This window comes from Falco biarmicus, chromosome 2 (assembly GCF_023638135.1).
Source record: "Falco biarmicus isolate bFalBia1 chromosome 2, bFalBia1.pri, whole genome shotgun sequence".
Classification (NCBI taxonomy): Eukaryota; Metazoa; Chordata; class Aves; order Falconiformes; family Falconidae; genus Falco; species Falco biarmicus.
Genome location: NC_079289.1, coordinates 4559879 through 4675308, shown reverse-complemented (window position 1 = coordinate 4675308; position 115430 = coordinate 4559879). Strand labels below are relative to the sequence as shown.

Genomic DNA, 115430 nt, shown 5'->3' with positions numbered 1-115430 from the left:
CTTACAAAGGTGTTTTTTTGTATTTCGCCTTTAGGGCACTGCGTTGACAACTTCTTGCACGTGTAACAGCCGAGCTGTTACCATCCGATTCCTCTTTGGCATCCTCGGTGCAGTTCCCAGTGGACAGGGTTGACGGACATCTCTTATTATGAAGCTGTGTCCGGGCAGATAATTGATGAGTTGCGTGAGCTCATTACAGACTCCCCCCCCCGCCCCTTTCAATTTTACATTTCACCCCTATTTCTGCATTTTGTCATCCCGATAAAGACGTTCATGTCCATGGTGTCCCTACGCTCCCGGCCACGACTGCTGCTGTGATAGGCACAGCCCTGCCTGCCGCCCTTTTCGGCGCAGGGGCGGTAGCGACGGGCAGCACAGCCAAGCTTTTGTGCTCCTCCCAGGCCTGCAGATAACCCCCCCGGGGCCTGGCATGAGCCAGCTGTCTGGCATCAGCTCTGCCTTTCCTCAGCGCAGTTGGGCTGCTCTGAGTATTTGAGCATAACTTAGTATTTGAGTTGTGATTTATTGTTTGTTCCCAGGCCACAGATGACCAAACAGCTATTCTGTTCTGGCCATAATTCCCACCCCCACTTTCAGTATCAAAATATTGGCATCTTTCTTTGAGCGCTGCACTGGAACAAATTTATATTATTTTGCTCCCCTTGTGCTATGCTTGAGCTCCTTTATATGACATAGCAGGCAAAGATCACTTGCCACCAAGAATCAGACTTTGAAGGGCTACAGAAAAGTTCTTAATCTGTGATTTCAAGATGTCTAAAACCACTTGTAAATGTAAGACTGCTGTGAATGTTCCCAGTCTCCTAATGGAATTATTCCAATAGTTGGCTTTTCTTGATGTCATCCTGTAGTTTTTCCTCTGATTCCTAGTTTGAAGCAGTCTTGCAAACATAAAATCACAGAACAATGTGAGTTGGAAGGGACCTTCCAGACCACCCAGTCCCACCCCCTGCCCCGGGCAGGGCCCCCTCCCCCCCAGCCCAGGCTGCTCCCAGCCCCGTCCAGCCTGGCCTTGAGCCCTGCCAGGGATGGGGCACCCACAGCTGCTCTGGGCAGCCTGGGCCACTCTCGTGGTAAAGAATTTCTTCCTTAGGTCCAATCTAAACCCACTCTCTTTCCATTCAAAACAGTTGCCCCATGTCCTATCCCTACAGGCCCTAGTAAAACATCCCTTACAAATACGTTGTGTTGTAGCAGGTCTTTCTGTGCAGCACGCTACCACCCTGTTGCTGCTGCCCCTTCCCTTCTTACTCAGTAGGTTTGCTTTTGTTTTGTTATTTTTCGGTTGTGGTTTGTTGTTTTGGTTTTTTTTTTAAAGCTGCTTATGCCTTGATCTCCAGTGTATTTTAGCTTACTTTCTCTTTAAAAGATGCATTTTCACACCATGTTCCAACATATGGGAAATCTGAAAGGAAATTTGTGTAATCTATTTTTTTTCCATTTTTTAAAATCTAGATGTTGACTTTTCCATCCCATCCCCAGGTTTGAGGCATTTAGGCTTTTCTGCTCTCAAAAACACTGGAGTTCGTGCTCTGTGGAGCTCCAGGGCTTCGTGTCATCTCAGAATTGCCTCCACCCGCTCACCCGTTGTCCTTGAATTTTGGAGGATTGTTGGACTTCTGTACTGCAATAGCCTAAAAGATGATTGATCTCAGAATGAAAAGCAAAACAAAGGGCTGCACTCATGCACAAAGATAATTTGCATCTTTTAATTCTGCTGAAGAGGGAACAAGGCACTTCAGGTCACAATCGCCCAAGTATGGGGAGATCCTGTCCTCTCAACATTTCCAAGTGTAGGAACACGGTGCCAGTACAGAGCTGCAGCCACAGGGAGACTGAGTGATCTAGAAGCAAGGGCAAATAATCTCCTCAAAATGAGTAATGATCAAACACCCCTCACCTCTGCGTTTTACCTCCTAATTAGACGTAAGGGGAAGAGGGGCAAGAATCTGGCAGAGAAAAGGCTGAACTCGTGTGAAAGGGGTATAGCTAGTGGTTTGAAATGCGTTGTCCTGTTTACTGTTAATTGCAGATTTAATTACATACAGCATCTGGGGGTGGGGGGGAAGCCTAGCTCTGAATGCTTTTTAATAGGAAATTCATGATCAGATTGCTGAAGTCCATTGAAATTCATTAGGCAAATTCTTAGAACTTTGCAAACAAATAATGCAATTATCAAGTCAGAGAACTCTTAAAACAATGCATAAATGTATTTGGAACAAAGTTGAACCTTATGGGATACTAACTCAAACCCGGTGTGGCTTTCACATATCTTATTTTAAAAAGTATAGCAAAACGAAGCAGGCGGGCACACTCGCTGCAAAAAGTACAAAGTTCTTGGAAAGACGCAAGAATGGGGCACGCACTTAAATCAGGACCATACGCCATCGCCTTGGGTTCCAGCTGACAGAGATGGGTTTCCTCTGGATTCCTGCCTATGCTTGCCTGACTTCTCAAATCTTTTGACCAAGTCAGAGACGCAATCGCTATTTTCATCTTATTTCACTCGTATCTTCCCATTTATTCTTAGTAGCAGGCACCAGGAATGTGGGAGCAGGCTGTTATTTTTATTTTCCAGTTGGCTAAGACAATATTAGCGGGCCTTCAAAATAAAGTCTGAAGGCTGGTACGTGCTACGCTTTGCACAAACGCTGCCTGATGCCCCTTCAAAAATGCGGGTTGTGTTGCGCTCGGTGTGTCTGCGAGCCTTTTTACAGCCGTTTCTCCCGGCTGCCAGCTCGCGCATGCTGCTTCACAAAGATAAGGGCTGGGGACCGTCCCGCTCGGCAGCAGAGCAGCTGGGGTGGGATCTTCCTGGCACCCAGCCCAGCCGCAGCTCTGCTTTAATGAGAATGTCAGGGTGGGAGATCGTTTTCCTGGTGGGAGGCAGAGAAGTGGTATATGTGAGAAATCCTGCCCTGTAAAAGTGTGTTCCCACGATTTGGGCAAGGAGCCCATAATTTTAACGAATTATTTATGGCTCTAGCTGAAAGCGGCGATTTAATAAAGATACTGGTTTTGAGCTCTGGTTGCATTTTTTGATGAATCAGTCCCAGCTGTTTCCACCATGTAGCAAAGCAATTTCAGGCACCAAAGAGGAAATTGGGCTTTCAGGGACTGGAGCAGCCCAAGTAGAGCAGGCGCTTTTGTGGGAACCGACAAAGCTGACTCAGGAAGCTGTGACAAGAGCAGGAATAGAAGATACGGATGGAAAAGACTTGCAGCAGACAATCTCCTTGTCGATACTGAAATTTCACACCGACGGTGATGAAACATAGCAGTTTGCCTTTAAAAAGAGAAATCCGCTTTGCACACTGCAGCTCCCTCTTTTTGGAAGTGGAATCTTCTGCATCCTACCGGTTGCCAAATGAAAGGAACAACAATTAAGAGGCTGCAGCACAAAGCTGGGCAAGGCACACCTCTGAAAGTCACCTGGCAAAGCTACGCGGGCTGCGCTCCTCTCATGCTTTTCGGGAGGACACGCAGCACCAGCTACGTAGCCAGGCATTTTCCTCAAATGCCTGGGCTGAGCAGTTTTGTTGAATGTGGCTTCATCATTAAGGTACCACATTAATATGAAAATATTTTTTTAAAAAAGAAAAAAATGCGAGGTAAAAGATCAGGTGTTTCCTCAACTTCTCCTAACGGTAACGTGCATACTGCAGTGCTTAAAAAAACCTGGAGCTGTCGTCTCAGTAAAAGCCTTACAAAGTCTCTTCCTAAGGCCCCAAAGCTGATGAAATAACGCAAATGTATGACTGCGATCAGGAGAGTCAAACCACTTCCATTATAAGGTAACAACATTTAATGCAAAAAGTCGTCACACTCTGCAGATGAGTAGGAACTGGTTCTGCTGGCATCCCCTTGGGATGACTACAGCCTTCTGGGTCAGCACTTCACCTTCTACTTCACACCATGCAAGTTACTCAGATACATGTCACAGCAGTTGCGAGGCGCGTTACACCAGCTGCTGTGTCACAGAACCAGGGATGCAGCTGGAAAGGCGGTTCTTGCTTGTTTCTGTTGCCTCAAATACAGCCACGCTATTAGAAAATATTGCTGTAATTAGATTCAAGATAAAACTTCCAAGTACTCACTTTCCCTTTGCTTTCACACCACACTGTATTTTATCAGATAGAAAGTTTTAAATGATTCCTAGAGCAAATAAACAGAAATAGTATTTTGTAAAAGGTTATTCTTGGGTCTTGGGAAAATCATTGCATTCTCATACCAATCTAAGCCTCTCTGCTACTACTTGGATAGCTCTGAGTGCCTCAGGGCTTTTACAGCATCATCTTTGTATTTCATTAATACACACAGGCTTAATATGCACAGCTCAAGAATTAGTGAGCCTGGCAGGGGAAAAATAAATACATCTACAGTAGGTAACTTGTAACTGGTAATATTAATAGAAGCCCACAAAGAAGAGTAACTAAGAGATCTTTTAAACTTTCAGTGTAATGATACACTTGTTGGCACAATGTTTAAATCATCGGATAATGACCGGTAAGGATTCTCACATCCATCCCCAGCTTGCTATCAGCACCTTGCTAGCAGCAATTTAGACTGATTTCCTAAAGATCAACAATTTTATGTTGCAAACTCCGGTTTTGTGACAAATCTGATGATTTTCAGCACGTAGAAACTTTTGAATAGATGTGTATTGCACAAGTCGATCGGCATAATTCACAGGAAAGCTCTTTAAGGCCCAGATGTTGGGTTTACTCCCTGTAGGTTTTTTTTTCCTTTTTCCAGGTTCAATGTAAACTTTAAAAGTGCAAAATTACGTGTTCTTGGATTAGTCAATATGCTGACTGAAGCTGCCAGCAGGAGGCAAAGTTGTATGATCTGGGTTTGGCTTTTAATGTATTTTATTTTTAACTTATTTATTTATACAACAATGGTAAAGTGCTTCTTTACCCCCGCTTCGTATCTACCACTTGATTTTACTCATCAGCTACCTTATGGCTCCATTCCAACAGCCAATACTGTAATTTTGGGCCATTTCCTAATAAAGTATTTAAAACCTAGTATCTTAATATAGCCAACAGGTGAAAAGTTAAGTAACCAGAATACGTACAGTCTTCAAAGGAAGATTAAGTCAACCTGAAGAATGTATGGAAATGGTTCTATAATTAATTTCATTAACAGGCCCCTTTTGCGAGGACTCTGTTTGCTTAAACCCTGAACTAATAAACTGTCCTTGCATTTTAGATTGTCAGCGCGCAAATGCCTTGGCACGTAAGTCCCCACGCTGCCGACTGTAATTTGACTCAGTGGGGAGGAGTGTCTGATTTGGCAGCGGTGGAGGCAGGCGGAATGAGCTGTAGGGCTTCAGCAGGTTGAATGGAAGACTCCCCCCACTTTGACACCCTGAGCAGCCAGGGCATTGTACTCTTGCACAGCCTTCTCTGTTTGCAAGACCAACACGTCAATCCCATTTTTCTTCAGATAGTCCACAGTAGATGGTGGAACCTCAGAAGAGAAAAGGAAATGGGAAGAGCAAGTATTAGATTTTTTTCCCCTCACACTGGAAGGCTTGAGGAAAAACAGGTACTGATGCCGTTTGTTAGCAGATGCGCTTCAGTAACTGATAATATGCCCAGATATTTCTAAGATTGATTTAAATTTTTTCTCTTCCACAAAGCTAGTTTTATCTACACGCCTCCTAAATGCAGCCCTTTCTTACACAAATAAATAGAACTGGAGCTAAAGGGAATTAATCTAAGTAAGGTGTTACCTCATCAAAAAGCTAAATAATTGCTTCTCGTGAAGTAAAGCCCAGCGCTTCTGAGCCTTCTGTAGCTAGTTTATCTGCTGAAGTGACACCCTGCCAACATTAGTAACAAAAAAGCCTAATTATCAAAGTCTTTACAGCAGGCTAGAGAGCTAGTTCATAACCAATTCGGGGGGGGGGGGGGGGGGGGGGGGGGGGCGCGGGCAGGGGACTAATGACATTGTCAAAAATGCTCCGTGTTTAAATTGCTCCTGTAGCAGAACACAAACCTGTTTACTGCTTGACATTGACGCTAATACAAAGGGGCTCAAATGATGTTTCTTTCAGGAAGAGAGGGACTCCTGGCAGGAGCTCAGTCATGGTAATTCAGTGTCCTGAATTTTCTCCCTTTTAGTAAAGCATCGTAGATATTTTATTTTTTCTCCCTTAATCAGAGGGAGAGAGAAAACAAACAGCTCTGGTTTATGTTTCACGCAGAACAAAAAACCTACCTGCAAAGCCTCGCTCATGCCACGACCAATCACCACAGTTTTAACACCCTTCTTGACAACTTCTTCAAGGTCAGCTGGCTGCACTCCTGGAGAATGCTGAGTGTCAGGGGAGGAAAATAAAACAGTCTGTGTACTGACAGCATCAACCAGGAAAGCTTCATCTATATGTTCTGAAACTGTCCGCAGAGTAGCAAGGTAAATTAGCAGTACCAAAACATAACACAACCCTCTGTCCTGCACACACAGAGTAGATAACATTGGTAATTAAAACGAGGTATTTTGTATGCAGATGAAGGATGATAATCAATTGCTGGTAATATTATAATTCCTTATTAAACAGTTAAAAATAAAAAAGATGCATTACACATTTCTAAAACATTTATGTCTAACAACCAGCATTTCATAAATATTAGAAGTTAAAGTGAAATCAATAAATTGCAACATGCTGCTCTTCGGTTTCAAATGAACAAATTCTTTCTGTAATAAAGACTGTGGCAAGCCAAAGTTTACTCGCTTTAATTACAAAGAGCTCCTCAAATAATTAAAATGATTAAATTCTTGTTTACTTTGCAGATTTCATTTGCCAAAGAGGACTGAAACTTATCGGTTAGCTTCATTTCAGTTAACAGTTTCAATTTCTGCAGTATTATAAATCTTGAGAAAGAAATACTTGAAACCTAACTCCTCAAAGAAAAAAAAGAGCTTTAACAGCATCCTGATTATGAGTTTTTTAAAGTGCACCCATTTACTACTAATATGCTTTAAACATATGAGTCCATAAATACACCTGTAATGTTAATATGGAACATTATGTAAGACTAATTCTCCTTGTGGATTCAGTTTCTATTTATCTCTGTATAGCCAAGAACAAGGTACTGTACAACCTGTGGTTAGAATTTTGCCCCTCTCTGGTGAGCATTTTTTTTAAACCATAAATATTATCACACACACACACTCCTTTTTTGGTAAGACTCTCAAGTTCTTTTAGAGGACTAAGATGAGTTTCTCACATGAAGTGGGAATTGCCATGGCAGACTTCTGGAGTATGTTATATTTATGGTTTATCCCCTATACTTCCTGAAAATACTACATACTTTCAATGACTTAAGGTCAAAGCACCAGCTTAACAACTGGCTTCTGTTGTTCCATTAGTTAGTCAGCTTTTCTCTTTGATGTCCTTGGGTCCTCTGCTATTCTTTTTCCCCTGCCCAAGTCTTCAGCAGCTGATGCTGCAGCCTCACACATGGCACCAAGAGTTCTCTTCTCAGCCCTCGCCATGTTTCGGCTTGCAGAACAGAAGCAAGGCTTCTCAAGCTGAAACAAACACCTGAGTTCCTGAAGTTGCAGGTGATAAAAACCTTCCACAGCAGAGTGCAGCTTCCAACGACTGGATTAAACTTATTCCCCAAGCAAGGCCTTAGCCTGGCTGGTATCTGGAATTTCAGCAACAGAGACAGTTGACCTTTATGGTTCTCCAAGTTTATAGATCACAGAATCTCTCAAGTTGGAAGGGACCTATAGGGACCATCGAGGCCAACTCCCTGCTCCTCGCAGGACTACCTAAAAACTTAAACATATGACCGAGAGCATCATCGAGACGCTCCTCGAACTCGCACAGGCTTGGTGCTGTGACCACTTCCCTGAGGAGCCTGTTCCTGTGACCTCTCAGTGAAGAACCTTTCCATAATGTCCAGTGTGAACTTCCCCTGACTCAGCTTCACTCCATTGCCTCGCATCTTACTGCTGGTCACCAGAGAGAGATCATCACGTCCCCCTCCACTGCTCCTCTTAAGGTGTAGGCTGTGATGAGGTCCCCGCTCAGCCTTCTCTTCTCCAAGCTGAACAAACCAAGTGACCTCAGCCACTCCTCCTAAGTCTTGCCCTCAAGGCCTTTCACCGTCTTAGCCACCATCCTCTGGACACACTCCCATTATTTGACGTCCTTCTTGTATTGAGGTGCCCAAGACTGCACACAGTACTGGAGGTGGGGCCACACCAGCACTGTGCTGACTGGGACAATCACCTCCCTCCACCTCCACCGGCTGCCTGGGCTTGCTGTGCCCCAAGACACAGTTGCCCCTTTGGGCTGGCAGGGCTAGAAGCTGTGCTCCCCTTTTTCCATTTACACCTGATTCCACACCTAGAATGCAGAGGTCACTTCAATATGCAGACCTTTCTCAGACCAAATGATTGCAGGTACGTGCTTACGACTGAATAAATAATGATCTTCCTTTGAGGTTTTTTGAAGTAGACTCAGACAAAAAGAACAGTTACGTTTTACTGCAATTACAATAATCAGATCGGTGGGGAAGGTTTGCTGTCATGGTAAGACACTGAGACCTTGAAGCCATGGAACACAAGGATTTTCTTTGGTTACACCAAGACACACTGATGCCAGGGCTTCTATATGTTTTGTAGGAAACCAGTGCCATTAAAGGAAACATGTGACGTGACAGAACTGTACCGTTGCTGATTTGACAGCTGGAGGGAAAGAGGAAGGGCAGCAGGACTTCTTGCCTGTTGTGTTCCCTGGCCTTCATTTCAGGACTCCTTTTCTCCCATTAGCAGATGGCACTGAAATGCGGCCAGCCCGGGAGGCTGCCTTTCATCCCCAAGGGTTAAGGTCGTAAGAACTATTAGTGCTTAGTTACAGAACCTTGCAGAGCCAGTTATACAATTTTCCCGATGGAAGAATTACATACTAGACAGCAGTCTGATAGCAGAGAAGGAAAGGAAGCAATTATTTCCAACTGGAGTGTGGGGCACGGCCAGCACGGCTTGTTTCCCAAACTTTGGCTCCACCTATCCCCAGGAAAAACATGCTCAGAGAAAGTAGGCACACTATCTACCGCAAAGAAATGCGCAAAAAATGCACCTGGTGAATCCCACTATTTCCAGTGCTAACCGGATTAACATTTTTGCAGTTCTTCAAAGTTGGAGATGCAGTCTAGAAAAGCTTAGTTCAGTTCTCATATTTGTTGCTTGCTTTTCATTTTTAAACCACCTGACTCCTCATAGCTGCAAGGGTAGAACTGGCCTAAAGACGGAGCTTTAGAAGTGACTTCTATAAGGCAAAATCTAAATAGGCATTTTTTTACTTCCTGATTATATAAAAAGGATGCCAGAAAACCTACCTCTCCAAATAACCCAATTTTTCTGTTTTTTTCTCCTCCAATTTTAATTTAACATAGACTCATTCTTTCTTGTTTCATTCAGAGGACTCCTCTGAAGACTTTTATGGACTTAAAACTTGTGCCTCTCACCTGAAGATATCCCTTGTTATAAACTTTAAAAAGAAAGCGGTCTCTCCTAAGTGTTAGTAGGTTATAATTTGAAACCAAACTTTTCAAGTGGTCGGAATGAGTAACAAAATGTGATTGAGCTGGGAACTAGTTGGGAACTTTTCACCCACCATCTCTGTCCTGCTTCCCAGTCACATGTGCATATAAAACAGGAAAACAAGATTGTCAAACAAACAAAAAGCGACTGTCACCACACATCCCACCCCTCTGAACAGCCAGTGAAAAATGCACTTTTAATAATCAGACCATAAATGAAATATTACAAAGGTTATATGCACAGCTATCGTTCTCTCTGCAAGGTACAGAGATCTTTACCTGAAGGCACTTCCTTTCTCTTGGTGTTGTATACGTTGCATAAACCGAACTCTGAAAGGTTAAAAAAGTTCTGCTCCCCCAAAGGTTACAAATGAAGTTCCAAAACCAAAGGTTCTGCCCTTCAATTGCGTCAAAATTAATTCAACAGAGCTGTACCCTCTGCGTGGATACAGTGCAGGTGGTGCTGTGTCTAAGGCCGGATCAGTACATAGTTGCTTTGTGCTTTTAACTTTTGCTTCGAAAGCATGGAATTTTTTTTCCAGCTATCCTCACGCAAGCCCTAATATGGGGACAATTATCACCACCAAGTTCCTAATGCAACAGACATTGTACTGCTTCTAAATCTGGAATGTCAGTACTGTTCCATGCACATTTATATAATTCTGATAGCATTTACAGATAAAGTTTAGAAATTGTGAGGGCAAGCACTCAGTATATGGCTACCAAAAGAAGACACTGCATGGTTAGCCAGATTGTGAGTTTTTCACCAAAAAACTAGCGCATATGACACTGTATCTGCATATTTTTCCTCTGATATAAGTATAAGAGACCCCAAGGAAAAGGATATAAACTAAACCACATGCTTTGTTGTCTTCCAAACACATAAGGTTAGTCACTGTGGATTTTACTGCCCATAATTTCTTTTCCTATCTCACTCAAGACAACTTTTGTGTACACAACCTAAAAAGAGATTGTTACCAGTATGTTAAGACAATGGCACTCTTAATCAAATGCAGAATGCTGTTTGAGAGCTCCAACTGTGTGTGAGAGAAGTCTGGTCAGGGTATCTGCTGCATGTCTGCAGTCCCCTCTCCGCACACTCGGTACTGAAACATACACCGAATCCTTTCCCGGGAAAAGTAAAACGCCTCGATGAAAGCAAAAGGCAGCTCGCTGAATTTCTGGCTGGAACTTTAACCTGGACCATCCTCAGAGTCCCGTGTAAAATGCAGGATGGATAGTAAAGAGCAAACTTACGTTAGTCCCAGTTTCTCGCCAATCCCAGGTTCGGCTCCCTCCTGGCCATACTTTGCAGTCCTTATATGTTGTAGAGCAGCCTTTCACCTTCATCTGACCCCAAGAAAGGGAAGCAATTTCAGGGGAAGACATCACAAAGTTGAACCAAAGTCTGGAAAAAGGATATTTAATACATAACATCAGGCTAACATATGCAGCACATTAATAAAAACAGAAAATTCCATCCTTGCCCCAAGGAGCTGGGAAGGAAACTCTATTACAGATTTTATCCACGTGATTTTGTGACAACAGAAGTGAACTGAGGATCAGCAGATTTGTTGAATTACCAGTCCTCTTGGGGATCTTGTGCAGGATTTAGGGCAAATCATTTTACATGCTAAATCTAGACTAGTATTGGGTGCACAACTTTTAAAACCATCAACAGGGATCATCAGGTCCCAGAATATCCTCTCACATCTGGGTTTTAATTTTCTCCCCAAAACGTACAATGAAGATGATGATTATTTCCCAAAATGTCGGAGAGAAACATGGTTTCTTTGGCCACTTCATTAACGTGGTAAATGAGGTTAAAAAAAAATCCCAAACAAACCAACCCAGAAGAAAATCCATGAAGAAAACAATGGCAATGCCATTATTGCTATAGCAAACAAGACTTTCAGAGAGCTGAAGGTGTGAAGCCTTCTTTCCCTCATCACTCCTTACAGAGGCCAAGGCTCCCATCATGTCTCAGGACAGTTAAACACCCAAATAGTATCTTTTCTAATGTTTGACCCCAGTGTTCATTGTTTAGAATTAAACTCATTATTTCTAATCCTTTCTGTTGTGGACAAGGACAACAGCTTAATCTTTGCCTTTTCCACCATCTTTTGTTTTCCTGAGGACTTAAGTCCCAATCTTTTTTTCCTTTCTTTTTAGATCAAATATACTTCCCTTCAGTTATGCTTTCTGCATCTCTGCTTTTGTCCTTCCCCGCCCCCCCCCAGCAACCAACAATTAGTACACATCTTTCCTTGATGTCTACTGCCTAGAACTAGACAGAGCGCTCCAGCTGAGGCCTTATCAGCACTTTTTGGTACTAACTGCAGTAATTTTAGATCTGCTATCACAATCACAGCTGGGCATCAGCAGGGCAGGGACACTGCCTCACTACACAGTGAAAGCTTCCACCCTCTTCACAGTCCTCCACGTTACTGCAATCTGATTGCTGGTGTGGTACTGGCAGTAGACGACAAGAGAGCGAGGGGAATCGCAGGGCGATACCCTGGAAATGCATTAGGCTAGCGTGGCAGTCAACTGACACGTCTCAAGGGTAAAGCCACCTTTCTGCCCTTCCAGTTCAGGAGATGGTCTGAAATCTGCATTGCAAAGAAAACTGGTTGTTTCAGCCATAAGAAGAGCTCTGCTCCTGGATGTTCCGCAATACCTGAGTGGCAGATCCTTCCTGATATGTAGTTTCTCATCCTTTACTTTTTAACCATTCAAATTCATTCATTGGGGGGGGGGGGGAAATCAATCAATCATAGGAACCCTGGTGGCACAAATGAAAGAGCCCTCACAAAAGAGAAATCTTTGGACTACCAGGCTTCCAGTCCTGGAAGCCTCTCTCCCTGTCTTGCACGTGCTACAGCAAATCATGGTATGGCCAGACAGGGCATGCTCTCCTCAGATTGCCAGGAGGGGATCTCAGTATCCCGCTCCGAATGTCGCATTAAGTAAAAAGAGCGTTACTTTGGATTCAGCACAGGACTGAGTCTGCCAGGGGTGCTTCTTCCACTGAATAGCAGGGCGATTCTTTTCTTTCTTGTTCCTTTGTGAAGTTAGTGGCACATGTGCCCTGCCAAACAGGAAGCCAGGCAAGCAGCTACGGGGGAGTAAAACTTGCTTGGATTCATGTATTCTAGATTCTCTCATTACACATCTGCACTGCAATGGATTCAAACGAAGGCCTGTTAAGACTATTTTTCCAGAAATCTGCTTGAAGGGAGATTATAGCAGAAGCAATAACCAGCAGTAGTCCCAACAGAAAGAAATCACCCATCAACCAGAGAGTAAAGGCTGAATAAACCACCCAGAACCTGGCTCTGAAGAATGAAAATGATTTTTGCCTGTACTAGTTTTGAGAGTAATTGCAGAATTAGAACTGGAGGTTAGACAGAGGTGAACAAACAATAAAATGATAAGGAATATCAGCTTTCCCAATCAAATAGTATTACAAGGCTGGGACCGTACAATCAAACGGGCACAAACTGGAAATGGGAGAGCAAGTGTTCCATGTGATCTTTTCCAAGCAGCACAAAAATAAGTAAATAGCAGAAATGAAGAAACAAAACTTTAAAGCCATACATAAAAAATTCGTAATCTAAAACTATTACCTGCAATACTGCCAGAGAATATCAGTAAGGTCATTCGAATTAATAAGAGTATCTTATATTGGATTAAGAATGAACTTTTTAACAGGAACTTTGGACGTTCCTGATGCAGGGCATGGTCCGATCACTAATCGGCAAGGAGTAGGAAAGTAGTTTGCCAACAAATGAGTTGTTTAACTATTCACTATGACAGATGTACAGTACCAAAAATAGAGTACTGCTTAAGATCAAGAGACCATGAAATATAAAACTCAGAAGTATAACTGAAAATTTCTGTAAATCGCAGTAGTCCAAACACAAAGAGACGAGGAGGAGAAACGGTTCAAGAATCTATAAGCAGAGTTATGAGAGTTTAAAAATGTAGGAAATAAAGGAAGCAGAAAAGCTTAAAAGGTCGGAAAATACAAGTTTATGCAAGGAGACTATACTGAAAGAAAGAAATGAAGCTGTGGCCAAGGATGGCAGAAGAAAAAAACAGCTGAGAAGGAAACTGAAGATACTTGTGCAGTCAGGCAAGCATGTGGTTTTTAAAGCTGCCAGCACACTTGTCTTCTGTGAAGGTAAACGTTATTTCAGAGTAGCACCCACCAGCAACAGACAGAACAGTGCACCAAAGGGTATTTTATTGAGGGACTGCGAAAGGAAAGAAAGTTTCATAAAATCCAAGGACCAACCTGCGATCAAAGAGGATAAAGGTGAAAGTGTAAACGGGCATACGTCAAGTTGCAGGCAGAACAACTCCTGTAAGGCATCAAAGGATGAGGCTGCCCCCAGCACCACGCGGGAGCGGGGTCAGTGGGCGAAGGTGGGCGAGCTTCAGCAGTGGCACAGCTGCCAGGAGAGCAGGTCCCAGTTAAACCCGGGCAGCGGAAAGGCCAGCAGGAGGGCCTGGGCATGGTTAAACTGGGGGCAGGTGTCAAGCTGAAGTAGGAAAACCTTTTCCGGGCAGTCGGGAAGCTGATTTATTAAATTATTATTTAATAAATAATATCAATTAATTTTAACTAAATAATATTATATCAATTCTAATAATAATTAATAAGCTGATTATTAAATAGGGAGGGGGCAGGTGTCAAGTTGAAGTCGGAAAACCTTTTTCCGGGAAGTCGGGAAGCAGATTTTGCTGGGGAGCCTGCAGGGGAGTTACTGGGGGAGGGATGCCGGTAAAAGGGGGAGAGCAGCCCGTTGAAAACGAGGGGGTGGGGAGGGAGAGAAGCACAGAGACCCGAGACAAGCATGGGGGGACACACACGGCCAGGAGCCTGGGTGCTTGGGGCACAGCCCTTGAACCCCCTCCCCCCCCCGCCGAGGCCAGGCCTTACGTGAGGCGGCCCCACACCTCGCCACTGCCACCAGCCCTCCCCCCCCCCTTCCCGCCCCACCGGGCGGGCAGCGGCCCGTTCTGCGGAGCACCCCTCTGCCCGCAGGGCTCGGGCCAGGGTCCGAGCCGCCCCCCCCCCCCGCTGAGGTGATCCGTTACGGCCCATCCGTTACAGCCGTTACGCGCCCGCACTCACCGCCGAGCGCGCGACCCCTGCCCCGCCGGTCGCAATCTCCCCCAATCCCGCCGAGGGGAGGGGGGTGGAACGTCCCGCTGCCCGCTCATTGGCCAGAGATACCTGTCGGCCCCGCCCCCCGGCCCGTTCCGATTGGCCAGGCCAGCGGCCTGTCCCCGCCTCCACATAGATCGCCCCGCCCAGCCCAACCGCTGCTCCGCCTTGTTTTCATTCCCCTGGCCGCACGAGGCGGAGGGGAGTCGGCCTGCGCCGCTCTAGCTGCCGCCCCCTCCCCTCCTCTCCTCGTCCCGCCGTTGCATTGTGGGATAGTGGCGGCGCGGCTCGGCAGCGCCCCCTCCCTCCCCCCGCCCCCCTCCCCCCCTCCCCAGCTCCTTCTCCATCCTCAGGTCCAAGATGGCGGCGGCGGCGGCTCCTCCGGCTCCATCTCCGCCTCCCCCTCCTCCGGCAGGCCCGTGCTGCCCGGGGTCCTGGCCTAACTTCGCCGTCGTCTGCTCCTTCCTCGAGCGCTACGGGGCCTTGCTGGACCTGCCCGAGCTGCCCTTCCCCGAGCTGGAGCGCGTCCTGCAGCCGCCGCAGGAGCCCGGAGACCAGGGTGAGCGGCCCGGAGACCTCCCCCCACCCCTGCACTCCCCGTACGGCAGGCTGAGGGGGGCCGCGGTGCTGGGGGCGGAGGGGGGGCCGGGGCTATTCCCCCCCCCGCCTCCTCCCGGCCCCGGGGGTGGAGCGCGCTGAGGGAGAGGAGGGGCCTGGGATTCCCGGAGCGGCCCTCCGGGGGGAGGGGAGCCCTCTCCCCCCTCTGCAGGGCCCTTCTGGGGTTTTTTTTTTTTGGGGGGGGGGGGGAGCAGTTGTTTCGGGGTAGGGGGGAGCCGCCTCCCCCAGCGGCGGAGCATGGGGCGGAGGTGGGGGACCTCCTCCCTCCCCCCTCCCTGTGCCGGCTGTGACCCCCCTCCCTCCCCCCCCCCTCTGGTTTCTCTGGGTTTGTCCCCGGGCTCCGTGCGGGCGGGCCTCCCGCGGGAAGCAGGATAAGCTGAAATAACTATTATTGTTCAGCCTGGCGCTGGCAGCGGGTCTCTTTCATCTACTCCCTTCCCCTCGGCTTGGGGGTCGCCTCGCAGCCCTCCTTCCCGCCCCCCCCCCCCCCCCATGTATGTGTCCTTTTTTTATATCTCCCCTGAAACAAGAAGGACACGCACCAACACCCGGAGCAACGTCCTGATCTTCTTTCATACACGCACCCCCCTTTCCTCTCTGTCTGTGTGGGGGTGAGGAATTGGGGCGGGGGGGGGGGCACAGAGAAACCCTGAGCCCTCCCCACGGCTGCTGTTGTAGGCCATCTCCTCCCCCCACACACAGACAGCCATTGTGTGCCATCTCCATCCCTCTCTTCTCCTCCCCCTCGTCCCCTCTTGTAGTTGGGGGGGGGGGGGGGCGGGGGGATAAGCTCAGCTGCTTGAGCCTTCCCCACCGCCACCTGAGCTGTGCGAGGTGGAGGGATGGGTTATGCACTCCAGTTTGCTTTCAGGCTGCTCCTCCTCTCCTCCCCTCTCCTCTCTCCAGCAGCAGATTTGGTTGTCAGACTCTCTTAATTCCTGCTCCGCACAATGGATGCAGGAGGGCCCCGACCAGGAGAGCAGCCTGGGGAGGGCTGTGTGGAGGCGGCGGTAGGAATATAGAGAAGAAGGTGCTTGTTGCTCTTGGTCTCTTGTCTCTGTTACTGGTTTAGTTGTTGCCTCTGCACTCTTGCCACATAGGGAGACCGAGGAGCTCACGGCGCATGCTCGGCAAGGCCCCATAGAAACTTCCTGCTGCTGGAGAAGCCCAGCTCAGGGCTGCTTTTGGTCCAACAGCCCCTGCTTTTCCCCCAAAAGACACTCGCTCTCACCTCCTTCCCCACCAACCCCACCTTGTCTGTGCGGGCTGGTTTGATTAAATCGGCACTAGGTACTTTCTCATATAAAGGAAGTTGCTTTTTGCAAAGTGCAGGCGTCCTGTCTTGGCAGTTCGCAGCAGCCGCTGCTGAAATGAATAATGACATATGATGAATGTGTTGTGTCCTCATGTTGTCCGGTGCCTAATCAATGTGAAAAAGACAGGTGTGATCTGCTAACTTCTCAAAACAGGGTTACATTTCTGGAAAATAGGTCTTTATATCGAAATTCCCCAGCACTCCGGTACCTCTTACGTTATATAAAGGGCTCTGTAGAAGAAGCATTGTTTTTGTTAAACTGTTGCAAAACTTATTCATAAAAACCTCCAACACACTTAAAAGTGTGAATTTTTAATGAAAATACTCCTTTAAAAGTGGTGACTGTAAAGAAAACTAGTGCTTTTACAGTGTGACAGAACGTAAGTGGGTGTGTAAGAGTAATTTTCTTGTGTGAACTGCAGAATAAATTAAAAGGAAAGGAGGAGATAGCGACCTGTGTTTTAAGTATATGCATTTGATTAAAAAAAAAATAAATTCCTGATGGCTTATTTGCATGACCTAGTGGGGCAGGGGGTTGTTCAGTAGGACAATGATTAGTGTATAACCCTTTTCTAAAAAGCTTTCAAATTACTTGCATTGTGGAGTTTGTGGTGTTGGTTGATTTGATACTTGCCAAATTTTTAAACTTTTCTCTGTATTGGCCTTTCTGTTTGGCAGGGGACAGGTTATTCTCACTGTTTTAGAACAGTCCCCCCCAGATGGCAGTAGTTTTAGCTTCTGAAAATGTAATCTCTAAACTACTTGGGTTTTTTTGCTTGTGTCTGGTGTAGGTGATGTATTTGCTTGCATTTTCTAATCTGTAAGAAAAATGTGGAGGTGTGAAAAACACAAAGTTGGGTGATTCTTGATAATTTGTGTGACAGGGGTTTTCTTTTTCCTTTGATAAAACCTACTTGATAGGCTTGGTTTGTGGTGCCAGTAGCTGTTAGCTGGTATATTTTATGCTTTTGGAAAAAGGGTTGCAGTGACTAGATTTCTCTACATTATTTTTATTTCCATTAGTTCCCCAAAGTGGTGTTTTTAAGGGTACAAGTCATAAAGTTGGTAGACGTTGATTAAAAATGGAAGTGGGCTTTTTTTTTTCCTGAACATTTGTTATTTACCAACTGTAGGTAGTTTTCCTTGGACAGCAAAAGGGATTTTGATTTCAGTTATATGTGGTTAGTTTCACTTTTGATACCAGCCTTGCATGACAGTGGATTTGCATTGACAGTGATACATAACAAAATCTAAGCAAATAGCTACAAAACCTTGAAGTGTGTTTTTCTGAACTTCTTAGAATCTGGACCAACTTTCAAATGTCAACTGCCAAGTAACGGCTACTTGGAACTCTTCTCCATATTCGTTTTGCGGTCAAGGAAGGGAATCGGTAGTTTGGGGGTTTTGTTGATTACTTCTAACACTGTTTTGATGCTCAGCAGTTTCAAATGGTTTTGATTATTATTTTTTTTAAACATGGCCTATATTGTCTTGTCTGAAAGGTTAATCTAGGAAGATGCCAGTAGAAGTTATTTTCTTTATACGAGGAGCCTCAAGGAGAACTAGAAGCTCAAGTTTGAATGTTGTTCAGTAGTTGTATAACAGCCATATTTTCTTTCCTGTTAATAATTAGAACAAAGAGCTTGTTCATTATTAAGGAAACAAAGTATAACCTTCCCTTACAGGAAAGGATGCTGAGCAGATGTTGACAGCTAGGAAGCTATCAAATATTTCTTAGAGGGATTTTAGATTTTTGTTAAGGCTCAGACAACACTTGAACTTTGCCCTGTCACCTCTCTTACTTGAGAACTTCAAGAGAAATAGTAATGACAGCAGTAGTCACTAGTTTTCCATAGTAGTCTTGACTAGTTTAGATGTCAAGTTAACCTGTATTAGTAGTGGGTTAGATGTTTTAACTGTCTGTACACGGGTATGGTCTTGTCTTAAAGTGTGCAAACCAATTTAAATATGTTCTTTGGGATTTAGTGGGTAATGTAAATCATGCTTGAATAGGAAAATAAGAGTGTCTGCTGTTGATTTCACCTGTCACTATTGAGTGGTGGGATAAACAGGTAGCTGTGGAAATAATCACCTTCTTATGAAGGCTTTATAATAAAATAGCTTAACTTTTCTGGCCGGTGGCTCTTTTGAAAGTTGCAGCTATTCAAATAAAGTAATGAGATCTATAGTTATGTAGTGAAGATTTTATTTTATGAAGAATAATTATCTTTAAGAATGCTTATTTTTGTTTTACATACAATGTTGTGACTTGAGTTGCAATTATGACAATCTTGAACTTCTTTGAAAAGAATGAAGTCAAGTGTCTAATCAAGATGGTGACAGTGTTAACTCACAAAATTTGCTAGTTGATATGTCTCAAAAAGTAAATTGTTTCTTGTAGGATTTATTAAAAAACAAATGTGGTGTTTTAACCCCAGCTGGCAGCTAAACCCCACACAGCTGCTCGCTCGCCCCCCTCACAGCGGGATGGGGGAGGGAATCAACCCACAGGTTTTCTCACTTTTACTTTTTTGAGATAAAGACAGTTTAATAAGTGAAGCAAAAGCCATGTGCGCAAGCAAAGCAAACCAAAGGACTCATTCACTGCTTCCCATGGGCAGGCAGGTGCTCAGCCATCCCCAGGGCAGCCAGGCTCCATCATGCATAATAGTTACTTGGGAAGACAAATGTCATCACCCCAAACATCCCCCCTCCTTTCCTTTTTCCCCCACCTTCGTATGCTGAGCATGAAGCCCTATGGTATGGAACATCTGGTCAGTGGGGGTCAGCTGTGCCAGCTGTGTCCTGCATGCCCTCCCAAGTTCTTATGCCCCCCAGCCTACTCACTGGCAGGGTCGGGTGAGGAGCAGCAAAGGCTTTGGTTCTGTGTGAGCACTGCTCAGCAATAACTAAAATATCCCTGAATTACCAACGCTGTTTTCAGCACAAATCCAAACGGAGCCCCATACCAGCTATTGTGAAGAAAATTTACTCCACCCCAGTCAAAACTAGCACAGCAACCCAATATATGATTTAACTGGAACTTTTGAGGGCTGGGAGATGTCAGTACCCCGGTATTACTGTACTTTGAGATGCATAACTAAGTTAACAATACAGATCATACTACAGTGTGCTGCACTATAGTATCTCTTTTGCCTCTGCTTGCTTCTGAAGGCAAAACTGCAAACTGAAACAAATCATCACAGGAAGCCAGTACTTGTTCTCCTTGTTCTAACAAACATATGCTGTCTTTATTATTTTTTTTTACTAAGTTTTTACTTGCAACAGAGGAGCAGTTGCAAATTTAAATACTAAATATATGTGATAGAGGAGAGCAAGAACTATATCTGTATTTAGGGCTGTTTTTAAGGAACCATGGTATCAAATCACCACCTCCTTTGTAGCTTGAGAATTGGTATAAATGTTAATTAAGCACTTGGTCTCTTGTGAATGAAAATATTAGTAGAATGTTAGCTTGCACAACAGAGATCTAATTTTACACATGACTACGCAAAACACTCACTGGTTTGCCAGGTTCCCTAGTCTGTGAATGGGGGAACCTCTCCCGGGGGTGAATGGCATCTTCCAAAGTGTGTGTGGCTGTGTTAGCTCATGAATTTTTGCAGTTTTTTTCATAGCAGTATGGGGTTTGATTTATCCTTGATTGAAATGGTAACAAATATGCATGCTTTGAATATTCTTTCAGTAAAATAGCAAACTTATATGAAAATCTTGCCAGTAATGATCGTGCTGAAGGTGTTCTTGAAAACAGCAAGTGTGTTTTGGTGTGTGGATTTCCAGTCCGAGGCAATCCTGTATTCTCACTGGAGCTCAGACTTCTTCATCTCCTTCGACTCTTGACAATTACCCTGACAGATTGACCCAGCCTAGAAGTTTGTTGCTTAATTATGGCATCAATGTCTTGTGTTTGGTTGGAGCTTGATAATAAAAACACTCTTCACGTGTTGGCTCGGGTTTAAGTGGTGTAAGAAAAGACATGATGAGATGCAGATGCCTGGTAGCAGGTCCATTTTTTTAAATCTTTTCTCCCCTTCCCCTTTTCTGTCTTTATAATGAGAACTGAGGTTTAACGGCAGGTGCTTGTGGAAAATCTGTGCAAGCCATTTATGGTTTCTTTAATGTTTTTCAATAGGGAATACCCGATACTACGTTGTAGAACTGAAATATATATATACATATATATATATCTCTATATCTCTATCTATATATATATAGTCTTTGGAGCTACCATGCTTCAAAGCAGTAATTTATGTTTTACAAGCTGCTGTAATTTTTCTAAAGCTTCTAGACACCTAACGTCTTTTCTCTTTTCAAATTAATTTGGATGCTGAAGTAATTTGTTTCGGTGGGTTATGTCAGGCATTTTATTGTCATTCCAATACTTCTAGAAAGCTTTACAGTGGTAAGCTTAAGGATCCTTGCCATTTTCTGAAGAAGTGAACAATTAATATTGACTTAAACTGCTGTTGAATATGGGAGAAACTTACCTGAAGCTTTGTAGCTGTTTCATATAGGAAGCCAAAGCCAACCCTATCTAATGACAAGGAGTTTGACAGACTTTCAAGCTCAAGATTAGGTATGATCCTAATGAAAAGGCAGTGAAGCAGAGTGTTCTGGTAATGTCATTGATTTTTCTTGTATTTGATGTTTGATATCAAGCATGTTTGTGTACTATTGATCAGAAGTTATGGGGTTTGATGTGACTCTTAAGTCATGATACATTGCAGAAATATGTAATATCTGCAGTAGATTGGTTAGTATTAAAAGTAGGCAATAAGTGTGTTATGGAAGTACTGACTGTCATGCTATTTTGCTTAAATTTTAATCATTGATACTGTACTTGAGATTTATTAACTAGTTCAGTGCAGAAAGATTAATTCATGTGGTGTCCTCTTACGTAAATGAGCAAGTTCTGACATCTAACGTTGGTAGCACCTGTAATGCTGGGTGGTTGAGTTTATTCGCACACTACGTATTGCTGAATCTTCATTAAACATATTGTGTGGCTCTATCACTATTACAAGCTTGCTTCTGCCATAAAGCTGTATCAGCTAGTCAGAGGTAACGCTTTTCATCTGCGCTGCAGGTCTGAGTGTTCTTATCTTTTCACACTTTTTCCTTTATGAGTAAGAAATTTAACTGCTGTTCTGAATCAGTCAAGTAGTTATCATGTGAATGCAGGCTGAACTTAGTGTGTATACGTGGAATATAAGTAATCGTCGCGTTCCTGCTGCACTCGAGGACTGAACCAAAACATTTATGTCAAAGCCATTAATCTACCACCTGTTAGTAAAATGCAGTATTCTTAACTTAGCAACAAACTATTGGAAAATAAAAGCATGTCTAGTAAACTGTAGAACATAGTGTATTACTTCTGTGCTTGTTTCAGTTTTGAGCATGATGGAAGTGCTACAGCTCTAAGGTTTCTAGCCATCAAATGTAACTAATTTGTTGAAAGTAGCCTCCAGTGGCTGGGAGGTGAAATTCTCAAACAGCTTAAGAGGGTTAAATTCTGAGAAAGTAAGTAGCTGGGGTAGGCATTCTTTTACTGACTTCATGGCAAATAAGTGTCTAATGCAGAATAAACTCTTCTTGCCTACACTTCAGATTAATACGACTTTAAGGTCAGCACGCCTTACCCACATGTACTTTTCAGTTACTTGTTTTAAGTGAATTAAGTTTACCTTGGAATTAGTTAGCTTGTAATAGAGCATGGATGCATATCTTCTTTAACTGTTCCTATTTTCTTAGTTCTTCTGTGGCCAGACTTCATATCTTTATGCACATTGAGCTGGCATGTCAGCTCACCTGAGTGTGCTCTTGTGTTTCGGTCGGCAATTCTGGTTTGAGCTAGACTCCACATCATCTTACAATCCTATATAGAAGACAGGAAAACACTGTACTTCTGGGGAGACAAGCAGTTCGTTCTCTTTCCAGCAGCACTGCCTGTCTGAAAGAGATGACAGAATGCCGTGTGGAATAGAAAAAAGGAACTCGGGATGCTGCTCTCCAGGCACAGATGAGCCGTGGCAGGACATCGGAAGACCCCAGCCAAAGCTCAGCCCTCCCAAGGATTATGCAGGTTCTGTGGGACCACGTGCCTCCATTGAGGAAGGCTGTATGCTTTTGGTAGGCAGCTTTGTTGAATTCCAGCCCGATTTGGATGGTACAGAACTGGAGGGAAAAATTTTGATATTACTCCCAAGTCACAGTCCTAAGGCTTATTTCAGGACAAGTGTATAAGGAGTGGGAATGCTGATGGAAATTATTCTGGCCAGCACGAGATGACATTTACTGAAAGCAGCTCCATGGGCTGTATTGTGGTACATTTGTGTTGGAGAACATTATAAATATCAAATTGAGTTCTGTGTGACGCTATCATGGCATGTAAGCTGGTAGTTATTTTTTGTCAGTGCTGTGCCTTGTCTTTGGCCAACTTGAGAGGTCTGCAGAAGCTGTAAGAGCTTCTCAGAGTACTCTCCCTGCATCCATGTTTGTAGCTCAGGGGCTTCCTGAGTTTTCTACACCTACGATGAAAGCAGTTTTTTTTTTTCTCTTGCTTGTGATTACTTCAAGCTAGTCTGAGAGCAGGTAGCAGCTATGTGTTTGCAATTATTAGTGCCCATTGCCTGGCACACACATGTTCGAGTCCATGCCAAAGCTGACATTTAGATTAGCTTGTTTATGACCTGTACTAAACTGGGAAGGTCACGAGAACTTAGGGAAAACTCATAGTATAGAAACAGAATAACTGTTTGTGATGTTTTCTGTGCTCTTTAGTATCTGATAAACTGCATGCTTCAGGCAGAAACCTGATAGATTTGGGAGGAGGGAAGAGAATCTACTTAGTGACTTGGTAATATTATCCTACTGGAGGCAGAAGACAATGACAGAAAGACTTTGTGTGGGGTGAGGAAGAGGGCAGGAGCTGCTTACTGATGGACTGAACTGGCAAGAAGGGGCAGGTGATGGGAAGATGATGAATAAATATCCTGCTGAAGAACATTGTGGGTATGTGCTCACTGCTGCCTCAAAGGCAGCTGTCTTGCAGTTCTTTGAAAGTATCCATTTTAACATCAAGATCTATCTGGGCCGTACAGCACTTCTTAGTGGTACAGCTGCGCTCCTCCAGGTTTATGGCAGCTGGAGTTCATTGAGGTATCCAGAATTTCATGTGTATCTGCCATAGTTGGGACAAATGTCTTCTGATTCTCACAAGACAATCTCTGTTGTGCTCCTCTGGGAGGAAATGCAGGTGTATGACTGGCGAGAGAGTTGAATTTGCCTTCCAAGAGTATCTTCTGATGCAGACAGACTGGTCTGTGTGCTGCAGAGATCACCCCTCCTGCGGTGCAGAGGCAGCTAGGCTGCCTGCCCGGGCTGCAGCGGTGTGGAGCACCCTCCCCTTGCACTGCAGGCTCTCTTCATCACTCCCTACTTGGACACTAGTGCAGGGGCAGAATAATGCGTTGGTGGCTTTGGCTGTGGAGTTCAATAAAGTCATCTGGTTAGTTCCAAATGTTAAAACCATAGAGAAATAATAAAACTCATATGAAGGTGTGTTAGTTGGGGTTTTGTTTGGGTTTTTTTCCTCCAACCTTGCAGCCAGAGAGAGCATGGGTTATGCCAGTTGTGGAATAGCAAGGTCCTGTGGCTGTTTGTAACACTAAGATGATCTTTCCACCCTATTTCATTACCCTTTCTCCTCTCCCCACTTCTCCCCAAATGAATGAACCCTCCTGTGCTTCAGTTGTTCTACAAACCTCAACAAACCATTTTAACATTAACAAGTATTTCTTAATGGCTTTAGCATTTGTCAGTCTCTCATATATGCAGTTTGCTATCGGCCTGATCCAGTTATTTCTCTTCCCCAAGAGCAAAACAAAGCTCTTAAAGCTTGAGCAGCAGAGAATTTCTCAGAACTACAGCAGAAATTGTGACCTTGTTGATGTCTGTAATGGTCTGGGGAAAACAAACAATTTCTCAAAGTGAGGGAGGGCCTATTTCTAAAGACTTCTGTGTTTCTGCAGCTGTGCTTTAGTATTTGGTTTCTTTCCATTATGATCGTTTAGATATTGTAGTACCTTGGAGAAAAGCTCTGCTTACCCTTGAACTTGCAGGCTTGATTGATACTTGACGAATGGATAGCAAGCAAGTTATACCTCGCCAGTTCCAGCCTTGAAAATCTTTTTCAAGAAAACTGTGGTTCTCAGCATAGAGCTCTGACTTTTTCGGTTGCCTTAGGCTATACCATTTTTCTATTCTATTCTATCAGTTCTGGTTGCCAAAGTCCTGAACCGGTAGCATGCTGAATGAAGTTGGTTGTTTAAGTTTGTGTGAAGTAATCACTTGATTTCCTACTCCACTGAGTGTCCCCCTGGTCCTGCCCTGGCTATTTTCCAGCTCATCTACAGCTATCTAGTAGCACAAGTGCCAGGGCGTGTTCATTGTCTTTTAGTATTAATGACTATCAGGATTATAGTAGTTTCCTCCTGAGAGCAAAATACAGTGGTTCACAGAAGCTGTATTAATTAGTGGGTGATAGAAGTGTGGAAATTTTAGTCTGATCACAGAGCCTGTAGTGTGGCGTTCTTGTAGTTACCAACAATACATTGCAAGAAAGCATCCAAGGTGGAGAGCTTCTATTAAGTGGGAAAACAATCCTTTGAAATGTATGTTTAAGCTTAGACAAATTCTGTAGCCAGACAGTATTAGCTGACTTCCTAAATAACACGTTAGCTATCTGTATGAAGGTTAAGAAAGGTTAGCAGCAGGTAAGAAAACCTGATACAGTAACAGAGGAGCTTTTGGAAGACCTCATCTTTATAAGAAGGGAGACCAGAAGGACTAGTCGTAAGTCAAGGAATAAAACCGCTACATCCTAGATGGAGCATGCTTGCAAAGCTCATGAAGGTATCTGAATGCACGTTTGTCTGACAGACGGGAGTGGGATGGTAAAGATAAGTGTAAGGGCTAAATGTCCCAAGTTTTTCTGCAAAGTAGAAATTGTTTGAAAGGTGGAAATCTAACCCTGATGAAGTCAAGGAGGAGAACGTACTCATAGCTTGCAGTAGAAAGAAGAAAGCTAAAAAGTTCAGGGTGGATTTGGAGAGCATGTGGATGGAGAAGAGGTTTACATAAAACGTAGGTGTCTAAAATCATCAGCTACAATGCGATGATTAAAATAAGTACATTGCTGAGAACTTCTTTGTGTAAGGTGTCATTATTAGGCTAATTCATGCTATCTTTATTGTAGTTACGCTGCCTTTCTGGCGATAAAGATGAAAGATGATAAAACTGATGTGTTAGGAAATGATGTACTGGAACAGGCTGATAATGTGAAAGCATGCTGAGTTGCCAGGATTATATACTTATTTGGCTTTCTGTAAAAGCTTAGAAATACAGCTGGTAAAAATATAGAAACTCAGAGTACAAAGTGGAAAACAGTGCATTTTAAAGAGTCCAACAAAGATTTAGGGAATCAAAAGCAAGGAGCTTTTACATCTGGTTTTGATAAACTTTATGAAATTGTAATTTCATAGTTCTAACATTTGTATTAGTTATTCTCCAAAGAAAAGTATTCTGCTGTTTTCTTTTTGAAAGCATGGGTAGATTTTTTTGAAACATTGATAGATAGATCATGCTTGACAGATACGTATGTATAGATAACAAAGTCGTTCAAGGAGGTCACTGATTAAAGTGGTTGCCTTGTGTTCCACAGAAACCTTACCTGATATGATCAAAATAGTAACTCTCATGCCCAGCCCTTTCTTTGACATTATTCTTTGTGGCAGGAGGAATCAGGTGAGCCATGGACTATGTTTTTAACCATTGCAGTCTACAGCCCAATATGTTAATGCAAGCTGATGTTGCCAGTGGTCTGTGTTCGTGCTGTCCATTTTAAGTTAGGACTAGCGGAGGAGTGGATTTGCTTTCTGTTCATCCCTATATAACCTTCCCTGGCAGAGGGTTAGAAGAACATCAAGGAATGCATCGTACAACCATTCCAGCTAGGTCAACCACTAAACGTGAGTCAGCATCCAAAGTGATCATTGTTCGAGAGGGAAAGCATCATCATAAACCTTAAATTAATTAACCAACAGGAAGCTGGTTGGAAAAAGATGGTTTGGTTTGGGTTTTTTTGTCACTGTGGTATAAATACAGTAGAATTCCTTTTTTTATATATTCCTTTTTTTTTTATGGTATGGGTAGTTAATCTTAATCTTACTTGCCAAGAAAACCAGAAGGACATGATTTGTTTTAAAAAGGTTTAAGGTGAAAGATGGCTAAACCAGCCTAAGGGGAGACACTGCTGGTGAAAAAATAGTATTGTGAATGGGCAACAAAACTGCAAATGAAACAGAGTTGCAAGTATGCCTTAAGAGGGAAAATGTTTGTGATGAACACAACCCAGAATATTTAAGATTACCTGTTAGCTCAACAAAATATTCTGGGTAGTGTTGTGATAGGTCAGAGGAAAGCACCCGTTAACATGGAACTGGAGTTTTAAAATCAACAAAATACCAGATAGCACCAAGAGTGGGCTGAGAATCAAATGTAAAAAAAACTTGGTGGTTTTATTTTGGGTATGTATATCTACCTCTCCTTTTGCCAATTTCTTGTTTGCCTTCATCTTGATTTCAGTGCTCAGCTGTGGCAGCTCCATCTTGATAGGTAATGCACATATCGGTAGATTAAGGAGGACTGTACAAAAGTTTCTGGGGAAAAAAAAAAGTTTTAAAAATGTTACTATGAACCTCAGAGAAGATTTTGAAAAATGTACAAAGCAAGGCTCTTAGAGATTTGCATTCCTTTTATATTGTAAAACCAGAGAAATGGTGCATTGAATGAAATTTAAAATTAATTCAAACTTAAAGGCCTTTCACGTGTTCTGTAATTACAGTTGATTGCTGCAAATTATTAGTGAGGCTTAAGCTCAGAAAGACATTTAGACACTAATGAATATTGACTTGTAGTGAAAATATTTTAAAATATAGCTAAGAACATGAAGTTTCTTGCTTCTAAGTTAAGCCAGGCTCTTGACTAAAAAGTGTTTAGAGATAACCTAGAGGCAGGTGATTTTTCTGGGTGCGCTGTGGGTTTTCGTTACCCATGTTCTGAAACAGCAGATGGTGGTCACTGTCAGGTTGAGTGCTGGGTTGTATGCACAGTGGCTCATCGTTTTCTTTTCCAAATGCTATGCATAGGCACGTTTCTACTGCCAACGTTTGCTTTCCATTCTTTTTACCTGTTTTGCGCTGTACAGGAAGGGAAGGATCTTCTGATGTCACAACTGTTAGGTTTTTCAGATACCGTTGTGTTTTTGGGAAGCCGGTTCAGTGGAAAGACGTAGGTGCGTGTTCTATTGTGGCACTTTCCTTCTTGGCTGCAAGTGAGCTGCCAGGCTCTTCCCCCATCCTGATAACATCTACCACGGTTGTTTAGGTTGGAGAGTTTGCACCTCAAACTTGGGGTTTGAGTGATGGCAGTATGCAGATGGTAGCTGGAAACTCATCGTCCCTTCAGGCTATTACCTTCATCTGTCTTTTTAGCTCAGATTAAAAGTTGTGTAAAAGGTGGCTGGCGGCAACCGCGCCTGAGTTATGGAGAGGTAATGGCACTGCTGGTCTGGCAAAGCAGCCTGTGGCTTGGAGGCTGCCTAGCCAGACCGTAGGTGAGGGTGATCCCAAAGCTAACAGTCTTGGCTACCCCAGTGAAGCTGCAAGAGCCCCAGAGTTATAACCGTTTCTTGCAATTAAAAGAATTAGATTAACAGGGGTAGATATTTTAATAGTGTTAGCAGGTCAAAACATGACTTTGCTTACAGAAGTTTATACTTCAGAGTTGGATGTTTCAAGGAATGAAACTTACGTGAATCCTCACTTTGTGTGCGATTCAGTTACCAGCTTGCAAGAGGCCACATGTGGTTTGCTTTTTCTTTACATTTAAAGAAGTCTTTATTTGAGACCTAAGCTTAAGTTGGTCAAAAACCACACCGTGGTTTTGTGTACTACTGGCACTTTGTCACACAACTGTCTCAGTTTTGTTTCTTAAATTTCTATTCTCACTGGTTTCCTGGGTTTCTTAAACAATGCAGAATGACTCGTGCTGGCTTCACCTTTGAAGTTTGCTTATGCCGATCCTTAAAGAAATCTTATGCTCACATAGTGCTGTTGTTGTGTAGAAAAATTGAGTACCACTCAGTAAGCATTTGGTATTTTACAAGTTAGTCACTGCTGTATGTTTAGGAAAATATAAAATGTTTATCTTTGTAGCATGGTTACATTCTTGTACTGCTTTGGGGTCCAATAAATGAAAAAAAAATATTTTTGTTGGGAGACCTAATTTTGCAAGACTAGGTTTTCAAAAAAAGGTATCTGCAATATTTGACAGTTACAGAGGAACCACCAAGAAACATTCACCTGTTGATATTCAGTAAAGTTTTTGTGGAAATGAAAGATGAAATTATGAATCCTCGAGTATAGATGAGACTTATTTGAAGCGCAGGTTGGATCACCAGTGACTAGGGAAAAAACCCACTATTTTTAAAGTGGAACCCAAAAAAGGGCAGAAACATCTTTGTAGCAGATCTCATCTAATACCTTAAAAAGGATAAACTTTGTTTTGGGTATTTTCCCCCCACTGAAGACTGAGGAATGATAACCTCTAACCTTAGTAATGAAACTTGTTTTAGAAAAGTGATTTTTATTCAGCCTGCTCTGAATTTTTTAATACTGCCTTTTTATGTAAGTAAGAGGTGTGGAATAAAGTGGTTTTATAGTATAATTAACATCCTTCTTCTCTTAATGGTGAAGAAAACCCTCAGACAGTACCTGAGAAATTTAGCAAAATTGACACCAGAGTTGTGTTTCTAGTAACTAAACAAAGTAAGAAATTAAAAAGCATTTAAATTTGTCCTTGTCATGTAAAAATAGGACTTACATTCCACTTATCCTCTAACAGAACACATTAAAAGGAAGTTGTTACATTTGTTATGGCAATGAAGCTGAAGCCTTCTTAACTACTGATGTATGCAACTCTATGTTCACATTTAATCTTGATTTTTCACTTATTTCACTGCAGTGAGGATACTTTAGTTTAACATAACATGATACATGCTTTTTCACTTGAAGTTACATGCTGCCATGCTTAGAGGATTGATTTTGTCTCCCAGAAATGTCTGTGCATGGATAAACCTTACGATCGAAGGTCAGATCTGCAATGGTAGTTCTGTCTAACGGGGAGCAGAGAGCTTAGGTAAGGAACAGTTTAAGAGCGAGATGCACCCCCCAGTAATGGTAACGCTCCTGTATCCCCAAGACCTTACGTACATTGGTTCTCACTGGAAGAACTTGCCAGACACTCTACAACAGACTTAATCTCACCGAATAGTTTAGCAGAGCTCAGGTGTTTACTTTAGGATGAGCTGACTCTTCCCAAAGTGTCTTTCTTGCCGTGGGTTATGAATGGATTATACGGAACTAGCTCAGGTGTAAATGCCTGCATTTGCTTAGATGAACCCTATTCCTATGCTGCTGCCCTTTCCTAGTTTTTAATGGCAAAATACCAAAAAAATTCTGGGAGATAGGAGCAGGGACTAAAGCTCAGGCTCACGCTTCCATTTCTTCTCTCTTTGGGCCCTCAAATCTTGCCATTTCTTTCCTCGCTGCTTGCCTTGTGACTGGGCCACCCTCCTAGGAGTGGGAGCTGTAATCTGGAACCTTCTGACAGCGAACAAAGGCACTGGGTTCAATTTTAGCACTTCTTGGGTTGCTGTGTAACTACTTGGTGTTGGATCAAAAGGTAAACGTCGCCATCTCGACGTCTTTAACTTCTGTCCCTTCCGCTGGCGGGCCCGGGTGCCGCCGCCGCCCTGCCCCTGCGCCCAGCCGGGCCGGGGCTGTCCCGGGGCCGCGGCCGGTGCCGCCCCCGCTGTCCCGGCCGCTGCTGCCCCGCCGGGGGAGGGTCCTCACCCCCTGCCCGGCCCCAGCGCGGGGCCCCCCGCGGGGCGCAGCCCCTCAGGCCCAGCCGGCTCCAGCCCCCCCGGGGGCACCGGCCCTGCCCGCAGCCCGGCCCCGGCCCGGGCTCCTCCCCGCGGGGCCACGGGCCCTGCCCGGAGCCGGCTCCAGCGCGGCCCCCGCGGGTCACAGCCCCCCGCGGGCACCCCCTGCCCCGGGCTGCGGGGGGGAGCTGCTCCCCCGCGGGCTCCGTGGGCTGAGGGGCACAGCCTGCCCCGCCGGGGGCTGCCCTGCCCTGCCCGGCCCTGCCCTTCCCCGCGGGCTGCCGGGGAGCCTCTGCTGCGGCGCCCGGAGCCCCCCCGGCCTCCTCCGGCCCGGCCCGGCCCTGCCCCGGGGGGCTGCGGGGCTGCTGCTCGCCCCTCCCGGCCCCCCTCGCTCCCGCCGCTGTTGCTGTTGCACAGTGACATTAACTTTTCCTCCTTCTTAAATCAGTGATCCTGGAGGTGCTGCCCCTCTCACTGACGACCCGCCACTGGCCAAGGACCGGCCCATCTTGGAGCCAGCTGGTTGGCTTCATCGGACATGGGAGAAGGTTCCGGCAGCTTCCCACAGAAGCCACCCCTGTAGCCCCCCCACTATCAAACCCCAATACACCGACAAGTGTGAACTTCCATTACTGTAATGGCCTGCAGATGCCTCAGTCCAGACTGAGTTCTGGACTGAAATCCTGGTTTCAGTACTGACCTTTCCAGAGAGGTGTTGCGTTGCCAAAGGTGTGCTTCCAGCATTTCCTGTTGTAGAGCTGAAGGATCCAGTCAGATCAACCCGCCTGGTTTTTTACTAGGACTCCTAACTCTGCTTGTGCTTTCTGTAAAGACACCTTGGTGCCTAACAGGCAGAACAGGGCACCTTACCTCTTCTTACATCTCTGTGGCATGGGTAGGTGTGTTCTGCAGCATGCTCCCAGTGCCGGAGCTGGGCATGCCAAGTACCATTGGCTGCAGGTTTTCCCTGCCTAGGTCATCTTCTAGTGGAAAAAAACCTACTAAATTCTTCCTGAAGTGGATTGATTTATCTTAGTGTTTTGGGAAGCCATGGAGCTGCATTCTTGCACAGAGGAGCTGTGAAGCACTCCAGAGTCCACTACTGAAGTGTAATCTGTGTGATTACTTTTCACCTTTGTCATACCTACTGTTTATTTGAGAATTATAATGACACAGTTAAGTGCTAAGGAAGGAAATTAGGAGGATTTTCTGCTCATAATGCAAGAGAATCCCAGAGTCACTTTAGAAGATCTTATTTCCTGATTTTTACTAGCCAGAATGAAAGATACATGTGCTGTTGTGTCTTCTGTTTGTAGGCAGGGGTCCCAGCAGTTTCAGTCAGGTGATTGCATATGCATGAATTAAAGATCAGCAAGTCAAGTGCTCTTGATTTTTAGGTGATTGAAATGCATGGTGTGGTCAGTGCAAGTGCTTGAACTGTGAATTATGTCAATCTGTTACAACGTCAAATGTTTTGAATACCTGTTTTTCAGTGCTTGTTTGCACGTTGCTAAGGTAGCCTGATTTTTCTCACTCACTGCTCCTGTGTCCAGAGTTTGTGGACTGGAGCCCATTTTTTATTCAGTACATTTTTTTAGGCAGTAAACTGGGCTTTTATTTGCTGTCTTTTGTTTCTGGGCTATTTCCAGTTTCTAAAATAGATCGTGTGCTATTTTTTCCTGCATTGTTTTCAAAGTAATTTTCCTTTTTTCCTACCTCCATTATTTTTATTGCACAGTACAGCATACTTTTTTTTTTCCCCTAAACTTTATGCCTTATTCTAACATCAGTCTTGCTTTTGTTAACCTTTCTGCTGTTGCTTAATATATCGGCTTGAAAAGCCCTGAACGTTGCTAGGAACTTAATAGCCAGAGAATGAAGCAGAGGGGACTTGTGAAAGATTAAACCATCTTCTAACTGCTAAAGGGCTGCTGAAAAACTGTGTAGGGATTTTGTTTTTAACTCCATCTTCAAGAATTATGCTGATGACAACGTGTATGATTTTTTTTTTTAAATTACAGTTTTAGGTATAGTGAGAAGGTGACTGGTGGTTGTGTAGGCATTGGAGAGTGTAATCAGATTGATTTGTGGGCCATGGAAGAGGGTAGAATAAAAAAAAGAATAGCAGGAAAGGGTGCTCAATAACAGTTTTGACAAATAGGTGATAAATTCTAAATATTTGATAATAATCTCGTAGCTAAAATCAGAGCTGAATTTTAAAGTCACATCCCAGTTGCGGTGAGGACTAATGCAGCGAAGTCAGTTTGCAACTGATAGCAAGGTCTGTTAGGTTGGTGACACAACTTCTACAGGAACTGCGGGGTGGAAAAGGCTTTTTGGTTCCAGTTGAAAGCACTGCCCACGTCGGGCACAATTCCTTCGCAAGCGGCAGTGAAAGAGGTGGTGTGCTGGGGTCCCTGCATGGGGATGGATTGGAGGGGCTTTATGAGCAAGACAGAAATCTTCCAATTTGCTGAAAAAGTTTTGAGTGGCATGTGCTCTGAATAGTCCAGGCAAGCGGAGGGTCTTCTAATAGGTATTTGTGCAGATCGGAGAGATAAAGGTGCTCAGATATTTGTATGAAAATGATCTGGCTGCTGAGCATCCAGATTGCAAAGTATTTTCCTAGGATAACAATGTCATTTAAATGTGAGCGAGGTTTGTTTGTTTTTAATGCCTGCCAAAATCTTTCTAGGAACAGGATATAAAACTGCTACTTGGTGACTTGTTCTTTCTGTTTTGATCTTCGTTTTAATTACAGCATGTTTGATTGCTCTTTTCTTTCACTCCGGAGGCAGAGCAGTTACGTTTCCCACCCCCTCCCCTTCCTGTGTCTCTTTTGGGTTTTTTGTTGTTTTTTTATGGGCACACAGTTTAGTAGAATGATAATACTAAGTGGCTCAGCTAGAAAATAAGATCTTCAGATTGTTCTTTGAAACAGGAACTACTGCTTTTTCATGTCGGGATACACTATAAATGCTTCAAATGCTTCAGATGTTTTGGGTTTTTTATGCCAAGCTTGCTGCATGAATATGGGGCTCCTTATTATCACAGTTATTTGTCAGAGATCCACTGTAACTTCTTACCTCGTTCATACTAGAGGTTTGTAGTTTTATTTATTTATCATGCCAAGTTCGCACCAAGGCCATTGTTGTTCACTATGGTCTATAAACTTCTTGTAATACATCCCAACTACAAGGTTCTACAATTTTCCTTGCACTAAGAGTTGAGGTAAGAAGCAAGTTAGATAGTTCCTGGAGAAGAATATTTATGTTATCATAAACCAGTGCTGGTGCTGAAGGAGATACTATTCCCTTTCTTTTCCCAAGTGTTTTGCTAGTGATGAATGGATGAATGAATTTAATGAAACAGATGAGGAACTTCTCTTTCATTGAAACTAACCTAGAAGACAAGGAGGTTTGCTACCTCAGACTGCTCACAGGACTTCAGACTTGCACACAAAAATGAAGGAGAATATTAAAGGTGTTAGAAATGTGATCGCTTGCCTGTTAGGTACTCCTGCGTCTTTTGTAAGGGCTATAGCCAACTGGTTTTAAGCAAGTATATGTGTAAGGGCTTGTCTGCAACGGGAATTAAGTTAGTGTGTGGTGGGCTCAGCAGTAAATGGACCACCTAGTAACTCTTCACCAGTGTCCAAGTGGATGCTCTTGCTTTTGCATGTGCCTCTAGCGCAGCTCCCTCCAGCATTGACAGCGCGGGGAGCTGAACGTAGTGGAAGCTATCTTGTATTTGCTTGCCATTAAACTCTGCTTTGCACAGGGAGCTGGGAGCTGATACACATGAATTTTGTACAGATTGTTGTGAGCTAGCTTCCTTTAGTAGAAAAGGGAAGGTGGGTGATCATTAATGGTCCTGGTGATCTCTGCTGTCCACATGCTTAGCGTGGCTTTATTTGACAGTGCAGTCATAGTGTGCAGAGGTAATTTTGGTCAAGGCAGAGAGATAAAAAAAGAGCAAACTGTTAACGGAAATTTTTGCCCTGTATGTCTAATGAGTCACTTTTTTTCTTCCACTTGCCAAAACAAGCTAGGGTGGAAAAAGGTTTTACTAGTGTAACTGGGAAGACCTGTTTGTGTTCAAGAAGTACAAAAGCTACCAGCAGCCTTGTTAGTCCTCGTTCCCTTCCCTCTAAGTCCCAGGGCTTCAGGTCCCTTATCTCTGGAGGAGTAGAGGAGGCACAGGCTTGGCAATCCACATCAGTGCCAAGGACTCTGCTGTACATTGCACTTCTGATCTTCCCCTCTGTGTCCAGGGCTCCAGATCTGTTCTGATACTCAGGCTTTTTTATTTGTAATCATTTTCCAAACAACAAGTTCCCCCTGCACTCCCTCCAGACCCAGGGCTTGATCTGTTACCTGCATTTTCTGTTTTCCTCCTTTATTTCTGTTTTGTTTAGCTGAGTGTTCAGCTGTGAGCATATTTGTTTTGGCAGGGAGAACAGGCAGAGGTGAAATGAGTTATCATTATATAGGAAGGTGTTAATGGGTACCCACAACTTGGTCTTTAATCAGCGGCTGTGCAGGTGTTTGGAAGTTACAGCTTTTCGAACGGGATGATGGCATTTCCACATGTTCGTACTTTCTTCTGTTTCAATTTTCTGTCATTCCTGAATTTGTTAGAAATGTGTGACTGATGTATGGGATGTTCCCTGAAATGCTGCAGTAGATAGAATGGTGTTCAAGGGAATATTGTATGAGGCCCTGACAAGAGCCTGCCCTCCAGGAAAGTGCAGGTCTTAATAAATTGGCTAAGCTCCACCAGAAGCCTTATAATTGTATGTACAGTGACTCATTCTTTCTGACTCATGGCTTCTTCCTATGAAAGGTCTATATTTTTGAATATCTAGCAGATGGCACCACAGTTTAATTATACTTGATTTTCAGAAACAGTTTTTCTTTTAAAATAGCGCTGTACAATTTTTATTAGCCCTGGCATTTTCTCCACCACTTGAATGTGTTCTATGAAGGTTTTGGAGAGCTACTGTATTACTTCCAGAGAGATCAAAGTTTCATATGAGAATATCATGCAGATTTAGGGGTGTTTTTGTAAGTTCATCGCACTTCTTTGGCCAAAACCTTACATAGAATGGCTGTCGTGCAAGAAAGATAGTGCGTATTGTTCATCATTCCCTTAGGTGAATTTTTTAAAAATGCAAAACATTAATAGGTTATTATACCTGAAATGCATGATGCAGACCCCATTTGAATGGAGGGGATATTTTACAAAGAAGATGAGTCTACTGTTGTTATTTTTAAAAAACCCAAACAATACAACCCAAAAGTAATTACATCTCATGTTCATTATCTGTGGAATGTTACAAGTAGGAGTAGAAGAGTGTTGTAAAAATGAACCTTATTGATGTCCCACTTCAACAAAAGCTTGTCAGGAATTCGGTCTGTGTTCTGAACAAAAGTGAGTCAAAGTTACACAGGTTCAATGCATTTCTGAGACGACTATAGTCTTGTTTACTAGTGCACTTCTTGCCAGACAAGTGTTCTGGGAAAGAAGAGGTTTTCCACCACACTCTAGCCTCCCTACCACCCCTCCCTGAGCTGATGTTTCTGGGCAAGTCAGGTGTACGCTGCTGCATGTGATCCATGTATTATTTACAGCTACTTTGGTTTCAGTGCAGAGTTTGTTTCTCAGTCCTATAGGCTTCTGCTCCTGCTGTAGTTGAGGCATCCTGGCTGGTCAGGCTGCACTTCTCACACTCTGTAGTTTCTGCCTGCAAAGTAGACATCAGTTTTCTTCTCCAAAACTCCCACCTCATTCTTTAGAACAAGGAGGATAGTGTGCGATTCCTCCAAGCACTTACTAGGGACCTGGCAAAAAGCCAGCCTAAAGATCTGGTCATTCCTATTGTTATCATACATGGTAAACATCTTGAAGGGGTAATAAATAGAGAATGGATTTGAAACGTTCTGTGAAGTGTGTGAGAATAACCACATCGATACGTCATTAAGATCCTAGAAGTGCAAGAGCTGAAATGCTGGAATCGGAAAAGGCGTGAGGTTTCTGTAGGCGCTAACGTAAGTGCTGACCAAGGTTGTGCAAAATTACTTGCCAGTTTTTTTAATTTTTAACATTTTTCTAAGACTTAACACTCTAGAAGAGGTCTTTATGGTGACTGGGGATTTGATTATTCGAAACAAATCACCCATGCTTCTTTAAACTGGGATTCAATCAGTATGTACCCATTAAAAAGAAATCTGATTTAAAAACAAACAAACAAAAAAAAGATGCAGAACAAAAGCTTTGATCCAGCAAGATTTTTGAATACTTTGGCTCGGTTCCATGTCACACAAACACCAGCTGAGGTTTAATTGTATGAGTTGACTTTGATAGAATTGCTCATGTGTATAAAGTGCTTTGTGCTTAATTTTGTTGGTGCCAAGTGCTCAGCATCTATCAGGGTTAAGACCTTTGATCTTGTTCCTTTTAAAATATGTGGTAGTTCAAAACTATGAAATGCATCCATTTTCTGGAAAACCAAGGAGGAGAGATATGCTAGGTTTCTTCAATATGTAATGGTAATGGAAATAATATAAATGGTATAAAAGAGAAAAGATCGGAGCTGGTTTAGAGTTGCTTATGAATTACCTACTTTGAAAGGAGGTCTCTTTTGGAGTACCCAGGCTGGTACATTTTGTATTTATTGAAGGGAATCTGTTTATTAAATTTCCTGCTGCAAACCAGCAGCGATGATTTACTTCTGAAATGACACAAGCATTTTCATCAAACTGGTATTTTCCCAAATCAATATGCTCACCTGAAAGTAGAGGCATTTGACTGAAAGACAAACAGCAGTTAGGTGAGTTAAATACTGAAAGATTCACACAGATACTCAAAGGTTGTATAGATCAGTAAAAGAAATAGCATCCAGCTCATGTCGAGTTGAGAACAAGCTTGTTTGGTGCCCCAGCTGCGTATCTTGTGTCAAGTAATGCTACTGGACCAGCAGAAAAACCATAATCATAAATTATTTTGCATAAATAAAAAAATTGTGCTTAGAACTTTTAAAGTGTGTGCGTGTAGAGTAATGAAAATACTTTCAGAGAACAAAATCGTACACAAAGAGAAGAAAAGTAAAAATACTTGAAAAGTTCTTTATTTTTTTCCTCCACAAATTACAAATGAGAAAGCTCACATCACTGGGCCTGTAGAGTTGCATTAATAATTATCGGATGTTTTAAGAAGTTATACTACTCGCTAGCTTATAAAATTGATGTTCTGCAAATCTGCCACTTGGTGGTGCCAGATTGATTTATAAATCACAGCTGTGAGCTAAGCCAAGATATTGAAGTTGTCTGAAGAGCGTAGGCTAAAGAGGTAAGTAAAATTCAGTTTTGAAAAGAAGACTGATTCCATGATGACAGTGGTGCAGCTGTACTCGGCAGAAGTACTGGCCTCTGACCCTCAAGCCCTGTGTATTCAGGTCCAGTACAAAAGAGAGTAAGTATAGAGGGAAGCTACATCTGTGAGGACAAAGTTTCTGGAACATTTCTCCCGTACCATTCACCCAGCCAAAAATAGTTTGGATTCAGCGATATTCCAGGCGTGGTACAGAAGATGACTTTGGGGTTTCTGGAGGCAGCTGCAGGTGTGCTGCTTGCAGTAGTATTTTTGTAGGTCTTTGACTGGCCAAGTTCCTGTCCAGTTGTTTTAATGCTGCCAAAATTTTTAAATATGTATCACCAAGGTCTGTTTACTTGAGTTTAAGGAAGGGCAATGATTATTATAAACACAGATTTAAATAAAAAGACCCATGTGGTTAAATGAACCTTCCTCTATCTCTCAATTGTGGGGCTGCTGTTCAACAGACATTAAGTTACTATGTTTTATTACAATTTCTCAATTTGTCGAAGTGTTTCAGTGTTATCAGTGTTTAGTATTGAAGTATATTTGCACCAGACTTCATAACTTTTTTTTTTTCCTTTCTCTCAACACTGCAGTTCCAAAAGAATTGGTGGAGCTTCACTTGAAACTGATGAGAAAGATTGGGAAGTCTGTCACAGCAGACAGATGGGAAAAATACTTGATCAAGGTACAATATGCATGTTGTATTATTCTGCGGTGCTGGAATATGGTTGTAACGAGCCGTTGTGTCAGCAATCCCTGGTATGAATTATAGTGAGCCTTGGGCTGTGCTGTGGCCAACATCAGTGTGCGTTCCCAGAGTTTAGTTGCATAAGATTCCAGCTTAACTTGCAATCTGCATAAGATTCCAGCTTAACTTGCAATCTGCATAAGATTCCAGCTTAACTTGCAATCTGCATAAGATTCCAGCTTAACTTGCAATCTGCATAAGATTCCAGCTTAACTTGCAATCTGCATAAGATTCCAGCTTAACTTGCAATCTGCATAAGATTCCAGCTTAACTTGCAATCTGCATAAGATTCCAGCTTAACTTGCAATCTGCATAAGATTCCAGCTTAACTTGCAATCTGCATAAGATTCCAGCTTAACTTGCAATCTGCATAAGATTCCAGCTTAACTTGCAATCTGCATAAGATTCCAGCTTAACTTGCAATCTGCATAAGATTCCAGCTTAACTTGCAATCTGCATAAGATTCCAGCTTAACTTGCAATCTGCATAAGATTCCAGCTTAACTCGCAATCTGCCTAGACTTGTGTAAAAAAAACAAATCACCACCCCAAAAAACCCCAAAAGCAAACCAAAACCCAAACCAAACTCTGAAAATAGATGATGTCTTCTGCACATAAAAGTTTACACCTTCATACTTGGTAGTAAAATACTTTCTTTGAGCATTAAGACCCTAAATAAATGAGGAGATTTACTAGCCTGCAAACAGGCTAAATTGAGCAGAGAGATTTACACAGTAACAATTCATTTGTATATCGGTTGTCTGGGTATGATTTAATTACTGCAGTGTGGTTGGTACTCATATAGGGACTAACCATACGGAGTTGTTGTAGCATGTGTTAATAATATATGAAAGTATTGCAGTGATTTGTATCTGCATGCTCAGAATGGCGTGGCTAAGATGAAACTGTAGTTATGCATCAGTAAAAATATAACATCCCATTTTACATAACTCCATATTGGTATTTTAATTGTGCCTATGCCATTGTTGGCACTTCGTATGCAAATGGGTTTCAGTTTAAGAGTTTGCACTGCTTCAGAAAATAAAAATATGCAGATATCCAAAATTAATACGTTACCGTTTCCCCTCTGGATCTGTTCAATGTGTATTTTAATCCACAAAAACGTAGTCTTGGTATTGTCTGTACAGCCATAATCACATCTGTCTTGGAAATACAGCACACGTGTGTGTGTGTGTGTATATATATATATAGGTAATAGCAACGATACAGGTAATGGCACTTGCCAATTCCAGTTGCGGTTTTCCCCCTTAATAAGTATGATCTGTAACCTTTATAGAGATGGGGATTTGCCCTGAGGTTTGTGTAGTCTCAAGATGATGTTTTTAGGACTGGGAATATGTCAGAAAATAACCTGCAGAAGGACCTTAGATTAAATTTAACCTCCTAACCAGCTGTAAAGTTTTTATGGTGATGTTTTAAAAGAATAATGTAATAATTTATGTAACTGTTGTGTACTTTGTGTATTGCCAAGGACTGCGGTTACTGAACTGTGTTAAATTCCTTAATCTACCAAAAAGCCATTGCAGGAAGCTGAGAAAACCCAGCTCTGACTACTGGGCTTACGTACCTCACTGGAGCCACTTCCTACATGTGTAGTAAGCAGAAAGCAGAGAGATAGAACAAGTTTATGAGGGAGTAGTTTGGAAAATTTTCCTTCGGTAGGCATTGAAAGGATGGGAAAGTGATAAGGAGGCCCTCCCATACATCCCTGTTAAGACCAAGTAAGTGGTAATAAATTCTACTTCATTTAACAGTCTCCAGAGCTAACTTGAAGCTTATTCTAGCCAGTAGTTCAAAGGAACCTTGAAGAACAAAGTAATTTGAATATAACTAATTAGTAGAGAGGTATGCTAATATTGTCCCCATTTCAAAGGGGTGTAATGAATTTAGAAAAACAATGAAGAGTATTGGGAAATGCCACAAAAGCCAGGAAAAACTGAAAAGGTGTGGAAACATTGAGAGCATTCTGCCTGCAGTATTGTTCGACATACTGCTGACATACTCTTAAGAGACAGCGTTGACCTGTTTTTCCTTTGTTAGAAACTACCAGTGTGTTGCTTTGATAAAACAAGGTTTGATACATTCTAGATGTGACCATTTTCTTATTTAGGCGGAAACTTTTAAGTGCAGGACGTTCAAACTTACATGCCCTTAATATTTATGCATGTAAATATTATTGATAAGTTTTGTTTATATACCAGCTGTTTATAAGAGATGCTTTATTGGTCTGCCATGCTTATAGAGAGGTTCATAAAAAATTGTCTCTAAGCTGTGGCTGGTATTTTGTCAGATTGAATATATTTTGAGATAGGTAGTGAATGTGACAGTTGAGAGTTCTTTCCCTTCCCTCTTCTGATGGTGAGCCACCCAAGCTGGCTCACCAACATGTACACTAGTCTTGTTTTTGGAAGTAAATGGCTATAGGGCTCTAGGAATCTGACTTTCCTCCTCTGTGCATGGAACGTATGTAGTTACATATGACCGAAGTGAAGAAATAGCTTGACCTAAATGCTTTAACAGCTAAGAGGAACTGTCCAGCTTCACTGTCTTTTGAGAAACGCATAGATGAGTTAATTCAGATTGCACTGTCTCCTGGCAAAATGCTTTACTTGACTGTTGTCAAAGATATTTTACATTTTTATACAGGTAGGTTTTCTCTGGACTGGTCTGTCCGGAACCAACCCCAAAATTGGCACTTTCTAAACATACTGTTTTTTCCAGTGGTTAGAATTCAGGTCGCTATAGTCCCACCCAAGCAGACTTCCCTGCTATGACTTTTACCTTCCTGTTTTTGTTGTTTAAAATGAACATTTGGAACATGGTAATAAGCAAGTGTCAGGTACCATTGTACCTGCTTTGGAAACATGAGAGAGATGTTTTGGCGTCTCTTTTGCAGGGTGGGAAGATGCTGACCGCTCTTTAGCATGCATAAGCCAGCTGCTCCCACAAGCGCTGGATTTTTGATTGGTGTGAAATGTCCCCTCTGTGAAGGCAGAGCCTTAACATTTCAGTGCAGCCTCAATCAATGAGATCTGTAGTTCAGGGTTGTGACAGTACTTGTCAGGAGAAAGCGCAATCATCTGGGTTTTAATTGTCAAAATGTAGTCATTTCAGTTTGAACAGATGCTTCATCAGCTCTGATGTCTGTGAGCTTTTGCTGTGACAATCAGACACTTCCGCAGCACATGAAACTTCTCATTATTGCTTTCATACTTAATGAGTAAGTAGTGAATAACAACTGGCACATGCCTTTAGCAAGGGTTTTGATATACAGTTTCCCAGCGTTCTTTACGTTACACGGTTGAAAATGAGAGAGAAAGCAGAGTGATCTCATTTTGTGAGCGAGCAGCGATTGTCTCTTGCTGTGAGCTTTGGATTTCTATCAGAGAAGTACCTGTGTAATGTTCCTTGACCTCAGAGAAGGAAAAACTGCTCTCCTGCAGGATTTGTTGTGACCAGAGAGCACTCTTTACCGTGCTCTGTAGGTCATGGTTTAAAGTCAGTGTGATTTATGCTGTGGCTGAGCTGATCTAATTGCACACTCGGTCATTTAAGACCTGGTGTCAGTACTAGGGATAGCAGATGGTAGGTAGCACAGCCATGGAGACCGAGGAGGGGTAGTGGCCCCCCTCTTGGTTGCAGCCCATGTGGAGTTTTACAACATGAATCAGCTGATCTGTACTGGTGGGTGAAATTTAGGGTTATTTTTGCCGCTGTTTCCAGAGAAAACCACTTTCAGATGCGATTTACAGGTTTCTAAATAACTTAGTGACTATCTTGTTTTCAATAATAATTTGGCGATTGGGAGACTATGCTGGTTTAATTGAGTTCATTCAACAGGGCTTTGCTTCCTTGCAAAGGGAAGGGCAGCAGTACCTCGGGTGCTAATTGGGACAGTCGGGATTCAACAGTGGCACTTCAGAATAATCCCAGCTGGAGGTGTATAGCTGTGATCAGCTTTCGCCTCCTTCCAGTGGGTATTTCTGCTCGAACAGCCTCACCGACTGGAGATCGCACCGTGTGTCAGTTGATAAGCAGCTCTTCTCTGTTCGTGAGAGTTGTCTTAAGCATATCTTAAGTTGTTTAGGAGAATAGGGAATTCCTTTTCCTTTTCCACTATTACTATTGGAGCTCCTGCTGATTCAGTCTTATTTATCCTCTACTGCCACTTTTTTTGTGCGTTCGGGTTTTTTTCCCCCCTATATTGGTGACAATGAATTTATTTGCTTTAAATAAATATAAATTGGCTACACTTAACGATATTTTTAAATATTTATCAAGCAGCTTGAAGCCCAAGAGATTTCCTAAAGAATAATAATTCCCCAGTGTGGAGTGAATACCAACTGCATTTATCTGCAGTACAGTTGTGGGACTTGGGGGGCCCCAAGAGAGCTTTGGCAGCTCTGTGCCAAGTGCTGTAAGGCCACCTAGCAAGAAATCATGTCTACTCGAGAGAAATTTTATTCTAAATAGACAAGTCAGAAATAGAAAAATGGGAGATTTTGCACAGCAAATACAGGCATACCTTTGCAGTTCAGAGTTGTGGTGCCTAATTTAAAGAGGTTTAGAGAAGTTGGTGGTGATCAGGGCCTTGATGATCCGCTTTTCCGTGGAGATTTGCCAGTGCTTGCCAAACTACTCCAGTTCTAAGTTTTATTGTTGTGTCAGGCTTTCAGACCTTTAGTCGTGAAGAGATCACATATAATTGTTGCTGCAGTAAGGCGCTATTAATATAAAAGTTTTTAAAGTTGCTTTCATCCACTAACCCTAGCAATCTTAATTATTTTGTTCGTGACAGATATGCCAAGAATTCAACAGCACTTGGGCTTGGGAGATGGAAAAAAAAGGATACCTAGAAATGAGCGTTGAGTGCAAACTGGGGATTCTGAAGGTACACATTCATCAGCTAAGTTTCTAAATGACTTTTGCCTCACTCACTTAAATATCTTGGAGATTTGGCTTTTTCACTCACTTAAACGTCTTGCAAGTTAGCTTGACTGAACCATCAGTAGATATACTAAACATGGAGCTGATCTTGTACCAGACATGGTTCTCATTGTTGTGGGATGGGCCCAAACTGAACGTAACACTTGTTTGCATATTTTTCATGCTTTGTATAAAACTTTATTTGAAAATTGTTTTGTATTTACTGTTTTGTCAGTAACTATTTGTGCCAGTACACTTTTTAAAATGTTTATTAGCTTGCTGAATTTTGAAGGCAAAGATGGGACTTCATCTTTTCAAGTCCTGAGAAAACTTGTCAGGGTTGGTTCCAAGTTATGGATGTGTTTTATTGTAGAATGAGATAATTTGTACTATGTAATAAATAAACAAATAAAAATAATCTTTCTAAGCTGGTCAGGGGAAAAAAAGGGCAAAAACTTGTGTCTCGTTTAAAAACAGCAGTCTGGAAAAAAACCTGATAACCATAGCTAGATCCAATAGAGAGGGGCCTAAAAAGAAGTTCCAAAATACACTGAAAGGAAAAGAGCTGATGTTCTTATTTCTGTTTATATTTTGATATTTTAACAGTCTTCCTACTTTCTCTCTCTCTCAGTATCTCTGTGAATGTCAGTTTGATGACAATCTAAAGTTTAAGAATATAATTAACGAGGAGGATGCCGATGCCATGCGTCTTCAGCCCATTGGTCGAGACAAGGATGGTCTGATGTATTGGTATCAGCTGGATCAAGAGCATAACGTCAGGATGTACATAGAAGAACAGGATGACCAGGATGGATCCACATGGAAGTGCATTGTTAGGTATTCCTTTTGGGTTTTTTTTCTCCTTTTTTCTTATTTTGTAGGGGGGAGTTAGCTATTTGTCACCAGGTCTCAGAAATTTATGTCAATACATCTCCATTTCCCACAGAGTAGGATTCATGGCCGTGGGATTTTCTGCCTTCACATGTATATTTTAGTGAAAAAGTATGTAGAGGAGAAACTGATTTGTTGGTAATCACCAACGTGTAATTTGTTTTCTCCTTAATGAAGCTACAATGGATATATGGATAGGGTACCAAGAGAAGACTGTCTTGAGGATGATGGCTCCGTATTGCTCCCTGGCTGGCTAAATGCCTTAGGAAATGGAGGAGGACTCTTGCTTCTTTCATTTCTGCTCTGTTAAGAAAATTACAAGTGGGCAGTTTTGTTCTTGGGGGAATTGAAGTGCAATTTTAGCTTCATGGAACTACAAAACTGTTGATAATACAAACAGGCATGAAAAATCTTCTGGAGCAGAATTAAGCTCATGGATCACTATAAAGATGAGGCACATGATGTTGATACAGACTGACATGTGTACATGACTCAGCACCTTTGGGTCTCAGTTCTGCAGATGAATATTTTAATAATATTTTAGCTTCAGATTTGTTTTTTGTGATTCTTGTTACATGTTTTGTTTTTCACTTTCCTACTCTATGCAAAGTATATGGGATCTTTCTTACTGGAAAAAGAACTAGTCAGAAAGAAGTCTAAAAAAGTAAATGATGGGGGTTTTTTTCTGTTTGTAAATTTTAATTTTTGTATCTGCAGCTTATTTACATATCCATAACTGTAAGTAATGAAGGAAGTCATAACAAAACTGTTTAAGCCAGTAGTAAAGAGCCATAAAATGATAAGCGTTGCTACCAGTGGAATTTAGACAGCTGTTGTGGGTGAATAAAGTAAATATATCTAAACAAAGCAATCAAGAGCTGAGTGATGTTTATCTCTCTTCATGCATTATAGACTCCAGAGATCAATGCCAAAAGTGGAAGAAATCAGGAGGGCTGCTGGGGAAGTTCTGACACTCCACACTCGCAGCAGAAAAACACAGTAACGCGTTGTCAAATCTAGAATGGTTTTAAACCCGTGAGATTCCACACCTCAGGGCTGTTGCACTTCCAGGCTTCCTTTTTCTTCTGTAAACCTGGGCAAAACAAATTGCTGAACATTTGCTTTAAAGCAAGAAATGGAAGAGCCTTATTATTCTAGTCTTATTATGGAAACAATGGCTCTGTTTAATTATCACTCATCACTCGAATTCATTAAAAAAATAACACCTCAACGTATAAAGTTAGATGTCCACATTAAATAAGGGTTAGAGTGCACAGAGATTCACAGGCATAGAGATGCACGAACGTTTTCTTGCTATCATAACTTGAGTAGCTGAAGGTTTTTTAGACAATTTTTTATTGTTTGCTACATGTGTTTAGGATGGGTGCTTGCAAAAAGTGTCTAAATTACTTAATTGCTTTTGAAAATTTCACTTGAATGATGTGGTTGCTCCTTTGATGCACAAGCAGAAAACTACAACATCCTGTCTCCCAAGAGAAAAAAGAAATTGCAAAGAAAAATCAGTGAGGCTTGGTAAGAGGATAATAAATAAAAGAATAATTAGTAGCAGCTTGGATCCAGACCCAACAGGAGTCAAGATGGATAAGGTGTCCTTCCAAAAAAGTGATTTGATTTTGGTATGGATAAATTGGAAGGTTTCTGACTGCGAAGCTGCAGCTGCGCTGGTGGGACAGGCATTTCACTATACTTGTATATAAGGTTTTCAGGGCAGTGTTCATTTTAAGGCAGGTGGTGGTAGGTTTGGGTTTTTTTCTTTTTTATGAATCCCTTTGGGGTGAGTAAGTGGCTTATCAGGCAGTGTGTTTTTTCTTCTGTCATCTAGAAACCGCAATGAGCTTGCTGAGACCCTTGAGCTCTTGAAAGCACAAATTGATCCTGCCCTGCTGAAAAACAACAACTCTCAGCCAGAGAATTCATCACGTGAAAGCCCAAGCATAGAAGATGAAGACACCAAAAAGGGTGAAGAAGGATCTACGCAAGGTTTTCTGCCTTCTTTTCTCAAATTTTAAATGTTGTGCTCTGGCAATATTAGAATTTTCAACTTCATGAAAAGTTACTGTGCTAGATTAGTATTTAAAAAACCAAAAAGCAGAACAAAAAAACCCCGGAAAATGTTTCTGTTCAAAGTAAATCAAATAAATATTGAATAGTCTGGAATGATAAATATTTTTGCAAGCTTTTTTAGTGCATATTTATGCTCAAGATTTTTATGAGATGACAGCTATGTATAAACCTTTTTCTAAGTAAATTTTTTTGTTGTACATTTTGTATAATATTGTAAATGCTCATCATTGTATGTTTTCGTGGGGCATTGCAGTTTTGTCAAACTTTTCCTGTTCCAGCAACATTAAAATTAAAAAAAAAACAACCAATAAAACACCTGTTTGTGCAATGCCATAATTGAAATCAATACAGTATTTGGGCGTGTTTGTTCTTGCTTTTGAGTTTGGATCAGAAAAATACAGGTTATTTCCTTAAATATTTCGTAGTCTACATGATTTTTTGAGAAGACATGAGCTTGAGTTAAAACAATTAAAAAAACGAAAATATTTTAGAAGCAAAGTGATCCTTAGCTGCCTTCACTGTATTGTTGTTATTAGCAAAGAACCTTTTTTCTTTCCTTATTATCATGTCATTGCACAAACTTTCCTGACTTGTTGGTTTGTGCATTGCTTTTACTAAGTTATCAGTTAGCCTGAATTACCTTAACATTGTAAGAATCTTATCTTTTTTTCAAGTTATGGAAAGCTAAAAGCTTGTCATGCTGGTAATTTTTGCTAAAATTATCATTTAGTTAAAATACAGAAAAAATATCTTCTCAATCAGAAACAAGATTTAGGGATTCCAGTGTGTTAGTGTATGTTTCTTCAAAATTGTTTAAGTTAGTTTGATACATGGAATTAGCCAAGGCCTGTCTCGGTTCTGAGTATCAAAGACTTGCTATTTTATTCTGATTCTTTGCAAGAAACAGCATAGAACAGAACAAATAAATAAGACATTTAGATACAATTTGAGTTGTTGTTGAATCATCAGAAGACTACTGTTGAAATTGCAGTAAATGGTGATGAACACCAGCAGAATTCTTTGTCTAAGGCACTTCCAATATCTAAGTGCATATAAGTGACATAACCTGTGGGGTTACCGATGCTGAGGAATGAATTCCAAGTACTAATCTTGCCTTTGTCTCGTTAAAAATTGGCTAAGCCAGCTTAACTCATCTAACTGAAATCTCTACTTCAGATAACATTTTACTTTACTTTGAATCCAGGAGAAGCCATTTGAAAACATTTTAATGGATTTCCCCTCTGTAGATAATTGCCCAAATCCTATGGCACAGTCGCCTGGGTCAGTACTCGCTTGAGGCTGTGTATGGATGCAGAATCACTCCTAGGCACGAGTCTGTGTATGTAAGAAGTAATGAAATTATTTACATGTGCTGTGATTTAAGTGCAGTCAGCGTATTCACAGAGCACTGTTTAGAGTCTTTCAGTTGAGAAGCTTTGTTAGTTCCCCCTATTAGTGCGAGGGCTGCGCTCAAAGCCCTTCTAAGGTACAGACCTGATACCTGTTTGCTTTGTCCACTTCCCAGATAGCGTTAAATTAGTTCATACGAAATTAAGGTGAACAGAACCAATGCTTACATAATCTATTAGGCTAATAAGAGCTAACTCTAGAGTCAAGACAACTTGTGTGTTGGCAGAATCATTTTGTATATGCCAAGTGCTTTATGAGCAGAACTACAGAACTGTTCATTTTCGGTGTAGAGAAGTTTGGGTGATCCTTGATGAAGTTTGGGAGACAGCAGCAGCTGAAGGGAAGAAATGGTTGACCAAAGTTTAGGCAAGAAAAAGTGAAGGGAGGCTGGAAGATTTTGGACACACAAAACCATATCATATCCACCATTACAGATGAATGCCTTTAAAGAGGCAGCTTTTATGCTACAGGGGCTCAGAGGGGGGACCGCTTCTGAGAAGGGGAAAAAACCAGCCTTGAGTCTTCAACGTGTTACCACTTCTGGTGCCTTAGAGATGCATCTTTCACTGCTGTACTAATTGCTGAGACTTACTTGGATATATGCTTTGTATTTGAAAATATTATAAAATTTTTGCATTCTTCCTTGCCACACTTTTCTAAAATGCTTATTTTCTTTAATGTAACTGTCAACTGTCACATACTTAGCCCTGTATATTTCTAACCACTTTGGGGAAAAAATGACACTGGTGTGGAGGGAAAGGGGTGAGGAAGAAAAAAAAAAAATCATCTTTTTGTTTGGAGTTATGGCACGCTTGCAATAATGTCTTCCAAATGGTAGAAGATGCTGTTTTGGCACATGTAGTGCTATTATATTTGCTTTTTCTAATTTTTCTAGCTGACTCAAAAGGTATGGTAAAATAAAAAAAAACCCCAACCCAACACATGGGGTATTAAGAGGCTGCAGTAATGATAAATAATAGGCTTAAGCACATAATAAAAAATAGATTTATGGGGTTTTTTGAGTGCTGGAACTGTAGTTTAAGCCCTAACAATCTAAAACTGACTTAGCAAAGTAGGCATAACCTAATTCTTTAAGCAGCTCTGCAGGTTTTTCTGGGCTATGCTACTACTCACTGTGCTTGTTTTAGAAACGGCAGATGAAGAGAATGTAGAATATTGTCCGATCTTTGTGTTTTGATAGTACGTAGGGAACATATTGTCCAGAGAATCTAGGCGAATTCTGCCACAAGCTATAGTGTTAAATGCCTTCTCTCTTCTCTGAACTGTTGAAATACGGTAGTTGAGTATTTCTTGAAATAGAAACATGTACAAACAGGGGACTGATTACTGTGTGGAATTGCACTTGAGGAGCATGGAATCTTACACCATATTCTGGTTTGTGAAATAATTCAGAGACTCCAGTGAGACTTCAAGTTGATGCCTCATGTCCTTTCTGCTTAGGTTTTATGTATCGTCTATTGAAGAAAGGGCTGAGATGCCTGTTTTAAAGAAGGATAAATGCAGAATTCTGCTGCTAGCTTCTGTAATTTAGGTTTATCTTGGTATGTAATTAAACTGATTGATGTAATTGAGCTGTGATTCTATAGCTGAAAACTGGCAACCCACTCATTTAATGATGGTGTTAGACAAGCCAGATTCCTAATAATACAGTAAGAGAAGATTCATTTGTGGGGGACTTAGGTGGTGGGGGTTTTTACATATGCCTTTGTTTTGATAGATGCTCTTTGTAATCCTGTAGGTTCCCTGGTCATTTCATAGCTATTTTTCTCTGTCAACAGAAAATCAATTAAAAATCAAAGAAGAACAAGAGGAGGTGGAGGAGCAGCAGCCTTTAGAATTGGAAAGCCTTCCTGTCCCTGTAGTCAAAGAAGACGAAAATATGCCGAAAGCTGAGAAAGTGGAAGAAAAAGAAATTATAAAATTACCAGTAATAGTAAAATTAGAGAAACCTTCAGAATACAGTGAAGAAAAGCAAACTGTCAAAGAAGAGAGTGACTCCTTTAAAGAGAATGTCAAGCCTGTTAAAGTAGAGGTGAAGGAAAACAAAACAGAACCAAAAGACTTAAAAGAAGTGAAAAGTGCTACAGACAAAATAGCAGTTCATGAGCCGGAGAGATTGGAGTTTTGTGTTAATGTCAAAACTCCCCAAGAAATTGTGGAGAAGTCTGTGGAAGAAAGTGAGAAACTTAAAAATGACCAGCAGGCAAAAATACCGCTTAAAAAGCGAGAGATCAAGCTGACGGATGACTACGACAGCCCAATAAAGGGCCCCCTATGTAAATGTGTTACTCCAACAAAGGATGTCTTGAAGGAAGAAGGGAAACCAGAAGAAGAAGCTTTTAAGAGAGTCCCTACAATTACTGCTTTATGTCCTGATGGGAAAGTGCTAGTAAATGGAGAAGTTAGCTGTGAAAAAATAACCCCAAGTGTCATACAAAATAATAAGTCAGAACACTCTGCTAGTACAAAGGAAGACAGCAGCTCGTTAAAGGAGAAAAATGGAAAAAGTGGGGAAAAGGTATCGGACTCCCTGAATTCTGTTAGTAAAACTATTAAAACGTGCGAGGTTGAGAAAAACACAGTAACTGTGCTGAAAGAGACAGGGGCTGTGGACTCTGAGGTTTCTAATCAGAAAGTGCCTTTAAAGGAGGAATCTAGTCCTGTGGAAAAAGAGCCCCTTGACAGCACAACTCCTGAAACGGTAGTGGAAGAAGAGTCTTCAAACTCTGAAGACTGTGCCAAAACAACTGAAGAGAAACTAGCCACAAAAATCAAAAAGGACAGAATACCGCCACCCAAAGAATGTTTAGAGAAGCTAGAGAAGTCCACAAACGCATCTGCTCCTGCAGAACTGCCCAAGCTTGCACTGGCTGATGAAGAGACTTTGAAAAGTAAAGGTGAGTCTGAGGAGAAACCCGTTTCTCCAAAAGTTTCTGAGATACCCCCTGCAGCTACTTCTATTACTGCAGAGAAACCAGTTTTGGAAAAGGAGGACTCGGATGGTAAAACAGCTCTACTTGAGGAGAGCAAAGCAGAAGAAAAGTCCAGCCCTGAAAAACAAGAGGAAGAGCCAGAAGCTGCCAAGACAGAGCCAGAGAGACTAGATGATGCCCAAGCTTCTAATCTAGAGGACTCCTCAGAGAGTAAAAAGGAATCTCCAGTACCTAAAAGCAAATTTAAATATAAGCTAGTTTCTGAAGAAGAAAGCTGTGCAACAGATAATAAAGAAATAACTTCTGAAAGACAGAAAGAAGGAATTAAATTAACAATCAGGATCTCCAGTCGGAAGAGAAAGGCAGAAACACCACCAGAAGAGGTCAGCATTGGCCGCACGTTAAGGCGATCTCCGAGAATATCCAAGCCTACTCCAAAAGTCGTGGAGACTCGGGATCAGAAACCTGACAAAAAACGACCCGAAGAGGAAGAGGAGAAACCTGCAGCAGCACAAAAACCAGAACGAAAAGAAGATGCAAAAAAACAAGAGAAGGAGCCAAATTCTAAGGTTAACAAGGTAATACAGTTTTATTACCCGGGAATAAGGAATACCCACAGTCTTATCTATAAGGAGAATATACACTTACATAGGAATATTGAGGATTGTGTTCCTTTGGTCAGCTCTTGCAAGAAACTAGCTTTGCAATCCAGTTAGTGGACTCAACCAATTTAAAAACCTCCCCCTAAGAGAGTGCTAATATCTGTTGACTTACCAGTTTATAAAATCTGTTACTTAACCTAAACTAAGTAGACCAAGTCAACCGGAGTGAATTCTTCTAAAAACTGAAACGATCAGACCTGAGTCAGTCTGGCTGAGTGGCTGAATGGAGACTTCTAGCTCCGGTGGATTTACTAGATGGATACTTGGTGTCTGGTTGGTCAGGATGATCGTAAGCCAAAAAGGAACCAACAAATGGTGAAGAATAAAAATGTTATGACTTCTGTTTCTAGGTGAAGCTAAAGTTATTGTTGTGGTGAGTTCATGATATAATTTAGCTTTTCTCATGTGTGGAATATACATTTTACTTTGGGTGGAGGTATCTTTTTCATGATAAACTTTTGCGTATGCAGCATAGATCTTAAAAGTATGTCAGGTATCTATAACACAAAGTTAAACATACATGTGTGCTTCTAAGCGTGTAGTTACAAACACCTTTTATTAATTTATCTTCCATTTTTTCTGGCTATGGAGTACAGGAGAGAAGCAAGGAGTAAAGAGTCTATTTTTAAGTGCGCTCTTTTTATACCAACTTGAAATGCTATACATTTTTCCACTGCAACATGTTTTCTTGCTGGTTTTGTAGTTTTACCAAGCCATTCACTTATTTATTCAATTTCTTTCATATACTGTTACATTGAATAACCTTCATAAAATGAGCAGAGAGTTGATTTTTCAGTGAACGGTAACTTCTATACTAGAAAATTCTGTCATATAGATAAAGAAATGAAAAATTAATTTTCCGTTTTAAAATTTTCATTTAAAGATTTTCTATTAAAAAAGAAAATCAATGAAAGTATTAGTGATGTAAGTCCTACAAGTAGTTTTAATTTTGAAGTACTGTTGCTGTAGGTGTTTCAACTTGATTTCTTTCTTTTTTGAAAGATAGAACTAAAGATGCTTACTTTTCTAGAGAGATTTTAAAATAAATACAGTGGAGGAAGGTGTTTGAAACTTGTAAGCATCTGTCATTTTATCAAGATGAAAAATACCCAAATCTTTAATAGGCTGTTTTATATTTGTTTTCTTTTAAAGAAGGGTCTTTTAAAAATAGCTTTGAAATAATGGTGACATATGATGAAGCCTAAACTTAAACTAATGTTATCATGGATGGAAGTACATTTGTTCCCAAAGTTTAGTGAACAGTAAAATCTGTAAAAAGGTAGAAATTAATGTTAAGAACCTGAAACAAAATTTTACCAATATGACAAACGCTGCTTTGGTATGAGTCTACCCTGCAGGAAAAATAGAGTGTTTTTTACATTTTAGTTTCTTTAGCTCATTCGGGTCAATGAGTAGTTCAGTCAAAATTGAAAAAATGTTTTGAGTCAAAAAAGCTACAAAAGTTGTTTTCCTTTTCCAATGTCTGCGGGGTAGGGGGGCAGTAAGAGTTGTGAGAGAATTGACGTCTGTGAGAAACAAGTCAGTTAATGGGGGGAAAAAAGTTTCTTCTGTTTGGCAGGTTGCTTTAAATATAAAATATCCTAGTCGCAGACAGCAGTTTTAATTAATTCAGAATAATATTTTGAATTGTAATTGAAATCAGTTTTTCATTCAAAATAAAATAGTAAATATGATAAGGAGGGGTAGATGCCCCTTTGATCAGCAAAAAAGAAGCGTCAGCTGAATAATTTTTTACTTAAAGAAAAATAATGGGAACACATAAATGTGAAGACCTAGATACAGGTTATGCACTTAAAAAGTGCAGAGATTTTACTTCAGTGAAGTATGCCCATCCTAGAGGAAAGCACCGGAAAGACTTAATATACTTGTTAGAGTTCAAACGTGTTTCCTAAAGTGAAATAAAAGACATAAACTGTACATGGCAGGAGCAAGGAGATTCTGTTTGCATTGAGGAAAGCCTTCAGAGTTTAGATGCAGAATTTACCGTGTTCACAAGCAAGTTTACCTTGTCAAAAAAGAAAAAAGGAGCTGAATGACAAATCTGTCTACCTACTTTTAAATCTTACTTGAAAATTTCTTTTCTGCAGGTAGATAGGAATTTTTCTGCCTTTATTATCCTGTTGCATTTTAAGGCTCTTTGAAAGACAGTCAATTCATTGAAATGTTCTGTAGTAAATTTACCGCAACTGTTCTGATTGACATTAACCACTTCACTGTAAAGACAAATATTTTTTAAGATCTGGGAAGAAACTCTGTGAGCTTCCTTTGTGTTTTCTCTTTGAAATGGTATGTCTCTTAGAGAAGCAAAGTTCGGTGGACGGGTACACGAACACGTGGCAGGTGGAAATACTCAAGTAATGAAGAAAGTGAGGACTCAGAGAGTGAAAAAAACTCTAATGGTGAGGAGGAAGAGGAAGAAGAAGAGGAAGAAGAAGCTGCACCTGCTGATGACGATGAGCCGTGCAAGAAGTGTGGCCTTCCCAATCACCCTGAGCTGGTAGGCTTCTGGGGAGAGCTTCTCTTGGCTGTTGTGTCAGATTTGGTGGTGTCTGAAGGCACATCATCCTTTGGGGTGGCTGTATGTAGGAGAAGGCTCTGGGGTTTAGGTGGTAAAGTCATGACAATAAGTGAGTTTACCTTTAATAAGGGGAGAAGGAAGTTGTTTCTTCTGTTTACCACCTCTGAAATGTGTTCTTTTATGAGGCTATGACAACTTAGCCCACTGAGGATTAATCTGGGTGAGGCTTTGAGATTGTGCCTGCAATCTCAATGAATACAGAAGATAAAACGTTAAAAAAACCCCAGCAGTGTAATGTATTCTTTCCAGAGCCTTGTGACACGGGCACAGCTACATAATCATCCTCATGGGCCATAGCTGCCCATCACCTGAGGACTGAGTACAGCAAAACCCCGTACAGAAGGAGCACAGTGGGGCTTTTGCTGTTTCTTATGTTTATGGTTCTCGTTCATTGGTGGTAGATTATCATAATGAATTCCTCTGTTCATCTGGGACATCATAATGTGCAGTCCTGCTATGAGTCTACAAAATAAACATACTCTCAGGTGTGTGACAGATAGCTTAGCATGGATGAGACAAAATTTGACCTTTAGGATGTTAGAGATAAATACTCCAGTAGATAATTGCACAGCTTATGCCAGCTTTGTTCCCGAGCTTTAATGGAAAGGGGTATCTCTGGTTTCACCCAGCTAAGTACGAACTCCAGTAGTTGCCTAGTTCTGTATACCCCTGAGAGTCTGCAAGGCTCTGGCTCGGCTGTCTGAGACATAAAATCATCCGGATTGAGGAAACGGTCAGGTTTCTTTCATGTGGACATGAGTGCACAGGGGAAACGGTTCACACCGCATTTTGTCCAGATGGAGTTTTCCACTTTAGTCTGTGATCTGGAAATCATTACCAGATTCCACATTATGGCCACACAGTCTACGTAATCCAGTAGTACTAAGTGCCTGAGAACACATAATAAGAGGAAACCTGGTGTTAAAATGGAAAATTGCGATACATAAACTTCCCCATAAAAACCACCCCTGGTCCCAGAAATGCCTAGCGATAAGTGAGGCAGGGTTTGGGTTTTTTTTTTTTTATTGGCACAGTGAAGTATTTGTAAAGCACTTCTGTGTTGGCTGGGGAAATAGTTCTGGAGCTTGCTACATGTTGTGAATGCCAAGATACCCATGCTTCGCTTTGTTTCCACAGATTTTGTTGTGTGACTCTTGTGACAGTGGGTACCACACAGCCTGCCTTCGCCCTCCGTTGATGATAATCCCGGATGGAGAGTGGTTCTGCCCACCTTGCCAGCATGTATGGTTCCTGTTGGACTTTTCAGCTTTGCTTGCTTTATGGAGATTTGCTGGGAGTTTAAGTAGTTCTTTCTATCATTTTTTCTGTTAAAAAATAGACTGTGATGAATGGTAGGGGTGCTGATCTTCCCCCTTGTCCATTCGTATAAATAGTTTTGTGAGGTGGTTTTCCTTTCCGTTTCTTTGTTGTGCTAGTGATGAATGACTGTATGTGCTGATGTGTCAGTGGGAATCTCCAGCCACGCTGGTCTTCTCTCCTCTTTAGTTAAATTACGTCAAGACTAACATAGTATTAGAAATACAATGCCTTAATTTTTCCCAAAAGAAATATCATGTTATTGTCCTGGAGGGGGAAGCGGTAAGCAGCGAGGGATGGTCAGTGGCCAAAGCAAGCACTGTTTCTGAAGGGCTGTTCCTCCTTCAGAGACGTCTGCTCAGAAGGTAGTTAGAGAAAGCTGCTGTTTCTAATGAGTTTCACAGTGTAGTTTGCTGGAAAGCCAGAGTTGTCCTTGTCAAGTAACAGAGAAATACGAACACTTTTTTGAAGGTTAAAAGCAGCTTCTGCCAAAAAAAAAAAAAAAAAAAAGTACATGTGTCCAGTTTCATTTAATGTACATGTGAAATAGCAAGATTTTGCAGGGATGCTACTTGGGAGGATAAGCTAGAGAGTGTGTGATGCTGTTATTGTTAAATTAATGGGGAACCATTTATGCACATTTTCAGAATAATCTGCCTGATCCCAATCTGCTTCCTTGCTTTTAGAAAAATTTTTTGCCCGTAGGGCTATTGCCCTGCAAAAAGCTGGCCTCACTGGACATGACATGACATGGCTGTATTGGACCTTGATTTTTAATTGTCTTCTGAGGAGCGTTTTGAAGTAGTGATGATCCTGAATATGTAGGAGTGTTTTCTTTTACACAGTTTGGGCTTGCAGCATGTGGTCGGAGCATCTCCTTACTCTTTTGCTATTCAGTAATTTTTAACATGAAAAATGACAAGTTTGTAAAAGCATGAAGATCATCCTTGGAAATGGTACAATGAGGGCATTAACGTGGAATAAGGCACAGTTTGTCCATAAAAAGTCATTTTTACATGTAGCTCCTTGAATATTAAGTGGTGTTTCAAGATACAGAACATTTGGTAAGAAAATGATCCTGCAGTGTATCTCTCCTTTTTACTGCGGTGTCCGCAGACTCACATGTTCTCCAGCGCTTAACATAAGGAACAAAGAGGTATCACGGGGGGCGTACACGCTCAGCGCTCAGCTTTGTGTATGTATATTGTAGATGTCTGTGTAATCTCAGGTTTCCCTGAGGCAAAGCTGTAAATACCAACAAAAATGTGGTACTAATTTAAAAGTATGTTTATTCTCAGCATCTTTACTACTTGCTTCAGGCACATTGTTTCCTACAGTAAATGCCAGTTACAGGGAGGACGCGTCTCTATAGCAGTTCATGGTGAAGCACATGTGTTTTAGGAGGGCAGTCTTTGTTGTAAAGCCTTGTTGTATATAGCAAGGCACTTGCCCTTCTTCCAGACAAATACAGAAACAGCAAATGAAATGTCTGAACATTAGTTCAACATGAAAATGGTTGTGAAAGAAACTAATACTTGTTTCCTTCCCTTAGAAATTACTCTGTGAGAAATTAGAAGAACAGTTACAAGACCTGGATGTTGTCTTAAAAAAGAAGGAGCGCGCAGAACGCAGGTATTATTGTTTGGTTGTGTTCACAGCAAGCTGCTATGCACAGGGGTAGTAGTAACTGAACAAGTGTTGAAGTAACTGAGGAGGGGGAGGAAAGTAGCCACGAGACTGAGTTACTTTAACACAAGTAAGGCCAGTTTTGACTTCCCACTGATTATTGGTGGGGCAGTGCTGGGAGAGCTTGCAAGAAGGGAGAAAAAGTCCAATAATTGGAAAAGAGAGCAAATACATCTAAATTAGACTTTGGTTAAGGTTTCCTGAAGACAAATTTGGCATTCCTATACCAGTAGTTAAATTGTTTTCAGGGCTGGTTCAACTGTGTGTGTTAGTAATACTGTCAGCGTGTGTAGAGTTCCTGCTGCAAGCAAGCTGAAGTCCTGACTTCAGTTACAAAGGGCATCCAGATTAATGTGGCTTTTGAGTCTTGTTGCTTTAGATTCTGTTAAACTTTGCTGATTTACAAGATTACACAGTTGCTGTAGCACAGTGGGTCAGCTAAATTACAACCATCAATGAAAGTTTGTGTCCACTCCTGCCATTACCAAAGGCAAAATGCAGACCAATTTACTGCGTTTATGAATGATGTCCTTAATATTTGGAACATCTTATCTGTGGTTTTCAGGCCTGAAAATGAGGGACGTGTAACACAGTATGTATGATTTGTGCCTTTTAGGAAATATATTGGGAACTTTGCATAATTTAATAACATCTGTATGCATTATTAAACAAAACTTTGCATGAATTTTATCACAGGAGGCAGATTTTGCCAGAAGGCGAGACCCTTTTAAAGAAAGTAATTGAGCAGTCTTGTATTTGTAGGAGGTACTGTAATATCACATGGGATGTAGTGATTCGGTGCTGGGAAGCACGGGGCACAATCCATGTCTGTCGTCAGCTCCCTTCAAACCTCCTTTTACTGCTGTTGCAGCATCAACAGTGACAGTGACAGATCAGGTGCCAGCTGTTCCTAACATCGCTACTTCTGCTCAGAGTGGATCTAGATCACGCTGTGGTAAAATTACCCGTGGCTTGCCAATTCTAGTGAATTTGTAGCATTGGGAACGAAACCATTAGCTATTTTTATGAGTGAGCTCAGCTTACACACAGCTTCCATCAGTGCGGGAGTATGGGACACAGAGGAGCTGAGTCTGCTGCTTGGCTTTGTAGTGGGAAGACTCATTGCTAGTGAATAACATTTTTGGACCTACTTTGCTAAATATTCTGCTGGCAGTCGTCATGTGGAATGCAAGCTTTTTCCAGTCTGTCTTGCTTTCTTGAAATCACTGGTGTTGCATAAAAATATGATTTTTTAACAGTTGCAGGAGAGCATACCATTGGTATCATAGCAGTTTTCAGTGTCTGAAACAGATGCTTAACAACTGGTTTGCAATCTGATCCTCATACCAAATGAACCTAATGTTTTATATCATCTGTCGTAAGGTTGATTATTTTTTTTTTACTGGTTTTTTAAAAGTCTTAAAGAGAAATGAGCTTGGGTTTGTAAAAGATTTCACAATACAGTAGTTGAAGTCTTTCAACTTAATGGTGGTATGTTTTAGCAAATTGTAAGTTAAAAAGGCTGAAGAATTACAATGCTAGAAGAAATGATAGTCCTTATTACAGCTTGGTGTGTGAGTTAAAGCAAGTTGGTTGTTCAGGGCATAGAAATATTTTAAAGCAATATTTCCGTAAACTCGCGTTACATGTTGCCTTTTTGGCAAAGAGAAAAAATCCAACTGTCTTATCATGGGCACACACACTTTATAGATTCTTTGAACCAGTGTTACTCTCATTCTTTTTGAACTAGTGATACTGTCGTTCTCTGAATTATTCTCTAGCTCTCAGGAATCTGACTGAAATTGATTCAGCTGCTCAGCTATATTCTTAGCACATCCCTAAAGCGTAGTATTACAGATATTTTTTTAATGAAAACTTTAGGTCTGACATTGACTTATGAATCCATAGATCAAAGGATCAAAGTCATACCTTTGTAATTTCTGTCTCCATTCATCAATTCAAGGTGCTACTGCAACACCTTGGTATTTCTTACGTACACAGTAACTTCTATAATCATGTCCTACCATCAGCTAGAGGGAGTGGACATTAAAGCTTTTATGAATGACCATTGTAGTTCAAGGTAGAGACTTTCAGACTTCTTATAGAAAATCCCTCTAGGGACTACCTCTCAGTTTCTCCCAGGCCAAATCAGGTGGAGTGCTTCATTTCATGCTTCCTTTCATGCACACTTTCACGATTTACCTGTAGCAACTTTTGCAGCTGCTTACAGGAGAGAATACTTTGTGGCTTTGTGTAGGAAGGGTTTATAACCAGTCAGTGCTTATCTGCATCTGCTGTTCGAGACCTCTTGGTTCACGTGTTTAAAGTGTAGGTTAAAGTGTTGGTCGTCTGTGTGCTACGTACTAATCAGGAATGTGTTTGATACTTCGTGTTGCATTTCAAGACCTTTACCTCAGCAGGACTAGCTTGTTTCATTTGCTCCTTTCTTAAGCAGTGTGTACTCAAGCCAGGGAGAAGAAAAGCAGATCTTGAAAGCCTCACTGATCATGTTTAAAAACAGCTGATTTTTTTCTTCTCTCTTGATGTTTTGCATTACAAGAAATGAGAAGTGAAGGAAACTATTGGAGACACTTGCTGAATACTGAAGTGCTCACATTTCTGGTTTCTGTCTCGTTTTAGCAGTTGTATTCCATGCTATTTTAATTCATTTTCAAGAGCACAGTGATTTTTGCACGGTGTATGACAAAATTCTTCCTCATTCAGCCAGTCTCATAGTGCTCAGATGAGTGAATATTTCTTTTAATTTATCATCTTGGAGAACTGACATTAGGAGACAAAACCAATTACTTTTATGCACAGCCAGAAATTTCAATTTAGATATTACAATACTGAGTTTTCAAAGTTCATGGTCTTTTGGGCTGTAAACCAACATAAAATCCAATTTTACTCTTTGTCAGTATTACTTTAGGAACTGGGATCCTTCATGTTATTTATGAAAAGAGTATTATGCTAGATTTTTCCAGTAAAGAGTTCTCCAGGAGGGTTATTTGGATAAAAGTGTATAGTGCAGGAGGCTAGTCAGAAGACTTTTAAAATTTACTTAGATTCTTTAGAAATTAATGAAAGTATTGGGAAGCAGATTTTTACACATAATGCCTCTATTTGCAAAAAATGATGCATATATGAAGTGCACGTATGTAAAATTAATGTGCACCTCAGGCATTTTTTTTACAGGTCTAGATGACTTGTGTACGTGACGCATCCTGTTGAGACCCAAGTGTAATGTGATATGTGCTCGTACAGCCACTCACGGTGACTTCACAAGTCTGATTCTGGTTGACTGAGACTCTTTAGCTCAGAAACTCAGAAAAGGTTAGCATTGATTCTCACACGATTTCATTTCAGCTGCAGTGATGTTTCACAGGGTCCTGATAGCTGGAGGTCTGCTGGCAAATGTCTAGTTCATACCCTGCCCCCCACCCCACAGGCTTGTTTTTCAGCGTGTATGGTCTAAAATACTGTTATTCAAAATAATTTTTAAATCTGTAGAGAAGTGGCTTGCTTTTCAAAGTCCTTGCAGAGCACAATAAATGCCACCAACTTTCTTTGCTATCTTCAGCTGTTTAAATTATCCCTTGTTTTCCTAGAAAAAGGCTAGTAGGGACCTATGGTGATGGCAGTTTGGTTACCCACCACAGTCTGTTTTAGTACCTGGCTATCCTTCCTGACAGATGGCTTTTTTGAAAGCTCAGCTCAATACCCTGAAGATCAGGACCCAGTGCTGTCTGCGAGGTGTGAGGATATCCAGGACGCCTCTAGCTGGGACTGAGGGGCATGAGACCTGTGGGAGATTCGTGTCCTTCAGGAGACACGAGGAGAGGCCAGGAGCCAGAGCTGTGCCCAGGGCAATTCAGATGATACAAGATGCTAGTGTCGAGGGAAGCTAAGTCTAAACTGAATTTTACTTACTTTGGTTGAATCCTGTAGTGTAATGTTGACAAGGACAGCCTACTTCTCCTTAAAAGAGTCCTTCGTATATTTGAGTACTGTTCTCTCTCCCATCTTCAGTCTGGTGTTCTCTAGACCAATCTATCCTATTTTTGCAACGTTCCTCAACAGGGCATACCTGCTGCCCTCGGATAACTCTTACTGACTAGCTCTGAACCCTTCAGCTGGATCACATCTTTCTGGAAGTGTGTGCGGTGCCCAGGTGGCACCAGGTACTGCAGCGAGGTGTGAACAGGCAGACTGCTGCGGCAGGCTTCCTTCGGCTGTCCTGCAGGCTGTTCACACATCCAGCTGTTGTTACAGGTGTTTCCGCAGCAGCTGACTGTGATCTTTGTTCAGGCTGTTCTCTGGCAAGGAATTGCCACATAGGAAGTTACTTGTTCCCTGGTGTTTCTAAAGTTGATCCTGCCCCGGTCTAAAGCCTCTCACTTGTCAGTTTTGGATCGCATCCTGTCTTTACATAATTTTTCCAGTGTGAGTTTGAATTGCCACTTCATCTTTTCAGTTCCTCCGAGGTTGGTGGTAGCCATAGATCTGACAAAATCATCTTGATCACAACATTATTATTTTTTAGTGTGTTTTTAATTGCTTTTTACATCCCAATTCAATCATTTCCGTGGTGCCTGCAATTTTCAAGTACTGTTGTTTGTCAGAACTGTTTGGAAATCTCTTATATTATGCATGCAGGAAAATGTAATCATAGGAGATTTAGCACATAATTCCAACTAAAATAACTTTTCAGTTGGAGCATCCTCTTGGGATGCTTCTGCCTAGCGATAGTGAGAGCTTCAAACGATACTAATTACAGCATTATTTTAGAGATGTGCGGCTTTTCTGTAAGCTTATTTTCATTTTTTCTCTCCTAAAGAAAAGAGCGGTTGGTGTATGTGGGTATCAGTATTGAGAACATCATTCCACCTCAGGTAAGTTACTGTGGCTGCATTGTATTATTGTTTTATTTTCCAAACTTCTCAGGGAAGAAGTTTCTCAGTGTCATGTTAGAACTGCTAGTAGCACCTTGGAAAGAAAAAGCAGTCTATAGGCAGGCCAGAAATATTTCTAGGCGCTTCATTTTAGACGGAATTTAGCAAAGAAACCAAGGGAGCTTTAGCGTGTTTATTAGAGTCCCCTGTCTGTGAGGGATCACGGAATCACCTCCCTACCCGTTACAGTTGGGGTTTGAGTAGAGTGCTCTACCGATCTGTGGTTTATAAAGGTGGGATTCGGTTTGTTTAACTCTGCTGTCTGGTATGGTTATCTAGGTCTGGGCTAATTGTCGTAGCTTTTCTTTGGAACTGATGGAAACAAATGTTTCTGGCTTACGATTCAGAGGGAATAAGCAGTATCGATTAGAAGCATAACATTCGCCTCAGACAGATGTATATTGAAGTCACATCTGGTTAAAAACTGTAAACATTTAGTGCTTTATTAACAGATGCTTTTACATGGTTTCCCTTTACAGAAGAGGAAAAGTGTTTTTATTCATGTGGAGAACAGCCTCTTCTCGCTTCTTAAATACATTTTAAAGTGATTCTCTTGAAGTCTTAGCCAGATGCCTTTGACCGAAATGATATCATCTCTATTCCTTGCATGAGAGTTTAAAATGAAACGTTTGTTTGTTTTAAACACAGTCTTTCCACTCTAACTGATTGTAATAAAGCCAACTTTCTCCCCCTGTCTCTGGATAACAGAAAAATAACAGATTTTACAAACTTGCAGGAGAATCGATGGCTGGCAGCAAATATTCGAAAAATTCATCTGGGGGGGGCAGATTTTTTTTATTATCATTAATAATAACTTGGAAACAATACCATAAAATTAATCTTCATGACACTTTATTGAAATTGCACCATGTAAAGGTGTTCCTGTGCTCAGTATGTGGAGATGCTAGCAACAATTTGTTCAGCTGCTGCATTTACTAATCCCGAGGGTATCACCTGAGGCATTGTTGTCCTATAAACACAACGATACAACAGCCTGAACCCTTAAACTCTGTATTTGTGAAATTACGTAGCCAGTAGAGGCAATATGTGCAAGTGTTCATGTGAATTCTGCTGTAACAAGTCATTGGATTAGAAGTCAAAATGTATTGTCTTGGGTATACAGACTTTCTAGATCATAGGAAAATACATATCCTCTCAGTTCAGTCATGATGAGTGTGGAGGGAGCTCTTTGACATTTCTGCCTTATGTCAACAGGAGCCAGAAATACCTGAAGGCCAGGAAGAAAAGAAGAAAGATTCCAAAAAGCCAAAATCAAAGCTGCTTGAAAGGAGGTCTACCAGAACCCGAAAATGCATAAGCTACAGGTCAGCAGCTTGTTTAAGTAGTTTGTAAGACGCAAAAAGTCATGCTGTCGTTTTCTTTTGCAAGCACCCACCAGTTCTTCTGTGTGCTTTTACATTTAAAAGAGAGGCCCATAAAGTGTCTTCGTTCTTTCCTCTGAATACTGGTTATGCTTAGTGGTTGTAAAAACACAGGAGGTGGTATAGTGAAGGGAGGATGCATTAAAAAAAAAGTAAATGGTACTTTTTTCAGGAATACTGGAGAAGGTTTTGGTGTTACTGCAGTTTCTGGAGTAAGTTAAAGCAGGTGAATCATACCTGTCCTTTCTGTTGAAAGGAAGACGTATGCTTGTGTCTAAAGGCCTGAAATTCCTCCCTCCCTCTACTCCCCCCCGCCCCTTATGGCTTCTTTACCTGAAAGGGGCATGAAACTTCAAATGCAATTATAAGACTGTATATCTAAAAATGGTCTGTAACTCCTGAGAAAAACTGTGATAAAAATGCAATTAGTAAATGAAAATTCCATGATCTTTAGACTGTGCATTCTGAAAGTAGAATAGGTCACTTAAATTTCCAAAATTCAGCACGATCTTACTATTATCTTTTGTTCTCAGTGTATTACGAAGGTGTTTTATAAACTGTTTTCTAAATAATACCTTGAGATGCTCCATATTCTCTTCAGTCCACCAGGCAAGTAGGTTGTCTTTTGGGATAAGAGAGGAATGTGGTTGCCTGAGAGTGTGTGGGTTTTCTGTCCTAGCTGCATTAGGAATAATAATAATAAAAAAAAGTACTACCTTTCCTGTACTTGCTTTGTGTAGACCATTACACAAAAAATCAAAGCATTACAACTTTCAAAACCTTCCAACAATAACCATGATAAAACTCGCAGTCAGTCTGCTTTTGCTGTTGAGGAGAGGCGTGGCGTTTGTGTACACTGAGTTTTCCAGCCTGTTCAGAAAACTGTCCGACCTTGCTTAGCTGTTGATTTTCGGTAACTTTTTAAATTAACAGCAGAAGCCACACTAATGAAAATGCTGTTGCTGCCTTGGGAAATTAAGTATTTCTGTAAGGAACGTGATGCCACAGGCAAGATTATATAGATTTGCTATTATGTTCGTGACAGGTCAGGCAGCATCTGACGAGGAGAGAAAAAAAAACCCTTGCCTGTGGGGTATCTGGCACAACTTCAGCAGGACACATGTTGTGCAAAGACAATAATTTTTATTGGAAATAATGTTTCCTATAGTGTTGTTCTGGAAAAATCAATCTCCTGATACAGAACAATAAGAGTCTTTCTTACGGTCTCCATCAGACACGTAACTTTGAGCTGGTGAAAATATTACACGTGTCAGTGTGTCATTTCAAATGTATCTGTCCGCAGTGAAGTCCTGCTAGTGTCACTGAGAATCCTGTATGCTTTTCTTCAGCGGGGGAAAATAAATGCTAAATGTCTTATTCCGCTTACAGGCAAATCTGTATTGTGTAGCATTCTGGCTCTCCAAAGATATGTAATCCCTTGGTATCACTCGAGTCATCTGTTGAGTCCCCTTGTGAGCAGGTTAGCAAAAAATCTGCATTATGAATAAAGCAGCAGCAGAAGAAATTATGTTCCATTACACCTAATGGACAAGCAGCTGTCAGGTCGTGTTTGAGCTCTGGTTATTTGTTAGCAGTGGTTTGAAAGCGTTAAGTGATTTCTCACACTTGGAAGAGGGTTTCTTTCGAGCAGCGTGGAGGGAAAATAGTGTTTGAGTAATGTGGAACTAATCTTATTGATGGAGTAATTTCAGAGTTACTTCCTTGCTGTGTAAAGCTGCCTTGAACGTGACATCCAGTTGTTTTTAGGAAATAGAAAGAGACCAGAAATCCTTCACCATATTTTTAAAGGAAAGTGTTTTATACTTACTATTGGAGTAGAGAGTAATATCAGATTTATTCTTTTCTTGTTCTGCTGAAGGTTACAATGGAGGACCAAGACAAATACAATTCTGATCTTTCTTTTGTGAACGAGGAACTGAATCTTTAATGAAAGTATTGTCCAACTATTAGTTGTTCGTATCTTACAAAAATACCCCCCCAAAAAATTAATTTTTAAAAAAGAAGAAGGAAAAAACCTTACACCTAAATAAAATGTCTTTCTTATATTAGTTACTAAAACTTGTACTTTTGCATCTTTTATGTCTCAAGACATCTATTTGGTGATACAGGTAACAATCTGTACGGGATTTGAATTCGTAACTGAAGAAACAAACTGAAGTCACCTCTGTGAAAGGGCTGAATCCTTTTCCCTCCATTTGCTGTTCCCTTTAGATGAGTTACTCATCATGCAGAGATTTATGCAGTTTTATAAAAGCTGCTGCAGAACAAACATACTCAAATATTTTGCTCTTGTTTGTCCTATTTAATTACATAACATTATATTATGGCTGTGTACAGTATGTTTTATCAGCTCAGCTTAGGATGTTGCCTATCTAAAAAAGTATAATTACTGTCAGCTTTAGGAGGAGAAAGAAGCAGTCTGAAATAACTTTTCAAGGAAAATGTAGACAGGATGAATAATTTCACTTTAACTTTAATAGGTGCTTTTCAGAAAGTCTGTTTTGCAGATTGGTAGTGCGTATGTCATCTAATAAAAGGTGGGGGGAAAAAATGACTAATACTTGGTGTGGAAAATGCCACTGATAGCAACTTAAAGAACTTCCAAATTATACAGCGTTAAACTCAACGGTATGTCATGTAAAACGAAAGTGGCTTTGTGCTTGCATAAATCAAGAGTAAGACAGCCAGGCGATAATAAATAATCTGCTAGCACATAGAAATGAGAAACACACCTTTAGAAAATGGTTATTTTATCATCCAGCCAGCCCGCTGTCTGTGCAGTATGATTTCTTAGAGTGGTTTTAGATTTTGAGGTTATGTTTTTATAATATAATTTAATAAGGGTTCACTTTAAAGTGGTAAATGAAAGCTGTTACTTTTAGGTTTGATGAATTTGATGAGGCAATTGATGAGGCAATTGAAGATGATATCAAGGAGGCTGATGGAGGAGGTATGTTTCTGATGTTATTTTTTTTTCATTGCAATAGTGATAAGATTGAGACCAAATTTATTTTGATATGAGAAGCTGCAAATATAATCCTCTTGCTTAAACTTTGTAGTTTACAGTTTTTACTGCTGTCCTTTTTTGAATCAAACCAAGTAATTTCCCTTGGGAATGGCCATCCCAGGCTGCCAAAAGATGCCAAAAAGTATTTGGTGGTCTTAGTAAAATTCGGTTTGTACATGCTTTGATATGTGAATACAATGAATAAGTATGACAAGAAAACCTGTAAAATAACTTTGCAAAGTTTTGGATTTGAGATTGGAGTGACTGCTAGCACTGTTGACCTTTGTCCCCTGTAAAAATTGGGCTTATAAATTGTTCCGCAGTTGGACCCCCTAAAGACTGGGTCTACAAAATAGTCTTAAAAATATGGATGTGGATCTGTAAGCACTTCTCAGTTGAACATGAACAAAGTGAAATTATGTTCTTTACTGTCTGTTAAGGCAACAGGGGATTGAAAGAGAGATCTTCAGCAGTATCCTCAGAGAGAGAGATGGATTTGTGCCGATTTGTGCTGGTCTTAGTAATAATGTAGGTTGGGGTTGAGTATCAGAATGCTGACACTTATCTGCTGTCTTCTGTGTGCACCTCAGTATTTCCAAATGACCACACAGCTCTGGCTGCGTGTCAGAAACAACGCTCCAGACAGAGTCTTGCATGACAAAACAATATTCTGCTTTACAGAAAATAAACTGAAGCTAGAGGCATGGAAGAAAGATATGTACCAAGTTAAACAAAAAAATAAACTTGCGGGTTTTTTCCCTTTTCTATCACTGAATCTAGGCATTGGCAGAGGCAAAGACATGTCTAATATCACAGGTCACCGTGGAAAAGACATTTCCACAATCTTAGAGGAAGAAAGGAAAGAAAACAAGCGACCACAACGGGCTGCTGCAGCACGACGCAAGAAACGACGGCGACTAAATGACTTGGATAGCGACAGTAATCTGGATGAAGAAGAGAGCGAGGACGAATTCAAGATCAGTGATGGGTAGGTCTGCAATTTAACTTCCACCACAAGTCACAGATGGCCACAGGCTTCTCTGACTGTGCGCTGCCCCTGAAACGATCATTAGGAGCATTGTGCCCAGTGCTGGAACAGCACTGCACAGTGCCAGCAGAAGTCCTCCTGGCCTAGGGGAACGTCATTGTACTGGAAAAAAATGCACTCTGGATCCATGCGCTGAAATCATCCAGTCTGTATTTTAAGTAAAACATGTTCTGGAAATGTTACTGGTATGTTTGAGGCCTTCTTGTGGGGTTCTGTCTACAGTTGTCTTAGTGAAGGAGCCCGACAGCCTCCATTCTCTGACTGTTGTGACTGGCTGGCAGAAATCCTTCACAAAGATGTAGCTAAAATGAAGCTGGTTTGTTCCTTTTGAAAAGACGTCCAGTTTATGGGATTTTTATTGGGCTCGATTTGCATTTAGAAATTGGAAGAGTAAGATGTCCCCATTTACAGCATACAGAAATTGACATACAAGTTCTGAAATCAGTTCGTCATTCCTGCTCTCTAGGAGACGCAGCCAAAGAAATGGTTTATAGTGTAGAAAACAAATACATGTCTTGTGAAGCTTTAAACGCTAAATGAGTATGGCTCTGCCTAACTGAAACTCTCTTTCCATGGAATTCCTCATTGTTCAGTCTGGGGAATTCCTAACATCAACAAATTTAATAATTTTTAGACATCCTTTACTCCTCAGGGAAGAAACATAATTGAGCATGAGGTCCAGGCATGTAAAGCCCTACACCAATCAGCTTTACATCAGCATGTAAAGCCTTACACCAGTCACTGAGTCAATTTACTAAGTGTATGGATAGGCTATACAACACAGATGCAAATTTTGAGCTTTGTTTTTCACCTGTGACCATGCTGAGGACATTTCAGTGACACCCTGAATAGTTGAGCTAAATGTGCTGGAAATTGCCAATCATTGAATGCAGCGTGCAAAAATCTCACAGAATTAATAGTGCATTGATCTGTTAAAGGGTGCTCATGCATTTTCAATTCCATCCTCTACTGAATGCCTTCTGGATGTTACACTGGAATTTATGTTTGGCTGGTGGCCAAACGCAAGTGTCATGGTTTAACCCTGGCTGGCAACCCAGCCCCACGCAGGCACTTGCTCACTCCCCCTCACCCAGAGGGATGGGGAGGAGGATCGGAAAGGAATGTAAAACTCCAGGGCTGAGATAAGAACAATTTAATTGGTAAAGCAAAAGCCGCGCACGCAAGCAAAGCAAAGCAAGGGACTCATTCACCGCTTCCCCTGGGCAGGCAGGTGTCCGGCCATCCCCAGGGCAGCCGGGCTCTGTCACACGTAACGGGGACTCGGGAAGACAAACACCATAATGCCAGATGTCCCCCAGTTCCTTCTTCTTCCCCCGGTTTATATACGCAGCATGACATCCTATGGTATGGAATATCCCTTTGGCTGCTTTGGGTCACCTCTCCTGGCCGTGTCCCCTCCCAGTTTCCCGTGTCCCTCCAGCCCTCTGGCTGGCAGGGCCCAAGGAACTGAAAAGCCCTTGATTTAGTATAAACATCACCCAGTAACAACTAAAACCATCAGTGTGCTGTCAGCATTGTTCCCACATCAGAGCCCAAACACAGCACTGTACTAGCCACTAAGAAGAGAATTAACTCTATCCCTGCTGAAACCAGGACAGCAAGTGACTGTTACCTTCAGTGCTGAAGTTGTTACAAAAGCATTGGCTCACTTTTGAAATGATGGGGGCGTTACAAGCTGATAAGTTTGTGAGATGCATGTTTTGCACAAGAGCAATAGTTTTGTGTGAAGACACGATATTCTAATTCTCAGAAATTGCGTAGGACAGTGCTTGGTTTGTGAAGGGGAGGTTGTCTCCTCTCAAGCATGGTGGGTGTTTCTCCCCTCCCCCACCTCAGGTGACGCTCACCCATAGTTACTCTTACGCAGGTGTTACATTGCAGTGCGCTACATGAACAGTAGAATCTGTCCTGTGTAAATGTCACCTGCGGTCTCAGTTTGACAGTGTTTGTATTCACGGGCTGTTCTAATCTGCAGTGTAATGTCATGCCGTAAGTAAAGCTACCTCCCAAGGATACAGCTGAAACAACCTCGGTGATGGCAGCTTGCTCTCTCTCTGGGTCTTTGCTCCACATTATTACTATAAGATCTGTATGCTTTTTGTGTAAGACCATACTTACTTTGCATGTATCACTTGTAAAATACCAGTACTGTTTTGATCCTTTGTTTCTGATCTCTCTCTCTTGGAACAGATCTCAGGATGAGTTTGTTATATCAGAAGAAAATCTGGATGAAAGTGAAGATGACCCACCATCAAACGAAGACAGTGATTCAGAGTTCTGTGCCCGCATATCCAGGCGACACCTCTCCAGGCCGATGAGGCAAAGCAGGCGGTTACGAAGGAAAACAGTCAAGAAAAAATATTCTGAAGATGATGAAGATGAAGATTCTGAGGACAATTCGAGCAGAGAATCTGGTGAGTGTAGGAAGCCTTAGATGTATTAAGTACACTGTACTGGAGAGAGGAGGAGAAGTCTCAAGTTTCCTGTCACAACTGACACTAACCTGTTTGCTTGCTTTGGTCAGGTCAGATGTCATCTTTGCTGTAAAGCCGTTTGCTGCTTGTTCTGTTGTGAATATTCTGCAGGAAACTGGTGTTGAGTCCTAGGTCCTTGGTATTTTAAGTAGCTATGTATTTAAAGGAATGATTATGCTGTGATTCAAAAGGCCACCTTTGTGGATAGTTTCACCTACTCCATACCTGCCTGTTTGGCACATGACTGCAGGGAAGAGAAAGGATGGAGGCAAAACCTAACTTCTTTGCAGCTACTTGAAGACCTTCCAAATACCTTTTGAAAAAGCTTCTGAAGGAAGCGTTTTCCCTCGCTTTGTGTGGAAGAAAATTCCTTCAGTTGTATGGCATTCTGTGTTCTCTGGCAGGCTAGAAAGCAAGCAGTAACACCTTGAATCACTCTTTCTACGATTATCCTTTTTGATCTTTAGTAACCGAAGACTCTTGCATCACAGGAGAACCTAACAATTCACTTCATTCTACTTGTCCTTCGACTAAGTGGTTTTCTTTTTGCACAGTTTGAGGCATGAGAATGGAACCTAAGGGCAATACTTAAACCTTTTAGTGATTATCATCTTTCTCTGAAGACTCTCTGTTTCTGCTTCATTTGAGGCCCAGTCCTAGAAAGTGCCAGAAATATAACCACTTATTTTTGTGTGAATTTAAGGTACTAAGTACAGTGGAGCATTAACTTACTGCAGCGTGTTACCTTGCCAGTGCTTTGTCTGTCTCTCTAGAATATAGACGATGAACTTGTTGGAGTAAGTTGCTTTGAAGTACTGGTTTCCAAAAGAACGGTGCATGCATGGCCAGCTGAAGACAGCTACATGCACTTAAAATAGTTGCTGTCTCCCTGTCCCAAGTGCATCTTTGTGCTGATCATAAGCTGTTTTCAATGTAGGTACCAGCAGAAGTTAAAAGAGATTGCTCACCTGTCCTATAATGCACAGGAGCAACTGTTTGTTTCCTGATGGACACACATCTGAGATAAAACCAGTTGATTCCAGTATCATTCCATATATATCTAAAAGTACAGTCTTGACTGCGTGTTCCTGTGTTTTACCCCCATTATTGTCCCTCAGGATCCTGCTTTAAGCCTCTTTTGAGCTAAGGAAGCGAGGTACTCTGTGAGTGGCTGTGGGTTTGGTCTCCAGAGGTGGAGTTCCTCTCTGAAGGCAGTGGTTCTTGCTGACTTGCTGTGATTCTCTAATATTTCAGGAAGTAAAGAGGACGCCACTTTGATCTGTGACTCATGGCAATCACTAACTTAGGAACAGTATGTGACATATAGAAATGTATCTTGGGATAATTGTTCTGGCACAGCTCAGTGGAAAAGCAGCTAAAGTTGATTCGACACTGGTTTTAGCTGATGTTAATAAACATAATTTTTAAAGACACTAGCTGCAGTACACTGGTGCAGGAAGAACTGTGAATGATGGTAAGTTTCTTCTGTACAGTTTGTGTTTTAGGCAAACACAATCAAGTGAGACTGTTGTTAATTCAAATTCAGTAATTCTTATCTTACCTGGAGTTTCATCTTGTCAGGTTTTTTTCATCTACCTATTCCTAAAAGTGTTTGAGAACAGTACAGTTTATTTAAATTTGTAAAACACTTTCCACTGTCAGTGGTAATGTGCATCATCAACTCCAATTCAGTAAGGTTGTTCCAGCTGTCGTCAGGAATTGTAGAGGAGGCATCTGTGGCACCAGTGGAGATGAGGGAACAAAAACAGTGGAAGGAAGTCACCTTCTGGAGGAGTTTGAGGGAGACAGGAAAAGGGTTTGTGAAAAGATTTTAAATTCAAGTAACTCTGTGCTGGCAATGAATGGGGGAACTGATGCATGAGCCTGGAATGGGTCAGGGTAACGAGGCATGATGATGGTTGAGACTCTCCTGTGCTGGCAGAGCGCATGATTTTGTAGGTGCCGCTCTAAAGCTGATCTAAATTGTGCCAGCTAGCTTTAATGGAATAATGCGCGTGACTGTTCTCTTCTGTACAGAGAGTGGTGATTACACAGATTACAGTGATGATGATTACCTGGAAACTAGGAGGAGAAGATCAAGACGGAATCAGAAGAGACAAGTTAATTATAAGGAAGATTCAGAAAGTGATGGCTCACAGAAAAGCGTCCGCTATGGGAAGGAGTTAAGAAGAGTTCATAAACGCAGGCTCTCCACTTCAGATAGTGAAGGTAAAACAAATAGTCCACTGTTTGGAGGAGCTGGTATATGTCAGTATTAGCATGAAGGGAAAACTGTATGTAATTCAGAGATTTCTGAGAATCTTCTTTCTCGAGTTCCTTGATGTTTCTGAGCAACTGTTTCCTTTTGAAACAGTCCACTAGTACTTCATGATGCACTGGTACAGTCACTTCATTGTCCCTAATCTCCAGGTCTGAATTTACTGTGTGCGCCCCGGAGTACTGGAATTGCAAAGTGGGCACCAATGTAACTGTTTCACCACTTTTCTGTTAAGAGGTCACAGAGCTGCTTCCCGTGAGCCTTTAAAGATCCTCTTTTGTAAAAGGGAAGGGGTGTTGCATCTGGTGCCCTGATTGTATTTGTGCTGGTGGTTAAGACTCATTGGGTCTCCTGTTTGAAGGAGCTGTGATAAGCGCAGAGGAAGCCTGCCCTCAGTAACGTCAGTCACACCATGAGCGTCTGGTGTGCATTTGGATGTAAAATTAGTTTTTACGAAAGTTTTTACCCACTGACTTCAGGTGCTTTGCATTCTGGGTGCTCAGCTTATGAGCCCTTAGGTCCAGCTTTCAGGGACACGGAGTGGTATGGGTGGCAATGGATGCCAGGCTTCCTCAGAAAATCAGCCACGCTTGACAGGCTGAGTGCCTCTGGTTTGTAGGTAAGTTTTGGGAGTGCTGGCCTGAGTTTACGGAGTGTTAGAGGATCCTCTTAGATGAAGGGAAACATGTAATGCAACCAATAGTATCTCAAAAACTTGATCTTATACTTGAAGACAGTCTGCTGTCAGGAGTACGAGTTATAGGCCCTCTGCCAAGATTCTGCTTTGTGGTGGCTGAGTTTTCTCTGCCTGCACTTGTGGCTTTAAACGGTGCCTGGCTGACAGTGTCTTTCCTCCAGGAAATCCCCTTTCCTCAGGTATTTCTTGGTACTGGCTTTTTGCATATTCAAATCAGCGCCATTTAGCACCATTCCAGTACTCTCCCGCTGTTCCCACAGTGTGTTATAAAATATGTAATGGCGTTACTGGAAACGTAATTACGTTGAAAGTACAGGAACTCTGACAGTCTCTATCAACGAGAACCTACACTAAATGATAACCTTTAAAATGACGAATCAACATGCGTTTCTCATGGAAATCACAAGGAGGCAGCAAGTGGTGTTTGCCATTTGATTTTTCAGTCTCCGTCTTTTCTCACCTGAGCCACCAAAGGTCGGTGTAAAGGCTGTCATTGTGTAGGCAATATTCCAGTTTGCCAAAAAAAAAAAGTGTCCCATTAAAGGGCGGCAGGCTTCAGGTGACAGTTCAGCGGTGTTCGTATGCTTTGGAGAAAGTTATATGTAATTTTGGGGAGGCAGAGGGCATACTAAAGGGGGGGGGGGGGGACACGGGACGTGCGCGTGTGTGTGTATATATTTTTATATCTTTTTATGATAGTACAGTCGTTATTTGGGCTCTGAGTGTCTGGAAGGGTGTGTGTGCTGTGAGGTTAGAGACACAGTTCTGCGTTATTCCCAGAACGCGGTTACCGCCTTTAGGGGGAAACACACCTGCCTCCAAAGCCTCTGGCACTCCTCAGATTGGAAACAGAATATCAACAAATTGTTGGTCTGTGCTGCTTTGAGCAGTTTATTTAAAAGTAAACAGAAAGCAAGCGTTTTGACATGGTTGGGGAACCTGGGGAAGGAGACAGAAAGGTGTGCGGTGAGAGAGAGAGAGATGGCTCTTTAATGAGTGTGAAAGATGAAAAATAAAAATAAAAAAGTGTAATTGTTTTGGTTGCGTTCAGCTTTCCTAATGGCTTTAAGTCTGCTGCTTATTTCCAGAGAGCTACACATCTAAGAACTCTGAAGATGATGAATCCACAAAGGAGTCCAAGCGATTGATTCAAAAACGTCGGCGAAGTACAGATGACTACTCTGAGGAAGGAGAGGATGAGGAAGACGAAGGGAGGCCTGTCCGCAAACGCCTGAATCGAATTGAAACAGACGATGAAGATAACTGCGAAAATGCTAATGACGACGCAGAAAACCCCGCTCCTGCAAATAAGCTGCCAGCACCGCAGGCTCCTCAAGACAACACCAAGAAGCACTGCTACCGGATAGAAAGCGATGACGAAGATGACTTTGATAACGTAGGGAAAGTAGAGAGCCCTTTGGACTACAGCCTGGTGGACTTGCCTTCCACCAACGGACAGAGCCCAGGTAAAACCATTGAGAACTTGATTGGCAAGCCAAGCGAGAAGACCCAGGCCCCCAAGGACAGCACAGCCAGCGCCAGCCTGGCGCCCAATGGGACAGGGAGTGGGCAGGAAGCAGTAGGGCCGGAGGAAGACGAAGACGAACTTTTGAGAGTGACTGACCTTGTTGATTACGTCTGTAACAGTGAACAGTTATAAGACTTCCATTTTTGTGCTAATTTATTCCACGGTAGCTCATACCAGCGGGCCAGTTATTAAAAGCTGTTTTATTTTTCCTAGAAAATTCTCCACTACAGTATCACTTTTTAGAAGCAAGAATTTCACCAGTCCTGCAGTCTTTCTGTGAAGTGACCAGTTTTGAACTTTGAAGATTAATTGCTGTAAATTCCCTCTCTTACCCTCCCCTTCTCCTTCCAAGTCCACGGTCCTGGGTAATTTCACTCACAAAAACCTTATAACAACAAGAGATTTGTATATTTTTGACTTTATATTTCCTGAGTGCATACAAATTTGTGGAAATGGGTGGCCTAAGAAAGCATTCCAAATCAGTCAGGGCCCAAACCGGAACTGGGATGGGTTTGGCTCAAGGGGTGGGGTGGGGGGATGCAGAAGCACTTGTGCTTTAGCTTTTTCATATGAGATATATATTATATTTAAATGTTCACAACTTAGATTACAACTTAACAGACAGTTAAAAAAAGATTAATGTCTGTACTGTCGCATTTTGTGAGTTGTAGGTTAACATACCATAGCTCATTTTAGTAATCACCTTCATGGAAGCAGTTTGATTTTAATACTGGAGGCAAACAGAATTATTAGAGGCCAAGAAGGTACCATAAACAAGAACTCTACTATCCATTATGACTTGCAGACTTTCCTAATAAACATCCTTTAAAGTGTTTGTACAGTAAAGTGTACTGTAATGAAGTTTTTGACAGTCGAAACACACTAGCCATGAGTTATATTCATAGTTCATCAGATGGTCTTCGATGCACAGTGTCTAGTGGGAGGACATACGTAGTCTGTAAGCTGGATGGCATCTTGACGTGCTGCAAACTTTTACAGACAAAAGAACCCTGCGGTAGCTGCCCGGCCACTTGAATCGCACCATCTGTCGGAGTATTCTGAAAGAAATATGTTTGTACAAACAGCATTGACCACAGAATGACAGTGCATCAGAGGATTGAGGGATTTTCAAATAAACCGTGACTGGTCCATTCATGTCCTTAATATCTACTTCAAATTGAAGTAAACAAATGGAACAGTTTTCCTTTTGGAGGTTTTCTGTTTGGGGTTTGTGTGTGTTTTTGTTTTGGTTTTACTTATCTGCCTGGATGTATTAGCAGGTTTTGAATGTAGTGTTGGCCTTTGGCCATTAGAATTTTCTTAAAATACATTTTAATAATTTTCATGTGACCAACTGATTTCAAGAAGGCAGTATTTCTGAGAGAAAACGCTTGACTCCAAGACATCTCATCAACTTTTGAGTGGACATGAAGTGATATGTGCTTTTATTCAAGGGAGAAAAAAAAAAAAAAAAGACAAAAAGACAACAAAAGAAAGAAAAAAAATTCACCAATGTGGGGCACATAAAGAGCAGAGCTGAAATATGTTTTGGGTAGCATTCAGTTTTCTCTTTATTCTGAATTAAGATGCAGGCTGTAGCATTTGTACATGTTGTAGCACACAGACAGCTCAAACAGATCTGCCAAATACTGAAATCCAAAAAGGTCACATCTATTAATCCTTTTGCTCTGAGATTTGGATTTTTGACTGGTGTTTATGTCCATTGCCGGCAATGGATGCACCAAAACTGCTGCTGCCACTGAGGAGTGAGTTCTCCTTTCCTGCCCCACCTGATTCCCTTCTATTATATTGTATTTACTAGTCAGTCATTAAGCACTTCTGTTTTCTTGTAATAAAACTGGCATTAGGCCTTTACTAAATACCTCTTTAGAAAACCTAGATTCAGAAATTACCTACCTTCTGGCCTTGAAAAATCTTGGTTTTGTTTCCCCACCTCTTTCTCTGCGAGTTCTATCAGAACCACTCCATGACTCGTACTCATTTGGATTCTAGCAGTGCACATACCCCGCTGTAAAACTAGAATCAGCAGAGATCCAAAAAGATGAAACTCGCTCATTATCTGCTGTGCTAAGCAAGCTTGTGATTTTAAAAAATGAGAAATGACTCTCTCTAAATGAGATCTTAATTCCATTAAAGATTAAATATTTTTCCACCTTACTGATGTTAACTATTAACAGTTTTCATGAGCAGATTATAACAGGGTAATGAAAAGCCACAGAAGTTTAGAATGAGTTCTTAAAAGCATATGTAGCATTTTAAGCTACTCTAGTGTTTTTCTTTGCTTAGGTGATGCATAAATGTAGAGCTTCTACATTTCTAATATACTTGTGTTTTAAAACAAGCAAGAACATACGGCTTCCACTTTTCAATGTTAATAGTTGCTGAGCATTTTTAATACTTGCAGTGTAAACTGTTGATTAATGTGCAGCGATGCTGTGCAGCTGATCGTTTCTTGTTTGTTTTGGCAGTGCCATAATCTTTTTTGATATGTGATGGAGCCTTTTAGTATCTGATCAGTGCTGTAGCAAACATTCTTGCTTGTAGAATCAACCCCAAATGTTAAGTACTTGGTGGGCAGGTAATTGTGAATGTGGGAAAATACAAGAGAGTTACAATAGCGAATATACCAACCAGGAAAAAACTGAGTACTGAGTTAGGGAGTGATGTAAAAGCAGGAAAGACCAGGAAGCAGAACTGGAGCGCTGATGCTTACATCAGGAGCTTCAAATTTTAAAAATGCAGAATGACAACTTGTTACCAAGTTTTACTTTGTATTGGTCGCTTTTCAAAAACAACTTTTCTAAGAAGTTACCTTTGGTGCCTGAGACAGCTTCCTCCCCCCAGGATCCGCAGTTCCCCTTAGACCAGCGGGAATGTCGTGCAAGTAAAAACTGCAAAACAGTGCCCTAGAAATTCTTAACATTTTTCAAACTCCTATTTCTCTCGTTTCTAAGGTTTCCTGCTCGGTGGAAAATGTACAGGCTCCTAGTTGGAAAGATGATGTTTTCTGACATGAGGCCAGCTGATGGCCGTGCAGGGTTCATGCTGTTACAGTAGGCGATTCCAGAGTGGAAGTGTCTTCCTGGTGTCCTGACAATGTTGTGCTCTTCTGTGCTCGTTGTGAAGTTAAATGTCTTTGAATAGTGATCTTCAGGTGTGGCTTTGGAGTAACAGAAAGCTCAAACCATATGAGAAAACAAGTGAAAACTGGTCAGGGATTTATTATTTTTTTTACATAATGGATGTAAAAGTACAAGAACAAGCAGCTATTGGCTGAACATACAGAGCATTTATTCAACAAACTCTTGTTTATTCCACCCAGATTGTCACTAAAAGCTTTGTCTTTTTTAACTGCAAACTCTTCAGACTATGTGCAGTTTAAGTAGCATTGGTGAGGGGAAGAACCTATAAATCGAGCGAAGGAATGGACTTTTTTTGTGTCACCAAGATAAAGGATGGCTCGTTGCTTTCTTGCATGCAGCTTGTGTGACTGTAAGCGACACAAAGTGCACAGTAGGTCTGCTCTGTAATTAATGCAGTGTGTTAATCTGACTGGAAGGGTGGTGGAATTAAGAACGCATTTTCACCACAGTTGCTGTCGTCTAAACCTGAGCATATTCTTGATTTAAAAATGGAAAATGACATCACTGAACTACCAAAAAACCCCTTTGTGTTGAAATCTTGTAGGAAGAACTGTGCTGAACAATCAAGTCTTTGATAGTCTGATTTTGTACATGTTGAATTACATTATAAAATTACCGCATCTTCCTGATTTTTTTTTTTTTAAATGAAAGGATTGCTCTGTTCTAACAGCACTTGAGAGAAACAGATGCTTTTTTCCAAATTGCTTATTTATGAAGTGTGTCACCTTCAAGATTTCTTTGCATTAAAGCATCTTGGTTACTCTTCATACAGTGGGAGCTATATAGCTTAGTTGGACTGGTTTTCTGTTCGCTTCTGTTTTCTAATTGCTGTGTCTGAACTCTTGGCGAGAGACCTTACTCAAAGAACCTCAAGGGGAAAAACTGTATGTTCACACAAGAAAAATTGTATGGTAGTGGTAAACTTGTTCTGATTTGTCTTCACATCTATCATTTGAACTACTTCAGTATCCAGATGCTGCAACTGTTTAATAATTTTCGTAGTTCATTGTCAGGGTGTCCATTTTATACCTCTGTTATCAGGTGCTGGTAACTTGGTTTTCCGTGCTCTTCAATAGGAAGGCCTGGTCTAAACTTTCATATAATTGTTTCAAACTACATATTTTCACAAACTTCTTTTATGAAAAGTAAATTAATTTTTATGGCACCTGCTTTTTTAATTCAGTTTGTACACAGTAATTTAAATAAATTATGGCAGTAACGCGAGCCCCCAGAACTGGTCTGATAAAAAGCTTTGTATCATCTAGTGCAAAATGACAATATATAGGCCTTGAAAACTGGTTTTGGTACATGTGCAGTGACTACTATTCACAGGCTTGTAATATGGATATAATGTGCAGCACGCACCCTAGATATGTATTTACATTTGACATATGCTTCCAATTCACTGGGTATATAAAATCCTTAAATATATATAAATATATATATATATGAAAAAGATCAAATATCTTCAAACAAAACAGTAACTTTCTGAAAAAAATTGTTTTCAGTATGGTGGAGGAAACTCCAGCAATTCACATGAAGGAGCACAATTCTGCAGTTCCTTACGCGTTTAAAGTTTCTATAGAAGCATTTAGGATATTGTGTGAAGTAAGGATTTGAGGATCAAGCCCATGTTTCCTGGTAGTCTTTTCTTCCTCCCCTTCCCCAACAGCTGGGGTACGGACTATGTCTCACTTAAAATGTTGGAAGTCAGAAAATAAAAAATCCAGCAGAAATGGTCCTTATTTTTTTTCCAGTATGTACTGATGTAAGAAAAATTAAATGACGAATTTTTGGTGCTTTACAGTTGAGTACCCAATCTGAGACCTAGCGGAGAGCTCTGGCTTCAGAAATATTTATCAATTGAAAATTATTTCTGAAGCTGGATGCCCAGCAGTTGGGGTATCAAAGATTACTACTAGTCACTTCTGAAAACACGCATCACTTACCAAGCTCTTATTTTAGATTAGGTGTAACTAAGATAGTTCCAAACAGCAAAAATGTGCTTGGGAATTGATTGTCCCAACACTTCAGAGTAATTTAACTTATTTTGTATATTGCAAAAGATGTATATTGCTTAGTATGACACTTAAAAAAAAATTGTGTACAGCTTCTGGGGGAAAAAATAGAACACTCTAAAGTAGATAAGAAGTTTTTATAATTGAATCTGTGGTGTAAAGGCTCCAGATTTAACTGCAATTAAAAGGAAGTCCTACAACTTGGGATTTTGACTATCATTTTGTAAATGCTGGCACCCCACACCTGAGCTGAGGAGCAGGAGGGGACAATAGAGCAGTTAGTGGGGACACGTGCTTAATGAAGGCACATGTGTCTGTGAATATATCTGCTATTGCTACATATAACCCCAAAGGTTACTAACGAGGACTGAGCAATAGAGTTGCTCTATTCGTTCAGTTGGTTTACTTTGTGCACTTTGCAGCACTTTGTGTATAGTCAGTCTCACTGGTTCCCCAGGTGCAGACAAGAGTCGCTTCCTCCTGCTGTTTGAATGCTCGTTCAAATAACAGCAGGAGGCGGGGAATGGATGGAGGGAAGTGGAACGGAAAAATGTGTATGCAAACCCATGCCATTTGCAAGACGGGTCTTGAACAGGCCTAAAAACTACTTCTGACTCACCCTTTAAAGACTGTATTTCCAATGGAAGGTCTCGGTTTAGGAGAATCATCCTGATACCCTCCTTTTCTCATCCTGACCTTCACAGTAACGGGAAAATCTACCTGAGGTCTCCTTCCTTGAGGGAATCTGTAATGTTCCATCAGCGCAATGTGGATGTGGAGAAAATTAGGATCAGTCCATAGAGTATTATGACAATGATTGCTTCTGGGGACGTCGTCAGAGTCCGCACAGTTTGCTTTGTTGTTTGTTCCTCTTGCTGTGTCCCACACAACTAAACTTAGATTAGTCTGTCGGAATTTGACTTAAATGATTCTATGGGGATAAAATCCTTCTACTAAAACATACGATAGGCCTAGTTACCAGTGCACCATTTGTTAGTTAGAGCAGTTAAAAGTCCTTAATAGATACTAATCTGCTACTCAAGTTAGTGGTAGAAAAGGAGATCAAATCATAAAGCTATAAGCCTTGTTTAGTTTTCCATTTCATACTCGTTATATGGACTCTAAAATCTTGTACAGTATCTTATTCCTTCCTATGCTATATTCATTAAAATGGTACTCCTCTCCCTAACTCATATTAAAATGATTTGTTGTTAATGCCAGTGCAGTTGCTATTTCCTACCTGTGTTTCACAGCCCTCCTGCAGCAGCTTGGAGATGGTGTGTGAACGATTCAAAAGCGTAACATCACCGTTCTCAGTATGCACGACAGTTCTTACATAGGCACGGATCGTGTTCATTAGACAAACATCGGGCATATCCAGTGTCCCAGGTAACACAGAACAGGTTACTTGCTAGCAGAAAGGTTATCCTCCGATATTTTCTGAGAATTAGATCAAACCTGCCAGATAGGTCTCTTAAAATTTAATATACGCTTACATGAAATACAGTTTTGTTTTACTCCTGTGTGCTGTTCACGTTTGCAAAGAAACCTTGAATTCCTTAAAAATGGTCTTATTCACAGTGGGCCTCATTTTGTTTTCTCTAAAGAGTTAACACGGTAAAGTTCTACAAGCTGAGCTCTTCACGTAGACTTTAACCCTTGCGTTTCTTCAGTCCAGAACCTTGGTTTTTCAGTCTCTCTTCAACCATGACTTGCTACAATATCAAAGGGAAAGGACTGAGGGGGGACACACTGTGTTGTGAGAGAGGGGGAGATACGTTGAAAAAACTGGAAGCGTTATTCTTGTTGCACATAAATTGGGTGGTGCTTTCACTGTCTTCCCCGCCCCCCCCCCCCCCCCCCCCCCCCAAACCGGTAATACCATGTGCATGTAAAACTTGATGCATTAAAACTTTTTTAAATGGAAGTCATGGTGGCCTCAGTGCTCAAAGGGTTAACTGCAGTTTATCAACAGCTAATGTTTTTAGATTTGCAGTACACAACTGTTTAAATACTGTATTCCTTGTAAATGAAGTAAAAAAAAAAATGTTAAGGCTGGTGCCAATATTTTTGTTAATGAATTGTTCAGCGTTGTCTCTCACTACAGTCTGGTCAGAACTCTTTGTGTATAAGCTGGGCCTGAAGCCATTTTATAGCTTGTAGGCCTAATTGTGTAACTTTTCTTTCATAATGTTTTTGTTATAATATCTACTGTCATTTCTTTCATATAAATATGACATGTAAATTGTCATAATAAAAAAAAATTGAAATAATTTGATGTACAAAGTATAATGTGTATTGAAGAAACAAGTGCTTTTCAATTGTCATCACATGTGCACATACTTTTCTTATTTTGCTTTTAAAATAAGCACCGAGTAGTGGCTGCTGTGTATCGTTCCAGCTCACGACGGTGCCACTGCTTGCCGTGGGAATGGGTAACTCCTGTTTCATGTCGATTTTGTTGTGGCTTTGACCAGCTGTAGCCGATACTGGGGAAGACCTGATGGATTTATTTTTGCAGTCGTGATGATTTTCTATGTGTGTTCCATCTTCTACGTAACCTTTACATCTAATTTCATAGCGATGTTGCTGTCACTTGACAAAAACTAGTAGCTTGAACAGGGTTTGCTGCTTGCCTTATGCTGCAACATCCATTTCACTTGCTGTTGGAGTTGTAGAATTGCTGAATTAGTGGTGAATTCTTACAGCTAGGGAGAAGATCCACCTGGTTGTTACCTGTATTTGTTTACAAGGGTCATACCTGCAGCCAGAACTGTACCCAGCTAGGCTGTTCCAGCACACATCCGTCAGGTTTCTGCGTGGTGCTAATGAGAAGGGAGCTAGGTTTGTTTATTTAGACCGAGATGTGTAAAACCACCGAGTGGAAGTCTGCAGAGAAGCACTGAAGATGGGGATGTGCTGACACGTGGCTATGGCAGTGGCTATCAATGATGTTTTAGGACTTTAACAGGAAAAAGTCAGGGAGAGAGAAGTGAATCTAAGGGTGGCTTCTCTCTGTGTGAATTGCTGAAGCCTGTCAGTCTTGGTTTTCTTTGTGCTTTACTCAAGCTAGCACATGTTCCTGTAGTGATGAGAACCTGCTGTGAAATCCATCCTCTTACTCCAAATGCAATGCCAACATTTTACATTTGCATCTTTGATGGATTCTGGGTGTTTTATGTAGGAACTGGCCACCTTACAGCAGGCAGTGCTGTGTAGTCTGTGGAGAGAAACAAGCTCCCTTGGGTGCTACCCTCTGTCCTAACGTGACTCTTCACCCTGTGAAGGTACCTGCTGCTCTCCCTTGCCTCTAAACACAGCCCTGCTTGACTGCGTCACCCTTGGACATACAGTGTTCAGGCAGCGGTGTGGGGGTGGATCCTAACTCGCTTTTTAAAGCTCTTAGAGCTGAGGAAAAAAGCTTTCAAATCATGCCATTCTGTTTCATTCGTAAATTTACAAGAAATGTCTGCCTACCCGAACTTCAGCTAGATGCAACACCTGGTACTGGGATATAAAATAACTGGATCTTGTAAACAAGGAAGATACGGATTTCTCCTTCTCCCCAGTGCCTCAGCCTCAAAACCAGGGGGTTGGACTAAATCAGGGGTCCTCAAACTTTTTAAACAGGGGGCCGGCGTGTGGATTAAGTGGCAGGCAGTCATCTGCGGCTGCTTGGTTTCCCTCCCACCCCCCCCAACCCCCGGTGGGGGGTGGGGGTCTGTAAATACCGGGGGCCGGATTGAGGACCCTGGGGGGCTGTATCCGGCCTGCGGGACGTAGTTTGAGGACCCCTAGACTAAATGATCTCCAGACGACCCTTCCAACCCTGACCATTTTGTGATTCTTCAAAAACCAACTTCCCAGCCTGGGCTTAAACCAACTTTTTTCCCTGTCTTCTTTTGGAAGAGTGGTACGTGTGAGAAGAAAGACTTGCATTTGTGTGCAGGAGGAGAAACGAACTCTGTATTGCTCCACTGCAGTGGCTTAATTCAACTTCAATCACTCAGAAATTTTAATTTAAAACGATCTAAAGGATTTGCTGTATGTTTCCAGTTAACTACAGAGGTGGAGCGGGCTCTCTGTGGCTGATATGGACAGCCATGTCTGATAACAGGAGGGACATAAGCAGGAATGTTGATTGACAGCTGCTAAGTGGGGTGAATGGGTATTTCCAGTATTTGCAGCTCTTCCCACCAGCAGCTGCAGCCTGGTCTGTATTCATGGAAGAATCATAATTTTTCATCATTTTTTCATTTTCCAGAAGAACACTTTTCTTGGCACGGCAAACTTGAAGATGGTCGAGAAACTTCCTTTTCCTCATCTCCTATTGCCTCTGTCACTTTTTCAAGCTATTCCAGCAGTGTTTAAATATCACTTCATTGTGGAACTTGCTTTGATTTCAGCCAATGTAATTATTTCTATGAATAATAATTTGCATAATTGGAATCCAAAATTGGTAGGTGTGGTTGATGAGCATTCCATAGCATTTTAGAAAGCTCATCCTAGAAGAACCATGTTAGTTCCTTGTTCCCCCTTTTTTCCTTACAATTTCCACTTCCAGAGTGTGCTGCTTTGGTTCTTTGCTATCCAAGACTAACAAGGGAAGTCCAGAGAAGGGAAAGATGGACACTTATTCTGTCAATGATCAGTTTGTGTTTGTGAGAACCTGGGTTTGCACACAGGTTGGTAAATGACTCCTTAGAAGTGAATTCAGACTGATGAAAGGGAAGATTAAAAAACTTGACAGCAAGGTAACCACTACATGGGCTCTTGGTGACTAGGATGCTATGGCAGGAACGTTTAACAACCTGAAAACTCAGGGAGATGTTTAGAGTGATGCTGCCTTGCTGATGGGGTTATCAGGAGCATCCCCTGACAGAGATGTATTTCACCGGTGTAAACTGAATGCTACCATTTATTTAATCACCCTGTTCTGGTGTAATCATTGTTTCTCACTGCAGTAGCATGTGTCATAAGAGAAACTTGCTGCTGGAATGGTGTAAATCCAGGGGAAGAACCAGGGCCGGTGCTTCTGAGGGAACAGCAGCCTGCCCATTGCTGCAATCCACATCCCAAGACCAGCCCCGGCTCCCTGACGGCAGCTCCCCAGGTCCATGTGGTAGCACCATCGGGCCCACGATCCCAAGTTCATCACCGCTGAGGGAAAATCAACTGGATATCCCTTCAGCAATTCAGGTACTTGAGACTTTCTTTTTCTTCTCTGTGTGTCTCTATCAGGCATTAGGTGCTGGCCATCCACTTCAAATTCCCTTTCCAGCACCTTGTACCGTCACTGAAAAGCTGCTGTGTTAGTTTTTTCCCTTTGTCACCTGTCCAACAGAGATTTACAGGCCAAAATACATATGCTGCTCATCAGCTGTCATCGGGCGTAATGCCAGCGATCACCTCAGCGCTCGCCTCTGCTTCTCTTTTGCAGGTAACGAAAATTTACTCAAAACCTGCCAGAGACAGATGCTCCTGCCACACAGACCGCATGGCTCTGGAGATGCACCATGACTCGCCCTCGGGAACATGGCCATTTTAGGGGGGAAATACCGTCCCCTCCCCCGCCGGTCAATGACGAAGGGGAGATTCCTTCAGGGAGAACGCCAGCGCTCGGCGGTGCCGCACCGCCCATTCCCCTCCGCGCTGCAGCTCCTCAGGCGCGGCAGCGGGGCGGGGGCGGCCGCCCCCAGGGCGGGAACTGCTCCAACATGGCGGCGGCGCCCGCCCGCACCATCGAGACGTGCCTAGATAAACCCGGGCAGCACGAGGAGTTCCGCTTCCGGCAGGTGTTGGGGTGGTTCCGCTTCCGGCGGCCGCGGAGGAGATGGTGGAGGAGGGAGGCGGCGGCGGCGCCATGAGTTTCCTCAAGCGGTTCCCGCCGCCGGCCGAGGGCGTTCGCCACCAGCAGCCTGACACGGAGGCTGTGCTGGCGGGGCGCACCCTGGGCACCGGCACACTCTACATCGCCGAGAGGTGAGGGCGGCGGGACCGCAGCGTGTGTGGGGACGGGGGGGGGGCGGCGGTTACGGCTCTCGGGACCCACGTTAGGCCTCGGGGTGCGGGGGGCTGCCCTGAGGGCGATGGGCGCAGGACAGCCCTGGGTGGCTTGTCCTGAGGGGGCTGGCTTGTGGCGAGCCTTCCCTGGGGGCTGGTGGGGACCAGGCCGGGAGGCCGCGTGTGCGTGGGCCTCTGCCCCGAGGGGTCCTTTCCTCTGGGGGCAGCGTGGGGCTTCCCCCGAGGGGCTGTCTCCCCTGAGGTGACGTAGTGTGTGTGTGGGGGGGGGTCTCCCCTCTGGGGCAGCGTGGGGGGTGTGTGTTGGGGGGGGGTCTCCCCTGAGGTGACGGGGGGTGTGTGTGTCGGGGGGGTCTCCCCTGAGGTGACGGGGGGGTGTGTGTGTCGGGGGGGTCTCCCCTGAGGTGACGGGGGGTGTGTGTGTCGGGGGGGTCTCCCCTGAGGTGACGGGGGGTGTGTGTGTCGGGGGGGTCTCCCCTGAGGTGACGGGGGGGTGTGTGTGTCGGGGGGGTCTCCCCTGAGGTGACGGGGGGTGTGTGTGTCGGGGGGGTCTCCCCTGAGGTGACGGGGGGGGTGTGTGTCGGGGGGGTCTCCCCTGAGGTGACGGGGGGGGTGTGTGTCGGGGGGGTCTCCCCTGAGGTGACGGGGGGGGTGTGTGTCGGGGGGGTCTCCCCTGAGGTGACGGGGGGGGGTGTGTGTCGGGGGGGTCTCCCCTGAGGTGACGGGGGGGGTGTGTGTCGGGGGGGGTCTCCCCTGAGGTGACGGGGGGGGTGTGTGTCGGGGGGGTCTCCCCTGAGGTGACGGGGGGGGGTGTGTGTCGGGGGGGTCTCCCCTGAGGTGACGGGGGGGGGTGTGTGTCGGGGGGGTCTCCCCTGAGGTGACGGGGGGGGTGTGTGTCGGGGGGGGTCTCCCCTGAGGTGACGGGGGGGGTGTGTGTCGGGGGGGGCCTCCCCTGAGGTGACGGGGGGGGGGTGTGTGTCGGGGGGGGTCTCCCCTGAGGTGACGGGGGGGGTGTGTGTCGGGGGGGCCTCCCCTGAGGTGACGGGGGGTGTGGGGTGTGTGTGTGTGTCTCCCCTGAGGTGACTAGAGGGGGTAGAGGGGGCCTCCCTAGAGGGGACCTGCCCAAAGGGGGATGTGGGAGACTCAGGTACGAGGGGTCATCATGTGGGGGAGGTCCTCAAAGAGAGCTCCGAGGGGGTCCTCGCTATTTGTGCTCCAAGTGGCATTTTAAACAGTGCAAGAGGGAACAGTGCAACAAGAGAGCCTGGCTGGCTGCTGTGTTACAACACGTCATCTCTCTTCTGTTGTCAGGGGAGTGGACGGGGCTGTTGGTTTTTCTGTTGTTATTAACTGCTGTGGTTCTGTGAAGTCTCTTGTGACGCATTAATCATGTGGATGCTGTAGGCATAAATCAGTTTGGGTATTCTGGAAGATGTTATCTAAGCTCTTAAGTTTCTTTTAAATTCTCCCTGCTGTACACTTCAAGACAACAGCTTGTTGATCAAGGCAATGTGGTTTTCTTTAACTGTGGAAAATGTACTCTAAATACAATATATTTCTGCAGCAGGAGAGTGTTGTTAGAACAACGCCCTAGTCTAAAATGTGCACTGAGGAGTGTATTGTCTTTTAAAACCTTCAGACTATGAAGTGTTTATAAAGTGGGTAAAATTTGAGGGGCTCTTGTCTCACCTGAACTTGTTAGTGATGTTGCATTCCTCCTGGAGAGGAATTTCTCTGGAATTTCAGTTAGTTTTGTGTAGTTGTTTGGTTGCAGGTACAAGGGCTCCTGTTTGTGCAGTATTTGCTCTCAACACATGTGATGTTGCGTTTCCTTGCAAGTAGCTTTCAATAGATGTTTGTGTGAGGTGCATTCAAGTCTGCCAGCTTCCTCCCAACACGTTTTGAGCATATCACAGAGCTTTTACCAGAGTCACTTGCTGGTAATGAATAGAAAATGCAAGCATTTGCAGGAGTGCCATGTTGTGGGAGAACTGGGCATCCGCAAGGACAATGTGCCTTTGGAGCTGTGCACTGACTCGATGTCAACAGCTGTATGCATTGAGAAGCGGCTGGTCGAGGCTAGGAAAGAAATTCCTCACTCCCACTTCACTAGCTCTTGCTCTCAGCCTGATTTCCCGAGGCAAGGAGTCTTCTGTGACCTCTTTGTTGGTTTTGTCCCTCCACAAATACTTGTAAATGCTGAGTTTTGCACGTGGTGGTGGTCTCGCTTTCTGCCCGTCAGTATTTCTGTGCACTGTGTGACCTCAGTGATCACAGACACCCAAAAGTAGCTTGAGATTGATTTTTCAGCTGGTAGAAAGACATTGATCGTTCTGATGCAAAGGAGGTAGCAGCCCACTGTAGACAACCTGTGCTGTCTCTTGCTGTGGTTAGGGATGAGAGTGAAAATGGGGAGAAGCAGACATTCTGGCACTCATGTTGTGAGGTGGGGGGAAACCATACTGGCTTTGATAACTCTGCTGATCACAGAATGGTGGTTTTTCTACATACAGACTATACCCACATCAGTTCTGTACTCCTCCAGAAATTGACAGCAACTTTCCTTTCAGTGTTCTCTTTATCTTGAAAAAACACAGAACATTTATTAGTTTGATTTACAAATCACAGTCTGGAACCTCTGTCATTGTCTTTGGGGTGATAGATATCTACAGGGAAGAGAAAATTAAATGGGAGGAAAGGAAATTCAGGGTTTAGTTTAAATGTGATAAAGCTGAAATGTGTTTAGGGTGCTCAGCTTCATGTTCTGTAAGAGAAGGTATCTTTTACCTCAGCCATCAGTTAATGCCGTTGCAAGGTCCTCTTAGGGCAGGCCCAGGACCGTGTGTTACCTGAGAGTGGGATACTTGCCTTGTCCAGAATTGCTCACTTTTGGGGGGTTGGTCTGCTTTTCTCCAGGTACCTTAGATTCTCCTGTTAGTTTCTAATTTGTCTCTTTTGATATTTTTCTTCCTGCCTGTCCTCCAACCCCTGCTTCCTGTTAGTCGCCTGTCTTGGCTGGAAAACTCCGGAGTTGGGTTCTCCTTGGATTATCCCACTATAAGTTTACATGCAGTCTCCAGGGACGTGAACGCTTACCCATGGGAGCACTTGTACGTCGTGGTGAATGCCAAATTCGAAGGTATGCCCAGTGTTGCTTAATGTTCCCACGCAGTCCTGAGTGGCACGATTTCTTCAAAAGGAGTAAATTTTGGTTTAAAAAATGATAAGCTTTGTTTAAGTAGTAGCTTGTGTTTTCTTTTTTGTTTCTCTGAAGGGTGGTTATTTTAGAAGTACAGCTTTGCCCTTGTTTAGAGTCACTTCTGTACTGTTCTGCTCTCAGCATGTGAGTGCAGACAGCTAGAGCCACTGAGAATGTTCTCTGCTCTCTTACGCTCATTTTAAACAATGCAGTTCCTCCATAGTCTCCCTATGATTCCAGCTTAGGTATCATTTTTGCTTTATTGAATTTATGTCAGTGTTGCTGCCCTCTCCAGACTTTATAAATACCTGTTGTTTTACATTCTCCTGGAAGCTTTCATTCATTTTCTCCCACCGCTTGCTTAAAAAAATAGAAAAGACAGTAACTCATGTTACCAGGCTTAATATGGATCTTTGTGGATTACCACAAAACCACACTTTTGACCTTTTGACCATTCTTGCTCTGTCCCAGAGAAAACAAGCTTTCTCTTTCATTGTTTGTATGAAGATTTTCTTTATTCCTGATACATAGATTGTTTTCTTCTGGCAGACCTGTTAATATTTTAAGTGTGCCATAAACTGCCTCTCAGTTGAAGAGTAATGAGTGTTAAATCTTGAGCAGGTTTCCTTTCCCCTTTGTACCTACTAGTCATCGTAATTAAAGGTTAAAATCTGGCATTTAATTTTTCTTTAACTAGTCTGTATACTGAAAGTACTGATTAGACTCTGAGATGGCAGAGGCGTTTTTAAGCTATTAATACTCTTCATTATTTCCTTCTGTCATGTTACTAATGTTCTCTGACAGTCTTACCACTACAAATGATGAGGACGTGTATGCATACCTCTTGATTCTTCCTCATTGTCCTCTAACTTTATTTTGAAGTAAACTGAGCTTAGTATGAAGAAATATATTTTTTCCAGCTTTTACTTTATTCTGATAATGATGTCTGAAAATATAGATAAGAACTATCACAGGACATATATAAATCCTTAATAGGCTGATTTTTGTGTTTTTTGTTAATATATGAACTCTAGCTCCAGTAAGTCTTCTACAGCAAGTAGATTTGTCTAGTTTTCAAGTCTGTCCTTGGCCTGCAGTTTTAACTGCTGAGTAGCGTTAAACCCAAACCTCTACTTGTTTGGCTGCAGGAGTCTTCATTCTTAGCTGGGCAGGGTACATTTTGTTCTTCCTCTGAAAGTTTTTTGTTGTGTGCCCTGTGTGTCTGTGCCTTATCCTCGCCCCTTTTTAGAAAAAGGCAGTCAGAGTTTGACTTCATTGAAAACAAAGAGCTGGACTCAGCAGTAACAAGCTGTGCCTGCGGGTGTCGCTTGGAAAATGATTGGGTAGCTTCCTTGGACACTTCATTTCTTGGGGCAGCTGGCTGGCAGCTTTTTGGCTTCCTCATAGTCTTAGTAGTGCCAGTTTTGTATGTGGTAAAAGCCACTCTCGGTAGAACAGCCTTAACTGTATTCCTCTTTTTCTGTAGAAAATAATTATGTGCTGTTGAAGCTGTCAGTGCAGTGTCCCTAGCCACAAAGCAATGAACTGTAGCAATCTTCTTTGTGGTTTTTAAAACATCACATTGTTGCTTTCTTATTCATGTATGTAATCCACAGAAGTCAGGAAGCAGGGTTGTGCCCACTGTTGTCATCGGCTCTGGGTGCACTTTCTGCTTCTGATATCTTGCTGGCTGGCTGGGAGTGGCAGAAATCGAGTAGAGATCTTCTGTGTAGAGATCTTTCATAAACGTCAGGGTCGTTCGTGAGAGGCTGTACTGGAAGCCAGCTGATTTCATGACAGTAGAGTTAAGGATCCATAAAATTAATGAGATGTAAGAGAATACATACGTAGCATTGTGCAAGTAAATGACAATGATGGTGGATTGTGGGGTTTTTGAGCACAGTTGTTTTTAATACAAATCAGGGAATTTTCCTGGAGTATGTGAATACATCATGTGATCATTACAGAAATCTGAAGCCCTAGAATTAGGAATAGAGAAGTTTTTGTGTGTATTGCAGGTGTTGTCGAGGTGCTATGAGAGGACCTTGTACATCTGTAATGTGGATGGGAGCAGGTTTGTTTGTGCCACACTCAGGTTGTGTCCAGGTTTCTGATTTGATTGTGTGTGTTCCTGAAAGAATAAGCAAGTCTGACTTTTTTTGGACAAAATAAACATGTTTCTCTTAAATCTTTCAATTTCCTAAAGAAGAGGAGACAAAAGCGGCTCCTATGGCTGAAGGGGAGGAGGAAGAGGAGGAAGACAGTGATGACGATGTTGAACCAATTGCAGAATTCAGATTTGTACCTAGCGACAAATCATCCTGTAAGTGAAGAGGGAAATTGTGTTTTGAAGTCCTGGCTATATGTGGAAGACATGGGGGTATAGAGATGTAAATAACATGATCCTTTATAGTGTCCTTCTCTAGTTACTTGATTTCTTTGTACTGAAAAGAACAAATCAAATTGTTTCATCTTGCATGAAGGTGGAATAGTTTTAGCAGCTGCTTCTCAAGGAAAATTCCAATGCTTTAAAATAGAGACTTTTAAGTATATGTGCATGACACAGATAATCTTATCTGTATACATTTGTAGAGAACTTGTATGGGGAATATTTTTTAAATTCAAATTCAGTGATGTTTGAGTCTGCAACAATTTCATTAGGAACATGCTAATATCCAGAACCTACTGCTGGAAAGCAGTTGTTCCCTGCCTGGTGTGGAGCTTACAGTTGGATCTAAGTTTTTAAAATCTTATGTATTAGATGCTGCAAGGAATCCTGTGGTGGGTAACCCCAGATGGAATTCTCCAGAGATAATAAGCCTTTGTCATCAGTGAAATAATATAAAAGTGCTGATAAGAGGATAAAGCACCAGGCTGGATCTAGGAAACCCAACTTGTTTCTTGCGTGGCTGCTGGCTTGTTGGATGATGTTTTCAAATAGTTCAGTGGTGGCTCTGGTAGAGGAATATTCTCAATCTCCTTGACTGCTTGGCCAGGATTTCTTGCCAGTTGGTATTGGTGGAGAAACAAGGGAGGTTTGTGTTTCATTTGTGTTCCTACAGTGGAAGCCATGTTTTCAGCGATGTGTGAGTGCCAAGCTCTGCACCCAGACCCAGATGATGAAGATTCAGACAATGATTATGAAGGGGAGGAGTACGATGTTGAGGCCCATGGTTCGTAACAGTTGTTCTTTGGAAATACCTGCCAGCACTTGGATACCTGGTATCTGTCATAAGAATGGTTTGGTCTGTTTACAATTTCCTTGTTTATTACTCATCTTACCGAAACATTCTTTTTGCCACAGGCACAGTATAAAAACTCAGAAATCTGCAGAAAAATGTGCTGTTTAGCTGTCACACATCACTGCAATTCAGTGAAAAACATTGTTCTCATTCTTAAAAGCCCCAAGACACAAGTATCAGCCTTTGCTGTTCCCAGTGGATGTAGCCACACAAGTTCAGTGCCCATGCCGTGCTGTGGGCAGTTCACATCACTGTGTGTGTTCTGTGTATGATGTAAGCAGCCTTCTAATGTCAGTCAGTTAGCTGGGCAAGTATGCTCAGATTGGTGTGTTATTCCCCAGCCCCTGCTTGATGCAGGCTCCAAAACTGAGGTCTGATAAACATAAACTTGTTTTTGCAGAGCTAGGACAAGGTGACATCCCGACCTTTTACACTTACGAAGAAGGATTGTCGCATTTAACTGCAGAAGGTCAGGCCACTCTGGAGAGGTTGGAAGGCATGTTAGCCCAGTCGGTTAGCAGTCAGTACAACATGGCTGGAGTGAGAACAGAAGACTCAATAAGGGAGTTTGAAGGTAAGAAATGGTTTTGTTTTACTAAAGAATATATGAAAGCAGTGGTTCTCCAGTCTGGCTAGTCTATAAACACCAGGAATGAGCAAGCATCATACTGCGGGTGATACCTTACAGTACTGTGTGCATTTTGCCTGCCGTGGATTGAGGCCTGCTGTGTTAAAGAGTGAGGACCACTGCACTGAGTATTCTTGATTCTTCTTGGTATGATTTCCTGGAAAAGTAGTAGGGTGAAGTTGATTTAGGATTTTTTTTTTTTTTTTAAAAAAGGTTAAATTTGTTCAGTCTACACTGGGATTAGGAAGTAATTTCCACTCCACAATAACAGTCCTTTGGGACCTTTTTAAAATCCCTTAAACTGTAAGTTAGTAATTCTCTTTAGAGAGTTCAGTGTGAATTTAGAATCTTTGAAATACACTGGAACAGATTTAAAAAGAACCCTCTGCTTTTTAGAAGGAAACCGTGTCTTTATGCTACTGATCGTACATTTTATTTAAGGTTTCTTCTTGTTGGGGAAAAAAACATTCTCTCATATTTTGCCTTTTCTGCATGCTGTTTTCACTGGATCAGTATATTACCTGGGAAAAGAACAGGGAAGTAGTTTAGTAATATTGCTGCTTTATTTTAATTTAAGTTGCCATGTTTTAGTACGGCCTGACATTTTTGAGGGATGAGAAATGATGCAGCTGTTGTGGAATTCTAGCAATCAGCTTTTCTAGAATAATCAACAGGACCATAACTAATTTGTTCCGGTCCACATGGATGATTTTTTTTAATCTGTTTTGTCAGTTGTTTACAGGTTTTCTTTGTTCCATGACTTTGAATAAATTTATATAATATAAAGAGAACCTTGTGTTTTAGCAGTGCCCTTCGTTTGAAAATGGTCAGGTTTCTGAACCCAAAAATTTTGAAAATTACAATAAAGTGAACAGCAAGGACGTCACATGTCTCAAAGCCATCTTCATCAGTTTTGGCTTCTTAGTTTTATTTGCTAAGGTGCTTCTTGGTTTGCTACAGTTGTTAATATCCCCGGGGCTGCTCAGTTACAGAATCCTGTTATTTTTTGACATTGTAGCATAGGGCAATTGTTTCTTCTTTTCCCAACTTGATGATTGCCGAGAGCCATTTCAGAACAGGATCCAGCCTCTTTCTGTTAGCGCATAATTAAAGCTATCAAAAGGAATCATGCCATTTGTCACACCAGATCTTCATTTAAAAAATGAAATAGTTTAAATCCGATATTTAAGTCTTTTAATAAGATAGGGTGAGGTGAGGTTGTAGGAAGTGGTGACGTCTTTAAGTGACTGACAGAGAGAGCTGGAACAAAACCGCAAAGTTGTGAGCACATCAGTGTTTCCCTAGGCCGCTTTCACAAGTTCAGCAAAGGAGTTTTCTGTTCTGGCCATCTGTTGTCAACAGAGGGCACTCGCTGTCTTTCGTGTGATCAAGTCATCCTCTTGCGAGCCCGAGCCCGAGGTTTTCTGTAGCATTGGCTGGTTTTTTTTTCAGATGGGATGGAGGTGGACATAGCACCAGTAGTTGCGGGGCAGTTTGAAGATGCAGAAGTCGATCACTGAGGAGGACGTATGCTGCTGTAAGTTCATCTGTCTTCCAACACCAGTCCTTTTTAGTCCTGCAGAGCCTTTCATCTCTTTAATAGGTGTAATGCACAGGATCCCAGATCTCCTACAGGAAGTATCTTGTGGTATCAGGATGATGGTGAATTAGGGAAGGAAAAAGTAACTGTAGTTATCACAAATGTGGAAAGATGTTTGATGATCTGCCCAAAATTGGCTATGGGCGTAAACTATCATGCTGCGTAGGTAACCTGCATGGCCATGCCTGTCTGGAAGACAGCTCAGCCCTTTAGTAGATTTAAGAATTGTCTGATCTCAAAGGCTCTTAGATGCTGGTATGCGGATGCTGGAGCCATTGCTGGGAAGTTACTGTCCTTAGTATCTGTTATTTCACCCTCAGCATGCAGGATTTCCCAGGCCTTTCAAGGGGACAGAACACTTCACAGCGCTGCAAGTCCATCTCTTCCCTCACTGTAAGCGGAGCAGGAACAGTTCCCGGTAAAGTTATGGAGCAAGAATGGGACTGTTGTCAGAAGTGCACAGCTTAGCAACAAAACCCTGCTAAGGCGGTTGGGCCAGTGTGCCCTCTTGCCTACCATCACCTGTACTGCTTTTCTCTCGTTAATGGCATTACAAGATGTGCCAGCGTTTCCTTGCTGGTGCTGGGTGGGAGAGGAAGAGCAGTTTATTCTGGGACTGTGTTTGTGCACGGTGGGATTGCGATTCCGCCCCTGCTTCAGCAGTGCTTGCTAGTGCAGAGTTTGCACATGCCGCTCAAGCAGTGGTGCGTCGTCCCAGTTCTTCTGCCTCTCTCAGAAATGAGACCGCCAGCTCTCTCCTTAAAGTAAGCGCAGAGCTATCCCACTTGGAATGCTGGAGAAAACCGTTGTGGGCCAGACAGCCAAAACCTCAGGGGGGGAAAAGGGCCACAAATAGGAAGATGACATGCTGAAAAACACCGGTGGAAATGAGTCAGAAGTAGTTGGTTAGGGATTACAGCATCACTGAGAAAGAGGCTGCAGTCCCTGAGAAAGGCTAGTGCAGGGTTGTGATGCGCATCTACTTCCCTCCTGTGTTGCTTGTTTGACTTTGTTGCGGTTAATGCTCCTGTGGGTTTGGAGTGTCTTTGAATAGCCCTGTGTTCGCTTACTGATCTCAACCACTGCCACTGATCCTGAATTAGTATTTATTGTTTGGTGTAAGAGGTCAAAATTCCCTTCAGTCGCACTTCCTACCCTGGGAAAGACTGCAGTACAGAGAGTTCTTCCTAAAAACATCAAGATACTGGTTGCCCTGTTACCTTCTTTGATAAAGGACACTTTAAAATTAAGGAAAACTCTTCAGCTGTAGATGAAGTGCTTCTTAGTGAATGGAAAGCTTGGCTCTGACTTGATCTCCAAGATGATGTAGGTCCGTGGTTTATAAAAAAAAAATAATTGTGCTGTTGAAAATTCAGATCTGAATACTTGTCCTGGTTTAAACTTGAGCAGGATTAAGGAGAGTTAGTGGCCAGCAGGAGATCTCTAAGGAACCTAGAAGTGCTGGTCGAGGTGGTGTTGACTGATCTAGCAAAGCGCAAAATCTACCCTGTACGATTTAGTTTTGGTCAGTGGAATTCTTCCAGCTGCTTACTCTTGTGCCTTCCACGGCATGGCAGGTGGCTGTGGGAGGTTGATGCTGTGAGAGGTGACTGGATGGGGAGCCCTTCCGTCTTCCTGCTGGTGCTGATCGGAGCTGAGGAGCTGATCCCTGTCAGGGCAGATAGTGTGATCCACACTGCGAAGTGCTGCAGTGATGTCGCTCCAGGTAGCAGTTTGGGAGCTGTGGGTGTGATGGGCCTTGTTAAAGTAACCACCAGCCTGAGTGCGTTGATGTAATTTAAGTAAGTTCAAAAAATTTAGGCTGGATGGAAGCAGTAAACAACCGAAGGTACAAATTGAGTCTGTGCTAATCACCCTGCTAACAAGTTTGAGCAGGAGGGTAGCTTGGGTTTACCCTCTGAAAACCAGGGTCAGAGAGGGAGCATCCTGTGGTCTCAGTGCTCTGCAGAGCAGCTCGGCCCGTTTCACCTTCTGAACTGCAAAAACAATCTACAAGAACATCTTGCTGGTGATCCTTTAGAGAGCAACGCGCTGCCCTGCCTCTAAAGCGATGCCCTTGTGGGACGATTGTGTTGCATGTTGCTGCTCGTTACCCAGATGAGATGTGACAGTTGCCTGCTGAAGCTCCTGGAAGAGCTGCTGACAGTTGATGTGGGACGTTTCCACTTGTCTTGTAATAAATGGTGTTTTGTCTGTCGTATCACGAGGTTGGAGCAATTGTTCTGAAGCAAGTGGTGTGTCTGTGTGTGACGGTGCAGCGGGGTCTTCCAGGGCACAGGCGTACAGCTGCGGACTGTAAGCGCATGCTGTCCTTAGCTGACCCAAGTGTAGAGCTGCTGGCAAAGGTGCTCAGCCCTCTGAAAGTCAGTGGGTTTGCAGTAAAGCGTTGTCCTCAGTGACTGTGAACAACGGGCGGCTACTGTTTTATAAAAATTAATAACCTTTTATTTTAATGCCAATTATGTAAACTTGGTGTCTTGTATCTTTCAGATTCCTCTTGTGGCACTTCCAGAATAAGCTGTAAAACTGAAGGCATTGCAGTGACTATCGGGAGTTAACCTTTCTTTTAATGACCTAAGCTTAGACATCTAGGTCTGTAAATGCTTTTGTAGATTTTGAAACAGGACATTTGTGACCACTGTGGGGTTGTTTTAAAAAAAAAACAACCAAAAAAAACCCCCAACCAACCCAATAAAACCTCTTGCATCTAACACTTGAATGGGGCTAATCGGGGTCGTTTCAAAGAAGTCTTTGTGGGAATTCTAGGACTTCGGAAATAAAACTGTAAGTAGAACAGAATTTTAGATTGTCCTAGAATTTTCCATATTTTTGTACCTGTTCACTGAGTCGGTAGAGTGAAAATAGAAATGTTACAAAGTTCGACTAAAATGAGTTAGGGTTGGCAAAGGATTAAAAGCAAAGCTGCATTTAATGCCCCTCAAGTAATGGCTTTATCACTTCAGTGCTATCCCTTTCATTTCTCTGGGAGCAGAGTTTGGGTGGTAGAAGAGGTGGAATAAAAGTCTGTAAAGTCCTGAAGAAAGAGAGCTGTTTTGTGTCTTTGTATTAAATGTTAACAACATTGTTAAATAAACTAAGAAATTTTTTTGTATCTCACACCAACCCTGTGTCGCAGTTCTCAGTCCTTTACTTTAGCAGGCAGCCAGCAATTCTGAGCTGATGTCCCTTGAGTTTTAGCACTCACTTCTGTAACAACAACAAAAGTCTGGTGAAGCCATTTTCATCATTTACTTAGATGTGAGAGTAAAAGGGCAGACCACTTGCAGAGTCCACCTGTAAGACAGAATTAGTCTGACACATCCCAGACTTAGGAACCCAGCTTTAGATTGCCGGGAGCTTAGTCCTGCTGGAGCTTTTACAGTTTCATATCTGCATGGTGGTGTTTTTGCCATGGAGCAATTTTTTTTTTTTTTTCTATACGATGAAGTTTCTTTACCTGTGCTCTTGGAGTCATATTGAGTGATCCTGCCCTGCTTAGCATGCTGGGGATACGGTTTGGTTTCAAGGTATGTGAAAATTATAACCACTTTTGAATATTCTTTAAGAATGCCAGTCAAATTAGGGATGGTTTAATAGTGTTGTCAGCTGTTGACATTGCTGAATAAATCAGGCATTCAGCATGTTACGTAACAAAGCAGTCTACTAGAATGTCTTTACTAGCCCCTTTTTATATATATGTATATATTTATGTAAATGTATGCATGGTTTTGTTAGGGATACGGAATAACAAAGCAGGGTACAGAGTGATGCTTTAATTTCTGCACTGGGATTTGGAGAATCACTATTCATTGTTAAAACAGGCTGGGGGTTGGGTTTTTGCTGGTTTTTTTCAGTGTAAATCTTAAGTTGTTGGGAGTGTGGTCTTTGTTTTTCGTAGACTCCGTTACAAACCCTGGCAGCTGGGCACAGTTAACCCACGGGCCGCCGGACTGTATGCAGCGCCTCTCAGTATTCTCGTGCTCTGAGCAGCAGGAAGCTCCAGAGGGAGAATTTGTTTTGTACTTATGAAGAGCTCCAGCAGATATCTTATGATGCTTCCAGGCAAATCAGTAGAGCAAAATTGATTTTGGTGAGATAGAAACAAACCCAGATGAGCCTTGAAGGTAGTGTTGAGGAGTGTTTTGTTTGGATCGACAAGTTTTAATAAAACTCTGTATTCAAGCTATGTGTAAGTGTTCTGGGGAACAGTTAGACTTCATAAATATTCATTACTTTGAATGTAAAATACTAATTTTTGTCTGTACTACTCAAAATAGTTAAGTTCTTCAGTTCCTGAGTTAATTTTGTTTTTCGTTCTTTCTGCTACTTTTTGGTTTTTTTGCTTTTGTTTTGCCTTAATTTAGTCAATTTAAGGCTTGTTTATTTATTAGTGATTTTACTTTTACATTCTACTTCCAGTGGCTATGAACAGCAACTACTTGTTGATCACCCGGATTTGTACCAGTCTTTTTTAACCTATATGTCAGGCTAAAATAAACTATGTAGACACACAGAAGTCAGATCTGACCTCTTTGCTTTACGGACTTTGCTTTTGCAGGCTGTTGGAAATGATGTTCAAGTAGGGCCTCTAATCTGACAAACCTTGGCTGCCTGTAGGTTTATATCTCTGCTTTCTGTTTTCCCTGGCCGCCTGTTTTTATTCCCTTTGAGGTTTATTTGTGAGACTTTTACCCTGTGGGCCTCATGGGCTCAAAGGAGACATGCAAATCAGTTCATTATGTAAGGCTCAATTCCTTAAGAAATGAGGCTAAAATCTGGACTTGAGTACGCTAGTAGAGGCGAAGTCCCAGGGAGGGGGAAAAAAGAAAGGTATGGATCACTTCAAAAATAGGTAAAAGGGATAAAAAGCAGGAAAGCAGGAAAGTGGCAGGTAGAAGCCTCCCAAAGCATGTTTTACGTATTTTTATACCATGTACTGCTTCTATTTTTCAGAGGTCTCTTGCATCAGGTTTCTATTCTAGCAGCCCTCTGTGGCAGACTTATAACTAAGCAGGTGAATGTAAAACCAGCTAAAGGTTTGTGACTTACCAGGCTCACAGTGTGGTGGTGCGTAGTCCTTGCTGTGAAGAATTTTACCAAAGATACGATTCTTTAGTAGGCCTACTCACACTGCTATCAAAGAGCTGCGGAACGATAACCTAGCAGTTCTAGTTCTCATGAGTGTATTAGCAAGCTCCTTTTTTTTTTTTTTCTTTTTTAATTTTAATGACCAAATACAGGGTCATGGATAAGACACTCTTGTATGAAAAGCACATTCAAACAGTTTATTTCATTTTGGAATGTAAGGTACCTTGCAAAATTAAAAGTTTTTATTGGAACAGGAAGTTACCTGTAAATATTTACTTTCCAAACTTCTGCAAAAAAGATAGCTGACAACAGTAGCTGTTTTAGACTTGGTTCATGATTTTACTGTAGCCCCCCCCCCCGCCCTGGTCTGATTCCCTCCCTTTCTCTTAAAAAATGGTCTGCACAGTGACTTGGGTAATGAGTCAAGGGGCCAGCTACTGAGATTGTTAGAAATTGTAGAACTTGTTAACCATCTCTCCTTTTAAACCCATAGCCAAAAAGTGAAAAACTGAATTTAGTCTTAAATTTGAAAAATATATTTTGGCATATATAAAAATCAGGATGCATCCAGAAGAATAAACCTCATACTAGAAACAGAACTTCAGAGGGTAGTACCTATTGGTGGTGTTCTCAGCTGAGGCTATAAAGGGCATGTTTGTGTATGTAGTTTTCCTGTAGTTTTAGCTTTTTCATTTATTCTCCTATATTGCATATTCATTCATTTCAAGAAAAATATCTGATAAGAGTTACATAAAATCAAGGACAAACAAAGTTTCACATGATTCTTCCTTATTTACTGTGTCTGTTTTACTATATGAAGAGGCAGCAGTTATCTCAGATAAAGCAGTTGGTGGTTTGCTTTTTTTCCTAAAATGCCTTTTTGTGTGTGTCTGCAGAATTTTATGGTACTTTACTACTGCTCCTTCCAACCAGGATAAACATTCAATGGACTAGTGGGACAGGATGGGGCAAAGCCTTCCCGAAAGGAAGTGAGGTGTTACTTACTTGGACTTGGGTATTGTTAAAACAACGCTGCTCCTACAGACTTTAACTTTGGTGTAGGCTACATCTAGAATAGAGCTGTGGAGGCTTTTCTAGGAGTACTGTAGCCTCTCTTCCTTTTAGAGGCATGTATATTGCAAGTAGGAATATGATGAGGTCAATGTAAGAATGAAATCTTCGGCTCCTTTTTTGCAGGTGCCTTCTCTGGGGAAAAAAACCAATAAAATCAAACTTTGAAAGGACTGGGTATTTCTCTAAAATTAATTTTGCATGCTGTTGTAATAAAGGTCAGCAAGTGGCACTTATGGCTAAAGTGACAAAGTTTTGGTGTTTTAAGTCCTTCACATTCATATGGCTTAACTGAAACTGTTGGCAGATATTTTCAAAATCCCAATGTGCTAATACAAAATAAGTATTTGAATACAAAGTTGTAAGTCAAATATTTCAAACATGAAATCTGAAAATACAACTGAAAGATGGCATGAAAGTCCACTTCAACAGTTTTCTGAAAGCTTCATGTCTGCAGGTGTTGAAAGTATTTTCTAATGTAGTCCTGATAGATTTCAGAATTCGATATCTCAGGATATCCGAGGAAGGATTTCATCCCATATAAAAGCCACAAGTATTGTACCTGAAAAGAGAAATCCCAGAAAGGACCTTTATTTGTTTGTGAGAAGGACATGGTACTGGTACAGAAAATAAACATTATGTTCAAGTATTCGAGTGTTTTTAGACAATGCAATACAGCAGGGATTGCAGAAAAATGAGAATTTTCTATCAAGAGGGTCTAGAGACAATCTACTTCTTGCAAACAATGTTTTTTTTCCCAAAGAAAGCTTCAACAGACCATGCAAGTGATACTTAGGAGTTAATGCTTTTCTTTGTATATTTAATGTTTTAATTCTGATCTGTACAAGCCAAGCCAACAGTGGAGCAGTTTGATCAGGTGAATCCAATGCGTGCACCTTCCTGTGGCTGTGTCAGGCCTGTCTTTGTAAATGACATGTAAATAACTGAACCAGCAGCTAAACCTCCATTCCTCAGCCAACAGCCTAGCAGTCTGTTTTGATAGCCACATCTATTTTAGCCATTGCAAGTAGGTATAGGATAGTGGGTTTTGTGTTTTGGCGTTTTTTGGATAATTCTAGTTCAGGGTTTATTCCAAAGCTGAAAAATGGTGAAGTTAGAGACTATGTTCTTCATGAGAGCCATAAGAATATCTCAAGTTGGAATGGGCCCATCAGAATCATTGAGTCTAAAGAAGGGCACCTAAATACAGTTTAAGACCTTCCCCGCCCCCCCCCCCCCCCCCCCCCTTTCCTGGAAAAAATCAGTATATTCTGTTTCAGAAATGAAGAGTGTTCTGGTTGACAGCATTCCTCACACATAGCTTGTATTTTATGAAGCTTCCTAGATCACAGAAACGCTTATTGGAAGGGATTCTCTCTAGTCTCCCATGCAGTGCAGGACTATTGCCCACCCTCCGTAGGTCACCATGCATGGCTTTGTCTAGGGCAGTCCAAAACCTCCGCAGACTGACTGTAGCACTTCTCCAGTAACTTGTTTCAATGTTGCTGCAACCCTTCTCTGAAGGTTTCCCTGGGGTTGCACCTATGAACATCCCTGGCCACAGCGTGCGGCCTTGCTGTTACATTGTCTGCCAATGAAAACAGTTACTCTGTCATCCTTGTAACTACTCCTCAAGTAATGCTTGAATGCTCTTAAAACACCCCTTTCACCTCATTTCACATCAGCGTAGAGGATCGGTTCTGTCAACCTCCCCTCACAGATCAGGTACTCCAGGCCCTTCACCATCTTAGTAGTCCTCCGCTGACTGGATCCTCTGTTTTCTCCACATTGCTTTTGAACTGGGGGACTCCAGACCAGACATGTTCCGGATGCCACCTCACAAGCACTGAGCAGAGGGAGACACTAATGTCCCATGATGTGCTGACACCAATGTGCTGAGTTGTGTGGCTTGTTTTACTTGCAGAGAGAACAAACTATTGTGAACAAACTTACATCCAGGACACTGTTAAACATGCTGAGGAATATCAACTCCAGTACTGACACCAGCACACTCTGCATGTTATTGGCCATCAGCCAGATGCCAACCCGTCAATTACTACCTTCTGAGGTCAGTGGTTTGGCCAATTTTTATTCCATCTAACAATCTTTTTGCGTGACCCCTAGTTCTTTGACTTTGAACCAAGAATGCTGTGGGAGATGGTGTCAAAAGCCTTACTAAAGTGAAGGTATACTGTGTATGCTGCTCCCCACTCATTCCACAGACGTTTGTTTTATTGTGGAAGACAATCAAGCTGGCCAAGTGTGGCTTGCCGTGGCTAAATCTGTGCTGACTGATTACCGTTGTTTTTACATTGTTGGAAATGGATTCCGAGGCTAGATACTTCACCATCTTCCCAGTGACTGAGGTGCAACAAACCATTTACCTGGCTTCTCTTCCTCCTCCTTAAGAGCAGGCGGAGTATTAGCACATTTCCAGTTGTCAGGATCTCCTCCAGCTGCTGTAACTTCTCATAAATGATGGACAATGACTGCATCAGCCAACTCTACCTGCATTTTTAGATGACTCCCAGTAGAACCAATGGATTGGCATTCATTGAGCTTCTCTATGTTGGTCCTACCCTGTGGCTCCCTTACTATTTATTGCCTTCCTTCTGAAACCTTCCACAGAGGTTTGGGAGCAAATTTTTCTTGGGAAGACTGAGGGGAAAAAAAGACATGGAGTATCCCAACCCTTTCCATGTCATCCATCACTAGGTTGTCTCTCCCATCTGCCCATAGACCTGCATTTTCTGTGGACTTTTTTTTTTTTTTTTTGTGATTAGCGTATTTGTAACTTCGTATGTCCCTAGTCTTAGTTCCAGTTGAGTCTCAGTTCCAGCTTAGCTTTGACCTTCCTGATTCTGTTCCTACATGTCTGTGCAAAGCTTTTACACTCCTCCCTTGCTGCCTGTCCCTCTTTTGCCTTCTTAAGTGCTCTCCTTTGTTCATAGGGAAGCTTCTTGTCTAGTCAGCAGGGAAAGGCTTTGTGTCAAAATTCCCAGTCTAACTACATGACAGCTTGTTCCTGCACATCAAAACATTACTGAGCTCTCAATAAGCTTTATTGAAAAATCACTTTTCCATGGGATACTTCTCCCATTTTTGCCAGCTTCTGAGGGAATTACTACTGACCTAGCAGTTTCCTAAATAAGCAAAAGTCCAAAGTCTGAACAGCTCTGCTATTTGCCTTCCTAGTCTTCCTCTGGACCCTGAACTCTTGTGAGAGCTACAACCCAAGTGCCCACATTCACTGCCCATATTTCCATGCTTGTAAGCAGGTCAAGTACAGGATTACCACCCACTGGCTGTCCAGTATTTGAATTAGACTTGATTAGTGACAGTTTTCTAGGAACTTCTTGGATGCCGTTCACTCGCTGTAAGAGTTTTGCTCTTGCCAGATGATGTCTGCATAGTTGAAAACCCCTAGGAGAACCAGGGTCAGGGGGTAGGAGACTTTATATGTTAGAAACCTAGCCAGATGTGCTAAGCTGGTACTTGTCCAGAAAAGAGCTTCTCATGTTATCACCCTCATGTCCACTGTCTTGTCACTAGCTCTTCCACTCATAGCTGCCATCTCCTTAGCACTCAAAGAGAAGCATTAGCTTGGTCCCCATCATTACTAATAGTATAATCATGCTTGGACAACTAACCCAAATTCCTTTGGCAGTAAAACAGAAGCAATCTTCGTTCCACCAGTATTTACTGCTTCTGTGTTCACAGTGCAGGATTTAGGCCTGCCTATGCTAAAAGTTTTAGACATTTGCTGACACCTACATTTACTACAGAAGTTAGCTGGTTTAATGATACTGGAGAATCACCTTCACCAAAATGTCAGTGAAGCCATTTGGAAAAATAAATCCTTAACTGCAGTTCCAAGATTATATCCATGGAAGACCATAAGCCACCAGTAGATTTGTTTATCCTGAAAGAAAACTTTCACTTCCTCCTCTTGTGAAGGTGATAATCAATTTTCCTCTTGTTCTTAAGTGCCCTTTCTAAGAAAATTGTTTCAATGTTGACATAAAACAACAGCTATCAGGGTATCCATTGTGTACTGAACGGTCTAAGTCTCCTTGTCCTCATGGGTATTTGCTGTGGCCATAAATGAGATCATATTGCACTTTGCACAGGCAATTTGAAGTTTCATGGTATGCTAGTCCACAGTTCTGCATATGGTAGTTACTATAGCAAATCACAAAAAACCCTCATAGACTCCTAAAATAATTCCCCAAAATAAGAACAAAGTAATTTAACAATCTGAGATGCTAATGCTGGGAAAAGTGAGACATCAGATTAGCATATCACTACCACTGCCAGTTTCTAGGAAGTCTGAAACAGTATTTGTGCTGACACATGGATTCTGAAAGTAAGTTTTACAACTAAATTTAAAATAGTGCTTTCTTCATCATTTGGTTCAATTTTGGAGGAAAAAATTCTATTCCAATTATTTTCTTATTCTCAAAAAGAAATTTTTCATGTTAAAATAAAGAAAATTTTCATGTTAAAATAAATAAAAAAGAAAAATTTCATGTTAGATTTGTAGATCTACACTCCTGTATTCATCAATTGAGTTTTCAAATATAATTATCTCCTCTATAATTGCATCCCCGGCCACATTATATTTGTTTACAACTCTTGGTTTATAAGACAAGGGCTATATGTATCCATGAAACGCCCTTGTTTTGTAATGAGATATTTATACCACCAGTGGACTGCTTGGCCCCTCGGGGGATCTGAGGTCTGTAATAAAGTGTTTTGTTACAGTAGTGACACTGCATAAGAAGTGAAATGTCCCGAGTATTCGTACCTGTACAACTACTTGGTCTGGAGTTCCTTTCCCTCATAAATTAAGAAGCAGCATTCAATACATTCTGTATGTATTTTCTACATGTTAATGAAGGATAAACTGCTGATTATGAATTTTCATAGAAATGTAACATTACTCCTTCATCACATTCTAAATTCCTCAACTCATGGTTCCATTTGAGTTAACATCTGCTGATTTTCTTAGCCAAAATCACCCGAAGGCTTTCTGCAAAGCAGTTCTGAAGGATGCGTCTTGCTAAGTAGAACATGGCGTTTCAGAATGCCTCCTGTTTCTTTAGATCACTTGCCAAAATATTAAATCCCAAGTACTTAACTTAGAACTTGGAAAATCTCAAAACGGTTGTCAAGTTGAAATCAGTTAATATACCAGAAAGCTAAACCTGAATTCTGAGAAATACCATGTATTCTGTTAGGACCCAGCTGGTGCTCATCAGCTTTGCCCAAGACATTTCTTGAGCTACTGACTGGAACAGTGCATAGGCTTTTATCAAGCTTATTCTATTGTTCAGCCATCCTGTTTGGATATCTAATGTAACAAAATTGCATTAATCTGAATTTTAGTTAAACTAAAAACTTTGTCTCCATTTTTGACTGACTGAGAGTCAATGCAAATAGAACATGCACCCAACATGAACTCAAACAAGAAAAAGTTATTTGTTATAACTGGAGCTCTTTGAGATGTTTCCTGTGTATGTTTTACATACTGTTGTACCTTCATCACTGTTGTACCTTCTAATAGGATTAACAGTCACGAGAGAATCTGGGATTAGCAGACTGCTTCTTTATATACCCTCTAAGCAGAAAGCTCGAGATTGGTAGGGACCAACTGTAAACTATCAACGGCATGAAGTATTACATGGAGCATTTTCAACTGCACACAACTAGAGGTTAAAATAAATAGCTTCCAAATCAAAACCATAATCTGAGTTAGAAAAAAAATCCAGTTATTAATATTCCTTATTCTTAAACTAAGAACAGATTGTACAAACAGTGACGGGGGGGAAATATAAATGGAAACTGCCTAGTTTAGACACTATGGAGATAAAGTTTTTGATATTTTAAAAGTACTGATTGAGAAAGCCTATTTTAAGCACTTGTTCTAATACCTGTGGGTTGGTTTTTTTAATTATTCATCCCCATGTTCTTGTATACTGTCACAAAGCCAGACAGAAAGTGCAAGCTAACAAGTAGTTTCTCTTTCTGAGGTTAATCAGGCTAATATTTACTTTCAGGTAGCCTCTCCTCCTTTTTAATGTTCTGCGAGGATCTACAAGTGGGCCTTTGGTCAGTGAGAGATTTTGCAGCATACCTCAAACAGGCTGGATTTTAATACCAAGGCATAAAGCCCCCAAAAATAAGCAGCTTCAAAAGGATCATGCTCCAGAGTAAACAGCTGCTGGTTTATAACCAACTAGTTAACCCTAACCTAAACACTAACCTTTTTCCATTTAGAACTGTGTTGTTGCGGTTTTTTGGTAAGCACATTTTCTTGCTCAGAGTGTATCCCAAACGCACGTAGACTTTGAATGTGACATCTAAACTAAACAATTATATAACTGAATATGGTTGTTTCTAAAAAGCTACTTGATCAAACCAGTAGATACCATTTTGTGAATAAAACTGGTGTTTAAAACTCAGGATTAGATGCTTAATTCACAAAGTGTTACAGGTGCTCTACATAGAGCATTAAACAAATTTAAAAATACACAGCCTACGTTTGCAAAATGAAACCATGATTCTGAATTACTTCTACACACGTTATAATTGACTATTTTCTGGATTTTATTTAAAGTAGAAAATGGGCAGGCTATCTAATAAAGAATACCTATTTCCTGATTTTTGAACCATGTACTAAGTAATACTTTTATGTATTTGAGAAAATGTTAACTTACCTAAGGATGGTGCTATCCAATATACTAGTGAGTAACTCAAAAATTTGTCGTAGAAACAATGCGCATGTAATGAAAAAGCCAGTGCTGGGTTAAATATTGCTCCTGTGAGATTTCCACCTGCAAAAAAATGTAAAAAAATATGAAATTAAACCATATTTCTTATTATTTATTTTAAATTAATATTGAAATGCACATACATGATACTACAAGCAACACATACCCTGCAATAAAATAAATTAGCAGAAACCATTTGAACAGGTAAACTCTTCTGAAGTTATTTACCCAATGATATGATTAACAGTTTGACAGTTTTCTAAAATGCTTTAATAAAATATCTAAAGTGTAAGGTATCTGAAGGAGGCTGTAACTTCCTTTATCTCTTTCTAGCAAGTATTCTTTGAAGAGATGGTTTTGGCTAGTGTTGAATGTTTCCATTGATAAAACTATAAGCTGTTTTATGAATAGTCTGTATCGGGCTTTGAGAAGAGACAGAAATGACACACAAGTTAGTAAACACATACTGAGCTTTCATTACATCCCCATGTCACATGTAACAAACACGTATGCGAGATAATGGAAAAACCTGTGAAGCATTGTTCTTGCTAAGCTAACTTCTATACTTTCTTATTAGAACATTAATACTATTATATCTATTTATAGAACATAGAGATTTATCATATGGTAATAACTGTGGGGAAAGACTTCACAATCATTCTGTATGTTGTCTGTAGAAAAATAAAAGCAAACACGACTTGACTCTCTTGAAAAGGGAAGCTTAAAGAAGCCAAGCATCTTTCCTCACCTCTGACTTCAGATGTAAACAAAGTTGCCTAAACATTCCCTAAATAACTAGATCCAATCACATTACACTGTGGGGACTAAACTGTAATTACACTACAGGTGAACCTGGAGGTGTTTTTAATTCTGATGTTTGTTCTTCCCATTGCAATCCTGCAGAAAAAGCATTACTCATAGCAAAATTACCTGTATTTCTGTGCTATTAGTTACTAACCACCCCATATCCGTTTTAGCTATTAATCTATTCCCATAAAATATTACATAGTTGTATCTAGTTTCTTAAAGCTTATTGTTGATTTTTCCCAAATAAACTAGTATGAGCTTTGAACTTACCCTTTGTACAAATACCATGCTGCTGCAGACCCTCATTTGTTAGGAGCATGCAGTCATTTACTGTAAGTTTTAGTAAGGTCTTTGCCATTCTCTTCTTCTGTATTTCTCTTTTTGTATTCTCCTTATTATTTCTTTTACTGTTATTACAGTTTGGGAAGGTTTTAATGTCTGTGGAGCTACTCAGTTTACTCTGGTTTCACACTTGTTCTCAAGAGTGACTCAGATTTACTGTGCAGTTTGTTATTCTGGACACTGACACATTAACAGCTCCACGGTTGCCAGGAAGGCCATCTACAATAATTTACTTTGCTTTAATCTGTTTATGAAGTCACTGCTTCTGCTTTTATACCTACATAGGCACATTTAAGAGTACAATTTCACTCTAAGGATGCAGTTGCTTTTTCTGAACATTAAACATTAGACAGTTTTAACTGCCGTATTTCTTCAATATTCATTACTAACAACTACTGGAATATCAACGACAGGCCAGGGCCACTAGAATAATCTTATTTGAAAATATTGTTAAAACATCTCAGTCTGTGTACTAGAAAAGATAAATGGTTTTATGGCAAAAAAAGTGTAACATCTTTGCTGTTGTACACATAAAAATTAAAAATGTGAAGTGATGTGTGCTCCACATAATGTGTGAGAAAGTAATTTTAACTTTTGAAATTACTAAAGGCAAAACCAAAATTAGGAAGAAACCCACAATTAAAAATACATATGTCATTTTTACCTTGATATGCTAGGCTCAGAAAAATTAATCAATTTCATACAATTCTGACTTCATTGTAATACTTCCTGTAAATGAAAAAGCCCTCAAAAGATGTATTTCCCCCCACCCCCAGTTAAATGTTTTCCCAGAGGAAACATCCAAAAATATTCTTTACCAACATGTGTATGGTCTGCACCCTTAACTTCTGAATTGTTCTCTTAATATGCGAAGACATAATGGTTTTTTCCTTCTGTTTAGTATAAGGAACACTACGAATTCAGTATTGCAGCTTTTGTGTACAGTCTGTACTACTATAAAAATTTGGTCTGCGTAAGGATAAATGTAAAAAAAATACTTTTAACTATGAAAAAGTCAAAGAAAAACTAAAGGATAAGCTTGTAATTTTAAAAATACTGTATAATCTAATGTTATTTGTCAAAGTAAGTTGCATGGCACACCTAAGTACTCTTTATGGGGTGCACACAACAGTGACCTATCGACATTTATCTTTTCCAACAACTTTGCTTAGTCAACCATGTAAGTACAATTCAATGTTTTTGAGCCCTGTATGTGTACCAATACATTTAGACGGGTGTAAGCCATAGGGACATGGCTATCCTTCAAAATTGTCCCAAACCAAATTGGAGTAAGAGATATTCTTTACAGTCCCTTTTCGGACAGCAGTCATTCCTCTTACAGGATACAGCTTTCAAACTTGTAATAGAACCTAATTCACTGAATGAAATATGATGTACTATGTATGAGATGTATTTTCTAATGTTTCTGATTAATTTGTATCTGTAATAAACATGGGTCCTGAAGTCAGACTGGATTTGTTTTTTAAAATCAGAGTGTAAAAAGAAATCATTAGCATGAATTTTTTTTTGTAAATGTAATGCGCCTTTCTGAGTTCCCTGCTAGAACACTGTATCTATCCAATTGAAGTTTAAAAATCAGTATTCGTAAATTATTCTAAAGTATTTGATATTTTTGTCGGAAAAAGGAAGAATGTTAATGCTAGTTTAGGCAAACTGGTACTTTGCCTAAATTTGTGCTGGTTGCCTAGCCCTGTGGTGCTGGGTGAACAAGAAGGATCCGTTCCTCTTACAGAAGCACTCAAGTTCTTTATGAACAGTCCATGAAGAGGTGCGGAAGGTTTCCTGAGAGTGATCCAGCCCGGCTAAGCTAAGCATCTATCTTCAAAGCCTGTATGTAGACAAGAACTTGACCACTATCTGTAACATCTAATTTGGAAGCTGCTCTTCCTACTGCGTCTACAAAGCGCTGTTTCTCAGACTGGAAGTAGAACAGATGTGGCTGGGGCTATGCCACGAGACCCACAGGATATGCTGCGGGTTGTATATATGCACCAGACACAGGTCATGGCCACCTACCAGACCACTCGCTGTTGTTTCAGCACGTGTCAGGAGGCTGTGGGAAGGGGGTCCCAAGCAGCCCTCAAAATGGAGGCGGCAGGAGAATGGAGGATATCCTGGGGAATGTTGGTGTGCAGATGCAGGCAAAGGGAAAGAGGTGGCAAGAAAGGTCTGAGAACCTCTGTGGTATCCCACATGTACCTACGTAGCCTTCCACTGAAAAAGAGATCTGTTAAGTGCAAGCCTGTGACTTGATCACAGAAAGAAAGAAGTAGCAGCAGCCTGCTCCCACACTCTTTGTGTACTAGCTCAGTGATAGGAATCTTGGGGTTTGTCCTTTCTTCTACTTCATGAGGCTTCAGTCCACACCTTAGGAGTGCACAGTAAGCACCAGACTCGTGACTGCTGCAGGAGGAGGGTGGCACTTTCCACCTTTTCTTTTGAAAATGAATGTACAGCAAAGAGTGCAAACCTTAGGAAGCCTGGAGCAGAACGAACAAGAAAGAATTAGATTTTCCCCTATACTACTTAGGTTCAGAATCTGCTTTCTTGAATGCATATATATTTTTATAGTAGACTCGATTCTGGATTAAAAGAAATGAGAAGAAAAATGTCCAGGTAGCACAGGGTATCACATGATACAGACAAACTGTGCATGTGGAAGAGGCCTGGGCACAGCAGGTCTGATGTTTCCCAGAAGTACTCACAGATCGGTTGTACCGGATAGTCATAACAAGTCCAAGTTTATGACAAGGAAGGGGACTTGGTACACAACCCCCTCTCCTGCTAGAAAAAGATATGAGGCCAGCCTGGCCAACGACAATGGGCATGAATTCTTTGTATGAACTAGTGAAGAGAATGTGACGCGTATTATTTTATATGACTACTTGCTAAGCAGGAAAAGAATGTTAAGAATCAGGAATCCAGGCTTGTAGAAGAGGGAGGATAATCTTTGGCTACACTTTTACTGAGCAATTCAGAAATATATTTAATGTGCTAAAATGCACTGACACCTTGCCTCTGCCTTCAAAAAATAATTTTAGAAAGTAGTTCACATTGCTAAGTTAATTCTCAAAACTCTCCATGGACTTTAAATCTTACAGAGTCTTAATTAGCTAATTTCAGCTAAACATAATGAGTAAAGTATTTTTTAATAAATACATCTGAAAATTTGACTGTACTGTATTCTACTATATGTTATTATGTTAGAAAGCATAATACAGTTAAACTTTTTGGACAAAACATCAATGACATCCCAGATGTTTGCAGATAAGAGGGTGATCTCCCTCTCCCATAAACGGATTTGATAATTTCCTAGATGACTTGCTGTGTGGTGGGTGCTGTAGCACAAGCAGGGAGTTCTGTAACGATCTCTCTCTCACGTCCCTGAACCCCGAACTACAGAAATCTCCTTCCCAGTACAACCTACTGCAGGGCAGGGCAGTCCTCAAGTGACATAACCACTCTGGCACTTCAACTGGGGACAACAGGGAACATCAGCAGCCAGCAGAAGTTCAGACTGACGCCCTTCACCTCTTCCCTCCCACTGATCCAGAGAGGCTACGCAGGTGACAGCATCCCAGCTCTGGGAAGCGTGAGGTGACAATCAGGCAGAAGCAAGGTCATGGACACACAGGGCATTACAGAAACGTAAGACTCTTGTAAATGCCATGATACAACCAGCACCTAGGTGTTTTTCTTTTTTCAAATTTGGTTTGATGAGGTATTATTTTACCATTTCTGCATGCATGCTAAAAATAACCATTCCTGCTTCTGATTTAACACAGTTAAATAAACTGCATTGATATGAATTATGCATTATTTAAATGAAGAACTTCCATATTACTGGTCTGGACCCTGCCCTTGCACAGTCAGCATTTTTTTTTCTGATGCACAGTGGTGCTTTCTCACAATGCCACTTAAAGATCAGACAGCACATTGTATGAAATTTTTCACGCTATATAAACTCAGATTATGAAACCATCCTTCACTGAGATATTTTAACGGTGTTCTGTGATGCTCCTAACCATATTTATTTGTAGATCTGACATAATTTAAAATTTGTAACTCATTTCATTCTTAACCCCACAGCTGCCTGGAAGCTTTACATGGACAGGCAAACTTTACATGAACTCTGCATACCTAGGGCCAAAGACTTTTCTTGATGTATTTTTTGTAATCTAAGAAAAATAATTTTGTAACAACACTTTTAAGAAAATAAAAAAGCCTGTTACAACTTTCTTGCAGGAACAGAGAGGGTAAATAGAAAACAGACTAACCTGCATACACGAGCATGGTGATGAGAAGTGCAATCAAATGGACTTTGTATTTGGGATTAACACTTTCCACTCGCAGGATGGTCAGCTGGAAAACGACAGAAAAGAGCAGTTCTATGCAGAACGCCTGCGTCTCTGTAGTCTGCATGGGGTTGCTGCAGCCCTGTGAGAGCGCCTCAAAATGTGGCTCTGCCATCCCCAGGCTCCAGATAAAGTTCATAAACACTCTGGCAAGCACTGCAGCCACGAACTGAGCGGCAATCTTGAGTCCACCCATCTTGACCGATGTCCCACCGCCCCACATCGGCTGCAAGGTACCGCAGGGATTGCATGTGCTGCCGGTCAGAGTCAGGCCGTGCAGGACGGTGAAGCCGTAGGTGAAAGTGAGGGCGGCATGCGGCTTCGGCTCCACATTGCCGAGCAGGCAGAGTTCGTTAGTGCAGGCGCACACCTGGAAGGTGCTAAACATCTCCAAAAGGAAAGTGCAGAGGCGCGGGTGGGCGCGCAGCCGGCGGCGGGTTAGCCTCCTGCACAGCCCCACCGTTACCGTGATGCCGGCCATCAGCAGCAGCGAGGTCCCGGCCCCACCGGCGGCCATGGCGGGAGTTTCAGAGGCCGAAGGACTTGGAGGAGTTCACCCCGGTCCAGCCCCAACACCTACGGGGAAAGAGAAAGCGGGAGAGGGAGGGAAAACGACCACTCCTTCCCATCGAGGTAGGAGCCAGCTTCTGTGGGCACCTGCTCGCAGGCGAAGAGCTCGGACGCTCCCTCCGCCTGTCGGGGAGCAAAGGACAGGAGAGCCCGGCCCGGCCGGGCTGAGGGCGGGGATCCCTCTCCCCTCCTGCCCCGCCGGGGAAGGGCTGAGGAGAGGGACGGCCTCCCCCTGCGGTGGAAAAGAGGCAGGCGGCGGGGAGAGGGGGGGAAGGGGGCTCTGCTTTCCCTCAGCCCCGCCGTGGCGGGCCGGGCGCGCCTCCCGTCTCCCCCCAGCCTGAGAGGAGAGAGCTCCCCGCTCCCGCCCACAGGGGTCAGCAAGCGAGCGCGATCCCCGGTCCGGCCGGTGGCGCGGCCCCTCCGCGGGCAGCCGAAGGCAGTGACAGGGAGAGCCCCGTCCCCGCGGCGGGCTGGGGCGGGCGGCGCGGCGCTGCTCCCCCCCTCCCCCGCCAGGCGCTGGGCGGCCGCCGGCAGCGCGCGGGAGGCTGCGGGACCGCGCATGCGCGCCCGGCTCCCCGGCGGGAGGCGGGAACGGGGGGGCGCGAGGCGCTGCGGCCCTCGGTGCTGAGGTGAGGGGAGGCGAGGCGGGCTGGGGCAAACCCGGGCGGTGCTGGCGGCTGCCGCTGCCTCAGCCTGGCCGGAGGCTTGTGGAGCCGTTTCCCTTGTTCTTGGGAACCCCGTTTACGCAAGGTGTGGGTTAGTTCAGTCTCGTGCTCCCACTCAGTGGCTGAGGGAAAGGCGTTTGACGGAGTGCCAGGAGTGGGCAGGTGGTGATTCTTGGGCTTCTCTAGCGTAAGGAATGCTAAAAATAGGTGTTAGCGTCATGCTGCTGAAGGTGGTAACATTGGCTTTCATAGCAGGCCACAAATGGCCTTGGGATGGTCCTGAAAAATAGGCATGGCCTCCTTTAGGATAGGTTTTTGCACCTCGTAACTAAGAAGGGTGAGCCCTGCGTGAGGTAATCGGTGTAAATGTTTCCTGTCCTAGTAGGTGGGGGCTGAGCTTTTCTCCAGTGTCTACCTGCAGTGCTATTTTGCAATTTTGTGTTCGGAACAGATTGCACCTCTTGCCACGAGTGTTTTCCTTGTGGGGAGAGACAAATAAAATGCATGGACTCTTGAGCACACAAATGATTGTGTATGCATCCTTTGAGGTAACGCCTTAGTTTTCACCCTGTGGAAAGAATAAATGCGTTTTGTGGTGCTTTTCCCTGCATTTCGTCCTCTCCTTCGCTGACTGGTGCTGCATTTTTTAGGAGTGCCAAAATCCTGGTTTTATGAACTGTAAAACAAGCGCTGCTGGCAGCAGTTACCACTGTGCTGCAGTTAAATGCACCTGCAAGAAGGGACAAATGCGGAGTGTTTCTAGGATCCAGTATTTTTGCCACAAGGTGGCATCAAAGATGAAGCTTCATCAAACCTCGCAGGAATGACTTTTGCCTGATCAAGGACTGTACAGTGCATTTCTTGCAAGGAGGCAATACATATATTGCTTCCAAGCAACAAAAGCAAACCCTTACTTTTAGTTGAAGGTCAGCCTACCATAAAAATCAAACGTAGAGAACACAGAATCATTTCTCTAGGATGGAGCGATGCGACAAGCTCTTCCTCCTTTCCAGAAAAGTAGGACCATTGAGACATCTGGTATG

General features: G+C 42.0%; 4 protein-coding genes across 12 annotated transcripts; 2 read left to right on the top strand and 2 right to left on the bottom strand.

The window, feature by feature from the left end:
- Positions 1–2207: 2207 nt before the first annotated feature.
- AAMDC (adipogenesis associated Mth938 domain containing) lies at positions 2208–14898 on the bottom strand. 6 transcript variants are annotated; one of them, XM_056327022.1, is made up of 5 exons: positions 14728–14746; positions 13799–13884; positions 10842–10992; positions 6247–6342; positions 2208–3371 (listed from the first exon to the last, which is right to left on the bottom strand). In XM_056327022.1, the coding sequence occupies exons 3-5, from the start codon at positions 10971–10973 to the stop codon at positions 3129–3131; spliced, it is 471 nt and encodes a 156-aa protein (XP_056182997.1). In that variant the 5' UTR covers positions 10974–10992; positions 13799–13884; positions 14728–14746; the 3' UTR covers positions 2208–3128. The 6 variants fall into 6 exon arrangements, with proteins under 6 accessions (XP_056182997.1, XP_056182995.1, XP_056182996.1 ...); XM_056327020.1 differs by lacking the exon at positions 13799–13884 and adding an exon at positions 13885–13951 and having other exon boundaries at positions 14728–14745; XM_056327021.1 differs by lacking the exons at positions 13799–13884; positions 14728–14746 and adding exons at positions 12570–12764; positions 13885–14565.
- Positions 14899–15072: 174 nt separating this feature from the next.
- On the top strand, positions 15073–76152 carry RSF1 (remodeling and spacing factor 1). 2 transcript variants are annotated; one of them, XM_056326998.1, is made up of 17 exons: positions 15073–15319; positions 38690–38781; positions 43663–43755; positions 44422–44627; positions 45594–45680; positions 46525–46682; positions 49976–51708; positions 54113–54310; positions 55529–55633; positions 57261–57340; positions 62232–62286; positions 63562–63671; positions 66632–66699; positions 67537–67744; positions 70016–70239; positions 72337–72528; positions 74363–76152. In XM_056326998.1, the coding sequence occupies exons 1-17, from the start codon at positions 15121–15123 to the stop codon at positions 74932–74934; spliced, it is 4380 nt and encodes a 1459-aa protein (XP_056182973.1). In that variant the 5' UTR covers positions 15073–15120; the 3' UTR covers positions 74935–76152. The 2 variants fall into 2 exon arrangements, with proteins under 2 accessions (XP_056182973.1, XP_056182974.1); XM_056326999.1 differs by lacking the exon at positions 45594–45680.
- Positions 76153–85784: 9632 nt separating this feature from the next.
- Positions 85785–97818, top strand: CLNS1A (chloride nucleotide-sensitive channel 1A). Of its 3 annotated transcripts, none has more exons than XM_056328139.1 (7): positions 85785–85966; positions 89008–89144; positions 91414–91527; positions 92267–92377; positions 92847–93020; positions 94527–94611; positions 97186–97818. In XM_056328139.1, the coding sequence occupies exons 1-6, from the start codon at positions 85818–85820 to the stop codon at positions 94592–94594; spliced, it is 753 nt and encodes a 250-aa protein (XP_056184114.1). In that variant the 5' UTR covers positions 85785–85817; the 3' UTR covers positions 94595–94611; positions 97186–97818. The 3 variants fall into 3 exon arrangements, with proteins under 3 accessions (XP_056184114.1, XP_056184113.1, XP_056184112.1); XM_056328138.1 differs by lacking the exon at positions 97186–97818 and adding an exon at positions 94995–97179 and having other exon boundaries at positions 91411–91527; XM_056328137.1 differs by having other exon boundaries at positions 85786–85966; positions 91411–91527.
- Positions 97819–99954: 2136 nt separating this feature from the next.
- On the bottom strand, positions 99955–114202 carry AQP11 (aquaporin 11). The gene is made up of 3 exons (XM_056328136.1): positions 113075–114202; positions 107574–107690; positions 99955–101416 (listed from the first exon to the last, which is right to left on the bottom strand). Exons 1-3 carry the CDS (start codon positions 113667–113669, stop codon positions 101364–101366), a joined length of 765 nt encoding a protein of 254 aa, XP_056184111.1. The 5' UTR covers positions 113670–114202; the 3' UTR covers positions 99955–101363.
- Positions 114203–115430: the final 1228 nt, after the last annotated feature.

Bases quoted from the DNA above. Each gene is read 5' to 3' on its own strand.
- CLNS1A (XM_056328137.1), top strand. From the start codon at position 85,818: ATGGTGGAGGAGGGAGGCGGCGGCGGCGCCATGAGTTTCCTCAAGCGG. The intron at 91,528-92,266 runs GTAAGTGAAGAG...GTGTTCCTACAG, and splicing joins ACCTAGCGACAAATCATCCT to TGGAAGCCATGTTTTCAGCG. The intron at 93,021-94,526 runs GTAAGAAATGGT...TTTTTTTTTCAG, and splicing joins CTCAATAAGGGAGTTTGAAG to ATGGGATGGAGGTGGACATA.
- AQP11 (XM_056328136.1), bottom strand. From the start codon at position 113,669: ATGGCCGCCGGTGGGGCCGGGACCTCGCTGCTGCTGATGGCCGGCATC. The intron at 107,691-113,074 runs GTTAGTCTGTTT...ATTTTTTTGCAG, and splicing joins CACCATGCTCGTGTATGCAG to GTGGAAATCTCACAGGAGCA. The intron at 101,417-107,573 runs GTAAGTTAACAT...TTCTCTTTTCAG, and splicing joins TTGGATAGCACCATCCTTAG to GTACAATACTTGTGGCTTTT.
- AAMDC (XM_056327018.1), bottom strand. From the start codon at position 14,894: ATGTGGAGGCGGGGACAGGCCGCTGGCCTGGCCAATCGGAACGGGCCG. The intron at 10,993-14,727 runs GTGAGTGCGGGC...TCCTTTTTCCAG, and splicing joins CAGGGGTCGCGCGCTCGGCG to ACTTTGGTTCAACTTTGTGA. The intron at 3,372-6,246 runs GTAGGTTTTTTG...GGCAACCGGTAG, and splicing joins GCATGAGCGAGGCTTTGCAG to GATGCAGAAGATTCCACTTC.
- RSF1 (XM_056326998.1), top strand. From the start codon at position 15,121: ATGGCGGCGGCGGCGGCTCCTCCGGCTCCATCTCCGCCTCCCCCTCCT. The intron at 44,628-45,593 runs GTATTCCTTTTG...CATGCATTATAG, and splicing joins ACATGGAAGTGCATTGTTAG to ACTCCAGAGATCAATGCCAA. The intron at 57,341-62,231 runs GTATTATTGTTT...TCTCTCCTAAAG, and splicing joins AAGGAGCGCGCAGAACGCAG to AAAAGAGCGGTTGGTGTATG.